The sequence below is a fragment of the Cupressus sempervirens genome, chromosome 11 (assembly GCF_028749045.1).
Source record: "Cupressus sempervirens isolate cs-2001-9-10 chromosome 11, ASM2874904v1, whole genome shotgun sequence".
Classification (NCBI taxonomy): domain Eukaryota; kingdom Viridiplantae; phylum Streptophyta; class Pinopsida; order Cupressales; family Cupressaceae; genus Cupressus; species Cupressus sempervirens.
Window position 1 is genome coordinate 504,966,631 of NC_143128.1, and position 144,179 is coordinate 505,110,809.

At 34.9% G+C, this 144,179-nt stretch overlaps 1 protein-coding gene across 7 annotated transcripts; it reads right to left on the bottom strand.

The window, feature by feature from the left end:
- Window positions 1-34,159: 34,159 nt before the first annotated feature.
- Window positions 34,160-86,849, bottom strand: LOC149530583 (uncharacterized). 7 transcript variants are annotated; one of them, XM_089809646.1, is made up of 6 exons: window positions 86,457-86,770; window positions 86,110-86,322; window positions 64,987-65,158; window positions 62,959-63,153; window positions 35,040-35,259; window positions 34,160-34,909 (listed from the first exon to the last, which is right to left on the bottom strand). In XM_089809646.1, exons 3-6 carry the CDS (start codon window positions 65,100-65,102, stop codon window positions 34,628-34,630), a joined length of 813 nt encoding a protein of 270 aa, XP_089665772.1. In that variant the 5' UTR covers window positions 65,103-65,158; window positions 86,110-86,322; window positions 86,457-86,770; the 3' UTR covers window positions 34,160-34,627. The 7 variants fall into 7 exon arrangements, with proteins under 7 accessions (XP_089665772.1, XP_089665777.1, XP_089665773.1 ...); XM_089809651.1 differs by having other exon boundaries at window positions 34,160-34,894; window positions 86,110-86,263; window positions 86,457-86,769; XM_089809647.1 differs by having other exon boundaries at window positions 86,110-86,263; window positions 86,457-86,734.
- Between the last annotated feature and the right edge of the window lie 57,330 nt (window positions 86,850-144,179).

Here is a 144,179-nt window from a genome sequence, read left to right on the forward strand (position 1 = left end):
AAATAAGACTAAAAATAAAAAAATATGAAGCAAAAAATAATGTGTGTCTGGGCTTAAGATTGTTCTTCTCAAGCTAGAGTTTTACCTGTACATCCTTGACATCTAGAAATAAGTATGAGAGAATTAAGTAAGTAGTGTGACTACAAATAATTTTTTGAGATTAGAAACAACAACGAAATTTGGCAACAAACTCCAACATGATTCTAAACAAAAAATTATCTTTTTCAGATTCTAATTAGGTGAATTTGTTAGGGGAAAATAAAAAAAATTCAAGCCTTGAAGGCGAATCAAAAACAGCAGATGCAGGAGAAAATTCAACATTTAGTGGTGTGTAGGACATCCTTTCCATTCATTCTACGAAAGTGTGCATAAGACTTTCATTCTATGACAATTTACTCCTATTTTATTACACCAACATTTATTCTCTTTTAATTTAACAAATAGTCTATGCTAGTTATTCTAAGTTTTAATTTATGTTGTATATAATCTAAATTCTTGCCCATACACTTTAATAAGATTGCATTTGAATAGCAAGTGTATTTTGGAAAAAAAAATATGTGATGGCCTCTGTACTAAGAGAAAAATATGTGAACTCAGGAGCATTCAATCCTCATGAAGAATTCAATAGATATCTTAGAAAATGTCGTATCTTTTGGAGGTTGTGATATGAAGTACCCTTCCTCTAGTCCCTCGACCCTCAAACCATCGTGGAAGATGATCAAGGAGAATGGATGGTAGTTTGATCTTGCTGATCATGCAAATATGATGCTAGAAGATCAAGATTAGGTGGTAGAAGGAATCTGAAACCCTATACGAAGGTTCCCCCTAAGCATTGAGATAGAAGCAATACCAAGCTTAACTCAAATTCTTTCTCCATTCTCTAGAGTGAACATTAGACCCCCAAGAAGTTGATAGCAATGCATCCTCCAGCTTCAAATCTAGCAAAGTCTCCACATAACAAACCTAGGATCAAGGTAGATGATTGCCTTATTCTAAATTTGATAGGTCATTCGATGGAATACATCTGGTGCCAATGCCAAAAATTTGGAATTTTTACTCAATGCACTAGCTTAGGTATGGATATAGATGCTATAGTCGAATGGATTAAAAAGCTCGAAGGAAATCACGTAGACTTAGCAATTATGGAAAATGATTTCGTTTACATTGCTTGTGACAGTTTAGATTTAAAAAATAGTGTTCTTAAAGGGGAAGCCCTAGTTTTTAATGGCTTTGCCTTTCGAGTTTTGAACTGGAAACCCTTTTTTGATCCAAGGAATGCAAGAGATTTCAAAGTAGATCGCGCAATAATTTTACCAAATCTCCCAATAGAGCTAATTGTTAGGGAAACACTTAAAATTATAGGTGATTCTCTAGGATCTTTTCAGGATTTGTAGAAATCGATTTAAAGTTCTCCAATCCAATTATTATTGTTAATATGAATGTTAACATATTAAAACCTAAGCCGTTGGATTTAACATCAATGGTAAAACCATTACTATCAAACCTAGATTTGTTGAGGGTCCCTTTCAGGAAGACCTATTTCTTTTCAATCTTCCCACTCCAACTCCAAACTACTCAGTTGATGCTACCCATGCCTCGATTATTCAGGTCATGCTTAATGAGAATGGAGGAGGTTTATATTTTAACATGGGTGAAGTGTTGTAAGAAGGTGAGATTAGGGATTCCCCCTTTTGTCTCTAATATTGTTAGGATAGAACCTAATGGAAGAAGAATCCTCCTCTTTTAATTTTGATATAGCTTCAATGCAAATCTCCCCAGTAAAGGATCAAATCATCCATGGTTTTGACTATGAATAGGGTACACCCAATATTAACATAGGTGATCATAAAGACGTCAACATTCCTCCACAAGAGGAGACCATGGAGACCCCAAGTCTAGTTGAAAGAGAGGATGATATTTTAGTAGAAGCCCTAAATAATATGGTGGTTGATGATCTCATGAATCAATTTTTAGATTAAATATCTGATGAAGAGAACTTAGAAGACAAAAATCAATTCTTCTCAATTTGATCCTTAAAAATGATGAGGATCATGTGGATAATTCCCCCTTGAGCCTAGATAATGGGATGGTTTTCTTAGATCAAGATATAGTGTCAAATAGGGAGCAAGATTCTCTAGGAATTTCCTTCAACCAGCCAAGCCGAGCCAACCAAGATTTTAACAAATCCTTAGAGAAGCATGATTGTAAATCTCTTCAGGAGCTTAGATCCAAAGATGGAGCATCCCAAGATAAAGTAAGGGTGTGGAAGGAAATAGAAGATAGGATGAGTCTAGGGGAGTCAAAGATTTCTATTTTAATTCTATTCTTAGACCTTCAAAGAAGTGAGGTGGTAGCATCTATTGCTCCTCAGCATCCAAAGATTTTGTGTACTAGGTCCAAAGGGTTGGTTTGTTGGAAACTAAATGTTCCTCGAATTCATTCACCTAGAATAATAGGAGGAAGGGTTTTAGCAATATTTATGAAAATATCAATAGGTTCTTTATTCATGGGGATTTTTGTGCCTTCCCTATTTCATTTGTATATGAAGTTAAACCAATTTTGGGATCAAACCACTTCCCTGTTAAGCTTCAAATTATTGAGGATGAAAGACCAAGTAACTACCCTTTTAAGTTTGAACAAATGTGGTTAAGGATGATAGCTACCTCAATTTGATTAAGAAATGGTGGAATGAAACCAAAGTATCTGGCTCCAAAGTTTTCAGGTGGTTAGTAAGTTGAGGATTATTAAACAAAAAAAGAATGAATGAAACTCAAGTTCCTATGGGAATATCTTTGAGGAAAACTCTCCTTAGAGGATAAATTGGAATCTCTCAACAAAGAATTTTTGGAACATGGGATGGATTTACCCCTAGATCCTTGAAGAGAAGAAGATCATGCAATAGTATAAAGGTGTCCTAGCTAAGGAGGAACTCTTCTGGAGGTAGAAGTCTATAGAAACCTGGTTAGAGGTAGGGGACAAGAATACAATAGTACCAAACAAATGAGAATAATTAACCATGTAACATCCATAAAAAATATTGAAGGTCAAATTAAGGTTTCTTTAGAAGATACTAACTTGACATCTATCTCATATTTTATCACATCTATAACAATACAGAATGCTCCAACCTTAGGGCCTAGAAGGATATTTTAGCCTCTATTCCCAAACTTAATTCTGAGCAGAAAAACAAAAAACTAATGCAAAAGTTCACTAAGAAATAAATTGATACAGCTCTAAATATTATGAACCAAGATAAATCGCATGGGAAGCCATCAGGCATAAATGTTGGGATGTTTTAGGTGATGACATAACAAGTGCTCTAGAAGGATTTAGGAACCTAGGTAAACTTTTGAGAGAAGTAAACAATACCTTTATTTCTCTCATCCCTAAAAAGAGAAACCAAAGTCTTTTGATGACTTTCAACCTATATCACTTTGTAATACTCTTTAGGAATTTCTTACCAAGACTTTGGCTAACCGACTTAAGTTTCTCTTACCTAACCTTATGAGTGAGGATTGGACTAGTTTTGTCCCTAGTCAATGGATTTATGAAGGTTTATTGTAGCACAAGAAGTGATACACTATGTCCAAGTCAACAAAAAACCAAGGATGTTGATCAAATTTGACATTAAAAAGGAATATGATAGAGTAGACTAGATATTCCTATATAAATGTTTGGAATCTTATAGTTTCTCCAAGCAATGGATAAGCTTGATCTTTGAATGCATCTCGACACCAAAATTATCTATCCTAATTAATAGTTTTGTAGAGGGATTCTTTAGTATTTCAAGATGTTCAAGGCAAGGGGGTCCAATCTCACCCTTTTTGTTTATCCTTATGGTCGATGCTTAGCAGATATTTTTTGAATGTTAGATCGTTAGACCAAATAAGAGGCATTTCTATTACTAGTGATTTAGAACTGACTACAAATCAACATTTTGTAAGTGATGTCATGCTTTATGGTTAGAGCATGATTGAGGAGGCAACTACTCTAAATAGAATCTTAACACAATACTCTTTGACCTTTAGCCAAGAGATCAAAAAAGATAAATTGGACATCTTTTTCTTTAGTACCCAACCAATTGTGGAAGATCATATTTGTGACATTTTTTACTTCAACAAGGGATCCCCCTTCCTTATAAATACTTTAGGATACCTTTAAACTCTGATAACTGATCAACCAAATTATGGGATCCTATTCTAAAGAAGCTTCAAAAAAGAGTGGAAGGATGGAAAGGCAAAATGGATCTCATTTGCAAGAAGAGTTACTTGTGATTTGGAGCCTAATTAGACTCATAGGTTAATTTTCCCTAGTTCATTCAACAGGATTACCCCCAGATTTTACTATGGGGGTTTGGGGGTAGCACCCCCAAGATGGGGTCATGGGGCAGTGCCCCATGGGGGTTTGGGGGGGTAGTGGCTCTAAAGCCAAAAATAAATTTACTAATGTAAAAGACATCGGCTATTATTTTTTATTGAATGACTTGTTCTAGCCCTATTTGTGTAAGCGGTAAAAATCTTCTATAAAATGGCTTAGGGCTAGGGATTTTGTAATGTATGATGAGATTCGAGCTTCTTGAGGCAGTATTGTGCTATAAGGGATTACAAATTGTAATCAAATTGTAATCACTGGATAACAAGAATATTGGACTCATTGTTGGTGGATGTAGCCCAGGGATTGGGTGAACCACGTTAAATCTTTGTATCTTGTGTTCTCTTATGTGTGATTTATTATTTTCTAATATTTTTTATATTTGATTGTAATTGTTATTTATGTTTTTGGTGAATCCCAACATTACTTTAGTTCAATCGGTCTTATCAAGCCTATCTATATATCAACTTTCATGTCTAGACCTACCAGGTAGTAAACTAAATGAAATTAATAGGCTTCTTAGAAAATATTTTTGGCAAGGGTCGAATGAGAAGAAAACGTTCCCCCTCGTATCTTGGGATCAAGTTTGTAAACCAAAAGAGTAAGGTGGGGTTGGTATAAAGAATATAAAATTACAAGGGAAGGCTTCAGGAGTCAGGGTAGCATAGAGAATTCAAAAGTTCCAAAGCCTAAAATGGGTCAAGATCCTCTGTCACAGATACCTTATCTCTCTGGTTCCATCTAATCTATTTAGAGAAGCCAATCCTCCTAAATGCTCAAGATTTTAGAATTTCTCGCTTAAATGTAGAATTGTCATTTACAATAAGTTAACTTGGGATTTAGGGAAGAGAGAGGATGCTCTTTTTTGGCATGGCCCTTGGGGTGGTTACAAATCCTTAGACAAAATTCCTTCTCTCTTCCAGTCAATGGGTCATTTAGAATCCAAGTGGGATTATAAAGTTAAGGATTCTGTGGTTTTTGAACAAAGAAGTCTTAAGTGGAATTGGACAAGCTTGGATGAGGAGGATTCCTTTAAGTGAAAAGGATTTTCTAAAGAATATGCTATCCTTAGAAGAAAAAAAATTTGGGGAGGTAAAGATTCCCTTATTTGGGATGGATGTAAGAGCGGTGTTTATAGTTCTAGGATGGGTTATAAGCTTATAGAATCCTCTCTAGGGTTCTCTAAGAGTTTTCTTCCTACTAATATTTGTTGGGATAAATTTTGTCTCCCCAAGGCAGGAGTGTTCACCTAGAATGTTCTCCACAATAGAGCCCTGATAGTAGATAGGTTTAGGAGAATGGGCTATCAAGGTCCTAGTAGATGCACCCTTTGTGAATCAAAAGAGGAATTAGCAAATCGCCTTTTTCTTAATTGTTCATTCTCAAACCATTGCTAGCAGTGTTTGTGTTCTAAGTTAGGGTGGAGTTTGGCCTTCCCTAACTCCATTATAAATTTTCTATTAGCTTGGCCCTTGCTGAAATCGAATAGCATTTACAATAACCTTTGGATCTCCTCTCCTTCCTTATCTCTTTGAGAACTATGGAAGGAAAGAAATTGAAGAATATTTCAAGACAATAAGATAGAGGTTGATCATCTTATCAATTAACTTGAAGCCTCAATCATTGAATTAACAAACAATTGATTGTCATCAATAATCCCAAAGGGGAAAACATGTCTAATTGGGATGAGAAGATGTGTGGTAGGTTGATCGGATTGAAAATCCCTTCTTCCTAGAAAAGGGGGACCTTCATAAGTAGGCAAGAATGTATTTTTAAGGCTCCTAAGAGAGGATAGTATAAGCTCAATTTTGACAGAGCATCTAGGGGAGATCCTAGTAAGCCTGTTATAGGATGCAGCATTCATAATGATGAAGGGATGGAGATTGCATGTATAGTTAGAGAAATTGAGGAAGCTACCAAAAATTGGGTAGGAATTTCTTCTTCATTAAAGGGTTTGGATCTTTGTAAGGAATTAGGTCTTAAGAAACTAGAAATAGAAGGTGACTCATCCAAAATAATCAATGCCCTCAAGAAAGGCTCCCTCACTAACTAGAGATTAGATGCCCAATTATCCAAAGCCTTGGTGCTTTGTGATTATTTTGACAAACTTTTAATCAACCATATATATCGTGAATGGAATAAGAGAGCAGACGAGTTAGAAAATTAGTGAATTGATCATTCAATAAGCTAAGGTAGATAATATTTATATTTTAATGAAGATAGGACATCATTAAAGGGATAAATATGCTAACGAATATGGTACTAATACAAGTAAGATCTTGCTAAAAAAGGAAATTTATTTTGGCAATGATGTTTGAATACCCCAGCAGTAGAAGATTGAAGGGATCTCAAAGGAGGAAGAACCTCAATCCCCTTCTCTTATGCTTACCAATTGACTTTTATCTGGGTTATGTACTTTGAATTCAAATTTTAAATAAACAAATGCTTCTTATGTTCATCTATATTTTATATGCCTCTTCTTTGTTTCGTTAATGATAGTTCTTAGTCCTCTTATCTCCTTTTAAGCTAAAGATTTAAAAATGGATAAATCTAGATTTGTAGTTTTATTATATTATGAACTAACAGACTAACAAGTAGACCAAGAGTTGTTTGGTGGTTTAGTTGTGTTATTTTAGGACTAAACTAGATGAAGAGATTTTGAATGGGCAATAGAATGCAGGAAGAAAAATCCTATTCACATATTAAAACTCTTCTTTCTATCTTTCAAATGATAGACAAAACTAGAGGACTTCTACCCAACTCCGTCCTCTCAATGTCTCTCAAGTTGAGTTTTAACTATTTACTATTTAAATCAATGGCATTGGCCTCTTTCTTATCAAAAAAAAAGCATTAATTAATCAATATATTAAATAAATTTTATAAAAAATAAATTCATAAATTAGATTTTTCACTAAATAATCTAAATTTAATACATAAAACTAACTAAAAATTAACTATCATTGTAAATCAGGCAAAAGCCTACAACACAATAGTAACTTGTGAGTCTCTCATGTGGGAGGTCTTGGGTTTGAATCTACAGTCGGTTAATATATAATAATAATTAATTATAAAACATTTCAAATCTATCTAAATCATACTTAATTAAAATCCAAACATAAATTAAAATTAAAGAAGTGGGGAAAAAATTAATAAATAAAGCCAAAAAATTATGAGTGGGGATGCCCCCAACTATAATTTCCATGTCTTTATATAAACAATGAAAACGCCACTTAATAAGGAAGTGGGTTTTTTTTTGTTTTTTTTTGGATCAGTAAGAAGTTGAAGCCAAGGTTAATTATTATTATTTGTTGTGATTAATTATTTTAATTGTTAGTTAAGCTTGAATAGATTTGAACCCAAGACCTCCCAATTAAGAGGCTCACAATTTACCGTTGTGTTGTAGGCTCTTGCCTAAGGAAGTGGAGTTTTTTTAATATAAAATAAAGAGTTAACATAATTTCAAAGTGTGCTCATGGAAATGTACTATGGTAAGGGAGAAGGAATCAATTTGAGAATTTTTTTATCAATATTATGATTATTTGAGATGTGAGCTAAGAGTAGGTTATCTAGATGCATAAGACATAGTGACTTACAATGAAGATTGAGACCCCATAAGTTGTTGACCATGACAATTCATTGTAAGTAAGTAAATAAAGTGATAACTTAATAAAAATTTCTAGATTAATTATTAGCAAGGCAATTATAGTTTCTCACTCATGTCTTGAGTGCTAGCAAAAGCTACAGATGACAGTGGGAGACAATACTTGTCCATCCAAAGGGTGTAAGGTTCTACCATGATTGGTTTCCTTGTCTTCACAAAAGGAATACTAATCTTGCATATGATCACACTTGAGGTTTGGAGTCCAGAGAGATTGCCCTAGTAATCTAAGGGGTAGATATATCTAATGACACTTCCCTATATGTATCCTAAGTATTCCTACAAGTGTCTGGTGCCTCTAGTAGTGTGTCTTGATCATACCTTTTTTATAACCTTTAAATATTTACCTTTACATTAGCCTTTATTTTTTGGCTTGTTTTATTTAAGTGGTGTCTAGTGTTTATCTCCTCAACATGGTGAGGCAAACCTCTAGGTTCCATGTGAATAGGGGGTAGTGATTATTTTTACCACTAAGATTCGATGTTCTCTTTCTTATGCTTGGATGATCCTTCTTGTTGCTACTACAATCTATGTTCATTGCTAGAGAATTGCCCATTGTTTTTTATTAAGGAAAAAAGGTTTTGAAGGGTGCCTGAAACCTTTTACAGATCTTGTGATTTTCAAAGAAGCCCAAACTTAAAAACAACAAACCTTAGATGAAACAAGTCGCCTGACAAAACAAGGTGACCAGAGTGGCCTCACAGATAACACAGTGCTCTACTACCACCTAAACAAATTTTAAATGGGATCCTGAAACCCAATGGATACAAAACCGAACCATGACATACTACAAAACAACAGGCCAAAGAGACTAGGAAAACCAAAATAAAAAGGAACAACCTCAAAAAAGACTAGGCAAGCAGCTGGAAAAGAAATCTGACCCTCAAGATTTACTAATAGATTCTATCTTTTGAATGTAAAGACATATCAAATGATGGAAAAGAGGGCTTGAGCTTTTTTTCCTTTTACTTTTTTCCATCCCTCCTCCACCATCCCAGCAGCCTTCTACCAAGCAAAGTCATCCAACCCACAAGCATCCCCCAAATCCCTACTAGCCAGGGAAGAAGTACCAACACCACATGAAAGAGGGGCAAAAACTCCTCCTAGAGCCAGAGCCACATGAGGATCATCAGCCAAATCAGCAATAGTAGCATTCGAAGGAGGGACAACAGTATTGGCCACCACCATAGGGGAATCATGCGGAGCAGTAACAAAATCTGCCTCCAAAGAATCTTGAGAAGAATCAACCAACCCACCCCCAATAGAGGGAGCTTTCTAAATAGTGTAGTGATCATCCAAAACCCCTTTCCACCAAGAAGGAGTCTTTTTTGATCTAACCTTTCCAAAGGAATATCGTGTTGTGAGGTGGTCGATCTTTTGGCATTTTCAACATCTAAAAGGAATGCCCTCATAATCAAGAAGTTGAATCCAAGAGCCTCTAGGAGTGGCCAATTTAATCATTTTTGGAATCCCCTTAGAGACATCTATCTCCACAAGAATGCAAGCATATGTCATCCAAAACACATTGGAAGACACGGAGTCAACTAGCAAAAAATCCCCTAGGGCCTTCCCCATGACCTCCAGGACTAAATCCAGCCATAAGCGAAGGGGAAGATTATGCAACCTTACCCACACTAGTACATTTAATCCTAAATTTTAACCTTAAATTTCAACCAAAAATATAAATTGCTTGGTTGGTCGTCATTATAAAGGAAACTTTTGTTTTTTTTTCATAGCATGCCCGTGTTGGTTGTAATTGCGACCAATGCTCTCTATTTTGTGTTGGTCTCAATTGTGACCAACACAGCAACATAAAGATATAAAAAAAAGTGTCAAGCATAATTTGAGCTAAATTTCACTTTTGAGCATTTTAGCATTTCACTTTTGAGCATTTCGAGCATTGTGGCCAATTGAGCATTTACATCCTCTTGCTTATTTGGTACAAACATCCAATCTTCGCCTAATGAGTTCTCCCCACGTACAACCCTATAGAGTAAAGGGTCATTGGGGTTGGAGATAGATATCTATTGATCGGCTAGGGAGAGAAGTGCATACCCCTACTACTTGAATTGGGGGCGAGGTTGGCAGGGAACTAGCCACTCTACATGTCTAGAGAGATAAGTGCATGAGGATTTCTCTCATTCTCTATTGCAACCTTTAAGTCATTGTTTGTTTTGGACATTGGTTATATTTGCTTGATTTTTAATGGGAATTGTACAAGGATGTTTTGTATTGCATTTTGCATGGATTGAGAACAATTATTAATAGTTGTTGTTTTTAAGATCTTGTCTAGTGAGGGAGGTGGCCCAATGTATTATAGGATTCTACACTCAACAGTTATGCAACTCACCGTCTCCAAGTCCAATTCAATTTGTTGAGATTAGGCAATTTGATGTGAATAACCTAGATAACATTACTAGTGAATTTTTTTGGAAGTAGGAAGGGCATTGATTTAGTGAAGATGAACATTAGGATGCATATGAAATGTTCTATGGGAATGGAGATTTGACATTGGGTATGCCCTAATTAGTAGGACAAAAACCCTTAAACTTAGGGTTTTGCGGGTAAGCAACTTAGAAAAGAGTTGAAAACCTAAACTTTGTAATCTTGAAGTACTTTGAAATGGGAGTCTGAAAGTCCATTTTGGTTTGGAGGTATTTTGGAAGAATTTTGAATTAAGGTCCAAAAATTCAAAATGGAAGCCTAACTATTTTAGGTTTGTTTTAGGCCTATCTTGCAATTTCTCTTTGTAGGCATTGGTAATGAAGCTTGTAACCTAAGAGATAGTTTTTCTAAGTTGACTGAGTTGATCGATAGTTTTTCTAAGTTGATTGAGTTGATTGAGTCATGCTTATGGGATGCCTTTGTAAAGTTGGAGTTGATAGGTCCTATGGAGGGCTTGCGTGAATTGCTTGGAAGGTGAATAGTCATCTAGGAGATTGGTGAAGCCTTAAAGAGTGATTGTAAAAATAGTGAGTTTGTGGTGATAGGTGGAATTGTAAGCATATATACCCTTATACTTAATTGTTTGAACCATAGTACAAATTCTAGCTCTTTGCCACTTATCGGTGAGGCAAAAAATAAAATTCTTGACAAATATTGGAGAGAAGCTGGCAATTTCTTGAGAAAATATTGAGAATTTTGAAAATACTTAAATTGAACTAAAAGTGCAATTTTTTTGACAAAATTCAACAAATAGATACATGTAATGAGTTAGTAAAGAGTAGACAAACCGAGCAAGCTGATTTAGATATCTATATTTATGCAATAAGTAACAAAATTGCATCCTTATGTGGGAATGTCGATGTAGATAGAGACTCTGAACTTTGAAGCAAACTACAAATACAAAATTGTCTTTGTAAAAAGATAATAAACACAAATGTCAAGTACAATGTTAAACTAGTGTACATCTTCCTCTTCCCCCTCCGAGTACTTCTAGTAAAAACTATGGGAGAGGGAAGGTCTCTAGAATCTCTAGCCATAGCAGTCATTTGTTGTGGTGTTTGTGCTAGCCCTAGAAATGACTACCCATCCTTTGAATCCTCACTATCATTGTACTCATTGTTAGTGTCCTCACTCTTGTTAAATTTTAGGATCTCTGATAGACAAAAAACTACAATGAAATGGAACTCTTACTTGTACTATAGAAGCGTAGAGTATGTCTTCCAATGATGATGATCTCTTACTAATTCTGATTCAGTATCTTCCTTTTGCAATTCGTTGAGATTTTGATCTCTATGTTGAATGTAACTTGAATTTTGTATGTCACTGCAAGTTAGATTTCTATATAATATATTGGAAATAATAGTATTATAATACTTGCATATCGCTAGATCCTCTGATGTCATTGATTTATGACCTTCGCCAGTTACCTGCTCCCTTTAATATATAGGTAGAGAGTCATGACCCCCATAGAGTCATGACTCTACGTGGCCAAAGGCCAGTAGAGTCATGCCTCTTTAGTGGCATGACTAGCTACCCATTAGTTAATACAATCTAACTAAAGTAAGGAGTCTGATATCAATGCAAGTTAACAAGCCTGATAACTCATTTATTAAAGTGTCGATACAAACATCAATTTCCTTACTGCTTTAATATGTAGTTAATCATACTACAGATAGGAAATGTTTTGAAAATATATAATAATCTATTTATATAGAATTAACATCAGTAGTAATATTATATCTGTTAAATAGAAACACAGATTTGTACATCAGATAAACATTAATTTCTTCTTCTGATGCTAAAACATCAACACTCCCTTTTTAGCAAGGGAGAAGAAATACACCATTATAATATTGCAATAAATCAATAAAAGTCAGATAACAAAAATCATCATGTTATCACCAAGTTATGAATACTATCACAATGTACGTTATATTCTCTAGTCATTTGTAATAGTATCATAAAAAAAAAAAATCTATGATCTCTACTTGCACTTAAGCAATGTCTATAGATGTTCATAGAAATATGTCAATCATGATCTCTACTTGCACTTAAGCAATGTCTAGAGGTGTCCATGATAATATGTCAATCATGATCTCTACTTGCACTTAAGCAATGTCAAGAGAATGTTTATATGTTTTCAAGTTTTGAGGTTGCATGTACTGATGGTGTCATCTGCTTCTATGTTTCATACAACAAAACTATACTTTGATGTGGGATTTGTGAAGTGGCTTCACTGTTGCACTGGTGATTCAAAACCTTTCTATGTTGTTTCAGGTATTGAGGCCAAAGGCTATTATATCAAAGTGGAGTTGTGAAAGCAATTAGTATTCTACTTATGGTTGGTATGGGCACATTTAAGTTACAATTTTTAAGGGTTTAATTTATATTTCTTATCAAGGTGATAGTTGAGGATGAGGTTTAAACACATTTATGAGTTTAATTTTCATTCCCTAGGTTTTAACATACTATCAAATTTGATTTGTCTTTCCATTTTAACCCACATGTTGTTATGAAGACATTATTAATTACACTGATTAGCTACATTTCAAATTTCTAGTGCAGCATTTTGGAGCATTTTGGAATTCTAGTGCAGCCCTAAACTCGAACTATCGAGAATATTTCGAGCATACACTGCAGCATTTCGAGCTTACATTGCAGCACTCCCACTATTAAAGGCATTCAATCATTGGGGAGCCCTAATTTGATACTTGCTAACAAATAAACAAAATTTGGACCTAAATAAAACAAAATTACCTTTGTTTAAGCAAAATTTAAACCCTCGTTTGAAGATTTGATAAAGAGTTGAAAAATAGGTGAATAGGTGAGTTGAAAAATAGAAAAAAAAAATTATATTTTGCAAGGATGGGAATGAGTAGTTTGCTAAGAAAAAAAATTTGAAAAATAATTTGATTATTTACATTATTCTTTTCATCTTTGATTGGGGGAAGACTTCTCTGATGATACCTTCTTGTTCAAACAATCATTGATTCGGGGAAGACGTAGTTTGAGGAAGCCTTAGTTATGAGGGCCTAAATAGGAGGGTTTATAAGTTGAGGTACCATATTAATAGTGTGATATGTAAAATAGGGGGCAAAAATCATAGCTCTAAAGGTGAGGTACCATACTAATAGTAAGATATGTAAAATGGGTTGTACTACTACATTGAATTTTGTGTAGCAAATTGTCTATCTTCTATCGGTCAAAATCTATAATTGGAATGTTATTCTTTCTTGCCATATTCCCAACACATCCAAACCTGATCAATGAATTCACTTGAAACAAACTTTATCATGTACTTCATATTGAGAGTAACATACAACCTTTCACCAAATTCTATTTGCTCTGTACTAACTAAATCTAAAGCTATCAAATTATCAGCTTGTGTTTTTGTATAGCACTCCAACTCCTCAAATGAACTTGAAAAAAGTTGTGGCAATTGATAGGAATAACACTATCCCTGAAACTTCCTACATTATTCACATTAAACATTAGAAAAGAGAGTAACTATAAAGGAATAGGGTACTCTTACAAGTGAACTTTCTATATCATTAATTGCATCTTATATTCAGTACTATCATTTTGGAAGTCTTACACTAAAATAAATGTAGCATTTGTCATAACTGTATTGTTGCCTAATGAACTATTTAACTATTGACATTTTAGACTTCATAAGTCTGACATGGACCATAATAGCACTATTGACTAGTGGAAGACTACAACATATACTTTACTTGAACTATTTGACTATACAAATTAGTTATCTTAGCAAATTTTAAATCTTAAATTTTTTGCTAACTTTATGCTTTAGCAAATTATATCTTATTTGGGAGTTTCATTGATAGAAATGCACTTGTGATCTTGTTTTTCAAATTATGAGTAAATATTATGGTTACCTTTTGTTTTTTATCTATTTTCGAGTAGATGATGTTATTCAGGATGATCTTATGCTTGATAATGGTATACCGAGAATTATATTTATTAGATTCAGAAAAGATGTGAATTTATATTCTAGTGTTGACGTTAATCTTGATACATTTTTTCTTTACAATAGGATATTGTTGAATATGCTACATGGTTTTGAATGAGCATGTCAATTCCTGTAAGTTTCAAACTCCGAATAAAACATTTGCACTTAACAGTGTGGGCATATTTCATAACTCAAAACAGGTTGTGGCATAACTAAATAACCAGATTAAGAAATGAAAATAGAAAGTAAGTCATGGATAATAATGTAAAGTAAATTTGAACTGACTAGGAGACATATTCAAGTGTTTATGCATCGTCAACACACAAGAGACCAATATATATATTTGATATGTGAATGTGTGAAGAATATGGTGCTATAGGAGTGACTATAGAAACTATCCCTAAATTTATATCTTCTATTGCCACTCAACCATTAAATTTCATACTAATTGTCACCTTAGTTACATAGGAATTGTGCCTACCTCTTTTCCATTAGAACAGTGATAGTTCCAAAAGTAGTTCAAAGTTAAAAGAGTTCAAGAGTCATCAACAATTTAGAAGAAACAAGAAGTGGTGTCGAAGGATAAACAGGAAATAATAGTAACTCTATTTTTTTACAATCAAAACATTTTTCTTGGCTTCTCCATCAATGTCCAATATTAAGGACTACAGATGAATCAAAAGAGGCAAAATTGGAACAAGGAGAAGCTAGTAGTAGGAGAGAAAAATCCTTGGTTTTGCATGAAAGAGAAAGGAGCTCTAAAAAGGAAAAGAAGAACATATAGGAGAAGATAAAAAAACCAAAAGGTATCTTGTTGGATACTCAATTGGAAACCCTTCCACCTAGACATGTTGAGGAAATAAATGAGTTTGATTCTATCATGCCCTCAACGTCAATAGTTATTTAAGAAATTCATTTAGAGGGCATATCTCATATCAAGAATCCTAATTTTATTTCCTAGCTAGCCACTGTTTTGGTATCTCACTCATATTTGTCTGTGGAAAGAGTGATGCCACAAACTCCTGGTGAAGTTCCATGATGTAGAGAGAGAGAGGACAATAGAGGTGGTGAATAGGTGACAACAATTCAAAAAAGATGGTCATTTAACAAACCAACTATAACTTATATTTATCCCTCGACTATGAAACTTTTAGCAGTCTTCTAATATGACTCCAAACAAATAAAAATCAACTCAAAATGACCCTAAGGTCTCTGCAACTATCAAAGCCCCAATTTTTTCTTCAACAAGCCCTTAAGGCTAGGGCCTCCTTAATGTATCCTCTCCAAGCACTTCTAGGCTTAACCAATGATTGATTCACCATATATAGGACAATACAAGACTATAAAATTCATTAAAACTATATCTCTTTCAGGTAGATTAATGGTTGTTGCTCCCAACCAAGCATTTACTTAAGGAATCCTTCCACAAATTTAGTCCTTCAACATACAAATAAACTTCTCAAGGTGATCACCTACAATATTGTCTTCATTCTTGAATTTATAAGGTTATTTTATCATAATACAAGTCATGGATTCATCCCAAGTCATAGTAATCACATTTTAGGGATGAATTCTTAATTCATGTTTCCAAATCAATGCAAACCCCAACACCTATAACAGACCAGTCAATATAATTTGCCAAAAATTGATATAAGGAAGATAAATGTGATTCAAAATGATCAAATGCAATATAATTGAGCCATAGAAATGATTCATAATCAACAGCACATCAAATGGATAGCAATGCAAGAAAACCTTTAAAAAAAATTATTGCCTTCTTCCTCACAATTTGTACGAAATACTTCACCATTCCGTACCATCCCCATTTTCTAGGTACTAAAGGTTGTTTATAATATTGTTCCCAACTTCCATAACCGACCCCAAGTGGTTATAAGTGTTTACAATTTGTTTTATGCCTTAAAACTCATTTTCCCTCCAATTTGCATATAACCATTAATATTCAAATTTTTTGAATTTCTAACTATTGTTTTATTTTTATTTTCTCATTCTAACTTATCAATATTTATCATAATTTGTTCCTTAGAATTTACTATCAGCATTATCACATTGCTGACTTGGGAAGTGTCATCCTTTTTTAAAATGAAAAAGCAACAACTCAGTGACCTCTACAGCTCCCATTTTGGCACAGGTAGGGGGATGTCAGTATAGGTTATAGAATCTTGCCTTATATGGCTACCAATTTCATTTTCTTTACAGAATTGACATCAAATTGCCAGGACCTGCCTAACAATAGGTGACAAGCATCCATTTCTGCAACATCACAGACAATCTTGTCTTTGTACTCCCCTATTTGAAATTGGACATGAACTTGTTCATTTACTATGACCTACTGCTCCTTATTTAGCCATGAAACCTTATAAGGGAATTAGGATGAGGAAACTTCTTCAATCCAAGCTTCACCATTTCTACTGAGGCTATATTATCAGTTGAACCAAAATCTACAATAACTTTGCAGACCTTAGCTCTTACCTTGCAGAGAGTTTTGAATAATGTCTTTCTTTGGGGAGGTTCTTGCTCTATGATAGTCTTCAGTAGGGTTCTATTGAAAATTAGAGGCTCTCCTCTCTTTGGATCAGCATTTCCTCTTGCCCCTTGGTCACTTTGTGCATCCTCCTCTTGAGCCAAATGGACTCTCCTATTCCCTTCTTAGCTGTTGCTACCCATTTTCTGAGGAAGTGCTTGTATGTAGCCAATGCAATATGTAGAGGTAGATTTATGGAAGGTCAACTAAGTATTTGTTTCTTTTCATTTTTAATATTTCTTTGTCTCTTTATCAATCTATCTCTCTATCTATACCTCTTTCTATCTGTCTTGCTTTAGTATTCATTTTTATATGTGTCTTCCTCTTACTACTCCATCTGCTACTTACAAACAAATCATCTTTCTTCCACCAATGGGTCATTCCATTCAAGAAAGACCATTTCTAACGATATCAATGCACAAAAAAATAGGGAGACAATTGCTAGATTGTGGTCTAACTTAAAAAGAAAAGGTGATAGAAAATGTTATTGTCCTTGCAAAATTTATAAGGGCTTAAAGACTCAAAGATATCCAATCAAAACAGCTGAGGAACATTGTAGGCAACATGGTCACATTGAAGGGGGAAATGAATATTGTCCATTGGTATGTATTTTAATAATTTATAAATTACATAAGACATGATTTGATGATGACATCATGGTCATGGCTAATATAAGCTCATCATTTTCATATAGGTCAACATCCCTGAGTTTCAGGTTATGGACCATGACAATTCGAAGAATGTGAATTTCCAAATGAGGGAACAAAGAGGTGTGAATATTGAAGTAGAAGGTAATGATACCATGGAAGAAGACCACGATGATCAAGATGATGATGATGATGATGATGATGATGATGATGTTGATGCAAAGCTTGATGTACCTATACTTGAGAAGGCATACAAGTCCCTATATGAAGGCTCTAAAACAACTCTTCTTCTTGTTGTATTGTTGTTGGTGAACTTGAAGGTTATGAATGGTTTATCCAACATAGCAATGACATGTATGTTAAGGTATGTCATCTTCTTTCATTATTTTACTCGTAGTTCCCTTATAATTAACATTGGGTTCGTGTAGCAATTAATATTCTTGAAATTAACAAATTATATTTTTGGTCATAGGTTGATAGGTAAGAGTTTGTTACCACCATCAAACATTCTACCTCACTCGTACCAAGAATTATTTGCCATCATGAAAGATATTGGAATGAAGTATCAAACAATGCATGCATGTCTGAACGATCATATTATATATCATAAATAGCATGAATCTGCAACACAATGCCCTATTTGTCATACTAGTAGATATCAATCAGATTGATTAACAAAAAAGGTGCCTCGCAAGGTTCTTTGACATATTCTCATTATTCCACGTCTGCAATGATTATTCAAGTGCAATAGCTTAGCACAATTTATGGATTACAATGCATGCAATAGAAGTCAAGATGACATTATGTGAATGCCTGCATATGGTTCAGCATTTAAGAAAATAGAGGGAAAATGGCCATACTTTAAAGAAAAACCTCGTAATCTCAAGCTTTCATTGGCAGCAGATGGTGTCAATCCTTTTGGAGAGATGAGATCTACTTACTCGGTGTGGCCTATTTGTATTATCAACAATAACATACCTCCTTGGTTGTTCATAAAGAGAGAGCACATAATGTTGACATTGATTGTTCCGGGTATTTTTTTTTATTTAATGGTCATCCAAATTAATTTATTATTACTAATCCATCAAAATGGTCATAATAATTATTTAATGTTTTTTTTCATTCAACTAGATAAGTACCAAGTTAAAGATATCAATGTATATATTGAACCCCTTATCGATGAGTTGATGGTGTTATGGAATGGGGTTACTATGTATGACATCTATAGACCAATAGGACAAAGACAATTTCAATTTCATGCAATGCTTGTATGGACAATACATGATGCCCCTAGGCTAACACATTTTTGTGGTATGTTCTCTTCTTAACACCTCTTTTTTGGTATGTTATAGTGACAACACAAAGTTAACACATTTAATCCAATTATACATGATCTTGTAGGTCTTCAGACAAAGGGAAAATTTGCATGTCTAGTTTGTGGTCCAAAGACGAAATCTCGTCATTCAAAAAGTTTAAGAAAGCAGTTGTTCGATGAGAATAGACACTTTTTGCACATAAATCATAAGTACTGAATTACCAAAAAACATCTTTTCAATGGGAAAGAAGAGACCACATCAAAGCCATAGAGAATGGCACCTCGCCTATGGAAGTTGGCATACAATAAAATAAATCTTCGAGGTAATGTCATTCAATCTGATGGTTTTTGTTTCAAATTTATATTTTGATATTGTGTTTTGTTTACTGATGATGTAATTGATGCTTGTGAAGATCGTCAAGGCATCAATGACCAACTTCCAAAAGGACTAAAAATTTATCCTACGTAATTTACTAGGTTTTCGTACTACGAGCAACTCCCAATTGTACATTTGTTTGATCCTATGCATATTGGAAAGAATGTAAGAGAGACATTATGGAAAATCTTGGATGGAAGGCGTGACAAAGACCAAATTGTCAAAACTTGTAGTGACATTGAAAAATCCAACCATGCAATGAAAAATGGCATTCAATCAAACAACAATGTAGACCAAATTGATACAAGTGCCCTTGGTTATTGTCAGAGCAGTAGAGAAATGCTATAAAAGAAGTCATAAAAAAAATACAATTTCCCATGGGATTTGCTATGAACATAATCAATATCATATCAAAGAAAAGTGAATTTGGGCCAAAGTTGAAAACACACGATTGGCATACATTTATTAAGGTAATTCATGTTATTTTGTATTCACTATATATTTGTATATTACATATAGTTTTAATTGCATTCTTTTATAAAATATTGACAAGATCATTTTACAAATATTGCAGTATGTTCTACCTCTATCTCTCCCACACCACTTCGCCAACAATGTCAAACAGACTATATATGATCTTGGAAAATACATGAGGTAGTTGTCATCTAAAGAAATCAATAAAAAAAGATATAAAATATTGGAAGAGAAAAATTCCTCTTGTTATGTGTGAAATGCAAAAATGCCTACCTCCAAGTTTTTTGAATGCACAAGAACACTACCTCATACATCAAGTTGAGGAGATTGAATTGTGTGGACCTATACCAACCAGGTCAATGTGGATGGTTGAGAGACACTTGAAATTTTTGAAAGGCTTCGTTCGACAAAGAGCACATCCTAAGGGTTCTATGGTGGAGGGATATATGGTATACCAGACCATTGTGTACATTAGTGAATATCTTCCTAATTTTGCAGCAAAGATCCATGTAGATCGTATTTAGGATCCCAACTCAATTAACAAATTTGAAGGGGAGTACTTGATGGGCAAAGATAGATCGAAGAAAGTGAGAGGTAAATCTAAGATGTTACTGTAGTTAATTAATTCTTATAAATATTCAATATAAGTTATTTATAATTGGTGTATTTTTTTTATACAAGTGGTCGAGAGTGGGATGCAATACATTTGTATATTGTGAACAATCTTGATTAGATGATGGTATGGATTGAATGATGTCAAAAAAATAGTTGCTCATTAACATGGGAAGGTGTTGCTTCATTGGTTACAGAAGCTCATCGTAATGGAGATTCCAATGTTACGTCGATGGTAGTTGATCTAATAAAGGGATTAAGAGGTGGAGAGGTACATAGAAATTTATTAATGATCATAACTCGATGTATGTTTTGTATCAACTCATGATGCAAATAATTTACACATGCTTCAAAAATTGCAATTCAAGCACCACAAAGCTATGTACTATCATGGCCACAAATTTTGCATAAAAAAGTTGAATGACGAAAAGAAAACTTGTGATTCTGGGATAACTGTAGTTTTCAAGGTCACCAATATATCATCTAGAAACAACATACATCCTCAACAATCTCAAAATCAATACTATGGCGTCTTGGATGATATGATTGAGTGCGACTTTAACTCCTTCAAAGTAGTTCTATTCATCGTCAAATGGTATAGGTTACGACTAAATCAAAATGATCTAGATAGAACGGTTATTCAACATGATAATGGATTTACAATGATTAATACAAGGTCGTTTGAGCCAATTGGAGATGAGCCCTATGTTCTTCCAAGCCAATGTGAGCAAGTGTTTTACTTAGAGGTTCTACATAAATAGGGTTGGTCATTTGTTGTTAGACATGACCCAAGAGGAGGGTCGATAAAGTATAATGTTGTGGAAGAAGAAGATATTGAAGATGATGAAGATGTAGATGATGAAGATCAAGATGATGGTGATGACGATGATGGTGGTGGTGGTGATGATGATGATGATGATGATGATGATGATGATAATGACGGTGATGATGGCGATGATGATGGTGATGATGGTGATGATGATGATGATGATGATGATAATCAATGGCATAATTGAAATGATCAATGAAATGATTGCCATGATTTATTTCTCTCAATTGTAATGATTACATATTTATTGTGTTCAATTCTAATGATTACAATATATGTTATTTATAATTACCATGAATGTTTATATTGTGTCTGATTATCACCCTTTGTGCAAACAAGCAATTGACTACAGACATCATCACCCCTTCTGTTGATGATCTTGCATTCCATATATAAGGTAAAAAAATTCATGTTTACGATGTTGCAAATTGTTCATGTTGTCTTCTAAGTTATTTGTAGCATACTCGTATCATGTAAATTTTAGCTAACTTAAGATAAATGATTAACATGTGCAAGAAATTTGATTACATATTTATTATGTTCAATTCTAATGATTATAGCATATGTTATTTATAATTACCAATGTTTATAGTGTATCTGCTTATCACCCTTTTTGCGAACAGGCAATTGACTACAGACATTGTCACCCCTTCTGTTGACAATCTTTCATTCCATATATAAGGTAAATTTGTTCATGTTTACAATGTTGCATATTGTTCATGTTGTCTTCTAAGTTATTTGTAGCATATGTGTATCATGTAATTTTTAGCTAACATTAGATAAATGATTAATATATACAAGAAATTTGACCCCTTTGGCGTGGATCGTGCACAATGACATGGATCAATAGGTATAAGTCAATAAATAGACATAATTTTCTTATATTCTTCTTGTTTATCATTGAGCATGTATGTTATAAATAGACATATTATATAATCATATAATGTATATATAGACAAAGAAGGTCCGTATAGAAATATAATTGTATAATCACTTTTAACTTACTACATTTTATATCTCTCACATATAGACAAAGAAGAACTGCACGTATGAGTCACGACTTGATTATTCTATATATATTATTTAAATATTATCAAATTTCCATTTGATGGATTGTAGGACCCACCAAATAGGTACTTGTAAGATCTATCTACATCGAATGAGGGAAATGAGGAAATGGTAAATCAAAACTCTACATGTAGTACGGCTAAAATAGGGAGATCAACTAGAGGTCAAAAGATTAGAAAAAAAATTGATAAATGAATGCAATTTTTCCTTGCTAATGGGGGGTCATGTTCTTATGATGATGAGAGAAAAGGCGACATCAAGGTGCCCTTTCGGTACACACACATTGAGAAAGAATGGGTACCCAATTAGCTACCTCCAATTAACACCGATTTTTGTGTTAATGAGAGGATATATCGCATTGCTCCATCCTCATTACATGGTTTGGGCCTATTTTCCATGGATGGGATAAAGGTATGTTACAAAAAAGTTTTTGAATTGTTCAAGTATGTCAGTCCATGTTACAATTACAATGATTGGATGTAGACTTTTTGATATAAAAAAAAGTATGCGTAGGTATGCACTACCAACTAATTGTATACAATGGAAAGAAAATGATCAAAGTAAAAAAATTTCTATGTATATTGATGGGAGATCAAAAGCAACAGGTAATATTGCAGGCTTTATAAATAATACGCGATCTTCCTCAACTAGTAAGCAACCCAATTGCATATTTGAGGTGTGCGTGAGGAGAATGAAATTTTTGTTTGTGCAATAAAATTAATAAGTGCAGGGGAAGAACTGCTAATAAATTACTATTTAAATCACATAGATACAAACAAAGTTACTATCATGAGGGTTGTAAGTACTATATACCATTTTGTTAATAAGTTTTTTTTTGTTGTCTATTACTTTCAATTAGCTAAAGTTTTTATGTTTAATCTTTGTGACAGGACGATATGGATCCCACACATGATAGAGGCCACGAGGATGCTACTCCCACCCATTCTTCAAAAAGGGTAAACCTTATTGAAATTGTACAAATTAGATAGTTGAAAAATGTTATATTATTACGTTATTTTATTTACAGTTTTTGATTTTTTATTATTTTTTTACTAATATTCCTCACACAATTTGATGTTCAGGATAAGGGAAAAGCATCTGCAGTAAGTACAGAGCCAATAGCTACCCCTTTTGATGATGATATTGGGGAAACACCTAATGTAACATTATGTTGAAGAAAAAAAAATTTAAAAATAATTTAGAAATAATGAGAATTTTGGATCAAGAAAATATTCCATCTGAGGAGATGATGAAGAGGCTATCTGATTTGAGAGCGCAAGCTACTCGTTATGAAGTAAGCAGTAATGAATCTTTAGTTATAACAAAAGTTCAATAAAGATTTATATTTTATATTGTGAAGTAAAATATGTAATATGTGTTCTTGTTACAGGATTTTTTGGCAACTGATCCAGAACCTGGTCAAGGACAACACGGTGAGGCCAGTACTAGCAGAGCTCTGACTGCCACTAGTAAAATAATCTTTTAGTCGACAAGTTACAAGGAATTTTTTATTTTGAACATTCAAAAATTTCTTAAGTTAACTCTTACTTTTATTATTTCAGAATGTCTTTGCTAACAATGTATTGTTCAAGTCATCAAGTGCAGGAGACTCCTACAAGGTTGATGGACGTCCATATGAGATTTCCAACTATAATGTCAACAACAAGGGGACGTCTAGCTGGTAAATCCTTGTTGATTTTGTGTTAATTATGAGTTGATAATTTGTACTTTTATCTTGGGTGCATCACATAGTGGATTTTTTTTTACTAGTAGGAGATGCATTGTCTGCTATGCCAGATACAGATCATAGTGCATGTATTGGTGATAATTCACCATCATTTCCTAGAGCTACTCGTGTGGCTAGCACGGGAGCTATGCAAACATCGTTGTTGATTGACAATGATGAATCGATGCCTTTAAAATGTCTGAGATTCTAGGTACTTTAAATAATTATTTTTTATATTGTAATATGCATTTACCTATTCATAAGAAGCTTTGGATTGATTATCCCATGACTTTTATTGCAGGAAATGATACATTTTATAAGAAGCTTTATGACCTCACATTGCAAATATTCGGGTCCACCATACGTACAAGGTGGAACATCATAAGTGAATTAATTTTATCCCACTATTTTTTTTTCATATCATTAATTGGTTTCCTTTCATTCGGGTCTTTTCTTTTACTAGCTATATTTAACAATTTTGTGTTTTTTCTTAAAAGGTGGAATTTTCAAGATAAAAAATTAAAAGATCAGCACATCAAAGATTTAGAGCATGAGTATTAATATTTTTAATCATAAGAAAATGTTACAAAAATCTTGCAAACATCTTAAGGTTGTGAGGGACTCATATAGAAAGAGTCTTGTCCTAAACCCGAAGTACGAGCATCCTTTCTTTATTACAGTAAGGGAATGGAATGAGTTCATTTTGGATACAAAGGAGAAAGGGGATGGTCAAAGAGAAATTACACTAGCAAATGCGAGAAGGTATGCAATAGTATTAACTACTAGTACATTAATGTAATAATGCACTAATTAGTACTGATCTTTATATCTATATCATATAACATATTTCAAACTTTTCATAGGTTGCAGGACACATCAAAGGCAACAAAGGCCAGGTTGGAAAAGGTTGGGCAGCGCAAACTTGGCTCTACGGGATATTCTAAAATAAAAGCACAAGTTGTAAGTAGCAGTAAATGAATTGCAAAGAAAATTTATTTATAAAATGCAAATAATTTTGTTAATTAATAAAAAAATGCAGGGCGTTGATTTTAATATGGAGGCCACAGAAGAACACAAAAGAATTGCCTTCAAGCAAGGCTATGCAGTCATGGCTGGAAGCCTACGACAAGCTTCCATTGCCCCAACCGAATAGTCTCCTGCATCATGTGCACAGGTAAATATGCCAAAAAATATATTAGAAATCGAATACTTGAGCAACAATCTATTTGATAATAATGTGCATGACATTGCAATGTAGCCTGTTAATCGTGCACAGATCATACGCTACATCATGAAGCTCCTTATGTGCATTGTATTGTCCATGGAGGTGCTCATTTGCTATTTAAAACTAATTATGTAATTATTAATACAATTTAACATCTTTAGTTGAACTTAGTGTAACCTTTTTGTGTATATTTTAGAGGATATAGAATCATGTCGTGCTAAACGAGTGCTGGAGGATGCTCAGACTGATCAGCAAGTAGATCATGTCACACATTCAGGTTAAGAAAATCTATGTTTTGTTCTTTTAAAATAACTTTTTAATTTATAGTTCTTTTACTTAAATAAAACCTCATAATTCACTAATATAAAATGGTGTGAATTTACCTCTTGAAGTACTTGTTATTGCAGCGGAACCCCCTTCGGTGCAACGGCCTCATGTTCCTCAAGAGATGAGGAGACATGTGTTGCAATTAGAACCAGTAGAGGAGGGGGATGACGAGGACATTGATATTCCTCTTTAAAATTTCATGAAAAAAAAAACAACAAGAAAGCCAAAAAGAAATGATTGTTGTGTGTTAATGAATTTTATGTGTTAATGACTTATTCATGTATGTTGTGTGTTAATAAATCTTGTGTTAATGAATTATTCATGAATGATTTACTCATGAATGTTGTGTGTTACTGAATTTTGTGTTAATGAATTATTCATGAATGTTGTGTGTTAATGAATTTTATGTGTTAATGAATGTTATCATGTGATTATAATGATTGAATGTTATATTTCAAAAATAGATGAATGAATGAATGTTATTAAATGTTAATGAGGAATTTAGAGTGATGTTAGGGAGGGAGGGGAGGGGCCAAATGAGCTTCCACCTTCACGTGGTTGGCCTTGTTTAGTAGAGAATATTAAACTATTCTTGAAACCAAGTGAAGCTCAAACTTTAAAGATAAGCTTATAATTAATAGTGACAACCAATTAGCAAGTTCAAATGAAGTTCTTCGTTGCAAGTACCTTTTTAGTTTTTTAAAGCACAATGTCATGTTTTAATATTGTGTAGTTTTTTTCTTAAGTCAAAGTATTCTTTTACTATAAGAACATAATTTATGACCATTTTAGTAACTATTCTAACATCGCTTTATGACAAATCCTGTTTTGGAAAAGATGGCGATAAGTGGTGTTGTCTATTCCTTGGGAGATTGGATTGCATAGGTCTGTATCTCAAAATCATTTGCATGTGGTAGAAATACATACTTAAAACCATTTCATTTTACATTTAAAAACATTGATGACACTCTAGCTAGACACAAAATAATGCTCATGCTATTGACTTGACTATGAAGGAAAACCAATTTTTGAATTTGAATGAACTCGGATGTTCAGATCTGGTCTCCTTGGATTTAGTCTTCATTGTTCTTTGTCTCATTATTATTATCATCCTAGTGAAGTAACACCTTTTCCTTCTTTCTTAGTCTCTTACAGTTCATACTTGTTTAATTTGAATAATTTTTGAGTTCCTTGCAAAAAGGGTTTGACAAACAAATATGGTTATGCAGGCTCTGTTTCCTTTACTTGAACTTAATGTTATGATTTATCATTTGACATTTTATTATTTTGATGTTGAACTTGAAGCATATGATAATACGGTGGTATGATCATGATGCTATGATTACAAGTTTATGGTGTTTTTGTTGTTCATATGATATTATGTTACATTCTAATCTGGATTCATGCTTATAGCCTATATCCATTCATAATGTTTCTCCAAATCATCCCTTTGTTGTTGCATCTTTGCTATCAATTTGTTTGCCATCTTCTATTGAGAGTATGGAGATAAGTAAGATCAAGGTTCATGAACTTCTAGAGCTTACTTTCTCCATGTGGACCTTGTGTGAGTAGACATGCAAAATTTGAAGGAGGATTTAGATGAGCTATACTCTAAACCGATGCTAATCTGAAGTAGATATTTGGCTATGATATCGTGACAACCAAAACTCCTTGGTGCAAGCACTGTTGTCACTACACCACTCCGAAACAGGTAGAAATACTGCTAACACACCTTTTGGACCATAGTTGACATCAATGACAAGTTTGACATTAATGGCAACCCCAACATACATATTTGCATCAATACCCCCCTTCATCATTTATGACAACACTTGTGGACTCTTCACAACGTCATATTCCCCCCCCCCCTTGACATCAAGGACAAAGGGTGTCCTCTAAAACACTGTATGGACTTTGTGTTACCACACATTACTCCCTGTAATACGAAAAGTCATATCTATAACTAGACCCACATATCCTTCTTTGCAATTCATGACTTCAATATTTACATTAGCTTCCCCTATCCCTATCAATTCCCCCTTAGGGAATGCACCAAAAATGAATGCAATAGAAATCAAAACTGTATTCCTCATTTGCCAGTATATATACAGAGCCAAAAATGTCTTACCACCAAAGTTGGGTCTTATACATCAGGTAATATGACATTATATTGTATCTTCAACAATCCAAAAGTAGATTCCCATGAGGAAATGGTTAAAAACAAAATCCTATTCTGACATTAAATTCCAAGAAAACATGTTTTGTAATATCAACATTATCTGTTTTCTGCATTTTCTTCTCAATCTATTATGCGCCTTTTGAAACCCAAGATAAAGTCACCATTGTTTGATCAATTGCTTCCCTTAATAGAAGAAATTCTTTATTAATTTGATTTGTTTTCTCTTGTAATATATCTAGCAGAGAATGAAGTTGACTAGTCTGCAACAAGAGAGACGTCATTGTCTTCCTCTAAATCATGTGTCCATTAGCAAAATATGGGTTTCAATTGAGTCCATTTGTGCTTTGATGTGCTTGGTAGAGTCTTGCCATTTCAAACTATACTTGAATAGATTTGTAGTATTCTTGACACACACTCTAACCTTCTTTAGATTTTCTTGCAGCATGGTATGAGCATTAGTGCACTTGTTACATTTCTTAACTTTCCTTTTATCATTCATCTTCATTATGACCTCTTATACTTTTTGTTCAAGGTGTGCAGAGTGATCTTTGAATGAGTTTGTCAGTAGTTTCATTTGTTGTTCCAGGGCAAGAGATGCATCAATATGAATGTAAGACATCATGAATAATCTTCAGCACGTCATCAATCAGACTTTTTTTCCTCAACAATTCCTTTTCCTACCTCCTAAGTTTGAGGAGTTGTTTTGCATCATTCAAGGTCTGCTTTAGAATCACATTTATTGTTTTATCAAAATTTACAAGGATAGCACCTATTGTTTTGTACAGGTTACAAGATTGATATATACCAATTCTGGTGTTGCTCTTTTAGCATTGGCATCAAATGCACTCCACAAACTGTGGAAATGGCCATGGAATGAGTGGAATCCATCTGGAAAGGTGATGCTTTTAATTTGGAAAGAATTTATGTGTGCTTCTCAGAAAATTGTCTTTTAAGTGACTAAGACAATGATCTTCTCTACAGTCTACTGCCAATCTTCAACAGCAAATGTGGCAACCAGCTAGTGAGATTGTGATGACTAATGATATCGGTACTATGAATCCATAAGAAGTTGACGCTTGCATAACTTTGTCTAAGAAATATTCCTATGTAATGTATGCCTCTAGTGGAAAGGTCTCCTTGTTCAATATGATGACATTCAAGGTTCATCTTTTGAAAATATGTTCCTCTTCAACATGACTGCTAAGTTGGTCAATTTAGAAGTTATATTCTTACTTGGTTCCTTATCAGGTTTTTTGTTTCCTTTTTTCAACCAAAGTTTTGAGAAAATATTCTGTGGCATGCTTGCTAATGAGTGTTTATAGCAGGTTATGACTACCTTCATGGCACCTCCTCCTGCAGCTACTTTTTTGGCTTTTCACCCTCAAGATAATAACATCATTGCAATTGGGATGGAAGATTCAACAATCCAGATATACAATGTCTGAGTAGATGAAGTGTGATCAATGAGTCTCTTTCTTGCTCACTCATTTAGTGCATCGTTAAAAATGGCGACTTCTAACTTGTGTCTTTTCAAAACTTGTTTAAACTAACCAAGTAAAATGAAGCTTAAAGGCCACCAAAAGAAAATTACAGGCTTGGCATTTTCACACATTTTGAATGTATTGGTAACTTCTGGGGCCGATGTCCAAGTTTGTCTTCTTTTTGTATATCCATTGCCATCTCATTTTGTACATTCACATGTTTATAGATTCAAATTAGTAAATGTTTGACCAATGTTCTGGCAGCTCTATTTCTGGAGCATTGATAGATGGGAGAAGCAAAAGTCAAAAATTTTACAAGTGCAGACAGGAAGATCATCACCGCCGATTGGGGATACAAGAGTACAGTTCCATAATGATCAAGTTCACTTGTTGGTTGTTCACAAGAGCCAGCTTGTTATTTATGATGCTTCTAAGTTTGACCGTTTGCATTATGTAAGTCTTTGTCAACAATTTAGAATTCAAATTTAGTAAGTGATAATGATATAAGCCACCTTCTATATATGAGTGTAAACTAATATCACATTTGTTTGTACTACAGTGGACACCTCATGATTCTCTATTTGCTCCCACTTCAAGTGTGGTGTATTCATGTGATAGCCTTCTCATAATTGCAGGCTACTATGATGTGTCATTGGAGTATTTGATGCAGAGAGCTTGAGGCCAAGCTCTTAAATAGTCTTTTCAAGTTGTTTAATATGCCTTCCATTATTCTCCTTTGTGAAGTTCTTCAAATGTCTATGGTAGTTACTAGCACTGAAAGTATTCACTCCATTTCAGGCTTTATCTACAAGCATCATGTGTCCAAATTCAATTGTATTTGAGGTTAACCATTGCTCCCTATCTCACATCATATTACCAATATATGTATTTTTTATCTCAAATATACAATATACTTTTTGCATTTTACCAAGAACAAAAATTATTGGTGATTTTACTTATTCAAAGGATTGGACTTGGAAACTAGGATCGTACTTTTGAAAATCTTGACAGATTAGACCTTGTTTTTCCTAAACCATTTAAGGACCCATTAGTGCAAAGGTGTAGTTTACATTACTTTTTATTGGATATCTTGGTGATGCATACAACACCTCTTTCTTCACCTGTAGGGATGGAGGCTAGCCCTCACTCCTCCCTCCATTTTGACTATCGTATCTCATGGACAATTATTCAATGAACAAAGCGAGGTCCTCTTTAATATGCTTATAAATTCAATACCTAGCTCAAGGGTGTTTCAATTATTAAGGAATTGAGGGTAGCATTGTTGGCCACCCTTTTTGGTTGTGTGTGTTGGTATTTTTGTTATGTGTAGCCTAATCAGACTTGGAGATTAATTTTTCTCCACTTTGTTGGATGCAGTTTCCCCCAGATTTTTCTACAAGGATTTGGGGGCAACATCCTCATGCTTGGGGTCAAGGGGCAACGCCACTTGCGGGGTCCAAGGGCACTGCCCAAGGCAAGATCCTAGGGTCACACCCCAAATGCACTCCCTGTTGCAATTCAAGGTGAGGTCAAGGGACAAACGCCCCTAAAACCAAAATTGAGTTTACTATTGTAAAGGCATTAGGAGTTAATTTTTTCCATTGGACGACGTATTCTTGCTCTACTTTTGTAAGCAACAAAAATCTTATATAAAATGGCCTATGGTTAAGGATTTTATTATGCATTATGATTAAGTAGCTTCGTGTGACGGTATTGAGTTGCAAAGGATTGTAAACTGTAATCAAGTTGAAATCACTGAATAATAATATTGGACTTGCTATTTGATGGATGTAGCCCAAGGATTGCATGAACCACGTTAAATCTTTGTGTTTTGTGTGCTTTATTTCTTTCCAATATTGATTATATTTCCATTTAATTGTTATTTATGTCTCTAATTTTAACAAGTCTAGTTAGCCACCTGTTTTGGTTGCTTTGATATAATTGGTGTTCTTGATTTGTGTTACCCTAGTTGTTCTATAAAAAATGGCTTTTAGTGACATTTTAATTATCTTTGGCTTTATCCTAAAGATATTATGTTATAGATGGTTTTGGGGGCCCTTTAAAACCTATTCTCTATATAGATACTTCATTGGTTGTATTTGATTTTTTAAACTCCCACTTAATTCGGAGGCTAAATTTGCACGAGTAGACTATAAATGACAATTTGAATTAGCATCTAGTTATCACCTATGTTGTATCCAAAATGTATTGTTGATGCTACCTAAATGTAAAAAATTGATATTCCACAGTTGATGTGGCCTATACTCGCTTTCATTTTCTCTATATCTCTATGATATTTAAATTCCTTTAAACTTAGGCCCATCCCTTTGGTAAAATGGTGGAGTTCTTGCTTGTAGTGCCTACAACCAAGGTTCAAGTCTCCACAGGGTCACTATGTTGTTCACTTTGACCGTTGGTGAAATAGTGGGGCTTCTTGCCTGTAGTGCTTACAACCAAGGGTTAAAGAACTTTATTAGCTTTGGCCTATTAAAGTTTGTTAATGGGTTGCGAGGGGGGTGGCGGTGGGGGTGGCGGTGGGGGTGGTTAATCCTCGCAAATCCAAGAAGGAAACAACAATGTTGAATCCACTTGACATGGGATGGATAAAAATCAACTTTGGCAAGGCTTCTAAAGGAAATCCTAGAATCTCGGGAGTGAGGGCAATGGCTCGAAGTGAAGATGGAAGCATTGTGGCTATGTCAGCAAAACAGATAGTGAATGAAACTAACAACTAGGCGGAATGTATGGCAACAATCAAAGCAACCTTGCTCGAGCTAAAGATTGGGGTGCACAAGATTCACCTCGAAGGTGACTCACAAGTGACCATTTGTGGCATTATGAATGGGGAATTAGAGGCCTAGCACCTAGATAAACACATCAAGCGAATTTGAAGTCTCTTAGAGGGGTTTGAAGACTTCAAAGTCTCACATGTACTTAGGGAAGCAAATGACATTGTTGATAAGCTATCTAAATTTGGGACATGTGAAAACAACACAGCTTTTCGAAGATTTTTGAGGGATAACACCTCATGATTTGGTTTGTCCTTAGAATCTTTACACAACCTAGTAATTAGTGGGACTGGCAGAGAAACCTCAAAAAAAGACAATCATTAGGCCAACTTGTCCAAAAATCATCAAAATTTAATACATGTCTTAAAGGAGAGGAGATTGTATGCACATAGGTAACTATGATTCACCTCAATCACATGCTTAAGCTCTGATAATTTCTTGGCATCAGTGTCGGAGCTTCTCAAAAGATCCAAGTTATTTTTAAGTTTTGAAGGTCTTCATCAATTTGTGAGGTGTGTTTCTCTACCAGAGCAAGTCATTGAAGCCAATTTTTGTCTTAAAACAGAGGGACAGATTCCAAGGTTCGACAGTCAAATTCAATGTTCAGCACCTAGGCAATGTTTTCAAATTCAAGTATGATAAATTCATGATGGTTGTGAGGTCAATATTTGGCCCTGAATATTTGGACATTGGATAGAGCTCACACTTCAATGCAGAGCTAGCATTATTATTCTTAGCCATGGGCTTCTTGGTAGAAGCACAGAAGAGGTAAAAGACATTGCCATTTCTTGCTTGAAGCTGCAATAGTCTAGTGACTTGGAAGACACCATTGAACGGGCTGTATTGGGGATTGGAATTGATATAAAAGACAGCCCTTTGAGAATGGTGGGCTTGGCGATACCCCAATTCAACCTCTCATTATCCGGTCATCGTCAAATCCACCATGGAACATGATTCCGAAGGTACAAGAGGGTTGGGCCAATGTGTTTGCCTCTGTCTTGAAGCAAGACAAACAGGAGAGCATTTAGAAGCAAGAGAAGAAGAATCTATAAGGTCACCCTCGACATTCAACGACCCTTATTAGCGAAGACAGAAGGCCAATGCTTAGAAGGCACCTCCCGCCCAAACCTACGATGGCCGAGATCATCTCCCCAAGGTTTGAAGAGAGCTCATGAGGAGGCATGGTGGAGCATGCGATTGAGGTGTTCCTAATTCAAGATGAGCAGAGGCCTAAACATGGACATGGGAGGGTGCTCACTGAGAAAGACAACAGCAATCCCAATTTCATGAGGGAGGAGGCCGCAGCTTGGTTCAAGGACTGAGGTCCCCTTTCTCTGTTTTGTTGTATATAGTTCCTTCGAATTGTAGGGTCCTATTAGTCAGTCGGGTTTGGTCGGGTGGACTAGCTGGTTTTTTTGTTGTAAGGGTTCTTCCCTAGCTTTGTGACGTTGGACAGTTTGTTGGGGTCTGGGTAGTATGGTTGTGTGGTTGCTCTTGGTGGAAGTCTGATATCCACCTCATGCCATTAGATGGCTCCATGGATGTAAAGACTCTTTTTTGATAAATAAAAATTATGTTACTGGTCCAAAAATATATATCCTATACTATGCTTTTCTCTTTTTTCACATTTTTCTAAATGTTTTTGCGAACCTGAGTTCTCCTAATTAAATCCCAATATTTTGGAAAATACCTTACTGTTTAGGTTTGCCAATTTTTCCCCAATAGAACTTTGTTGCCATTGCCCAGATCCATGCTTGTGACAGCAGAGCTTATGCATGCATGCACAAACAGGAAGCACAAGATTGCAGGAATCTGCCTCCAGAACCCGCAATAAAACAGCCATGTCTCCGGCACGCACCTCCATTAGACTTTAAAAACAGGACACAGCAACATTAATGATGAAACACACTCACAATCTTTCATGTGTTCTCATCCAAGATGATCTCGTCAATCCACATAGAGATGCATACTTTTAAGTTTTTAATTTGGAGTGGTTTTCAAAACAGTTAGCAGACATACATAAAAAAAATTAAAAATCTATCATTTTGTTTAAATAAGATACACATATAAAGTTAAAACCTTGACTTAAAGTTATACATAATGTTCAGGTGCACAAATTCTAATGTAGATCTTCCAACTTTGTAAATTTTATTTCCATCTCAGCTCAGAGCATGGCATAACTCTGCTATTAAATCTATGAACGGGCAATTACAAAGCCTTTAAGTTGCTCTTCAGATAATTAAAATAGTTCATGCTCACTTTACTGAGCAAAATAGGCCAAAGCTATGAAATCTGATCCTCAAATATGTTTACAATTGAATGCTTATAAGAAATCATCAAGGAGAGAATAAATAGCAAGTTTAAGTATTCCACAAAAGTTGCAACACTGAACAATGTTCAAAGATTTAATACAAATCCTTGTAAGGAAAAACAGATCCCAGTGAATTATTTTAAGCTGATATGATATCCTCACTAACAGACCGTATGAAACATGAAAGACAATTCTATAAATTTTATATTTCGAGAAACTTATAGGATACTTCCTCAAGCTATAATTAGAACATAATCTGCTCATGGTGTTCTGAAATTCCTGTCACTTGAAACCAAGTGTGAAAGAAAGCTTGGGTCGAGCTTTGTTTTTACCCAACAACTTCATTTGCTCTATGCGTTCTTGTTCTTCTTCAAGCTTTTTACGTCTAATGGCCTCCTCTTTCTGTTGTTGAAGAGCCTCCAACTCCCAGTATCGTTGCTCCTCTTCATGCTGCTGTTCCATTGACACTCTCCTTTGTGCCTCTTCGATTTTGCGCTTATTCTCCTCCATCATTCTATTTAGTTCTTCCTTTTCCTTTCTTGATTGGTCCTGTAATTGAATAGACTTAAAATACCAATGATCCAAAAATCAAATCCCTTAGTTCCTAGAGACAAAGACACAACAATAACTATCAAACAAAAAAAGAGGACAGAACAATAACCATATACTTTTCACGGAAACATATCAAACTCACTTCTTTCTTGGTTGAACTAGAAAGATTCTCCTCCTTCTCCTTCAGAAGCTGCACAGCAACATCTTCAAACATCTTCTTCCTAGAATCTTCTGTGTACATCTGTATTTCTAATTTTATTTCCTTTGAATTCAATGCTTCCTCAACCCTCTTTTGAATAGTTTCTTCAACTCTCCTTGTTGTCTCCTCTTCTAAAAGTTTCAATTCTGCCTCTTGCTGACGCCTGTGAAAATAATTTGTAGATCAGAAAATGGAAGATTTACTTTTACAAACAAGCACACATCATTCTGAAGTTTGAACATAAATAATTCATGAAAAACCCATCCTACCAAGCATAATCAATCCATTTAAGAAATACACAAGAGACATTCCAGTGTCTGACATACACATCATTAACTATGTGCAACTTATGTTTTTCAGCCATACCTCTAACAGGTTCCAGAGTAGAAAAATAAATTTTCAGACTCGCGAACAGTGAGTAAATGTGGCAGCAAGAGGATCATCAAATCCTAAACCAACTTCAATTTAAGCAGTAGCTTCCTTCAGAAAAGCCTGCGTAGAAGAATGTAAAGTAACTATTTGAAATCCAGTAAGTATTAAATGGCATTAAACAGTCAACATATTCTTCTAAAATACCTTATACAGAACTCACTGAAAAAGGAATAGAAAGGTGCTCTCTCTCTCTCTCTCTGAATAGAAAGGTGCTCTCTCTCTCTCTCTCTGAATAGAAAGGTGCTCTCTCTCTCTCTGTCTCTCTCTCTCTCTCTCTCTCACACACACACTCACTCACTGTACTATCCTACATCTAAAGAGTGCCACATTATACTGATATTGTTGTTGGAACCGTAAATACTATTACATTATTTTCATGCAAAATGAAATGAGATATCAAGCTTATATTACTGTTCCACTATGAACCTAGGTTATCATCCTAGCAATCTCTCAATCATGACACTAAATTATGGCACGTTAGGTAATTAACAAATCCAGAATGATACCATGTGCATGCATTAAATATTAGAACATGGAATTAAACTAGCATATACATTAAGAAATTTTAATCTTGTCCGGAGAAACATTGAGAAGTCAATATATTTCAACATTAGAGATTCATAAAAGTACCATTTTCCCAGTTATAAAACAGCATCAAATAATCTAGCAGTCTATTGATGAAACTTGAGACCAATCGAACTCAAAGCAGACGTGAAAATCAAACGAAAAATATGAATGAAATCTCAATCCAATCATACATCAAACATATGCCAAAATGGAAACGAATAGAAAGTTCCAGAAACAATTTAACAGCGGAAGCAACATAACTATTATGTGGAAACAAAACCTAGTCAAGAAAAGCTTGTACAAGATCGGCAAATCGGCACAGAAGATATAGGTTGCACCATCCAATTGGTTAGCTATAGGAAAGATCTCAGACACTAATGAAAAAATGAAGAGTTAAGATACAAGGCCTGTCTCTAAGATACAAAGCATGTCTCTATGATTGGCAGTAAAATTGATAAACAACAAATCCTATATTTAAGGGAACATTACTCAATTAATTGGATCAAAATATACTCATCCAATTTTCACTTGGTAATTTGTGAACTCTTGTATGCAGTGTCTTTAGCACAGCTTTGATGAATCAGACACTACTCATATCCCCAATGCAAGCATTTGAGTTTATATCTAATCTAAGCATGGAATAAACATTACTTGGAAATTTAAAAAAACTCCAGCCATGTGAACATTAATTCGTAGCACCCTCTTCATTTTTGAAAAGGAAAAAGAGGGATATCAATGTTTCTGAATGACAGGGTAGATGAATGGGACTTACAGAGTATAACAAGTTACAATGGCAAATCAATGTACTTGGATAGATTGGCAAGCTTTCGAATTTCTATCTAATATAACGCATGGGATAAACATTAATTATTGTTCAAATAAACTCCAACAATGTCAACTTTAGTTCTTAGCACCCACTTTATTTCTTACAACGAAAAGAATAAATCATATCAATGCTCCTGAAAGACCAGGGTAGATCAGTGCAACTTAAGACTAAGACTGCAACTTACAATAGCAAATCGGATGAATTACAAAGATGCCTACAACTAAAATGAGAATATAATTTATAATAAGTTAGCACCATGCTAAAGTGAGAAACTGCCAAGAGAGTCAGGTGAAAAGAGGAGCACATAACAACGATCTAATCAGCAACAGAAACAAGATCAGCAGAAGGATGAACATTTTTGTCAATAATTGCAAAATGAACAATATATAGTCTGGAGATATCCTTGGGAGAATGACCTGGGGTATGAGGACATGGGTGAGTAAATGCTTGTTTGAATTCTTTTAACTCACAAACATAGACAGCCTTATAAGGTTATACAAAGCCTATTGCCTGATATCATAATGAAGCCCATACTATTAAATTATTAATGGAGGTTATTTTTACCTTCAGTATAAATTCAGATGAGTAGCAGAAGCAAGAGGAAAAAGGTTATCTGAGATCAATTGTATTGATATGATGATAAATAACTGTAGTGAGCAATCAAATATGGTACTACAAAGCTCCAAGTAATAAAGTTATGCATAATTGTCTTTTCACAGACACTGCCAAAGCAAGATAACCATGAAAACCATCCCCACTGAACAACGGGCAAGTAAGAAACTGCTAAAGGAGAGATCTACACAAAACATGTGAACAACACAATTGATGCTGTGGTTGAAGTTTTATAACAAATAGTCCACCTGCTGAGCAAAATAAAGCAGTTCAAGAAATACGGGATGAAGTAAAAAGCAACTTAGCGAGTCAAACTCACTCTCTATATCCTAAGCTGAAACCAAATAATGCAACCATTTATAGCCAGACCAACATAAATTATGGCTAGGGTTTTGATCTGACCAAACCATAAGGAATACCAAATAAGGGCAGAAATTTTTTGCTCGCTGCTAATTATTTTATGTTCTATGATACCAAATAAGCCATGAAAACCATCCCCACTGAACAACGGGCAAGTAAGAAACTGCTAAAGGAGAGATCAACACAAAACATGTGAACAACACAATTGATGCTGTGGTTGAAGTTTTATAACAAATAGTCCACCTGCTGAGCAAAATAAAGCAGTTCAAGAAATACGGGATGAAGTAAAAAGCAACTTAGCGAGTCAAACTCACTCTCTATATCCTAAGCTGAAACCAAATAATGCAACCATTTATAGCCAGACCAACATAAATTATGGCTAGGGTTTTGATCTGACCAAACCATATGGAATACCAAATAAGGGCAGAATTTTTTGCTCGCTGCTAATTATTTTATGTTCTATGATACCAAATAAGCCTTTTGACTCTACCAAAACCAACACTAAGAACTTAAAGGTCTTGAGATCATCCTAAGCCACTAAGGAGAGAAAGTTTCTCTACCACAGCCTCAGCAATAATCGACCAGATCAGCAATGTACAATCTAAAGGTTTCAATTTTTTATGGATATTGATTAACAATCAGGATAGAAAATACCAATTCCCAACACTAATAAACAATCAGCATTCATTTGCCACCAATTAGCAACAAACATTCTGTCTTAATTTCCTATCTTGTCTTCAATATTTTGACAGACTAGAGTCAACTGGTCCTCCAAAAGATTAGGTCATATGAACAATCTAATCAAATCATAACTGTGAACTGGTAGGTCTTACTAGTTTGTGGCAAAACTTGGATTGTGTTTCTAATAAATGAAAACAGCAATATTTTCCTATTTTTAACAAGTTAATTTTTGGTTGTAGTACTAAGGCAAAAACAATTGAAAATTACTAATATCATCAACCATGCAAAGTCCTAAGTCACCTGGTTCATGGCTCCCAAACCCTGGTAACAGTCCAGTCCAAACAGCCAGGGGCCAGTCTGCTTGGAAGTCCGAACAGGGTCCATGGCCACAGCGGCCAAATCATCCAGGCCAGACCAGGTTCGTACCCAGGCAAGTTTGGCCCAATCAAATGAAAACCCAGGCCAAAGAGTGACAGAAATGAAAAGAAAAATTGCAAATTAATTACTTTTTGACATCCACAACCCTAACAAAGTGTTTTTAGAAGACTTAGTTGGGTTTTTTGGCTCATTTGTTGTGCAAACAGAATTTTTTATATTTGGGTGGAGCAAATAGGTGTTTGAGCAAGAGGGCATTAGAATATTATTATGTTTCTCTAATGGTAATCTTAGAGTCCATTTAAGTAATTTTGATTTTCATCTTTAGTTCACAAATGATTCTATTAGAAACACTGTCTTTGTAAATCTATATAAGGAGCTTTCATCTCCTTCGTTTAATACAACTACAAAAACATTGATTTACCATAACATGGTATCAAAGCAGGTAGATGGAATTTCATTAAATTTGGCAGATTTTTTAAAGAAAATTCAAGCCTCTTTTGATCTGGAATTTTTTCCAGTGCTTTTCGATTTTTAGAAATAAAAACCATTAAGTTATGAAACTTTCGTGGTTCGTCTTTGAGGATTTTTGCTGGAAATCGCAACCCTGGTTAAGGGTTCTAATCCTGCAATTTCTTGGTTGCAGCAAAACTCTATGATTTTTATGGGTTGCATGTACTTGCATGTTTGTTGCATGTGCTTATATTTTGCTTGCTTGTGCTAGTTTACCATTTGAAGTCTCATGTTTTGCTGCCCTTAAAAAATTATGATGGGGTTTCATAAATTTTCTCCCTTTAACATTTCTGATGGGTTTTCATTATTTTTTCCTTACAAAATTTCTTATGGGATTCTAGATAGTATTTTATGTAACTTTCGGGGTTCGTCTTTGAGGATTTTTTTATAGAAATCGCAACCTTGGTTAAGGGTTCTAAACCCGCAATTTCTTGGTTGCAGCCAAAGTCTACGATTTTTATAGGTTGCATGTACTTGCATGATTGTTGCATGTGCTGATATTTTGCTTGCATGTGCTAGTTTACCATTTGAAGTCTCATGTTTTGCTGCCCTTAAAAAATTATGATGGGGTTTCATAAATTTTCTCCCTTTAAAATTTTTGATGGGTTTTCATTATTTTTTCCCTTAAAAATTTCTTATGGGATTCTATAATTTTTCTCTTAAAATTTTCTGATTTTGTAATTCGCAAAGTTGTGTAGGATTCCCTTGTGGGTTTATATTTTTTCCCTCAAAAGTTGGTTGGTGGCTTTTACCGTTTTCCTCAAAAATGAAGTTTTGTATTGTCTAATGTTGATTGATTTTTCACCTCAAAAATTGTGTTCAATTTTCCCCATTTTTCTCCTAAAAATTGCGCATTTTTGCAGACTATTTTGGGGCATAATGCTTATCTATAAAGTTTGAAGGGTTTGTCGATTTTTCCTCAAAATTGTGCTAGTTGTTCTCACTATTTGTCTCTGTCTCCAGGGAAGAGCAGCTCTACTATCCAACTTCAGGTTTGATATTTTATGATGATTTATAGTCAAATGTTCTGTTGATTCTGGGAGAGTTAGTGGCAGACTCGTCTCAATGGCAAAGTCAGTGGGAGGCCCTTGTCTCTTGTTGCAAAGCATTGTAGGAAAATTGATTTGTGAAGCTTGATCAAGTATTTTAAGTTTCATTCGTACTTCTTTGCAAGCTTCTATTGGGTGAAAGAGATAAGTTTTTTTCATTTTATTTTGTTTATGTTTAATTTTTTTTAATTTTTTCAATTCCCTTTAATTGTCCATAAGATATTTATTTTGAACATGTATAAAATATATTGCCATTGGAACTATGATGGCATCGACCTCTTCCACCATAGGCACAAATGAACAACAAAAAAGCAGATTGAAATTTGAATCCTCCTTAGTGGAAGTATAGTGAATTTATAAAACCATATTTAAAATAAATACAATAAATTCAGCTAGCGTTGGCATGATGTGATGGTAAAGTTGTTAGTTGTTCATGTCAGCAAGGTTCAAACTTCAAAAGTCGCTGTAATGTTATTGTTAAATGTTTAAGTGGGGATGAGGTCCCCCATTTGTGACCTCACTGTTCATAGCTCCAAATTAGTTCTATATATTATTTATTAATGAATTCATTGTTTATAGAAGAATCTATCAAGCTATTTCGTATAGAAGTAGCAAGAAAATTTCCCCAAATTTATAAAGTATGGTGAATAGTAAAAACTTTGAAACATGCCCACATGGAAAATTTGTTAACAATTTACTGCATTGAAGCGCAAGGCTCAAGTTCAGTATTTTTGTGTTAAGGGTTTAATAGGGGAAAAAAGATTAAGCTTTCATCTATTTATTAGTCACAAGTTAAGATAGATCAGGTATTTGAGCAAACTGAAACATTCATCTCTGCAAAGTAGAGAAATGCACGTACTAGGATTAGCTAATGCAGCTTTCTTTCCTTTTGAATTTAGGCTCTCGCTCATGTAGTTGATGAAGATGGGAACTTTCTTGCAAAGTTGGTGATCAACAAATTTAATGGTCTCAAGTGTAAGCAATTCAGAAAATCAATGACCAGGAACATAATATGACCTAAGAGAAATGATTGTAACTCGTGATGACGGAGTGTGATGATGTTTTCCAGCTTGACATGTTCTACAAAATCCAATGTTCCGGGACTAGATCTCAAATAGTCCAATAACAAGATCTTTCCGAACAAGCTAAGAAAAATAGTGCACATTTAAGTGCCCATACCATTGATGCCAAAGTGTACTAACAGAGGAGCAATGGGCTGCCATAGCAAGCTCCTAAGAATCACCAGTCAACACGTATGGATAGACCATGATCCTCAAGACCTACAACAACAGTAGACTGATTCTCTCGATCAATGATATCGCACTAATGCGAACTGAAGATCATGTCTAACCAATGGGAATGTCTCAAAATTTGACTCTTTGCGAGATGGTTCAGTTTCATTCCTGAAACATAATACACATCAAGGAAAATCAAATTCCTTCCTCTAGACTGAATCTGTAAATTTCCTTTTCCAATTAAAGTGTACTCCTCCCCTCCTCCAAAAATAATTGAATCTAAGAATGCTTAAAAATCTGTAAACAAATCCCAGTGGTGAGTGGAGTGGCAGGAAGCATCTAAATCAATATTCCAGGGAAAGCATTTACATGATCTGTAGGTCTTTTAGCCATGAAGGTGCAAAAGGCAAAGCCACCCTAACTTAATGTGTTCTACAACATGTTCTTTAGGTTGTGAACCAGATTGCTTGGCTTGAGCAGCTAAGCGTTTACAACACTCCAACTTCATATAATCAAACTTATGGCAGAAGTTGCACTGAATATTTTTCTTCTTCTGGCCTTCTGATGACTCAGCAAAGGGATTTTGTTGAAAAGACTAAGAGAACTGATGATTGTATCCTTAAGAATGGAGTTAGCTGAGAAAGCTTGTTTTTTTAATATGAGCTGCTACCACTACCGAAATGTTGTTTCTAGCGATCTTGTTGTCGAAGCATTATGCAAAGATCATAAAATGAAACATTAGTTAAGTAAAAGCAATGTCGAGAGTTTCAACAAAATGCTCATAGGAAGACGGTAGACTCCCAAGGTGCTCACCAACATGCCACCTTCTATTTTGCGTCGAAATATTTCCTACTGATTTCAAATGTCCTTGATTTCATTGAGATGATCCTGGAATGACATCTTCTCCTCTATCATGACTCTGAAAAGCATGTTCTTCAGAAAGAACACATGACTCTTATTAGAGGTTTTATGTAAACCTTTGAGATGCATCCAAATTTCAGCAGTTATTTTGCCAAAACGAAACTGCAGTAACCGATCATCAGTGAGCGGAAGTTTGATGAGCATAAAAGCTTCTCAATTTTGCTCATCAGATTTATCTTGCATTTTGCCTTCTTCCTACGGACAATTAGTCTTGCCCTAAACAATTTTGTCAAGACATCTATACTCAAAAATCATCATCATACACTACTTTCAAGTATTGTAATTTTTGTCATTGAATTTTTGACTACCTTCAAGCAGAATATTCATCAAAGATGCTATTGCAAAATATAAAGGTCAAAGGTGGTTGACCGGAATGCAACACGAATGTTGAGGCAAAATATGATCAACACATGAAAATCACGTTTTCAAACAAGACTGGCAGAAAATGCTGATTCCAAGGCCAACAACATATATCCAGGCATGGATCCCAAGGCAAATATTTTGGAAGACCCAGAAAAATCCGTAGACAACCTAGATAAGTTCTCAAAAAACCCAAAAGGAATCTGTTGTTAGAATTTGAATTGGAGTAGAAAGCTTAGGGTTTTAAGAACAAACCCTAGCCAGCTGAAAAAAATCAGCAATATCTTCAGAAACAAATTTCTTGCCATGAAGGAAAAAAAACAGTTTGTTAAATCCTAGGCGACCGAAGAAGAGTCTGCAAACAAGGAAATATCACCACAAATCTATTAAAAAATCACAGATAGAACTACAAACAGCTTCAGCAATCACATCACTTAAAAAATGGTGTGATCTGCAAGAAACGTGACCACTATTTTGGTCGTGCATTCTAGAAAATGGAAGAAAGGGACCATAGAAAGTAGCAAGTCATCGATAAAAAACCTTCATGTTTAGCAGAAAAACGACCATGGAATATGTATCTAAGCCAGGAATCAAAAAATACAGTTGTTTTAAAAAAAAAACACCAGAAAATGGTCATTTAAAAAAAAAACACCAGAAAATGGTCACAAAGACTGGTATTTGTTACTGAAGCTCATGAAAGAAGACACAAATGCACAAAGAAAACAAGCCAAATATTTTTCACAATTGCAAATGACACCCGGAATGCGGAGAAGAGCAATTGGCCGAGAGAGGAAGATCCCACGAAACGCATGAACGGATGTTCGCCCTTGAGTCATGATAAATAAGCACAAAGAATTAACGGAAAACACTAGACAGATAGTTTTGAAAAATAATTATGCAAAAGTTCACTAAAAAAATTAGGACTGTAGAGTTTTTCAAAAAAATCTAGCCTAATGATTATTCACTGTAATCTCCCCACTTTTAGGGTTAGTTTGGGACAAGTAATAACTACAAAATGATTGTAACAATCACAAGAATAAAAAAACTTAACTATATTATTCTACTCTCTAATTTAACCCCAATCTTAGGGCCCGTTTGGTTATTGGCATAGGAATTGAAAATTAGAATAGAAAAATGGAATGGGAATGAAATTAAATTTTTATTTTTTTTATAAAAAAACAGATTGGGAATAGGAATGGCTATTCCAGTTCCAACTATTTTTTGGCATAGACATATGCTCATTTTAGGGGTAAAATTGGAATATGTCTTCGTATTCCCAATTCTGATTGAGCGTACCAAACAGCAAATATAAAACATATCCTAATTTTCCCTTCCTATTCCAGTCCTATTCCAGCAACCAAACAGGCCCTTAAGGACGTCTCTAGATCTGGCTTCCTAGCTCATAGCTACCTCATCATCTTCCCAAGAGTGCACTCCTTAAGATTCTTGTTGGACGGGACACCCTCTATCCAAAGCCAATCACATATGCATATGTTGACATCGTCAAAATATTCTGGCACATGGAAATTATCCATTGATTCCTAGCCATGTTGGTTAGATGGAGATCTTAAAATCTCACATACCCAATGCTTCGAGTCTCATTAATCTCCATGGTGCTAATCCCATAGGTTAACACAATATTATTCAATTTCCACTATTCCTCATATGAAAAACTATATTTATTATCATAATAAAATACATTCACATTATCCATAAATAAATAAAAATCATATTATATCCTTCAGATGAAATTCTTTTATATATGATTTCTTATTTTGTAATTGACTATCTATAATGTTCATTTAAAAAGAGTATTTATACATGATCATTATACCTTATCAGTTTCCTTTGTTCGATACTCCAGGCCTTACCTCCTGTGTGTGTGTGTGTGTGTATGAAGGTTATCGCATTAATGGATGATCTCCTTAACTTGGTTTGGTGTCTTGGGAGTTATTCAAACTTGTGTATACCATCTTATCGCCTAAGTGTTCTACCTTTTCGCTGATATTAGGTATGTGCCACATCTTCCCTGATAGTGGGTCCCTTTCCATGTCACTGTGTTATCTTGTTGCCTTTTTAATATAATCTACCGTGATAATTATTCTCCATTGAGATGCCTCAAGCGCTGAAATGACAACTTTTGACCCCTTAATATTCCCTCTGCTCAATAATAATCATCGATCTACATGGCTTGTCCATGCTTACTTTGGAATCAGTGAAGTGGATCGTCACAAATCTCTGTTAGATGATATCGCTCATGAAGTTTGTGAGACGTGTTGTTGACTGGTTAGCAACCAACTTAACTCATTGTCAAATATTATTTCGGCTTCGTTCCCCCCATTTATCCAGCCATTTCATAGTACTTATAGCATGTTTGTACAGGATTGGTTGTGTCTCTTCCATTCGACCAAATCAGTATATTTATTAAGATTTTATTTTAATATAGGAGTTGGACGATAGTTAGGAATATTCATAAGATTTATCTAATATGACAATTAACTATATTATTTATATGCTTTTGTGATTAGTACAATTGTTTAGATGTGTTAGGTAATTCATATATTGAATTTATTTTATTGCTAGATATTTCTTAATGACACTTGATAATTTAGTTGCTTAATTGAAATTTATATATTGATAGTTTTATTTAAATAATTAATTTATCATTTTATTAATAAAAATATCTTTTTAATCAATTATTTAATTTAGTAAATTTATATGACAATTAGGGTCATCACATTCACAAAGAACAAAAGATTCTTATACAATTTACAAGAATAATAGAAAGCATCTATTATACAAAATATCTACAATATCTAGAAGTGACCATTAAATATTAAATCAATCTAACTAAGGAGATATTATTCTAATAATGTAAACATTATTATTGTACCTGTTGAAGTTAGATTGGTGCTTGTATTATCATCTTCTAGGGGTTTCAAAAAAATATTGTTGTCATTCAATTCATTCAAATTCCTCTATTTATATAGCTAGACAATTTGTTTCTAGATTTGGTTTCATTTTCTGACCCTTTTGTATTATGAAGATGCTACTGCTTCCATGCATTGTGACATTATTTTTTAAGTCCTATTTACACCCTGGAATTATGTCGCATTTACTCATTTTCATTACATCAGAATCCAGATGATCGCCATATTTTATAATTGTCTCTTGACATTAGTTTCATATGTATCCAAGTTTAGTACACTCTAAATTTTGCTAGTTCTAACTCATGTGGTTTGTTTCAGTGGTAGAGATTTTAGAATCTTAAGTGAATTTGTAAAAGATTATTACGAAGTAATTGGTAAAATACTTGTTTGTTATTAACAGAGATTGAGAGGTCTCTGTATACAAAAGAAGAAAGCAAGGTTTCCTTAAGAAACGATTGTAAAGAATAAAAACATTCTATTCTAGCTAAAAGAAAGCTACAAAAGCTAACAAATAACTATTACGAAATAATTGGAAAATATTTGCTTGATATTAACAGAGACCGAGAGGTCAATTTATACAAGAGGCTCAATGATGTTTCCTAAGGAAACAATCGTAAAGAATAGAAACATTCTATTCTAGAAACATAAATTAAATATTAGAAAAATTCTAATATTTACATATGATTACAATAGATAATCATTAGAAACTAAACAGAGATAATAGAAACTATCTATTATCCCCTTAATGGTTAATCTATCCAGAGCATGAAGTTGTCAAAAAGTGTAAAAGGCAGATTCTATTTGCTCAGAACGCTCTGCACTCTTCGCTTTGAGTTGCAAACTAGATTGCTTCAATATGGCAGCTAAGTGCTTCCAACATTCAACCTTCATGTGCCAATAGTTGTATTAAATGTTCTTTTTCCAAGAGCCTTCTGAATCTGGAGCATAGGATGTTTGTTGATGGCACTTTGGATAACGCTCCAAAACTTTGCAGATGACCATAACGCTCCAAAACAAACCACAAAAAGCCATGATTTTTAGGAGAAAATCAAAACAACCAAACATGATTTTTGGGGCGAAAAATCAATCAAAACCCAACATTGTTTTTGAGGTGAAAATTCAATCAAAACCCAACATGATTTTTGAGGTGAAAAATCAATCAAAACCTGACATGATTTTTGAGGTAAAGAATCAATCAAAACCCAACATTACAAAGCTTCATTTTTTTATTTGGAAAAACGGTAAAACATAACAGATAATGTGAAGGAAAAATTACAAACCCACAAAGGAATCCCACAGAACTTGCAAATTAAAGAATCAGAAATTTTTAAGAGAAAATTTATAGAAACCCATAAAAAAAAACCTTCAAAAATTATAATATTTTTCCTTAAAAAAATTATGAAAACCCACCGTAATTTTTAAGGGAGGCAAAACACGAAACTTTGCATGGTAAAGCAGCACATGCAACCCTCAAAAAGTAGAGACCTAGAAAACTTGAAGAGTGACCCAAAAGAAAGCTCGAAAAACTCAAAAAGAATATGTTGTCAATTTCTAGATCGGCTGGCTCAAAGATTGAGGTGCGAATATCGAGGCACCCAAAAAATCTAACGACAACCCAATTGAGCTCTCGAAAAACCCACCTAAAATCAGAAGTCGGCGAATTTAGATCTCTCAGAACGGAAACCCTGGTCGGGTTATAGAGAGTTGGAAGCCACTATGCATGTAAATAATACAAAAATAAAAGGCAGATAATTTAAACCAAGAAATTATAATTATTTTCGAAAAAATTTAGAGTATTGGCTCTAATACCATATTACGAAGTAACTGAAAAATATTTACTTGATATTAACAAAGACCAAGAGGTCAATTTATACGGGAGGTTGAATGATGTTTCCTAAAAAAACAATCGTAATGAATAGAAACATTCTATTCTAGAAATAGAAAACTAAATATTAGAAACATTCAAATATTTACAGAAGATTACAATAGATAACCATAAAAAACTAAACAAAGATAATAGAAACTATCTATTATCGTAATAATAACTACAGCTAACTAAATATTAGAAACATTCTAAAAATTTACACTAGATTACCATTAACTAATAATAGACATTTATCTATTGTTGTAATACCCTCCCTTAATGGTTAATCTATCCACAACACCAAGCTATCCTCTGAATTTGACAAACTTATCAGGACCAAGAAGCTTGGTGAGAATGTCTGCAATCTGATCTGTTGTAGGAACATACTGCAAATCTATTGTCCCATCTTCAACCCACTGTCGTATGTAGTGATAGTGAACATCCACATGCTTGGTTTGTTCATGGAAGACTGGATTCGGGCTAACTTAATAACGTCTTCGTTATCAACAAACAGAGTAGTCAGTCAGGCTAGTGACATTTGCATATCCCCAAGCATCCGATAAAGCCAAACACCTTCACATCCTGCCTTAACAATCCCTCTGTATTTGGCCTCTTTAGAAGAGAGAGTAACTGCCTATTGCTTCTTACTTGTCCATGTGACGGCACCGGACCCCAAACTGAACACATATTCAAAAGTTGACTTTTTATCATCAACAAAGCCTACCCAATTTGACTTTGTGAATCCACTGAGTCTAGGATTAGAACTCCGAGAGTAAAAAGTCCATAATTTGAAGTTCCCTTCACATAACGAAGCACGCACTTTGCAGCCATCCAACGATCGGCCTTGGGAGCTATCATAAAGAGTGAGATGTAGCTCACTGTGAAGCTGATGTCAAGTCTAGTAGCAAAGAGGTAGATGAGGTTGTCTACTAGTTGCATGTATGTAGTATCATCAACGGGAGGAGAATCAGACTTGGTTGATAACTTGAGGCCTTTCTCCATGGTTGTAGATGCAGGCTTGCAATCTTGCATACGGAATTTGTCTAACAAAGCCTTGGCATATTTGGATTGAGAGATCAATATACCAAATAACTGTTGCCAAACCTCAACACCTAAGCAATAATGTATGAGCCCAAGGTAAGTCATATAAAAAGACAAGCATAAACTCTGTTTGATTCCCTGAATCAAAGATGTCGAACTGCCACTGATGATCAAATCATCCACAAAAAAAACCAAAAGGATGTCACTATCAGTAGTCTTGATGTACAAATTTGAGTCTAAAGAATTCCTCTTGAAGCCTTGATCATTGAGCTAATTATCAATTTTTACATACGAAGCCTGAGGGGCCTGCTTCAAGCCATTGAGAGCTTTCACCAATCTGAGAACCTGATGGTCTTTACCAGCAACCTTGAAACCAAGAGGTTGCCTCATATAGACCTCTTCATGGAGATCACCATTCAGGAAAGCACTCTCGACATCCATCTAATGGACCTTCCAACCAAACTGTGTTGGCATGGCTAGGACTAATCTGATGGTGCTCATCTTTGCAATAGGAGCGAAGGTCTCCTCATAATCAATGCCCTGACGCTGAGAAAAGCCCTTCGCAACTAAACGAGCTTTATACTTATCCAAAGTACCATCAGATTTGTATTTGATTTTGTAAACGCTTTTGCAGCCAATAGGTTTCTTCCCTAGTGGAAGATCATAAAGGACCCAGGTGTTATTCTTCAGTAAGCTCTGGTGTTCAGATGTCATAACCTGTTCCCACTTTGGAGTTCCTTTAGCCTCGGAGTATGTTTGAGGTTCAAACACACTATGAATGTTGCCCATGAGAGCAAAGTTAACAGATTCTGTAAGTTTGCTCTTTTCTCGAGCAATTCTCCCATCAATGAACTCATCATCATGAATATCAGCAAGTATCTTAGCCCGCCACTTAGGCTAGTGAAGAGAACAACCAACATTAGTATCAGGAGATGCTTGGTGATCAGGTTCCTCATCAGAAGAATCTGGATCAAACTCAAGTGAAGCATCTATAAATCGAGGTAATCCTACTAGAGAAGTTGGAGGTGTCTATACATGGATCACTGGTATAACCAAAGCTGCAGGAACTACTGGAGCTCTCCCATCAGGTGGACCTAATGGAAGCCAAACCCCCAAATCATTAGCCTTCATAGGTAGGTCTACTCGATCAAAAATAGGAGAAAGAGGTATGAATGGTCCTCGTTGCTCATCAAATACTACATCACGACTATACAAAAGACAAGATGTCTCAGTGTCGATCAAACGGTAGGCTTTGTGAAGACTACTATATCTAGCAAGCATGAGTTTCTAACTCTTGGCATCCAACTTGGTGCGTGACGCATCAAGGATCCAAACAAAAGCAAGGGAGCCAAATTCCTTCAAGTAAATGATTCTGGGCCTACGACCTGACCAAGCCTCTTCTGGAGTTTTATCTTTGACCGCCACTGTGGGTCACCGGTTCAAAAGATAAATTGCAATGTTAACTACTTTTGCCCAGAACTTCTTCGAAACATGTTTGTATTCGAGCATGGATCAAGCCATCTCAATGATTGTTCTATTCCGACGCTCAACTACATTATTCTGCTGTGGTGTGTGGGGTGTGGTTATCTGGAGTTAGATGCCATGAATATCCAAGAAGCTAGAGAATTCATTAGAACAAACTCCCCCCAAGCTACTGAGTCTAAATCTTTGGCAATCTAAGAAAAAGTTGTTCCCGAGCAAGCTAAGGGAGATAATGCACATTTAAGTGCCCATATCATTGATGCCAAAGTGTGCTAACAGAAGACCACCGAGCAGCCATAGCCAAGTCCCAAGGATCACCAGAATCGGTAAGTCGAAAAATACCATGATCCTCAAGACCCACTATAACAATAGACTGAGTTGCTCGATCAATGATGGTGCACTGATGTGAACTAAAGGTGACATCCAAGTGTGGAGAATGTCCCAATAACTAAATGACTAAGAGTAGATTTAGTTCCATCCCGGGAACATAGTACACATTGAGGAAAATGAGATTCCTCCTAGTAGACTGTATCTGAATGTTACCTTTGCCAACAACAGTGTACTCTTGCCCGCCACCAAAAATAACAAAATCTGGGTTAAGGCTGGTAGTCAGTGAACCAGTCTCTTTGGTGGGTGAAGTGATGAGAGGCACCTGAATCAATGTATTAGGAAGACGACTTCACATGATTTGCAAGTCTTTTCGCCATGAAGGCGTAAAAGGCAGATTCCATCTACACAGTGTGCTCTGCACTATTCACTTTGGGTTGTGAATCTGATTGCCTAGATTGTGCAACAAAGCGTTTTCGACATTCAACCTTCATGTGCCCAAACTTGTGGCAATAGTTGCATTGAATGCTCTTCTTCTGGGAGCCGTCTGAAGCTGGAGCAGAAGACTTTTGCTGAGACGACTGTTGAAACTTTTCTTTATCCTTCTAAAAGGATTTAGGAACTATTGTTTTGACCAATCTTAAAGAAGCAGAAGTGTGCAGAGATCAGTTAACTTAGATCAACACCAGAAGACATGATGTTGAGAATCTCGATAAAATGATCGTAGGACTTTGGTAATCTTCGAAGAGTGATAACCACAATGTCCTCTTCCTCCATCTTACAACCAATGGTAAGCAACTGATCATAGATTTCCTTAATCCTATTCAAGTGAGCCTAGAGTGAGGTTTGCTCATCCATGATAATAGAAAACAAAGTGTTCTTCAAAAAGAAAGCTCTTCTTTTGTTAGAAGTCTTATGAAGACCTTTGAGATGTGTCCAAATCTCGGCAGCTATCTTGTCGGATGGAATCTAAGAGAGCGAATCATCAACCACGGATAATTTGAGAAGCATCACCGCCTCTCGATTATTCAGATCCCAAGTATCTTGATCAGTACTAGGAGCAATCAAACGCTTCATAACACCCAGAACAAGTTGATTGGTGTTCCAACATTCAAAAATTGCGATGATCCGCTGCTTCCAAGTGCCATAATTTCGACCATTGAATTTTGAGTTGTGCTCAAGTACAATGTTTGTCAGAGATGCCATGGCACATTTTTCAATAAAAATGTGAAAATCTATGAACACACATTCTTCAAGGCAAAAAAAATGACCCAAAAAATTCGAAGAGTGACCCATTAGAGAGCTCGAAAAACCCAAAAGGAATACGTTGTCAATTTCTGGCTCCGTTGGCTTGAAATTCAAGGAAAGAAAACCAAGGCACCCAGAAAAAATAGACAACCTAGTTGAGCTCTCGAAAAACCCACAAAATCTATAATAATAAAAATTGAACAAAAAAATTAGGGTTTTGAAGAAAACCCTAGTCAATGACCATGGAGGTCAAAATTTGCAGAAAAATGGCGGAATGGAGGCCAAAAGAATGTGATCTGTGGTTGCAAAATGGAGTTTTGGAGACGTAAGCTGATTTGTAGACTAAAGAGTGCTGCCAAGAAGTCATAAAATAGCAAATTTGTCAAGAAAAAAATGCCAAATCCGAGCCAAAACAAAAACGCAACCAAACTAGAATGACACCCTGATTTCAAACATGATTTATTGGGAAATGGCGCATGATTTCCTCCACATACTCGCGATTTACTAGTTCGCAATTTACTTGTTCGTTTTTTGTTGACTTTGAGTACCACATTTTGGAGAAAAAATGACTAGCTGCAATCTTTAGATGGAGTTGCAACTCGCGATTTCCAATTCTTAAAACCCTTGTCAAGAACTACATAAGAATCGAGGATTTATCACGAAAAACTAGAAACCCTAGGCAGCCATAATTCCGAAAATCTGAAACAGATAATTTAAATAGAAATTATGAAATTTTCGAAAAAATTTGAAGTACTGGCTCTGATACCATATTACGACGTAATTGGTAAATTACTTGCTTGTTATTTTTAAAGCATGTAGCTTTGGTCTGACAATAACTGTGATCAACATATATATATATACCAGTATGATGCACATACTGTTATATATATAATAGCAGTATATAAAACTCTACATAGTTGAAACCAATGATCATATATATAGTCTATGATTTCATTTTAGACATGATTGAAACTTCTTATGTTTCCTTTGATTTAAGATCACTATCAATCTATATTATATCGGGTTGTAGTTCATAATGATCGATAATACATGATTAAGACTTATGTTAAGTCTATAACAAATCGGGCATGATTAACCAACAGCGAACCGGTATGATGGTGAATGTTCATGTCTTCATTTGGAGACATGCCCGTTCACCCTCACACGCCTCCATGTAATATGTATACTTGATCCACCCGGCATAACAAGGCATCGAAATCAATTAATACAAGCACATCAAAGGATCGATTTACATTTCAAGTTCAAGAACATTTTATTATCTCTGTTATTTTTGTAGTAACATATATAGATTTTGGAGCAAATCTATTCTTCGATATCAGTGTTCATACTTGTAATCAAAAGTTGTGCATTAGTCAGCCTCCAATTTGAAATTTGGTAAGAAACTTCAAAGCTATTAACAGAGATCAAGAGGTCATTATATACAAAAGAATGAAATGATGTTTCCTTAGGAAACGATCGTAAAGAATATAAACACTCTATTCTAGCTGAAAGAAAGCTAAAAAAGCTACAGCTAACTAAAGCTAACTAAATATTTACAATAGATTAGCATAAACCAATAATAGATGATTATCTAGTATCATAATAGGGACGTCTCCCCAAGGCACATTACTTAAAAGGCTATATAAAGAGTTGAGCTCTGTAAAGGGTTACTAATACATTTGTCTAGAGATTGAACACTAGTCATCATTTCTACCCTCTTTGGTTCCCAAAACCACAGATTGAAAATCCACGAGCTTGCCAACTCTCCAATAGGATTCCACAATCAGTTCTAGCTAACGAATGAGAATCACCTTGATTCCCTTGCACTTCAAGCTTCGCTACACATAGGCAGGTAAACCTTCACCTTAAACAATGACTGCTTGATTCAAAGCTTTTCTATAGCGAATTTAAGCTTTGTGAGTTCTTCGATGGGCAAGATCCTCAAACTCGATCAAAATGAAATCAAATGTTGAGTGCTTAAAATATTGAATGTTGAATGTTGAATGTTTTAATTGATTGAATGTTTGTGTAAGGTTATCAATAATTGAATTTGATGCTTGTCAAAGGGATGATATAGATTTTCTTCGAATATAGATCCAATAACTACAATTCAATGACTTTAAAAGACCAGTGCCTTTACTTATTCGGGCAATAGAGTCAACTTCAATGAATATTATCACGTACAACTTTATAAAGTTATATGCACAAACTATAAACAATTTAATAATCAGGATGCGACAAATCAAGTATATATGTGCAATTTTAAACTAGTTCAAATTGCACTTTAACTCCTAAGGTAGGGAGACAAATTGGACATAGATACGGAAACAATTCAATATTTCACTATATCTATGATGATTGAGTATAAAATGCCATAAATGACCCTATCCACTTATGTGACATTTAAATTGTTAATAGAATTTATAAATGATTATAAAGGACGAAACAACTACAGTTTAAATCTCCATGTGTTTTAAATAAACAAAAAGCGAAAAAAGGATTTTATTAATCATTAAAATGTAATTTTTGAATTTTATGTTACAAAGCCATATTAAAACCCCTCATCTTTCTATACAAATGAATATGAATGCTTTTCTTCTCGTCGAAAGTCTTGTTATTCAAAACAGACTTATTATTATTTATACTCATCAATTTTCAAAGAAAAGTCATGTCTCCTTTTAAATAAATTATACTATGATTTTAAATTGTAATTAAAACCTTTTACGTGTTCTTTTTTTATAACCGCATATTTACATTTAAAAACCATAGTCTACGATATGAAGAATTTACTGATTTTTGTCGTAGTTGTCATTTGTATATTAGACAATCTCCTACGCGGGTTGTTGCTCCATGTCTTCAATTTCTTTATTATTATTGTTGTGTGGCCAGAGGACATCAATGGGCTATGTCTTCGTTACTATAATGATATGGATGGTCTCGCTCCCCGTTAACCAAAAAGCACTGGGTGCATAGATTCGCTTCTAACATGGAGTCTCTTTGTGTTTGACCTTCACGTCATCACTCGACTTCTTAATATTTGACTTTGAATATCTCGTTTGTGCTCCTTGTTCTGTTTGGATGTCGTTAATGTAGTTTAGAACCAATATTGAAGCCTCTTTATCGTTGGGGCTGGAGGATTTATAATTGTCGCCTTTGTCTTTACCGCTTCTCCAAAACATGAAACACTCTGATTTAGACGCCATATTTGCCAGGGAATAGACGATGCTTCTCAAAACTAAATCATTTCATCGACTCGCCAGTTTGCGATATCTCGTGCATACCATGTGAAAGAGTCTTTCAAATATATTTCTGAATACTAATTCTTACATATCTCCCTCATGATGGATTGTCCCGATGCTTGTATAGTTTGATAACCATTCTAATAAGTCCTCTACAAATGTTTCGGCTTTCTAGTCTATTTATAATTGTTGTTACACATGCTTTGGTTATTTTATTTTGATATATTTTCTTCAACCTTTGAATTGCATTCACTCCTACTCTACACAAATAATGAGCTACAAGAGCAAAAGGCCTTCTCAGTGATGACTAAATCTGGCTTGAAGCTTAATATATGAGAACACATCTTTTCAATGTATTCTTCTTCTATCTTCAGCAGAACACCCTAATCCTCTTCCTTAATCAATTCTCCATTTGTCTGGTTTTCTCCTTTTTATACTCTAGTGGATAGTCCAAAAGAATGACTCTTGGGTTCAAGAATTTTCTCCTCATTTTATGGGTGCTAGAACATCCTTATTAAAAATAACACCCTTGAGAACCTTGTAATCTTCCAAAACTATTTCTCAAATGGAGCCATCAGTGGCTCTTGCCGGGGACATGTGCTCCTTGTGAGCATAATGAGATTCCATCTATCTTTGGAGGAAGCAAACCAAGTATCCTTGCTCAATCTAATGCAAGGTGAAAAGGGATGGTCCCAAGCCCCCCAAAAAAGTGAACAATGCTTCTTTCCTCTATCAAACACAAAATTCTGATCATGTATCACTTTGAATCTCCCGAGTACGATGCCGCCATTCCTGTGGACAACATTCATTGCTTTATTAATACGGTCCGACTTTTGTTTAGCCTTCAAGAAGTCATCAAGTGCACGATGGTTTTTGTTGAATGGAGGATCTCTACTATTATGCGATGGAATAGTCATGCAACCATCAAAACATGTTTTCTTTGCTTGATTATCTTCTTGCACACAATCTACTTCATCTTCATATTACATATTTTGTTTCTCGTCATAAAAGGTTTTGAAGATAGCCCACCTTTAGGAAATATTACTTCATTTTACCAAGAATCTAATTAAATAGAATATTTACAAAACTTTCAGCACTATTCTTCAACACGTTCTCTTCATTGTGTTTGGCTGATTTAATCTCATCTTCGCATGTTGGATACAACTCCTGCTGATTAGATGACTTGAAGTATATCTCACCTTATGAATGCATATCGTGAGTTTCTTCGAGTTCCAAATCATTATTAGGCTTGTTATCTTCATCATGATGTTGATGCACTTGATTGCATAAACAATCTTCTTCAAATAATGGGTTCAAGAACATGGAGAACTCAGACACATCTTCATCCGCTTCCTCTTCAAACAACAGATTTAGGAACATAGAGAGTTCAGGCATGCCTTCAATGAGAGCTTTCATCTGAATCATCAAGTGTTTCATCAACAACACTAATATCTTCATCAACATTATCTCCTGAAACTTCCTCCTATTCATACGTCGTATGCAATTTTGTTTCATCTTCACTATATGATACCTGAGAATTACTATCACCTTTAGCCAGCACCCCTTAAGAATGCACTAATCCATCAACTAGATTACCCTAGTGAATTGAGAAAAAAATTTGGACCATTTCTTTCAACATGTTTCTAATATTCTAGATCTAACAAGGCTGAAATTAATTCAACACTAACAAAATCATCCTCCTCATTTTTACATTCATTGTCATCTGTTGTCATACAAATATCATCATGAGCAAATTGTTCTTGAGAATGTTCAAAATTTTCTTCTCCATTCAAATCTGAAAGATTATTATGTTCTTGTAGCACTTTGGTATATCTTTCTTCATCTCCATCACATTCTTCCAATATCTGAAAAAGATGCTTCAAATCAGGGTCACCTAGTAAGACTCCCAACTCAAAAAATAATCTTTATGAATTCCATGTATGGGGGCATAATATCGGATGGCATTTCATGATAAATGTTTGTCATCTCATGTACAAATGTGTCAAAGACTCCCTTTCAAATCTCTCCAAACTGAAAAAGGCATCAAGTGGAGACATGTCAAGATCTTCTTCCATGCTGCAATTTTGACCTTCATATTGTTCATACCACATCTCATCTTCCTCACTTGCATCATGAAATTCATGTAGGAACCATTATTCAAACCCTTTCCAAGATGAGATACACTGTGTGGGTAATGATTCATATGTTTGTCTCGCATTGTCCTTTAATGTGCTGACAAACAACTTCATCACCTAATCTTCTACACAAATTTCATAATCTTCTATGAATGTATAAAAAGCATCCAAATGTCGAATTGTTGATTCATCCCATTCTCCATGGAACTTTCCTACAAGTTGTGAAAGTTTTGAGGATAACCTACTAGGTTCCTAATCAAAATTGCTGCAATCCAATGGCTTGATGCCATCTGGAATAAAAGTCTTTCTTTGAAATTATCAATACATTTGGAAAAACTATCCACCATCTCCTTCTAAGTCTTCACCCTCAACAGAGCTACCAACTGAAAATTGTATTGAATAGAGTCACCACCTCTTTCAAGGAATGTATTGATCTTCCGAGCTCTGATTTCTATCTTCCGGGCTCTGATTTCTAGCAGAGTACACTTCCAAACAAACTAATTCAACTGCTTTTTATTCTGATATACAAAATTTGAAATTTTGGGTAACTTCACAGCACCTAGTGCGAGCAACTCTCCCCTATAGAGTCACCAATCTGGTGGTTCCCAAAACCGCAAATTGGACATCCAAGAGCTTGCCAATTCCCCAATAGGATTCCACAATCAGTTTTGGCCAACGAATGAGAATCACCTTGATTCCCCTGCACTTCAGGCTTTGCTACACCTAGGCAAGTAAACCCTCACCTCAAACACCGATTGCTTGGTTCAAGGCTTTTCTATAGCAAATTTAAGCTTTGTGAGTTCTCCCGTTGGCAAGGTCCTCAGACTCGATCAAAATGAAATTGAATGTTGAGTGCTTAAAATGGTGATAATGTTTGTGTAAGGTTTTCAATAAGTGAATTTGATGCTTGTAAAAATGAAGATATAGATTTTCTGACTTCGAATATAGATCCAATAACTACAATTTAATGACTTTAAAAGACCAATGCCTTTGCTTATTCAGGTAATAGAGTCAACTTCAAAGAAGATTATCACATACAACTTATAAAGTTCTATGCACGTAAACTATAAACAATTTAATAATCAAGACGCAATGGATCAAGTATATATACACAATTTTAAACTAGTGCAGATTGCACTTTAACTCCTCATGTAGGGAGACAAACCGGACATAGATACGGAAACAATTAAATATTTCACTCTATCTATTATGATCAAGTTTAAAATGCCATAAATGACCCTATCCACTTATGTGACATTTGAATTGTTTACAGAATTTATAGATGATTATAAAGGACAAAACAACTGCAGTTTAAATCTCCATGCATTTTAAATAAACAAAAAGCAAAAAAGGGATTTTATTAATCATTAAAATGTAATTTTTGAATTTTATGTTACAAAAACTCCTTATCTTTCTATAGAAATGAATATGAATGCTTTTCTTCTTGTCGAATGTCTTGTTATTCAGAACTGGTTTATTATTATTTATACTCTACTCATGAATTTTCAAAGAAAAGTCATGTCTCCTTTTAAATAAATTATACTATGATTTTAAATTGTAATCAAAACCTTTTATCGTGTTCTTTTGTTATAACCGCATATTTACATTTAAAAACCATAGTCTACGATATGAAGAATTTACTGATTTTTGTTGTGGTTGTCGTTTGTATATTAGACAATCTCCTACACGGGTTGTTGCTCCATGTCTTCAATCTCTTTATTATTATTGTTGTGTGATGAGACGACATCACTGGGCTATGACTTCATCGCTATAATGATATGGATGGTCTCGCTCCCTGTTAACCAAAAATCACTCGGTGCATAGATTTGCTTCTAACGTGGAGTCTCTTTGTGCTTGACCTTCACGTCATCACTCGACTTCTTGATATTTGCCTTTGAATATCTCTTTTTTGCTCCTTGTTCTGTTTGGATGTCGTTAATGTAGTTTAGAACCAATATTGAAGCCTCTTTATTGTTGGGGCTGGAGGAATTATAATTGCCACCTTTGTCTTTACCACTTCTCCAAAACATGAAACACTCTGATTTAGACGCCATATTTGCCAGGGAATAGATGATGCTTCTCAAAACTGAATCATTTCATTGACTCGCCAGTTTGCGATATTTTGGTGCCTCTTGTATGCCGTTTATCAGGGATTTATCTTTATTTGCAGTTCTCCTGAATGCAATCATGTTTGATTGTATGCCTCCTAATGATGTCTTGCAGTTCTCCTGAATGCGATCATGTTTGATTGTATGCCTCCTAATATCATTTCTGAGTTGCATAATAAACATCGTTTCTGGCCCCTTCTGATTATGTCTATCATCTTCAATGCATACACTAATGTTTTGTCAGGTGTCAATATCTTATGAAGAAGACTCATCCGCTTGCTGGTTATCCTGTGACGTATGACCAAAACGATTTAACTTCTCCATGTATTTGTGCATACCATGTGATGAAGGAGTTTTTCATATATATTTCTGAATACTAATTCTTACATATCCCCCCTCATGATGGACTGCTATGGTACTTGTATAGTTTGATAAACATTCTGATAAGTCCTCTACAAATGTTTCAGCTTTCTGGTCTATTTATAACTGTTGTTCCACATGCTTTGGTTATTTTATTGTTATCTATTTTCTTAACCTTTGAATTGCATTCACTCCTGCTCTGCTAAAATAATGAGCTGCAAGAGCTTCCCAGTGATGACTAAATCTGGCTTGAAGTTTAATATTTGAGAACACATCTTTTCAATGTATTCTTCTTTTTCTATCTTCAGCAGAAAACCCTAATCCTCTTCCATAATCAATTCTGCATTTGACTGGTTTTCTCTTTTTTATACTCTAGTGGACAGTTCAAAAGAATGACTCTTGGGTTCAAGATTTTTCTCCTCATTTTCCGGGTGCTAGAACATCCTTATTAAAAATAACACCCTTGAGAACCTTGGAATCTTCCAGATCTATTTCTCAAATGGAGACCTTAAATTTTGCGAAAAATTGGGCTCTATCATACCCTAGGATGAAAGTCCTTTACCAAAGAATAGATTGTTAGTGAGTTAACTGTTGCAAAAGCTTTCCCAATTTAGTTAAACTTATTTTTGTCAGAATTTATTATAGTTTAGTATTGCAAATTTGTGTGTATGTGGAATTTCAGGAGTTTGGTTTGAAGATAAATTGTATTGCTGGTTCAGGTTGCACGTCTTAAAATTTTGATTTCTACAAGCTAAAATATTTACTCTCAATTATTAATACTGGATGTATCATTTGGTGCTAGCCATATCATCTACAAGATTTGATTTCTGATATATTACTGGATGTGCCATTTGTTACTAGCCATATCATTTACAAGATTTGATTTGTGGTATATTAGACTATTGTACCACTTATCCTCAAAATATGATTTCAGCACTTATTAGTTTATGATCTTATTTGTTGTTATTTGAAGTGCCAACTACTTGTTAGAAGGTATAAATTCAAATATAAGAAAAAGTATTGAAGAAAAGGCTGCTATACTTTCTTTAATGTTCTTAACTTTGTTTTGAAGAACCGCATATTTGTACCAAAGCTGGTGATTCCAAGTTTGAGTGAAATACTATTAATAAAGCTTAATCTTATTTGATATCTCATATAATCCTGTCAGAAGCTGTACATATTCTTGAAGAGTTTTTCACAGTCTTGAGGTGACTAATTGTGCAAAGCATTAATAATTTAGATTTTTCCCTCAAGATTTCAACTCACCTCAATTTCTATATCAGTGCCACCCCCTCCCAACTGTCGCTGCACTGAGTCTCTTTTTTCATCCCCAAATTTTAGGCCCTTGGTTTCCCCATCCCCTAAACCCATCCTTGTATCCCAATCCCTGTCAGGAAACTCTGTGGAACTATGAGCAATGTAACAACATCTCTGAGTGCCCAATTAAAGGCAAACTCAATTTCATGAAGAGTCAGTATGTAATGGCGTGTACCATGTAGCAAGCGACCTGGGGACATCCCCAACAGAGGTGGCAGCAGTGGTTGTGTTGCAAGGAGACATTTACCCCAAGTCGCAAACTCTCTGAAATGTCCCCAACACTAAAATTTATTTTTAACAATAACCTGTGCAGTTCTCCGCTTGATTTAGTGTTTGTAATTTAAAAGCCTGCTAGAATATGAATTTCATTACTTCCATCTTCTGTAATAGTTGCATACCGACTTTTATGGCTTACCACCAACAAGAACTTAGTTTGAATATCATTCTTATTCACTTGTGCTCTCACATTTCCTAAATCGGGATCTCAGTGATCAAAAGGTGTCAAACTTGCATGCTTGTTCATTGTGAGACTGAAAAATCAGTTTAAACAATACATCCTTAGATAACATTGCTTTTTCTAGATCTCCAATACATTTTTAAATATCTTCTAATGCATGGAATATTAGTTAAGAGGTATTTTTCTGATTGGATTGGTTGTATCAGAAATGCCCGAGAAGAATGGAAGAAAATTAGTCTTCTTATTCCAATGGCAATAGTACAAAAATCCAACATGACATCTACACTCAACAAGAAAACAAAAGCCAGGAGCTGATCACTTAAACATAAGCCACATATCTTAGTAAACCAAAACAGTACTATAAATGGAGAACATGACCAGACCAAATCCACACATTCCAATGGCGATACTACAAAACATCCTTCCTGATATCTACAATCTAACAAGAAAACAAAAGCCAAGAGCTGGCCATTTAAACATATGCCACATATCTTTTAAAACCAAAACTCTATAGTTCTACTATAAATGGAGACAATGACCAAACCATGTCCAACAAATAACTACCACCATTCATCATAAGTAAGGCATCACAAATTTGGACATTCAACCAGCTCCATCTTAATCACCCAGCCGAATAGCAAGATGACACATAAGGTATATTTAAAATTAATGCTATTGAGTGGTTGCTCACATTGCATAGTTGTGTGTAAATCTTCATCAACTGTGTAGTATTTAGATTTCCACTACAGTTTGTTCCTACTTATTCTGATAACCTGTAGAGTCCAAAATGTCAAAACAATTTAAATACTCCACAATTGATTCTATAAGGCCTCACAGAAAATCATTTTCAACTCCATGATTGGATGGATCCAAGCTAAGGCCATGAGAGGTAAGTTAGCATGTAAAATGATTGATTTCTAGCATCTTGTCACACATGCTCATTCAAACATAGGGGCATTTTTGGTAGCGCAAAGTACTTAGAAGGCTTGGAAGACCAACAAAAAGTACAAGAGATGAGTCAAGGACCAATTTATATTAATCACTTGTTAAATAAAAATTCATTTTGGCAGTCACCAGATATCATTAATAATGAACTCCCTCAATTTACAAGACTCCCAACTCTACAGTCCTACAAGAAAGGAATGCCAACAATGCACTCTTTTATTCTTATTAAATAATAGCATGAATTAAGAGTTCCAAGAAATCATTACATAAATCACCTCTCTGCCCACCACAAATCTGTTTAAGAGTACCATCTGCTCTATATATATTTTTTGGAAGCAGAAGTTTGCTTGGAAAAATGTTAGAAAACAACAAAAATAACCCTTCACTTCAACTCCTAAAAAAATAAAAAAATTGAGTATATGGACAACCCTCATGGGAAAGAAGTTGTAAGGCATGCTTCATAGCTAAGGGTATTCACCTTTTCTTCTCTTCTTCTTCCTTTTGAGCTCTTTCAGTGTCTTGTTTGCGCTCGGACAATCTGGGACTTGGACTTTTCAACTTCCTTGTTGGAGACCTTGAAGCACTCCTATTTCTGTGCCTCTTGTACCGCTGTCGCCTTGGTGATATTGAAGTACTTCCATGCCATCTTTGGGAGGGTGAGCGGCTTTTGTGCCTGCCATATCGTTGAAACAAAAACAGGGAAAACTTAAGATAAAATAATGTCAATATCCCCCTGCCATTAGTCATCAATTTATTTACACAATGCATTTAATTTTTGGTTCCTTGTACTATTTACATCCTCTGTGTGCTCCTTATATAGTATTAATTTCTTTAAACCTATTAGGCATTCTAAGTTGCAAGATTAAGTAGACATATTCAAGAATTATACTACTTGCATGTTATTGACAGTTTAAAATGTTAGATATAACAACATCCAAGTTGTTTCTGTTATAATAAGAAGCTGCAATACAGACCTTCCTTCAGTTTCTAGTCTTGTTCTTGCTCATGGACTCAATAAGGCATTTTCGGATGCAGTATATTGCTCTTATAGTTCTCCTCTGTATTCATGGTCTCTGCTCCTGTTCGTCTTCATACTCTTTTTGTTTTCATGTGCTTTGGTTCTTTGTCTCTTATGGTACATATGAACGGCCATGTGTTACATTTTTTGCTGGACAGCAACACTTATTAAGCTTTGGTTATGTTTTATTTTGGCATCTTCCCAGATGGTTGTGGCTTCCACATTTTTTTCTTCTCTGCTGATGATCATGGCTTCCACCATTTTGTCTTTCCTTGACACGTTGGCTCTGACTCAGACTTTCACCAAGATGATGCATGTAGAGGAAGTTTTGATATATCATATTAAATCTTAAATGCCATCTATTGCTATTCATGTGTTTTCTTGCAGCTGGGTGCTCTCTTCACCTTCTGGTGATTATGTTATTGTTTTCATTATTCATTTGCATAGCTCCTCAGAGGGCAGAACATATGGTGTGTGTTTTACAGTTTTTGAGTGATCGTGCAAAGTCTCAGACAGTATTAGTTATTTATTATTCAGTTTGTTGATGGTAAATATATTCAGATCGGGACTACTGAGGATTTAGTTTTCTCTTGGTCAAAGATTGTTGCAGAAGTAAATTTCTCACTATTCTTATACTGTTTCATATAAATCCATTCTCAGTTAGTGAAGGTTAATGTATTGTGAGTATAATTAGCATATCTGTGTATTGAGAATAAAGTTTCTGATCATATATGATCATCAAGTATTGAAGAATTCTTATCAAGGGCAGAGAATTTGTATTTGGTTTGAAGATTCAATAAATAGAAATATTTTTGGTGGGCTGGGTTGTTTCCCTCACTGAGGACGGTTTTTCCCAGGATAATTGCATTGTGTAGTGACTGTCTTGCATTTAAATTGTTTTATTTGTTTCACTTTATTTCTGGTTCAAAATTTAACAATTCAAGTTTTAGACACATGCTTGGTCAATTTTCCCAAATACTGAATTTTATATAAATCAACTTGTTATAACTTATAACATATAATATCTTTAGCAAGACTTGCTTCTAACTTCATTCACTCCTCAGTGTAATAATGATTATTTCAAACATTACACATTCACACGCCTACACTTACCCGATAAAGATTAAATTTCGAACAGCAACCTTAGAGTAATTAGGATTTCTAATCCATAGACATCTACTTCATGAACCATGCTTTATTACAAATTAAAACAATTAACCCATGTAACACTTTGCACGGATTTCACCAAATTTGATAGCAAGGGATATAAACACAAAATTGGATTTTATTTAACATATCTAAGCATCCACAAAAATAAAAACTTTCCAATCACCCTGTTTCTATCCAAAACATCAACAAACTCCAACAGTTTTTGTCATAGTTTTGTTAAGGATTAATCTCATCCATTTGTGGTTTAATCCTCATAAGAAAAGAAAAAAATTGTTCCATAGTGTTTGAGCTCTATAAATATCTAACTAGTAAACAAACCTGTTGTGAGAACTTCGATGGGGCGAACGACTTCTCTCTTTCCTGCTGTGCCTCCTACTGTGCTTATCATTTGCACGCATTACAGAATCTCTTCTCTTTGGAGGAGATGAAGGCATTGTTCGAAAAATTCTTATCAGGATAGTCTGTAGCCTTGTATAATAGAAAAGCAATCCTGCAAGAATTTTGATGTGGTAAGCTTATAGAAAATGCTGAAAACGTTGCATGTCTAAGAGCATCAGTGCTGCAACAAATTAATATTGCTTCAAAAATATCAAGTGAGGCTATTATTTATTTGATTTAGAGTATCAATAGCTCTAATACATAATGAAGCTTCAAAAATAGCAGTGAAAGATGTGAATTATTTGAAATAGCCTTGATAAAATAACATTCTTCAGGATTATATAAGGGTACTAATAACTTAAGGGAGGCAGATGCTCTAGTTAAAGGCCTCAAAGTCTCTATCTCAGCAGTAAGCATCCCAAACATTGATAAAGGAACAAATTATTGTTGAAGCTGTAGAGCAATCTCTGAGGAAGCTTATAATCATTTATAAACCTTTGATAGCATTGACTTTAAATGCAACTGCCACAAGGCAAACAGAGGGTTGGATTTCCTATAAAATATTAGTAAATGCCTAGATCGTAGTTACCATCCTGCTTTAATTAGTGATAAGGTGATAAACTGAAATTTGAATAACAGGGAAATGACAGTTGGGTAAAACTTGTTATGTGGGGCTCAACCCATTTAATTAATAGATTAAGGCAGTGCCATTATGATATTCATGAGTACTTAAATTTTTTATGGGAAAGATAAGGTGAGTCATTCACTTCCACAATCCTCATGGAGATCAAGGTCAGTTTATTCGAGAGATTGATTGTCAGATTGAAACCCAAATATATATGAGTGTGTGTGTACATATATGTACATGTGCATTTCTATATGTGCCTGTTTATGTAAATAGATATCTATAGATTCCAAACACATTATAATTTATAAGTATATTGTTTGTGTATATTATTTGTATATTTATTATTGACACATGTATATAGACAGATAAACGTGTATATCATATATACAAATACATAAAGACAGACATGGATAAATATATACATATGTACAATGTGTGTGTGTGTGTGTATAAATGTATATATGTATGTATATGGAAAGAGACTCACTATTCCAACAAGGCAGATCTAATATACTAAGTTTATGCTGGCTATGCTAAGACATAAAAATATCATCTTCGCATTTTTATCTTAATCTCAGATCCTGCATCCAAAAGTCATTTTGTTAAATTTAAGAGAATGGAAATTGATATCTTCATAAATGCTGCATTTCTGTTGATTAGCGTCATCGTGCATTTTCATTCCCTTCTGCTCCTGCGCAATAGCCCATATGTTAAATTCCCAGCTTCTGTCTCTTACAGACAGTAGTTCTATACAAAAGAAAAGAAAATTCATTGTCCCCTTTCCCTTCTTAATCAAAGCTGGCGGCACCTTTGAAGCAAGAATTCAAGATTTGTATCTTCAAAAAAATAAAAACAACGCTCTATTTCAATGTACATAACACTTGTAGACAAGAGCCAACAACACAATCGTAAATTGTGAGCCTCTCATCAAGGAGGTTGTCGGTTCGAATCTGCTCGAGATATACGCATAATAATAACAATCGAGGCTTCGGTCAATTACCTATCAAAAAACTTTTTAAAAAGAAAATGTCCATGACACCTATTGAATTAACATGATAAGAGACATTTTAAAACCCGCTATCACTTCTCCCTTGGTTGGAAAAAAAAATATATGCCAGATTTGCTTCAAAAGTTTCAAACAGGGTTTGCAGAAGATAGTATAAACTTTGGAATAAGCAAGGGCATGAGCTTGAACCATAAGCCTGACTCGGAGTCCCAAAACTTGCCATGTGTCAAACAGGTAGTCCGCATTAGCGAGTCAAGCTGACCCGGGCAAGTTTATATGACCTGACCACATTACCTAGTGGGTAATGGGTCATGACCCACATGACTCACCGAGTCAGCGGGTCATGCCATGACCCGCAGGGTCCATGGTCTATGACCAGGCTGACAAGGCAGCGGCAACCAGTCAGCCAACTTGGTAAAAACAAAAGAAACCAAACAAGTTTTGACTTCTTCTTTTTGGCATACATTTTCTATTTCTCCCTAAAAAGGTGATTTATTTTGTTGTTATGAGAAGAAGAAACAAAAAGTGAGAGAGAGGAAGAAAAACAAGAGACCATAGGTTTGCAACCAGTGTGGAAGAAGAGCAACAAGGAGTCCACAAATCACATTGGAGAGGCCATAGGTTGCATTGAGAGCATCAAGGAGTCCATAGCAGCTGTTCCAAGATTTCCCTTTTTAATTTTGTATGTTTTGTTGGTTAGTTGTTTGGTATGTTTATGGATTTTTCAGTTTTTTGTCAAATTGTTTTAGTTTAACTTTCCAAATCTTGAATATTTTCTATTAAAATTTTAAAATATAAATTGCATACTTCAATGAGAAAAGTACAACAATAAAAAAACCTCGATTTGTTTTAGGAAAAAAATGACATGATGTATTTACAATTTTGTTTTAAATGCAGGGTTTGCTGATTTTTCTATATCCTTACTTTGAAATTTGAAAATTAAAAAAAAAAAAAAATCACAATGCACAAAATTAGAGATTGCTGTTTTTTTATTAGTTTATAAAATACAATGCACAAATGGGAGTTTGTTCATAAATTGTCTTATTGCAGCAGCCTTCACATTTCAAAAACATTATTTTTTCACAATGCCTGCAAAGGATGAAGATTGGAAATCTACTGATGACTTTCCTGGTAGCCAAAAAATCAAACAAAATATATTTTTCGTAAAGAAATTAGTCATGGTGGCATCAATCGATTTATATACAATATAGTCAATGTGGCAATATGATGTTGGGTCATGTTTAAAAGAAACTATCGAGGCAGTTTGTTTCTGTTATGTCCAGTTAGAAACTAAGTTACCAAGTTCGGACCTGTTGATGTGAGTTTTGTTCCACTACAACATGCAGAATCAAATAATTAATGTTTCAAATAGAAACACCAAACACTCAATCCTCTTTTCATATAAGGTCATCTCTCATGCTAAGCTTGCAAAGTAAGATCATGAAATGACTTCAAGGTTCCTTCTTAATCAAGACCTTCACTCTTGCACTCCTAAAGATTGGCTCTACAATGTGCAATGCAAATATAGCCTCTGATTTTCCAGTTTTTCCAATTCAACTCCAACTTAAACTTATAACTTCTATTTCTACTTCTACTTCTAACTGGGAACGCAAAGAATCATGGATGACTTGGACTCTACTAGATGTAATCTCACCAGTGGCTCCATCCACCAAATTCACTACGACAGTTATCCTTAAGAAAAATTATCATCTCCTTATCTTCATCGTTTAGCATTGCATTGACTAGTTTGCCACTGCAATAAGAACCCCTCACAATGCTCGCGCATCACCTAGTCCAAAGGGGAAATCTTGAGATTTTGGAGAGAAATGATAGCTGGTGGGAATCCTTAGCGTGAAAAATCCTTAGCGCTTAAGGATTTCCACCGAATATGTTGTGCTCACAATCCTTCTCCCATTTCTCAAAAATGTAAACGTTTATCACCCGGACTAAAACTCTATCCTCTCACAAGGACTTATGTTACAAAAAATCCTCAAAAAGGACATCAAACCCCTCACACGAACCATTGACAAACAATAACTTGAACTAGCACTCGAACCCTAAGAATTGAAAATGTTGCCAACTCAAGTCGCCTAAGACTACAACTCCTTAAAGAAAAAACAGGGGGTCCTCATTTGCAATGGAGCAAGGTATGAAAACCACACAAAAGGACCCTATCGCCCAAATCTGGGTCCGAATTCCCCTAGGGTCTACTACAAGTTCGAACAAGGTCCAAATTTCGAACTGTGGCTCAACCCGAGTCTGAATTGGCCGCGGACCGACAATCCAAAATACAGACCTTGTCCAAACCTATAGAGGACTTGGGCGAACTTGGGCAGACCTGCAAAGGACCCGAGGCAATAGAGTCCATTAAGTGACATGAAAACACAAAGCAATGATTTTTTAAATTGTAACACTAAAAGAAGCCTAATAAAAAAACATTTCACTCATCTAATCTCTCATTTTGGTGTGCCTATTTTGCAAGTTCGAAGAGAAGGTTGTAGAGATTGTTTGTGGAATCTCGAATCCTTCCAATAATCAGTGTTGAGTGTTCCAAGTATGCATTTGATCCTTGCTTTGGCTTTTTTAATAGTTTGTTTTAAGTTTTTATTTATTGTTCTAAATTTTATCAAGTTTTTGTATAAGTTTTAAAATATGTTTTTATTTTTATTCTTGTTATAGATTGCAAGAATGAGTAGTCAGAGCTCAATAGATGGGAAGGGATTCCAAAAATTTAAAATTGATAAAAGTTCTCTTTTGTGGAAGTATACAACAAGAATTGATTAATGTCCTAAAGGAAGGGGGTATATGTGGAAATGCAATTTTTGCAAAACCCAATATAGAAGCTCCTATTATTGAGTTAAACATCATTTAATAGGCCCTGGGCATAAAGGGAACAATATGTGTGAGGGTTCAGAAACAGATAAGAAGGGGTTGTCAGTTGCTCAAATAGTAGCCATGTTAAAAGAACAACAAGATGTTGATAGGTTAGTGTCAAGGGGGAAACAAGAAAAATAAAAGCACAAACCACCAACACCGCCCTATCAAAAAACCACTAGACATCATCCCTTCTTACTTGTCCCTTCTACAAATGAAGAAGAAATAGAAACACCCCACACCACCACTTGCGAGAGAGGCCCACTAGATGGGACATTTCAAAATGAACTAAGAGAAATTGTTGACGTAAAGGTTGGGCGTTGCCTCTATGTGAATGGTCTTCTATTCAATCTAGTGAGATCACCTTACTGGAGAGAGATGGTGGAAGCAATAAATGAAGCACCTCGTGGTTACCGAGGTCCTAGATATGAAAAGGTGAGAACCACCATATTGTATAGTGAAAGAAAGAATGTATTGCATGATAAAAAAATAATGTAGACACCCTCCTCAAACCAATAAGAGATTTTTGGATCCAAGCAAGAGTGACCACTGTCTCTGATGGATAAAAAGATTGCAAAAAAGGTCCATTAATGTGATTGTTGTCTCCCCCAAGGGGGCAATGTTCTTAAAGGCAATTGATTGTGAAGGGGAGGTAAAGGATGCAGATTTTATTGCCCAGATTCTCATTCAATCCATTGAGTTTGTGGGCGTTGACAATGTTGTCCAAGTAGCAACAAACAATGCTAAAGTTTGTCCGGCTACAGGTGCTTTGGTAGCACAATATGATAATATCTTTCGGACACCATGCACCGTCCACTCCTTGAGTTTGGTGATGAAAGTGATTCCCGAATTGAATGGGTGAAAAAGTGTATATGAGGAGAGTGAGGAGATCCAAATGTTTGTGACAAACCACAATATGTCCCAAGCAATTTTCAGAACTTTCTCCCACTTGGAATAATTGAAGGTAAATATTAAACTTTATTTAGTTTCATTTAACATTTTGTGTCATACTTTACATAATTGAATAAAATGTATTTTTGGTTGTTTACATATTTGAAATGTGTTGTTAACTTACAATTAACATGGTAATAGATTGCTGAAACTTAGTTTTCTTCACACACAATCATCCTTGAACGACTTGTGAGGGTGAAAGATGCATTGTCCTAGATGGTTATTAGCAACAAATGGAGTGTATGGAAGCAATCGAATACAAGCGCACAAAAGGTAAAGGCAATGATCTTGGATGATGATTGGTGGGGTCAGATAGATTTTGTATTCGAATTCACCGAGCCCATCATGTCTATGCTTTGGTTTGCCAATGAAAGCAATTCCCAAATTGAATGGGTGAAAAAGTGTATTTGAGAAAAGTGAGGAGATCCAAATGTTTATGACAAACCACAATATGTCACAAGCAATTTTCAGAACTTTCTCCCACTTGGAATAATTGAAGGTAAATATTGAACTTTATTTAGTTTCATTTAACATTTTGTGTCATACTTTACATAATTGAATAAAATGTATTTTCGGTTGTTTACATATTTGAAATGTGTTGTTAACTTACAATTAACATGGTAATAGATTGCTGAAACTTAGTTTTCTTCACACACAATCATCCTTAGACAACTTGTGAGGGTGAAAGATGCATTGTCCCAGATGGTTATTAGCAACAAATGGAGTATACGGAAGCAATCGAATACAAGCGCACAAAAGGTACAAGCAATGAGCTTGGATGATGATTGGTGGGGTCGAGTGGATTTTGTATTCGAATCACTAAGCCCATCCTGTCTATGCTTTGATTTGCCGACACCTTTACACCTCCTCACATATACACTTTCTCCTAGGTCTTATAGCAATGAGATACTTGTTATTCCTAGTATAATGCCACCATACAGAGATCCCAAGGTTGCTAGTGGGTATAAGAAAGCATTGAGCAAGCTCTTTAGCGATTCTAAGGTGGCATCGAATGTTAGGAGAGAGTTTGCAAAGTTCATCTCAAGGAAAAATGCAGACTCTGATGCAATCAATGACTAAAGTAGAATGGATGTCATTGGATGGCAGTACCTATATGGGCAAGATTATATGTACCTCCAACCTCTTGCCATTAAGATCCTATCACAAGTAAGGTTTAAGTTTTTTTTTTCTTTTTTTATTGCCACCTAGCTTGTAGAATTAGCACTCTTAAATTCTTATTGTATTACAATTTCTAAATTTTTTAAATTTTGTTGGTTGTCTCTCTAGGTTGCGAGCTCTTTTGTTGTTGAGCAAAATTAGAGTACACACAGAATTAGAGTACACACACCTTTATCCACTCAATGGAGCATAACCGACCTGGGTCCAAGAAAATAGAGGACATGGTATATTTTCACAACAACTGGCATCTCCTATCACACAACGAATCAAAATACAAGAAAGGGCTAGAGAAGTTGTGGGATGTATTACCCGAGTCTGCTGACTTGGATATGATCGTCCAAGATCTAGCTAGAACTACCTTGCTACATGTTGAGGAGGAGGAGGACACAGCCGCATTTGGGGCTAGTGGAACTGATTCAGGTTCAAATGATGAGGATCTCAATATAGTTGCAGGCAAGGATGAAGCCATTGATCCCTCATTTTTTGATGACCCATTTGACCCTTGAGGAGCATTGATACTATGATTATTGATAACCTATTAAACACTTGCCATTATGATTTTCAATTTCATTTATCATTATATTTCAAACTTCAATATTTGATAAATTAATCTATGTTTTAAAATCCCATTTTGCAATTTAGTAATTCAATGTATATTTTCTTTACAAACACAAACATAGATTAATTTGCAAGTGTTTAATGTTTATCTTTGAAATTTAGCATTGATCAATTATCAAGCAACATTTATTCATACTAAGAAATGACTCGGTTTTGCAATTATGCACATTCCATTTATTTATTTATTTTATTTTTTATTTTGTGTGTATACTCACGAACCCAACCACAAACCCAAATGGGAAAAAAAAGTTTGCCCAAATCCACAGACCCGAACTTGAACCTGAATCCATCCCTAACCCTACGCGGCAACTTAGGATAAAGCCATTATTTATGATGCTGATGTAATCTCAAGGGGTGGCAGCTACCATGGAATCATTAAATCTTTTTAAGTTACCAGCATTGAATGCTCAAGTGTGTGGCTGTTAGTAATGCTCTACAGATACACAAAGGCCAAGTGGCTGCACAACAACCTTCAACCGGAGAAGCTGATGAGGCCTTTTGATTTTTCTTCTTGATGTTACTCTTTAGTTAGACTTCTGTCTTGTTCAAGAATCAGATCCGGTTGCCAGTAAGCAAAGGAAGCAGTTAGTTTTGAAAAGACTTAAAATAGCAAAGTGAAAGACAATAGCGGTGACCAGTACTTTTTCCCCCCAAAAAGACCTTTTTCTTTGACAATCGAGTGTGACTTGGTTTTCACAAAAAAATTTTGGTCATGTTGATTTGAATGAAAAGTTCCTATTACTAAGTTTTATTGAAAGAAATATCTGCAAATTTAATCAATGTTTTATTGTTACGAGACTTTGGTTTTGAGCAATAGATACTGTGTTCTTTATGGCACCATTTTTGTTTGGATTTCCATTATTCACAATATTAAGAATAATTTTGTGTTGTGGTGAAGGGCATCTGAAATTAGTACTTTGTCTTTAAGTGAAGGTTCTTCTTTCAGAGTTAGCTATTATTATCTAGATATTTGTTTCCTTCGCATATACGTCTGTGATTTCTTTTTCACAATTACTTCATGGTGATGAGTAAAAGATAGCTTTCTTGCATTCAGGTTAAAAGCAAACCCCCATTTTACGGAAGTCTTTATTTTTCAAAAATCCAAGACTATATCCAAAGAAGGGAGTTAAACCTGCAAAATAAAATTCAGCGAGGAGCTGCCATCAGTTCACTCAACTGTTGCTGGGCAATTTGCCTTTATGGGGCAATAAAGTCTGAAACAGATAAAAACAAAGGAAGCCCAATATGTTTAACAACACGCTCTTAACATTTAGTGCAAGTGCAACATATTCACAGCTGTTGATCTTTGTAGAGAAGATCAAAAATTAGTTTCTTTGTATTTGAGTAGGCCCATAAACCACATCATCAAAAGTTAGACATCCCAATTTAATGGAAGGAACGAGATGGCAAAGTGGGGCCAAGATAGACCCATTGATCTGTGGACTTGGCTTTGCGCTCCTCGTGTATGAGTATGTTTTGTTAATCGCACAAACACGAACAATTGTGGGTTGTCCATAACTCATGTATCTTGATGAAGCTGTAAACTTAAGAAAGGAAGAGATCGAGGTTGACACTACTTCACCATGTAACTAGCTAGGAAGGGTTGGTAGAAAAGATGACTCAATGAACTCGAGTCAGTATACATTAAAAGGTATAGTCGCTAAACTAAAAACATACCAATACGAAGGCCAAAAGCATTTAACCAGTCGACCGAGTGGACAAGGTCGGGGGCTCGGTTGGCCTAATGACAAAATAAGTTCAAACTTAAGTAACTGGAAGCTTGTTGTTGACAATCAACAACAAAATAGAACAAAAAGAGCTTATGCCTCACTAAGGTTTAGGTTTTATAACCTAGTGGAAACACTAAAGGGTTTTAGGAATTGCATAAGACTAACAAATATAAGTAGGCCAAAACATCTATAAAATTGACCACCCTTAACACCTTCTATGCATTTGTAGCCAGATTGCAAATTATTTCTATTGTAGGGTTGTTGAAAATTTTGCCATAAAGGGAGGTATTCAATGACGTAATGTTTCTCTACTAGTCATCTTAGTTAGTTTAGGTAGTTTCTATTTCCAACTTATGTTTACATTTGTTTCTTTTAGAAACATCGTAACATAATTGCCTATATATTGTAAACTTCATTTCCATTATTGAATATAAATTACCACGAGCACTTGCACCCAAAGGAGGTGCAAGGGATACACCGACAGGTTCTGATTTGAAAGCATAAATGAAGATTTGAAATCATGCACATATGCTATATTATTTTGAGGTTATCTTTAGCTTGCATTTCAACGCCACATTTTTTTTAGGATGACTTCAAGAGAGAAGTATGATGAAGATGTTGTTGAGATAATGGGTGTTGCACACATTGCATAATATTGTTATTTTATTATTTTATTTTATTATGTAATGTTGTACCTAGATGGACGTGCAACATGTAAAGATTCTCATGGAATATTCTTGTTGAGTTGTATTGTAACATTGTGATAATATTTCATGTAATTCATTAATATTGGGAAAAAAAGAATTAAATGCCCAATATTAAATGTAGGGTCAGTGGGTTAGGCAGCACATGGTATTAGCACATGGTTTATGTAATACCACTTGGTGGTTTTGTGGGATTTGCTACTATATAAGCAGCCACAAGGGTAGTTGTTGTATAAAAAGAGAGACGAAAAAGAGAGTGACAAGAAGAAGACAAAAGGCAAGAGTCGAGCGGGACAAGGCTTGACAGGTTAGCCAAGGGAGCATTTGTGAAGGTTGAAAGCATGGCATGGGATGTGTGGATTCATGCTTGTTCACATAGTTTGCTCGGTTGTGGCTATGGCTATGAAGGCTTCAATGGTTGTATGAAAATGGTATTTTTTGCTGAACAATACATGATGATGAATGCTTTTGGAGGCTGGGTTTTTTCCCTCAATGAGGGTTTCCCGGGGTATATCTTGTGTCACATTTTGTAGGTATGTTGTATATTCTCTTGCATGTGGATTTTAATTCCGTGTTTATTTCAGATCTATTATGGGTTATGTGGAAACGGTTATATTCTCTATTGCCAAGTTTCCTTACAAGTGGTATCAGAGCTATGGTTTTATTATTGTAACCCTAGATTGAATCCATGGGAATGCATAAGAGGATTAAAAAAATAAAAAAATAAAAAAGGGCAAGATATATGAATGGTTTATTTTAGATCTGAAGGTTTTGGGTTTGCTGTTATGATGGGATGTTAAAAGACTTGGGCATGTGAAATTGTTGGAGAAAAAGAGTTTTTCGGATGTTTCATTTAAATAAGGGTTTTGGGGGGTAGCTTGCATAAATGACCTCCTGGGTAAAAACAGACCTCACCATTGGATCCGGGTCGACATTTTCATAAAATTTGATATACAATATGCCCTAGTTTGGCCATGTTCAGAGGAAATGAAAGAGTTTTTTGGTTTCAGCCCATGATGGCCGTCAAATTTAATCCCGTCGGAATTTTTCGTCACCGAAAAAAATAAAAAATGAAAAATCGTACTGAAAATGGTAAAAAGACTGTCTTAGTAAAACAACCATAACTTTCTCTCAGAATATCGGATTTCAGAGTTCTTATAGGCGTTGGAAAGCTAATTCAGAGCACTACAAGATGGTGTAGGTTTGGTTCTATAATTTTGATATTTTGTCAGGTTTTGAGAGCCCTAAAGTTAGATGTTGTTTATTTTGAGTACGGATTAGGGCATAACTTGGGCATATGGAGTCTGATTTTGGACTTCAAGTAGTCAACGGAAAGCTCTTGGAGAGCTCTACACATTGGTTCAGATTTGGTGCAAGTTTGGCATGATTTATTTGTTGATATATTGATCTGAACAGTTTATTAATATATTTTGACTATGGTAGCATTGTGAGTTTATGGCATTGGAGATTTGAGATTTGATGTCATTGTATACTCAGTTCATATTTCAGATTGGTCTCATGATGATATAGTTATCAGTGTTTGGTTTGGATATGCATGATGACTTGTTGGGTCTACAAGTTGTGTAGTGTTGTAAGCGGTCTATACTTACAGGTTGCATTTATAGCTTGGTTATGGGTTGTCTTTGCCCATTGATCTTTCATTATTGATGCATATTCAGATTGGTGGCTTAGATTTGGGTTGTTTATGCCCTAAGTCACATGATTTACTATTTTTTTCATGTAGAAGGGATGAGATGTTGTTACCAGGTACAGTCATGGCAGAGGATTGTGGTTGACTATGCTGACAGGCTGGACATATTGAGAGTCAGATGCTCAGTTCATGGATGTGATCATGGTGTCATGGATTTTGGCATGACATGATTGGATATATAGGTACATCCTTTATGTTCATTAGCTTGGTTTTCTGATTTGGTTATGGTGGTATATCTTCTTGGTTGAGGATCATGGTTATTTAGTTTCTTTTGAAGAGCTCATGATGTGCACTTTGAGTTCTTTGATGGTTTGATGCCTTGGTTGATTCTCATGGTTAGAGGATGGATTTTTTCATCATGATGTCATGGATAGCTTGGATACACGGTTTAGTGGGAGCTTGTGACAGTGATGGGGTGACAGTGCAGGATTAGTTCCTGGTTTGGTTTGGATCTTCATATAGGAGATGGATTTTATGATGCCATAGGTGACTTGGTACCACAGTTGAGTGGGAGTTTTTGGCATTGATATATTTATTGAGTGTTTGCAGATGTTGGAGGTTTGTCTTAGATCCTGTTGCTGCAAAAGCATCTTTAACATTTGCATGGTGCACTTGTTATCTTCATGGTGTATGAAGATGGTTAGATCTTGAGGACTCATGGAGTTCTTGGTTATCTTCATGGAATGTGGAGATGGTTCTTCCTGGTATGTGGAGATGGTGTTCTTCATGGTGTGTGGAGATGGTTGCATCTTGAGGACTCACAGGGTTCTTGGCAAAGGTGTGGTTTATGCTTTTATTTAGCATGTTATCCTTGGTATGAGGATGGTTTCATTATTATGTCATGGTATACTCTTGATACGCGTTTAGAGTTGTGACATGTTATGGTATGTTCATGTGGAGCATGTTATCTCTTTAGTTGAGATGGTAAGATCATGTTGTCATGTTTATGTTCCTGAGGCCATGGTTGGAACTTTGACATTGATCTTGGTTTAGTTTCTTGGTATTGAGTACACTGATCATAAGTTGGATACTTCATGATATTGCTATGTTACATTTGGAGTTGGCATGGATTGATTGGTTACAGGTGCTCATGGATACTTAGAGACGGTGGTGACGCTGATTTCTCTTGGATTAGAGAAGTATTTGTTGGGATGGTTGATGGTTTCAGCAGGAAGTCCGAGGGGCAATCACCTGATATGGACTTGAGAGGAGATTGTTCTTAGATGAGTCTTGGTTGGAGACTTGGGTATCTTGATGAGCATTCTCATTCCCCACTCTTGGTCTACTCGGTGTTTTGCTACTTGAGAGGTATAGCCCATTGTTTCTCTCAGTTGCATTATATTTATGCTTGTCTTTCATGGATATGGATCTTGAGCTATGGTACATGAGTTCGTTCTGGAGGGTTCATTTGAGAGATGGTTTAGCATTGGTTATCTCCATGTGCATATGTTGTTATGCTGGTTGATTTTGGGAGATGGTTTTATATTGAGCATATTCCTTGGATTAGGAATGGTTATTCCTTGGTTTAGGAATGGTTTTATTGAGTTTGATCTTCTTGTGAGAGGCTTAAATCCATGATTAGTTATATGGTATGGTTTGGGTGTTGTTGAGACTTCTTGTTGGGATTTTATGGAGGAGATCATACTTGCACAGTTTACATCTAGAGGTGTGTGTAGAAGGACATGATATAGGTTATGATTTGCATGGTTTCTCTGGTCTTGGTTATCTTCCTGGATGTTCAGTTTTGCCTACATTGGATTTGAGATTGGTTGGAGATTGTGATCACTGGTTTGTGCTCATGTATGTCACGTGAGAGATGACATGGTTATTTCTTTATCTCTTTCCTTTTTTGGTTGTGGAGAGTTTGAGAGACTATTGGAGACTTGTTATGAGAGTTATTCTTGTAGGATATTGGATTATGTATTGTGGATGTCCTTGATACTACATGGATTCACTTCTTTGAGATGTGTTGAGTGGATTGGTTATAGATTTGACATTATCTTTTTGCAGTGGGAGCTTCTTGGTATATATATGGCAGGTATTGCTCTTGAGGCTTGTGATTGCAGGTTATAGATTGGATATGTCGGTGATATGAGATTCACTTATTATACCTTTGAGGTATGGATAGTTGGATGGGTTTGGCACTTTGTTGTGGGTGCTATTTCAGCTATGGATATTTTGACAACTACGAATACATGTGATTATCTTTGGATCAGGTTATTTGTGCTTGGAATTTTAGTTGGTACAAGATTTTATGATCTTCTAATGCGACAGGTTAGGTGGCTTTCTCTTTGGATGACTTCTATGTATGTCCAGTGGGAGTGGCATAATAGGAGGTGAGATCATTCATGTTTGAGATGCTGGATACTTTGATTTTGTTGCAGGTACCAGGATGGAGCACTTGGTGTATTTTGATCCATGATGGTGGATGTGCTGGGAGGGATTGTTCCCTTGTTCATTTATGTGGCTACGGATTGACCCTATGAAATGTATAAAACAAGTGGGAGATTGTTGAGATAATGGGTGTTGCACACATTGCATAATATTGTTATTTTATTATTTTATTTTATTATGTAATGTTGTACCTAGATGGACGTGCAACATGTAAAGATTTCCATGGAATATTCTTGTTGAGTTGTATTGTAACATTGTGATAATATTTCATGTAATTCATTAATATTGGGGAAAAAAGAATTAAATGCCCAATATTAAATGTGGGGTCAGTGGGTTAGGCAGCACATGGTATTAGCACATGGTTTATGTAATACCACTTGGTGGTTTTGTGGGATTTGCTACTATATAAGCAGCCACAAGGGTAGTTGTTGTATAAAAAGAGAGACGAAAAAGAGAGTGACAAGAAGAAGACAAAAGGCAAGAGTCGAGCAGGACAAGGCTTGACAGGTTAGCCAAGGGAGCATTTGTGAAAGTTGAAAGCATGGCATGGGATGTGTGGATTCATGCTTGTTCACATAGTTTGCTCGGTTGTGGCTATGGCCATGAAGGCTTCAATGGTTGTATGAAAATGGTATTTTTTGCTGAACAATACATGATGATGGATGCTTTTGGAGGCTGAGTTTTTTCCCTCAATGAGGGTTTCCCAGGGTATATCTTGTGTCACATTTTGTGGGTATGTTGTCTATTCTCTTGCATGTGGATTTTAATTCTGTGTTTATTTCAGATCTATTATGGGTTATGTGGAAACGGTTATATTCTTTATTGCCAAGTTTCCTTACAGATGTCTATGGTTTTGATTTTGATTGCACATATGGTTGATGTTTTACTATAAAATTTTGTGATTCTTGTAGCAAGAACAAGTAGATTTTGTCTTTCTAGTCTATAGTTTCAAAGTTCATTTTTAATCCAAATGATTAGATAAACTTTTAGGTTCCTATTGGTCCTTCTATGAAATCTTACAAAGATTGTGTTCAAAACATAGCTCTCAACTGGCTTGTAATTAGAGAAAGTGTCAATTATTGTTGAGGTGATAACCTATAGTTTGGGTTCTATGAGGGGTGTGTTGGTTCCCAAAACCGCAAATTGGAAATCCAAGAGCCTGCCAATTCTCCGATAGGACAGTTCTAGCCAACAAACAAGAATACTTCTCGATTCCCCTACACTTCAAGCTCCGCTACACCTAGGTGGGTAGACCTTCTCCTTGACCCTGATCACTTGGTTCAGAGCTTCTAAAGCGAATTTAAGCTTTGGAGTTCTTTGAATGGTAAGGTCCTTGAACTCGATCAAAATGAAACTAGATGTTGAGTGTTTGAATTGAATGAATTGTAAATATTTGTAAATAATGAATTTGATGCTTGTAGGAAGGAAGTTATAGATTTTCTAACTTCAATAATAGAAAGACCAATGCCTCTGCTCATTCGAGCAATAGAGTCAACTTCAATGAATATTTTCACATACAACTTTATAATGTTCTATGCACTTATACTGCCAACAATTAAATAATCAAGATGCGACAGATCAAATATTTATGCAATCTTAAATTAATCCAGATTGAATTTTAACTCTTCTGGTAGGGAGACAAACTAGACACAGATACGGAAACAATTTAATATTTCACAATATCTGTGATGATCAAATTTAAAATGCTAAATGACCATGTCCACTTATCTGACATTTAAATTATATACAAATTCCAAAAAATAATTACAAAGGATGATTCATCTGGAATTTAAATCTCCACGCTTTTAATAATAAACAAAGAACATTTTATTTTATTATTAAAATAAAATAATAGAATTCATATTACAAAGCCATATTGAGCCCTTATTCCTCCATACAAATAGATATTAAATACTTCTTTAGAATATGAATATGTTCGGATTTCTAATATGTCTCTGTCTATAGTCATTCACTTCTTATTTATATTTGATAATTGTGAATGTAACCATTCAAATGAAGAGTTGTTATTTTTCAAAGGCTAAATCACACCCTTTAAAAGTAAATTATTACTTAATAAACAAATAATCATCGAGAATGATTATTTTAGTTATCTAATTAACAATATCAATGCCTCCTAAATACTCCGGATTAATTTTTGTAACTTAAAAGTTTGCTCAAATCATATAATGATTTTCTGGGCAATGATCAATATTTATCTAACAAATGAAATCTCTTATGTCGCATTGGCAGTCAATATGGATTGTCTCACACCAGTATCCATCTTGCAAGAACGTCTTCAGTTTCTACAAACTCCTACACATCCTCCTGGCATCATGATTTATAACATTCCTAATAATAATATATCAAATTTGTGCAACATTGTTCACCGTCAGACCTCACTTTAATCCTTTGCCTTCGAAACTCTTCATATTAATAACCTATGACTTGGAAGTCAGTCAGTAATATGTCTGCATATCGGGTCTCTACCAATCATTTTTATTTGCTCCTCTTATGATTGCTCAAACATGGTGCTTATTCTGTATTGGTCTCTTTCAATAAGTGACGGCACAAGAATCTAACGTGGGTAGTCATTGCTATTCGTTTGAGCCTTCAAACTATCAACTCTCCCAGAATATACTCCTACAACGTCAATGTTTGGTTTTCAATGTTAATTTGGGTTTTATTAATCTCTGCCTAGACATTTCCGTTGAATACATACTCCAAGCTCATGTTATGTATTCCAAAATAATTTGTCGCTACTCCTTACTGCTTCTCATGACTCTCCATACCTTCAGACGCCAACTTTCCTCATTGTAAAAATAGTATGCCTTTAGTGATATAGTCTTCGACTTTGGCTTAGATGCAATGAGATAAAGTATTCATAGTGTCTAAATCATTCATTTTCTGAGATCACCAACAGTACCATTGAAGCCAAAGAAGTTGATGAAGACACCATTAATCTTTTGTTCCAGAATCAAGAACCTCAACTAGATTTTGATACATCGATTCAATCAAAATGGAGTGAATGGTGACATAGCTTTGCATATAGTCAGACAGATATGGTAAAGAGTTCAAAGTGTCATTTTGTAATCCTTTTCCAATTGTTTTATCGTTCCTTGTCATAATTTGAACCATGTTCTCAAATATTTTGTAATAGATCAACCCGCATTAGATGTAACTTCAGAACTTCAAAGATTTTTCCCAACGATTGCAATGGAAGCATTGACAGTCTCTATGAAAGGCTTTGTTTTATCTACTAATGTAATAGTATCCATACTTCCAAATCAAGTTGCTTTTGTAGATAACTGTAATTATAATCTCCTCGTATAATCCGTGGAAGCTCAACTTGTATCCTTGCTCCAATGTGCTTTAAAATGTGCATTCAAGATCTGTTCTTTCATATTTTTGCACTTAATCTACTTTGAACTATAATGCATTGATAGCAATGAACTTTTCCATCATGAATCTTCATTATTTCACAAATAGAGGCCCTAAATTTTGCAAAAGCTTTGGGCTCCATCAGTGGCTCTTGTTGGGGGCATATGCCCCTTGTGGGCATAATGAGATTCCAGCGATCTCTGGAAGAGCAGACCAAGCATCCATGCTTAACATGATGCAAGGTAAAATTGGGTGGCCCGAAGCCTCCCAAAAGTGAACATCAATTCTTTCCTCTATCAAACACTATTTAAAACACTATTTTTTGTAAGTCCTTGTGCATTATGCCCTTGTATACTACTTTAACACCTTTTAGTGTTGTGTTGTAGCTTTAGTCACATTTAGAATGTGTTTTAGATCTGTCTCAATCCCAATTAAATTTTGTAAATTCTTCAACTAAGGTTCTTTCATTGTTGGCCAAACCTATAACCTAGATACATCCCAAACTAAAGCCAATATTGACAAGAGTATCACCCTTGTTAGAAATCTCTATTTTTTTGGGTTTTTGTAAGCATTATATTTCCCCACGCCTTACTTTTAGCTTATTGGTGCTTTCACCTTGCTTCATGTTTTTCTATTTCCTCAAGTGAAATATTTATTCTATTACACTCAAGTGAACCAATCATAAAGTGTCTGGTTACTTCCTTCAAACCCAATTTTGAATTCTCTAAATGTCAATTCCTTTAGTTTGGCTTGGGATATGTTTAATTTGGTCAAGGTTGTTATCTTATCATACAACAAATGATTACCAAGTGTCAACATCATGGAGGCCAAATTCTTTCTCTAATGGTGTAGGTATGCCAAGTTGTGCCTTTCTATTAGCTCACACTTTTCTATTAATCATTTCTTATGAATGGAACTAATGTCTCCAATGAACTTCAACAATTAAAGCTTTGAATCAAAATGATCTCACACTGTGTTTGGGCAAAATTGGATTTTTCGTGCTCTTAAAAGGATTTTGGATCTAAGATATTTGTTGATTTGGTTTAAATTTAGATCCAAATATGCTTCACAGAAAGTTTTGAATCGAGTACTTTTGGTGATTTTGAGCTTCATGATTATGGATCCAAAAGTGGTATATATCTCAACCAATCCAAATTTTGGATCCAATATTGAGTTAATGGTGTGCTCTAGTTGCCAAGACAGGATTGGTTCATGCATGTTACTCTGTGAGAGACTTGGCAACTCCCACTTGGTTCTTATAGATTGAGGGAGACAAAAGGCAAGGCCAAAATAGTTTCAAGTCTTTCACCCAAGGTTTTAGGTATGGATTTGCTTTGCACATATTAAATATAATTTATTCACCTTTGATGCTTCAAGCAAGGATCAAACCCATGTTTTTTCTCAAATCTAGTTAACTATGGATTCTAGTCTAGATCTGTGTTAAGTTGGTTGGGTATTTAAATGAGTTTTTATGGGGCCTATTAGTCTAGAAGGGCGTTAGAATTGTTGATTTCCAGTTTGCTTGTGCTTAAAGGCATTCCAAATTGCTTGTGCTTGAAGGTATCCAAGTGGTGGTCAACTATTGGTCATTTCACACATATGAGAAAAAGAGGCAGTGAAAATTTATTTTTAATCCAATTTATTCAAGGCTACAAACATGAATTCGCTCAATGCTATTTGATGCCCTTTTTGTACTCATATTGATCCAAAGCAAGAACGAACTCGAGATATTTTATGAAGCCTAATGGAATCTTATTTTAGATCCAAGTTATATCATGCCTTTTCCATGGCTTATTATGAGACCGATTAGGACATGCTAGAAAACATTTTTGAGAGGGGGTTGGCATTTTGATAGGACTCGTGGTTTATTTTTCTTGTGCTGTTGGCACCTATTGGGGCCTAAGTACTCATTCCTTTGCACTCTCATCAATCTTCCTCTAGACCCTATCATTTGTTAGGTCATGTTTAGAACCATGAAAAGTAAGGGTCTAGAGTCCTTGTTTCCATCCATGCCCCAAACTTTATTTTCCTTGATTTGTTGTGTCATGGGTTCCCCCGTCAAGTCCCAAATCTCAAGTGGAACTGGGAACCCAAAACCTAATGATTATGGTTCTGAGTTCTCACCTACACCCAACTCCAAGCCTTCATTCTTCCCTGACTCCCAAAAACCTTGGTTGGAACTTCAAACCTAGAATCTTTATAGTTTCAAGTCTTGACCTACTCCCACTCCCTACTCTTATGTTCTTTCCCAAAACCCGGAAGGGACTTGAAACCTGGAACCTAGAACCTCAAGGTTTCAATTCTATGCTTCCACTCCAGCTCCCTAACTTATAGTTCCTTCCCACTTCTCAAGATCCACTTGGAACCTAAAGTGCATTTTTTTCAAATTGACTCTAGGCTCCAAAATTAAATGTCCAGCTTTGCTTTGTTGCCAACTACCGTTGTGAATGTAGGAGATCTCCTAACTAGTAGAATTCACTGTTAAACCCATTATTCGATCTAAGACACCCTTTCTGGTCAATATTTATCCTTGGTCACACATTTGACAATACTACAATACAACAAGTTAGGGTTTCACACCCATATTGGCTAAGTAATGTTTTAGAATTCATATCGGAAGAAGTTAATTCAATGGTCTCAAAAAACCAAAGAAATTACACGGCAGCCATAGACTCCACGTCCAATTTGTTCAAAGATTACAAACCTATGCAATGAAAGAAGAATATTGAAAGTGGCTTTAGTCGTACAAGTTCTCCATGGCATTAGGTGTATATTCCAAAAGACTTCTTAGTCATAGACAAGCATTTTCCTGTGCCACACTTGTTGGCATGAGTATAAGATTGGAGCACGTGAATGTAATAGTGTGTAAATAAAGCAATTTTAATGATGTCTCTCATTTTATAAAGAATATACGCAATTGTGTACTGGATTTCTAGGCATGTTTTGCTGTGAAATTTCATGATCTTAGTTGTGTGCAAATACATAGCTTCACCTTGTTCATTTCTCATTGTCTTGTGACTTTGTTGCCCAATGAGTAAGCAACTAATATAAGACCATACGCCAATCTCACATTATTCAAAACATAAATCAATAGTTTAGCATCCTTCTTGTACATCCATGACTATTGATGTGACCACAGAATTATCCGCCAGTCTGGATTTGATAGATTTATTTTATGTGGATCATGCTCACACAACTAAATCAGCTATATAGGGGTTTTCTATAGCCAGTCTTCCTTCACCAATGGAAAATATTTGGGGTCGAGAGTGCAGTAGGGTTTTGCTTTAGTTATTGTTTGTTGATTAATTTATTTTATCCAAACACCTATTAAGGAACAACCTCTCGAGTCTAAGTTGAGCTCGAAACATAGAAGACATAACCCACTCTTGTAGAGTTGACTGTCAACCCTCTGTGTTTTGTTTTGCTTATTTGGCTCAGTTCGGAAACCATTCCAAATACCCCAATACATTATCTATATGTCTGTTAGTGCTCTGTTTCCAGGTAAATTTCAGTTCTAAAACCCAAAAGTTGGACATTCAAAGTAATATGTTATCGCTAGATTTCTAAGACTGTTGAAATTATATGAGAACAGATTCGCAGTCCCGCTTTAAGTGATGTTCACGCCATATGTTATCATTCCTAACTTTTGGTTGGGGAGATCGACAACGGTTAGCATTCCCTTAACGTATAAATAAGCTTAAAATGGAACAGGATTGCCATTTCAGAACCAAATTTTACGAAGAAATACTTACAGCCTGGAGTAATTTCAAATTATTCAATTTGCCGTACAATAAAAACCCTAAAAAGGTAAAATTTAACCTGAAGCTACAAATGCATTAATGTAAAAGAGAAAAGAGGTCAAGTTATTACAACTGACAATAATAGCTTACCTCTCTATACACGGAAATGATCTCCAAATATAATCTTAAAAAGGTCGAACTTGTCTAGCCCTCGAAAATCATCAAACCCTCAATATGATAGATTCCCGCATACAAGTAGTGGGGAGACCGACAACGGTTAGCATTCCCTTAACGTATAAATAAGCTTAAAATGGAACAGGATTGCCATTTCAGAACCAAATTTTACGAAGAAATTCTTACAGCCTGGAGTAATTTCAAATTATTCAATTTGCCGTACAATTAAAACCCTAAAAAGGTAAAATTTAACCTGAAGCTACAAATGCATTAATGTAAAGAGAAAACAGGTCAAGTTATTACAACAGACAATAATAGCTTACCTCTCTATACACGGAACTGATCTCCAGATATAATCTTAAAAAGGTCGAACTTGTCTAGCCCACGAAAATCATCAAACCCTCAAATTCCCGCATACAAGTAGTGGGAAAGCTCCAATACACTCATTCTACAATCCAGAAGCAATGGAGATTGATACTGCATCTACATGCCTACTGCTGCTACTTATGCCGAGCCTATATTGACGGACACGCTCAAATTGTTCGGACCGGGGATAAATATTTTCGTTGTATTCACGAAAAATATCTGTATTTTTAAAAGTGATTGGAAATAGTGACTCGCAAAGATTACCGAAGGCAAGAAACTAGCATTCATTGCAATGCTATTTTTAATTAAGCTGTCAAATGACCATTTATTTTTCAAAAACTTTCCATTCTATCTAGTTCTCGTGTATTTTCAGATCTTATTAATTTTATTATAAAACATTTATGTCATGTTGTAGTCTACTACAATCATGACTGAGCTTTTATATTTTTGTTTCCAAACTTATTTTTATATTTTTGTTTCCAAACTTTATAGCTTATAAGACTATTCATGAAACAAGGACGCATAGCGTCAAGTCCCTGCCGAAAGCTTATAAGATCAAAGTATTAAAATATTAAAAATGTATGCAATATAGCTAGGTCTCGTAGTTGTTCCAGTTCTTGCTAAAGTATCTTATCCAGATCTTGCTTCCGTTGTTGCCTTTACAGAAAAAGATCCAAATTCTTGTGTTCGTGCCCTTTCAATAGTAGGGGATAGACAGATTCTGACCTAGGCTTACAAAGAGGAGGGCGTCCATCTTATATATTATATACGTTATACATCCAGTCATCTTAGTAGAATGTCAATTGATTTCTTAATACTTATATATGTTTAGCTTAAGTCTTATATAATTCAAGTATTTAGATTCTCCTTTAAGCAAAATTAAATTGTAATTTACAATGTTCAATTGGCAACTTTTACAAAAGAATTTTGTTCTAAGACTTCTATGTCTATATTACTACTTTATGACTTTTATTAAACATTATTTTTATTTTTTGTAATTAAAAAATATAAAGATAGAAAAAAATGATATAAAGTTTTATTCCTTTATTTGTTAAACTAATTCACATTATAAAACTAGATTTTCCAAATATTTACATTGTAGAAAAGTCTAAAGTTAAGGATAAATATATTTTAATTTAATTTTTCAAGAAAACATATGTCAAAACATGAAGAAGATATTTTTACATATTGTCAAACTTATTTATTTCATTTCAGCAAGTTGTCTTATCATATTAATGGTAGCAAAGATATTCTTACATATTGTCAAACTTATTTATTTCATTTGATTGAGTTGTCTATCATATTAATGGTAGCTATAAAGTTTCAACCAAAAAAAATTAAAGTGAAAAAATAAAAGCTAACTCATGACTGTAGCAAGGATGCAACGAATAAGATTAGAAATAAATACTTTTCTATAAATTAGTAAAATAGCAATATATTTTAGAACTATATAGAGTTAAAAGTTTTTGAAAAATAAAAGAATATGATTGGATACTTTAATTGGAAAATAGCATTTCACTGAATGCTATAGTATCCTGCCTTTGGCAGGAACTAATAAAATAAATAAGTGGGACAATATATTTGACAAGTGGGACAATATATTTGACAAGATGTGAATATCTTTTGTATATTCTCACACATCTTATAAATCCCCTAGACCGGATGGTCTCCCTGCTTAAATTTTATAAATCTAATATTGACTAGCTAACCCAAGATCTCCATGATCTCTATTCAGAGGCCTATGCTAATGGTACCTTGGGAAGCTCTATCAATACGGATATCATCAAACTTATCCCTAAAGAGGGAGACAAAGCTCTTATTAAAAATCGGTGACTTATTACTCTATTAAATGTCTCTTACAAGATTCTTGCCAAAATCCTGGCCTCCCGGCTTGAAAAAATCCTCCCTAAATTCATTTGTTCTACTCAAATAGGATTTATCAAAGGCAGATATATTGTAAGAACCTTGTCACTAGTTGTGAAGCGATGGAGTGGGCCAAGAATTCTAATCAGGATGTTGCCATGCTCCTTGTTGACTTTGAAAAATCCTATGATAGGGTGGAATGGGATTTCATTCTTATGATGCTTAAAGCCTTTGGATTCCCCGCCATATTTTGCAATTATGTGCAAATCCTTCTTAAAGATGCCTCTGCTATGATTGAAGTTAATGGGGTTTTCTCCCAACCCATCCGGCTCTCTCGCTTCATTTGACAGGGTTGTCCCCTTGCCCCTGCTTTGTTTGTCATTGCTTCGAATGCTTTGTTTTATCTTCTTAGAGATAACTCCATCTCCCCTAGGGTTTGCGGGATCACCCTCCCTAATGATGTTGCTCTTCTCAACATCCAGTTTGCTGATGACACTTCCCTATTCCTTGAATTTTCCAGTCATAACTTTCAATGCCTCAAACAAAAGCTTGACCTCTTTGGGAAAGTTTCCAGAGCTCGTATCTCCAGTATTAAATCTATCTTACTAGGCTGGAAAGAGGAACCCCTGGACTGGCTACAATGGTTTGGCTTTGCCTAGGGTGGGCCTAATAAGATTGTTCATTATTTGGGTATCCCTTTCTCCATTGCCCCCTCGAGCAAGGATATGTGGCTTTTGGTCAAGAATAAAATTGATAAAAAGCTTAACAATTGGAACAATAGGACTCTCTCCCTTGCGAGCAGGGTCCAGATTTCTCAAAAAATCCTCTCCTCATATATTATTTACTATTCCTCTGCATGGATGTTTAATAATTATTAGATTTATGAAATTTATGAAATTTAGAAGGCTATCTAGCGTTTCCTTTGGTCGGATGGCAAGGCTAACAGGAAAGCTCATGTGGTTAAATGGGACTGGCGCCGCATTGATAAGAAACTTGGTGGGCTTGGTTTGAAAGACCTTAGGCTTCAAGGGATTTCCCTTGCCTCCAAATGGATCTTTCGTTCCCTTGATGGTAATGAGCCTTGGAAGTTCTTATCAGGAATAATATTTAGTCTAGTGCTCCCAAAGCCGCTAAGTCTTCGAAAGGTCTTCCTCTTTGTGACTTAGTTGCTGAAAAATTCTCTATTACTATTCAAGGTTCCTAGGTCTTCAGATCCATTTGGAAGGCATGGGACTATGTGCATACCTTCATTGTAAACTCTAGTTTTGATCATGATTACTCCTTGCATGGGAAACATTCTATATGGTGGAATCTCTATCATTTAAATAAACCCTTGGCCCTTACCAAAGGATGCTCTACCAGAATTTGGGCGAACAAAGGCATTAACTATACTATGGATATCATGGAGAATGATAACCTAGTTAGTTGGGAAACCCTCTCTCACAACTTTAACCTCGTGGACTCCCATAAGCGTACCTATAATCCCATCAAATCTGCTTGTATGCCTCTTTCACTGCCTCATGATACTAATGTCGATTCCTACCGCTTTCTTAACTTTAGATGGAAAGATGGTTCTCTTCTCCCCACTGTCAAATCCAAGGATATCTATGATTTCCTTAATTATGATTCTATCATGACTAATCATCTTAACTCCATTTGGTATTGCAACTCTAGCCCTATTGATTGGCAAAAGGTTCTTGACAAGCTTTGGAAGTCCCTTATCCCACCTAAAATTAAGTGCTTCAAGTGGCAACTCCTACTTGATAGGCTGCCTATTAGAAATCACCATGCTGGTCTTGACATCTGCCCTCTCCGTAGAACCCTTGAGACTATGAGGCATATCTTCTTTGACTACAACTTTGCTAGAGAAATTTGGTTGATGTTTGGTTTTTTTATTACTAAACATGTTTACACTATTGATATCATTACTGGTTTTATTCATGGGCTTTGAAAGGATGCTAACTTATTCTGGCACATAATGTCTTCTTTCATCCTTTTGTTTATTTGGAAATTAAGAAATGAGTCTAAATTCCAAGGCACTGATAGGACTCTTACTGGGTTTTTTTGAAAACTCACCCGCTTCAAAATTGCCTCGCAAGTGTGTTGTGTTATGAATCTGCAACGAGAGAAGCTGTTGATATTTCTTAGGGACAGCCATGCCTCCATGTTTATCTATCAAATGAAAGATGGCCTTCCTTGGGCCAACATTGTGGATAACCAACCCCTATTTGATGCAGCTCTTGATAAGCTTATTCAAGATATCAGGGACAATAAAGGCCTTACCTTTGATAAGTTAGATATTTCCATGCAAATTATGGAGCAGAAGAAGGTGGTCTGGATGGACGGCTCTCTAGGATGGATTGCTTGGGTGCCCAACCATAATGGTGCTTTCCACTAAGTCGTTCGCATATTCTCAGCTTTTCTCTTTCATACTGATATATTGTACTTTTTTTGTATCTTCTAGTTTTGTGATACTCTTTTGTCCTAGTGATGGGTTGAGGCCTAGCCTCCCCTGATTCCTTTTGTTTTGTATCTCTTTTGATCTCTCAATTTTCAATAAAAAAAAATTAAATGTTAATTGGAATGTTTTTTTTTTCTATTAAGATATTTTAAACATTTACAAGTATATCCAAGAGTTTGAGATAAAACAGCAAATCACACCCCCAATTACATGTACAGTTACAAAAATTTTGGGGGGTGATATCAAAACTTAAAAGATCGGAGCACTGTCAAATATTATATTTACACTCACATAACAAAAATTAAACTGAAGAAACAAACTAGCTCCAGCCATCATTGTGGTTGTCATGCTTAGGTAGAGCCCCTAGAACTTCATTAAGGTTCTAAGTCACATCAGCAGTTGCCTCCTCCTGACTGGCTGAATTGTACCCTTGAAACACATTACAAGCATTGTTCAAATATGTTGCTTCAGAAGGAGCTAACAAACTCTGGTACTCTCAATATAATTAGTTGAATGCACATTATCCTTATTGATCAGTAGGCTACCTTCACACATAAGGATCATGCAATCACTCTTGGAGATATGTAACACCAAAGCAACCTGAAACATAATGTGAAAATGGGTGGGTGAGTTTAAAATTAAACTCAATAAGTACCCTTCTCTCCTCCTGAAAGATTCCTTTGTTCCTGTCCTTCCAAAGAGTCCATAAAATCTCAGTTGAAAGAGCAAACCAAAAAGTGTTAAGCTTAGAATCAAATTTCTCTACATAACCAGCAAGAATTTCACTCCAAGTGATACTACCTTCACAGTTCCAAAGACAAGAGGAGCCAAGAAAAATAGACCACAACTTACGGGCATAAACACATTTGAAAAATAAATGTTCAAAAGACTCGGTCACATTACACAAACTGCAAGACACAAGGGATAGATCAATAGAAGAAAGAATTTGACCAATGGCTAACTTTTTTAACAACAAATACCATTTAAAACAATTCTTTTTAGGCTTGGCTTTACCTTTCCAAAAAAATTCAAAAAAGAAAGACCAATCAAAGAATGCATTAATTTGCCCCCAGCACTGGATCACTCTAGCAACGGGAGAAGAATCATTCTTCATGCAATGATACAACCCTTTAGTAGTTGTATCTTTCAACAAAACACCATCAACCCATTTAGCTTTATCAAGAAAGGCCTTTGAATCAATAATATCACAGGGGCTATTGAACTTAATCGCTTTCTTAATCAATGTGTAAGTCTTTTTCTAAGAATTAGGTATATTAAATCTACCTTTTAACTCCTCCCACTCCCCTAACTGCCCACCTATCAAGATATCCTAAATCAATGAATTCCCCTTCAAATTCCAAGCTTTGGCAGAACAACTCTAAGTAAGTGCCAAAGCTTTATTATTATGCGAAAGCTCCCACCAAATGGATCTATCCATTACAAGGAAATAAGGAGGCCCTCTTGCTACTTCTCTTTCCTATATAAACTTCCTCACCTAGATCCAAGCCTTCCAAAAGGTTTGAATTTTTTTTACCCAAACAGTCTCATCTTAAACTCCCCAAAAACAATATCAATCACTAGAATATCCTTCCAATTCTTGCCTTTCCTAATGACTGGTTTCAAAAGGTTATTTCTAATAAGGATTTTCCATGGTTCATTTCCCCAAATGGCTTTTAATACCCATTTGGATGCTAGAGCCATTCCTTGGGCTTTAAGATCCTTCAAACCCAAACCTCCCTGACTTCTTACTTGACAACACCATTCCCACTTAACACAATGTCTCTTCTTACTCCCTTTTGCATCTAACCAAAGAAAGTCTCGCAGAATTTTTTGTAACATATTCACATGGGAGTTAAGAAACATCCAAGCCGAAGCATAGAAAATATGATGAGAGGAAAGAACTTTCTGCACAACTTGCAATCTACCAACAAAAGACAAGGAATGGGTTTGCCATTTCAAGTGTTTCTTATTAATTTTTTCATACACCCATTCCCACATCTTATTGAGATTTGGATCAACTAAGAAGGGGATAACCAAGTATCTAACAATTTGATTAGGGCCAGACGCGTGCCAATCCTTGCTAACCAGCCAATCTGGTGGATCAACAGACCAACCCAACACATTAGACTTTGAAGGTGAAATCGTGGACCCATAAGTCATACAAAATAAATTAAGCCTATTAAAAGCATTATCAAAATTCTCCTTTGAAAGCCCTAAGAACAAAGAAGCATCATCTATAAACTGGGCATTAAGCAAAACCTCCCCATTAGGCAAGGAAATACATTTTAGTGGTGGTCCCAACTCCTTTGCCCTTATAATGTAAAATAAAGCATCCACTGCAATGACAAACAACAAAGGGGCAATCGGGCACCCTTGCCTAATTGACCTTTCTAGCATAATAGGTTTTGACATGCATCCATTCACATCAATGACAGTACTGGCATCCTTGAATAAAACATTTATCCAATTGCAATATGTTTCCGGAAAGCCAAATGCTTTAAGCATACCAATAACAAATCCCCACTCAATCCTATCATAGGCTTTCTCAAAATCTAATAGAATCATAGCTACATCTTCCCCATCATCTTTAGCCCAATTCATGGCCTCCTAACTAGTGACAAGATTCTCCATAATATACCTCCCTTGGATAAAACCTGTTTGTGTTTGAGAAACAAACTTATTTAGCAACAAAGCAATCCTTCTCACAAGCACTTTAGCAAGAATTTTATAAGACAAATTTAATAAAGTAATAGATCTCGAATTTTTAACCAGAGACTTATCCCTCGCTTTAGGCAGTAGTTTAATAACTCCTTTATTAATGGAACCCCCTAATGACCCCTTCTTAAAAGCTTCTTTATAGACAACCAATAGCTCAAGGCAAATCCAATTTTTATTTTTCATATAGAACTCAGCTGGAAATCCATCCAAACTAGGAGACTTTCCATTAGGAAAGGTGTCAATAGCAACTTCAATTTCCCCCACTGAGATATCCTTACTGAGATTATTCTGTTCCTCCTCAAAAACTTTGAGAGGAATGAGTTTAAAGCATTCTTCCATCACTATTATGCTATTAGAAGTCATCTCTAAAGATAATAAGTTACTGTAAAAACTATAGAAATTAGACTGAATCTTGTCAGGGTCACTTGAAATTTTATCCCCTACAAGAATATCACTAATCAACTCTCTTTTGTGCTTAACTTTGATAATGTTAAAAAAGTACCCCAAACCTTTATTCCCTTCATTAATCCAATTCATCCTTGCTCTAATCCTCTGCCCTTGAATCTTGTACCTCTGTATACAACTCAAATGGTGCTTAGTGTTAGCCAGTTGCATCTCTAGTTCCTCATTCTACCCTATTCCTTGCAATTCTTTTTCTGCCCATATCAATTTGTTCTACCACAAGGATTCCTCTTGGTTCAAGTCCATGGCTAACTTTTTACCAATGACTTGAAGAAGATTTTTCCATGTCTCCACCTTCAAGTTCCAGAGATCAATAGGATCAAGCAAAGGGTTACTAAGTCTAAGAATCTCTTTTACCATGACTATGGCCTCAACATTAAAGGGATCCTCGAGGAGCATAGAGTTAATCTTGAAAGAGCCATGAGTCTTCTCAAGGACTGGAGAATTCCCAATAGCTTCTATCCTACAACAAGTATGGATAGGTGAATGGTCAGAGAGAGAAGCTAGAACAACTTGGATCAAACCATGACTATTTTGCTGCAGGAAGGAAATGGAGGAACCATCCCCATACACCCTATCCAGTCTACAATAAACCCTTTGCTTGCCTATCTAATTATTGCACCAAGTGAACCAAATGTCTTGAAAGTTGCCATACATATTTTCCATGGGATCCACCAAATTGAATTTTCTTTTGAATTTATACCAAAACATTTCATTACCTTTCCAACAATGAGACAAACCTCCAGATTTATCAAATTTGTGCTCCGCCATGTTAAAATCCCCCACAACTACCCATGGGATTTTTGGCAAGTGCACACAACACCACTCCCATAGCTCTACTCTTTATTTATAATTATTTGAAGCATACACATTACAAATACCAAAAACACTTTCTCCTTGCTTGACAGTAACCCAAATTACCCTCTGACACTCAAAACACGCATGGCTTACAATAGAGCTTTCCCATTTAGGGTGAATAAGAATAGCCACCCCACCCTTTCCTCTCTCATGATTGGAATGGAAGCCTATAGACTTGTCCCAAAGGAACTTCAAAATAGAATAAGCTTGAAACCCAACCACCTTAATTTCCTGTAAACAAATAAAATCCTTATCCTTCAACTTATTGCACCATCTTCTAACAAGGTATTTCTTATCTGGCATTCCTAACCCCCGAACATTCCAGCTATGGATATGCAGCATCATAATAATTTAGGGGGAGTATTGGAGCTCTTACATAACTTATTAAAACAATCAGGAAGATTCCTCCTCCCTCTATCCCCTAAAAGACTAGAGCTTCTTTCTACAATCTTTCTCTTCTTCTTAACAACCTCTTTAAACTGACCCTCCGAATTAGAGACTTCCAAGGCTAAAGATCCAGGTGAGGAAGTGGGAGCCGCAGGCAAAGAAAGCACCTCCTTATTTTCTTGTTGAATTTTAATTGTCCTTTCTTTAATGGATATGAGGGCTAACTACTAAGCATTCAGAGCTGGTTGAACATTGATGACTTCCTGGGGGATTTCAGACTGACCTCTTGACAGGGGGGAAGCTACGGGCGTAGAAATAATATCCAAAACACCAACCCTAGCCGGAACCACATCAAACTCTTCTTCAAAAAGGGGGTTTGACAGTGACAAAAAACTATTGCTCATAGGAATGTCAATAGTATTAACAACTAGATGCTGGAGACCCAATATGGAAGTGGGATCTTCTAACTGCATACCACCTAACTCCTTAGCTTGGTTAACAGAGCCCACATCCTTATTGGGGACTTTTCTTGCATTATTATTACCATCAACTGGTAAACCAGAGGACTCCTTATTATTGACCACATTAAATTTTTCTTTATGAGAAGGCTGAAGAGCCGGACAATCCTTTTTAGTATGCCCATTATGTCTGCAATGAAAACATGCATTTAAATTTCCCAACAAGGCAATCTCCCAACAAAACCTTTCTCCCTCAAAATCTAAGACAATATTATTAGGAAAATCCACATCTTGAGCCAGAGCCAAGAGAACCCTAGCATTAAGGTGAGGCAAGGTAACCCTAGATTGCTCAACCTATAAAACAAAACCAAATGGCTTAAGAATTTGTAGAATGAATGGCCAAAATTCCACATTCAGGTTCTTAATTTCCACCTAATTTGGTGGAGCCCTAGCAACCACCTTATCAAAATTTCCCTTTCGAGACCACGGGTAGACCGTGAACATCGACCTACTAGCATTCTAGAACCTTTTTTCTAAAACTCTTTCTTACATGTTATGGTTTTTCAAAAAAAAAAAGAAAAAGAAGCCATTCTGAATCATTCTACAATATGTCACATAAATACCAAGCTTCTTACCCCAAACATTCTCTTCTCTGCTTCCACCAATGGCGGCACTGCTTCCGTTGGAGAATCCACCTCCATTGGTTGCGGTTCGTCTTCCTTCTCCTCCTCGCAACTCTGGTTCCACATTTTATCTATAAATGACACCCTTAAACACCACGACTGCTGAGAAGGTCAAAGAACTTTCAGCCACCACTTGTTTGTAAGACAACTTTCCTTCAACATTGCCAACATTCCCGACTGCATTTTTATTAATGCCCTTCTCAATCGTATTCCTACTCATGTCATCCTGCAAATTGCTAGCCTCCCCTTTGCCATGATTCGTCTCTCCCATTGCATGAGTGAACCAAGTCGAGGGAAAATATTGCACAACAAAACGAGGGCACGAAATAATGAAACAATAAAACACAAGCCAAGTGAAGGACAAAAGCAAACAAAGTAATCACAGCAACTAAACAAACAATATGAGTGACATGGAGCACACCACATGACTCACAAAACACAAACCAAATAGACTCCGAGGTTGACATCATTCGAACAAGCGGCAAGTTGCAGAGCCCATCATGCTTCCAATGTTAATTGGAATGTTTTATCTGGTGGGTGTTTGTTATTATTATTATTTATTTTGCAATAAAGGAAGTACAATATGAGATTATGTAAATGTGAGATGAGGAAAATAATTTTTTATTACTATAATGTTTTATTTAGAAATGAAAGTAAAGTGAAAAATGCATACATGCTCAAGTAGAATAATAAAGAATATTGGATTTTTTTTTTTGCATATTACTAAGAAAATCAAATATTTTAACTAATTAAAATATTTTTATCATAGATTAAAGTTTTATTTAGAAGCGAATTGCAAATGGTCCCCACCAATCAACAAGGACAAAAGGTACACCACATAATTTAATAGAGCAACCAATTGAAAGATAAATTAATTCAATAGTATTTAATATATCATGCACATACATATCTAACTCAATTCTTCCCTTACTATTGTAGACAAAAGAAGAAGAATTATGCTCCACCTTTCCTCGCTCCAACAATCTCTGTTGGATAATGATATGTACATTGTAATAATAGAATGCAAAATAATTAGAATACATATGCATTCTACCATACTAGTCCAAATATGTAGACATACTTCAACTCCAAGGATGTGAATTAAATATAAAACCAAACATTAGTACGTTATAATCAGTTATGGTTATTTTGTGAAACAAAAATAATGTCAATGTTATCAAACCACAACATTAGCTAGTATAGCATTTCTAATCTTATCTTCATAATTTATCGGATAAACAATCAAATGTATGATAGTTATACATAACAATAAATTGAAAAATATGCAATGTATCTAAACGATGTATTACATGAAATGCATTGTAAAATAAAACAACGAATTATCAACATAAAATCATTCTAATATGTACTTCTACTAAAATAATATCTACCACCCCATGCTTCTACTAAAATTAGATCTACCATCCCATGTATCATTAGTAGGAACTAGACACTTTGCGTCCTTATTATATTTGTGTTAAAAAATTAACTTTATAAAGCTAGATATTAATATTTATTTATTTATTTTGATGGAGGGTTCAGATCTATGAGGCAAGCATAAAGGCACGAAGCCTACAAGCTACCAACTAGCGAAGGCCACCATAGAAACATTTTATGAACCCGATACAGGCTCACTCGTGCCTGAAAACCTTTTCAACTTAGATGTCGTCAAAATCATCTAGGACACAATCTCGCCCTCGTCCCTTATGATGTTGGAGCCTTGCACTCAACAAGACTGGTTCCCTATGGGCTCTTTGTTAGTCATTCAAGTTCACCAGGAGACTAAGGGCTCATTGACAATATTTATATTTTTACGATAAAAAATATTTTCTACATTATGATTGATTTTAAAATATTATGGATTTAATATAAATAGAATATCTCCTTTGAATATTTTTATTTCATTATTATAATCTTTTAAAAAGTGTCACATGGTGACTTGTATTTTTCATAGATTATTATAATTTTAATCATGTGGAGTACTAAAGTAAAAAAATGACGCATTGGGATGAAAGAATGAGAGGTAGATGGGTTGGTCTGAAAATTCCTCCCTTTCTGGGTGATGGAGGGACTCTAGGTAAATTTAAGAGATTAGAATGTGTTTGGCAGGCTCCATAGGAAAATTGGTTCAAGCTCAATTTTGATTGATCCTCTAGAGGAAATCTGGGTCAAGCAGGTATAGGGTGTTGCATTCACAATGATCAAGGGACTGAAATCGCTAACTTGTCAAAATACATAGAAGCTATTGTTGGATATAATTGATTAATTGTGTATTATCTTTGATGTTACACAAATGTCATATCATTATCAGTCAGTGTATGTCGAGCTCACTCGGGTAGTGAAGACAATTTTTTGTGTCTACTGAGCATTCCTGTGCTTGCCTAGTTCAGACTGCAGTGTCTACCGAGCATTGAAGGAAAGTCTGTTGAAGATGAGTGTTAACCAAGTTTACTCGGTTAATGAAGAAAAGTTAGATGGAACCAGTGTTAACTGAGCTCACTCGGTTGCCAAAGGATCTTTGCAATTTTGTAGTGTTAACCGAGCTTATGTTAGTTAACACAAGAGATCATTTCTGAGTTAGTATCTACTGAGCTAGGTCGAGTAACGAAGGATTTTCTTGTTTTGACATATTAAGCTTAATTGATTTATCTATTGGTTCTAGCTGACTGTGATGGTGAATATTAGTTATTCTAAGTTGCATATGGGCTGACTTGACAATATGAAAGATATAAGTATAAGGTCAAGTTGTGGATTCAAGAAGTATGTGTGAAGATGTTATGAATGTATTATAGATTTAATGATGAAGAGAAAAAGCAAATTTGAAGGATAAGCAGAATACCCTTGTGGAGCAGAAAAGCTATATTCAATCAGGAAGGATCAAGTACAAGCCAACACATAAATTTGTAATAAGAAATTCAGTTGCATTCGAATCAAGTCATCACATTGTTACTCTCTAACCATTGTAGCAGTGATCTAAATCTCTTAACAATGTTGTCTTAATAGTCATTTGTAAATCCTCTAACAAGGTGGCAGTTCTATTGAATTGTCTTAAGATCTCTAACAAGGCCACTCCTAACAAGGTGATTAAATCCTTTAACAGGTCACACCTAATAATTTGTTTTGTAACCTTTAATAGGGTTGGCTCCTAATAGGGCTCACTTAAGAAGAGTGAAAATAGTAACTAGTTGCAATTGGTGGTTTTTTCCAAATTGGGTTTCCACGTTAAATCCCGATGTCAAATGTGTTCATGCTATTTTCTTTTGTGTTTGCAACAAAGTTAAAGTAAGGGTAATCACAGATAACATTTAAAGATTTGCATAATCAGTACTTACTGAATTACAACATTTTATGTTTGTTTACTAAGCATCTGCAACATTCATTCAGACTTATTTTGTGCTGACATCTAAGGAATCTAGGATTTATTTTAGTGGTAACTAATTCACCCCTCCTCTCTTAGTTACTCCTCTTATATTTCCAACAATTGGTATTAGAGCTTTTGGTGCTTGTAGAGAAGGTTTCAAGGACCTAAGCTAAAGATCAGGACATCTTACATAAGAGAGATTCCCAAGTTGAACAAAGACAATTTTGCAGCATGGCAAGGACTTATGAGGTTACATTTGGCTACTATTAGTGATTCAGGGTGCAAGTATATTGATACTGAATACAAGACTCTTGCTGGAACATTATCTGTTGAAGATATTGTTGAAAAGAATAATCATAACATCATGATGATTGATATTGCATCTACTCTTAGTTATGTTTAATTTGATGAAGTCAAAGACTGCAAAACAGATCATGAGATGTGTGTTGGATACAATTGTCTAATTGTGTGTTGTCTTTGATGTTACACAAATGTCATATCAATTATTAGGTAGTACTTACTGAGCTCACTTGGTCAGCAAGGCAATTTTCCTTGTCTACCAAGCATTCCTGGAGATTACTCTGTGTAGACAGTGTCTACTGAGCTCACTCGGGCATCAAAAGAAATTGTGATAGAAAGCAGTGTTAACCGAGCTCTCATGGTTAACAAAGGAAAGTTGGTTAGAGTTAGTGTTCACAGAGTTCACTCGGTTGCTAGAGGATTTTGCAAGTTTGCAATGTTAACCAAGATTCTACTGGTTAATGAAGGAAATCATTTCAAGATCAGTGTTTACCGAATAGGGTTGGCCAATGAAGGATTTTATTCATTTGAGAAATGAAGTTTAATTATTTCAAGTATTGATTCTAACCGACTAAGGTAATGTTTATTGGTCATTGTAATTTGTAATTGAGCCGACTTGATAATTTGAATGGTATAAATGAAAGGTCAAGTTGAGATTCTAGTGTGTATGAGCAAGTATGCAAGTGTTTTGATTGTTTGAAGAGAAAAATGTGAGCGAATTTGACAGATGATCAGATATCTTTGAGGAGCAAAAATGTTATATTCGATCAGGAAGGATCTAGTGCGAAGCAGAACAAAGATCTGTAATCAACAATTCAATTGCATCTCATTCAGGTCACTTCATTGTTACTTTCTTACCATTGTAGTAGTGATTCCAATATCTCTTAGCAGAGTTGGTTTAACAACTAGTTGTAAATCCTCTAACAAGGTGTCAGTTCTATTGAATTGTTTTAAGACCTTTTACAAGGCCACTCTTAACAGGGTGATTAAATCCTCTAACAAGGTCACACCTAACAGTGTGTTTTGTAACCTTTAACCAGGTTGGCTTCTAACAGGGCTCACTTCAGAAGAGTGAAAATTAGTAGTTAGTTACTCGGTGGTTTTTACCATATTGCGTTTCCATGTTAAATCTTGGTGTCTCATGTGTTCATATATATATTTTTTTGCTTTCATGTTAATCATTGTGAATGTTTAAGATTTGTTAAAGTATAACATATACTATATTTATCGAGTTACAACATTTTTAGTATGTTTATTGAGTGACAACAATAAATAGTTTTATCAAACATTTAAGGGATTTGTGGATTTTTTTTGTGGTAACTGATTCACCCCCCCTCCTCAGTTACTCCATCTATATTTCCAACAATTGGTATCAGAGCTTTTGGTGCTTGTAGGAAGGGTTTCAAGGACCTAAGCTAAAGATCGGGATGTCTTACAAGAGAGAAATTCCAAGGCTTAACAGAGATAACTTTTTAGCATGGAAGGGTCTCATGAGACTTCATTTGGCTTCCATTGGTGATTGAGGATTGAAATACCTTGATGAAGAATACACAACTCCTTCTGGTACATTATCTGTTGGTGACATTGTTGAGAAAAAGACTCATAACACCATGATGATAGACATTGCATATGCTCTAAGCTATGAAGAATTTGATGATATCATGGTTTGCAAATTACACAAAGCATTGTATGGTCTGAAGCAAGCTCCTAGAGCATGGTATGAGAGATTGCATGACTACCTTATTTAGATTGGTTTCTAGAGAACTAATGATAATAGTAGTTTGTACATCAAGAAAGGACCAGATAACAAGATTGTTTTGGTAGAAATATTTGTGGATGATACTTTATTTACAGGGAATTATGATCTATGCAAAGAATTTTCAGAGCAAATGAACAAAGAATTTGAAATGTCTATGTTTGGTGAGATTAAGTTCTTTGTTGGTCTTCAAATACAATAGAGCAAGAATGGTATCTACATCACTCAATCTAAATACATCAAGGAGATACTCCAAAAGTTTGGTATGAAAGATTCAAAACCAGATGGAACCCCCATGTGTACTGGACTAAAGCTTACCAAAGATGATGACTCAAAAGAGGTAGATCAAACCTTATGCAGATCAATGATTGAAAAATTACAATATGTAGTTCATACAAGGCCTGATATTGCTCTTGCAGTTGGTATAGTGGCAAGATTCTTGGAAAAACCCAGACAAAATCATATGATGGCTATCAAAAGAATCTTGAGATACTTGAAGGGCACCAAAGATTATGGCTTATGGTATAAACTTGGAAAAAATCTGGACTTAAAAGTGTTTACTGATTTTGATTGGGCAGGAAATATTGATGATAGAAAGAATACAAGTGGTGGGGCATTTTTTTATCTTGGACAAGCAAAAAGCAAAATTGCACATCCCAATCTACAACAGAAATAGAATATGTTGCAGCAGCAGTGAACTATTCAAATATTGTTTGATTTAAATAGTTGTTGGAAGGCATGAAAGTTGAGATCAAAGAATCAATTGTCATGTTTTGCGATAATACAAGTGCGATTAACGTATCAAAGAATTTAGTGATGCACTCCAAAACCAAGCATATTGCTATAAATACCATTTTGTCAAAGAATTGGTACAAGATAAGGAAATCAAATTGGAATATGTCCATACAAAAGAATAGATTATAGACATATTTACCAAGCCATTATCTAAGGATGCATTCTTGTATCTAAGAGGTAAGTTAGGGGTCATTCCCCTGTCTGAAGCTCACTAAAATAAAGTTTTCATGATGCATCAACAAGAACCAAGTTGAAGATCTATCAATTGATGCAGCATAGTCAATAGAACATTGCATATGAATTAGTACTTAAGGTTCATTGGTACTCATTTGGTATGTGTTGTCTTTGGCATGTGTTGTCAAAGAGGGAGAGTTTACTATTATATCTTTCTAAATTTTGTTTGAGGGAGAGTTTACTGTCTTTCTGAAATTTATTTATTTTCACCATATTATCAAAATTTACATGACATAACCTTTTGTGCCATAACCAAATTTCTTCAATTTGAGCAATAAAACATGAGCACTCACCAACATCGAGATAAAACAGGTTACCTTTCATTTGTTTGCCTAATCCAATCAGTTTTTCTTTGTCATCCAACAGTCTTGCCTTGCCATGCATGAATTCAACCTTGAATTTCAACTTTAGGTTCTAGTTGCTCAGACTTGGTAGGCATTGGCTCGGTAGCTTTAGACTGTGACTCAGTTTGAACTTCTTGCAACTCAATGACTGAGGAACCAAGTTGAAGATCTATCAATTGATGTAGCATAGTCAAGAGAACATTTCATATGAATCAATACTCAAGGTACATTGGTACTCATTTGGTATGTGTTGTCTATGGCATGTGTTGTCAAAGAGGGAGAGTTTACTATCATATCTTTCTAAAAAAAAATTGAGGGAGAGTTTACTGTCTTTTTGAAATTTGTTTTGAGAAAGAAGCTATGTAATTCCTTCACAGAGGGAGATTATTGCATTAGTGTAGTTTGTGGTGTAAAATCTAAGAGAGAGAAATTTCTATCAGAGAAAGACTTGGTTTCAGATTTCATTGTGCTATGACATGTTGTGTTTCCATCAATGCCAAAAAGGGAGATTGTTGGATACAATTGTCTAATTATGTATTATTTTTGATGTTACACAAATGTCATATTAGTTATCAGACAATGCTTACCGAGCTCACTTGGTCAGCAAGACAATTTTTCTTGTCTACTGAGCATTCATGGAGATTACTCTGTGTAGACAGTGTCTACTAAGCTCATTCAGGCATCGAATAAAATTGTGACAGAAAGCAGTGTTAACCGAGCTCTCATGGTTAACGAAGGAAAGTTGGTTAGAGTTAGTGTTCACCGAGTTCACTCGGTTGCCAAAGGATTTTGCAAATTCGCAATGTTAACCAATCTTCTATTGGTTAAGGAAGGAAATCATTTTAGGATCAGTGTTTACTGAGAAGGGTCGACCAATGAAGGATTTTGTTAATTTTAGAAATGAAGTTTAATTATTTCAATTATTGATTCCAGTCGACTAAGGTAATGTTTATTGGTTATTGTAATTTGTAATTGAGCCGAATTGATTATCTGAATGGTATAAATGAAAGGTTAAGTTGAGATTCTAGTGTGTATGAGTGAGTATGCAAGTGTTTTGATTATTTGAAGAGGAAAATGTGAGCGAATTTGAAGGATGATCAGATATCCTTGAGGAGCAACAAAGTTATATTTGATTAGGAAGGATCTAGTGTGAAGCAGAATGTAGATCTATAATTAGCAATTCAGTTGCATCTCATTCAAGTCACTTCATTGTTACTTTCTTACCATTGTAGAAGTGATTCCAAAATCTCTTAGCAGAGTTGGTTTAATAGCCAGTTGTAAATTCTCTAACAAAGTGATAGTTCTATTGAATTGTTTTAAGACCTTTTGCAAGGCCACTCCTAACAGGGTGATTAAATCCTCTAATAAGGTCACACCTAACAGTGTGTTTTGTAACCTTTAACCAGGTTGGCTCCTAATAGGGCTCACTTTAGAAGAGTGCAAATCAGTAGCTAGTTACTTGGTGGTTTTTCCCATATTGAGTTTCCACGTTAAATCTTAGTGTCTCATGTGTTCATGTTTTTTTTTGCTTGCATGTTAATCACTGTGAATGTTTAAGATCTATTAAAGTATGACATACACTACATTTACCCAGTTAAAACATTTTTAATATATTTACTGAGTGATAGCAGTAAATAGTTTTATTAGACATTTAAGGGATTTGTGGATTTGTTTTTGTGGTAACTGGTTCACCCCCCCTAATTACTCCATCTATATTTCCAACAAAGTGGACCAAACTAAAAGACATATATGGAGGAGATGACAATGTAAGAAGATCTAAGGCTGAAAGTCTTAGAGGTCGTTTTGATCAGATGAAAATGAGAGAAGATGAGAATATTGCAAACTATGTGAAAAGAATCAAAGCAATTGTGAGTGCAATCAAAGCATCTGAAGGAGACATTAAATAGACAACAATTGTAAGCAAGGTACTTAGAACTCTTCTTCCTATTTATGCAATTAGAGTGTTTGTTATTCAAGAAATGAGATGTGATCAAAATAATAAAATATCTTTGGATGCTCTAGTTGGAAGATCAAGAGCTTTTGAGTTAGATAACTTTGATAACTATGTTCCCAGTTCAATGGTTATTGAGTTTGCTTTTAAAGCTAAACTCTCACTCAAAGAAAAGGGTAAGAAATCAATGTCCAGTCAATCAGGAAGTGAAGAAGAAGAAATAGAAGAAAGTTCAAACAGTGATCTTGAAGTTGTTGAAGCCCTAATTGCAAGAAAGTATTCCAAAGGCAGAGGAAAGTACAAAGGTAAAGTTCCTCTAATATGTTTCTCTTGTGAAGAAGTTGGTCACATTGCTGCAAGGTGTCCAAACAGAGAAATTAAAGATGAAAAGTAAAGCAATAAGCACAAAGGCAAGAAAGATTCCAAGAACTTCAAGAACTACAAGGACAAAGGTAAGAAATCTTCTTTTATAGTTAAAGATTCTGATAACTGTGAAGATGAAATGGTATATTTTGTTGTAAAAGATGAATCTGATGATGAAGGAGATAAGATGACACTTATCTCTCATGTTAACAAAAATGGTATATGGCTTACTATTAGTGGTTGTTGACGTCCTATGACTGAAGATAAAACAAAATTTGAGCACATGAAATATTATGATGGAGGTAGTGTGAGATTTGGAAACAATGAACCTTGTAACATAAAAGAAAAAGGATGTATTTCATTAACTAAAGAACTTGTATGTGACAATACTTGTTGGGTTGAAGGACTAAAGCATAATCTGTAAGGAAACTTGGCAATAAAGAATATAACCATTTCCACATAACCCATAATAGATCTGAAATAAATACAAAATTAAAATCCACATGCAAGAGAATAGACAACATACTCACAAAAATTGTGACACAAGATATACCCTGGGAAACCCTCATTAAGGGAAAAAACCCAACCTCCAAAAGCATCCATCAACATGTATTATTTAGCAAAAATACCATTGCCATACAACCATGGAAGCCTTCGTGGCCATAGCCACAACCGAGCAAACTATGTGAACAAACATGAATCCACACATCCCATGCCATGCTTCCAACCTTCACAAATGCTCCCTTGGCTAACCTGTCAAACCTTGTCCCACTCGACTCTTGCCTTTCTCACCCTTACTCTACAACAACTACCCTTGTGGTTGCTTATATAGTAGCAAGTCCCACAAAACCACTAAGTGGTATTACATAAACTATGTGGTACCTAACCTATTGGCCCCACATTTAATATTGGGCATTTAATTCTTTTTCCCAATATTAGATAATTAAATGAAATATTATCACAATGTTAGAATACAACTCATCAAGAATATTCTATGAGAATTTTTACATGTTGCACGTCCATTTAGGCACAACATTACATAATAAAATAATAAAATATAACAATACTATGCAATGTGTACAACACCCATTATCTCAACAATCTCCCACTTGTTGTATACATTGCATAGGGTCAATTCGTAGCCACATAAATGAACAAGGGAACAATCCCTCCCAACACATCCACCATCATGGATCAAAATACACCAAGTGCTCCATCCTAGTACCTACAACAAAATCAAAGTATCCAACATCTCAAACATGAATGATCTCACCTCCTATTATTCCACTGCCATTGGACATACATAGAAGCCATCCAAAGAGAAAGCCACCCAACATGTCGCATTAGAAGATCATAAAATCCTGTACCAACTGAAATTCCAAGTACAAAAACCTGATCCAAAGGTAATCACATGTATTTGTAATTGTCAAAATATTCATAGTTGAAATAGCACCCACAACAAGTGCCAAACCCATCCAACTATCCATACCTCAAAGGTATAACAAGTGAATCTCATATCACCGACATATCCAATCTATAACCTGCAATCATAAGCCTCAAGAGCAATACCTGCCACATATATACCAAGAAGCTCCCACTGCAAAAAATAATGTCAAATCTATAACCAATCCACTCACAACATCTCAAAGAAGTGAATCCATGTAGTATCAAGGACATCCACAATACATAAACTAATATTTTGCAAGAACAATTCTCATAACAAGTCTCCAATGCTCTTCCAAGTTCTCCACAACCAACAGAGGAAAAAGATAAAGTAATAACCATGCCATCTCTCACATTACATACATGAACACAAACCAGTGATCACCATCTCTAACCAATCTCAAATCCAATGTAGCAAAAATTAAACATCCAAGAAGATAACCAAGACTAGAGAAACCATGCAAATCATAACCCGTATCATGTCTTTCTACACACACCTCTATATGTAAATTGTGTAAGTATGATCTCCTCCATTAAACCCCAACAAGAAGCCTCAACAACACCCAAATCGTACCATATAGCTAATCATGGATGTAAGCCTCTCACAAGAAGATCAAACTCAATAAACCATTCTTAATCCAAAGAATATGCCCAATATAACACCATCTCCCAAACTCAACCAACATAACAACATATGCACATGGAGATAACCAATGCTAAACCATCTCTTAAATGAACCCTCCAGAACTAACTCATGTACCATAGCTCAAGATCCATATCTATGAAAGACAAGCATAAATATAATACAACTTAGAGAAACAATGGGCTATACCTCTCAAGTAGCAAACTGTCGAGTAGAAAAAGAGTAGGGAATGAGAATGCTCAATCAAGATACCCAAGTCTCCAACCAAGACTCATCTAAGAACAATCTCCTCTCAAGTCCATATTAGGTGACTATCCCTCGGACTTCCTGTTGAAATCATCAATCGTCCCAACAAATACTTCTCTGATCCAAGAGAAATCAGCATCACCACCGTCTGTAAGTATCCATGAGCACCTGTAACCAATCAATCCATGCCAACTCCAAATGTAACATAGCAATATCATGACATATCCAGCTTATGATCAGTGTACTCAATACCAAGAAACTAAACCAAGATCAATGTCAAAGTTTCAACTATGACCTCAAGAATATAAACATGACAACATAATCTAACCATCTCAACCAAAGAGATAACATGCTCCACATGAACATACCATAACATGTCACAACTCTAAACGCGTATCAAGAGTATACCATGACATAATAATGAAACCATCCTCACACTAAGGATAACATGCCAAATAAAAGCATAAACCACATCTTTGCTAAGAACCCCATAAGTCCTTAAGATGCAACCATCTCCATACACCATGAAGAAAACCATCTCCACATACCAAGAAGAACCATCTCCACATACTAGGAAGAACCATCTCCACACACCATGAAGATAACAAGTGCACCATGCAAATGTCAAAGATGCTTCTACAACAACAAGATCTAAGACAAACCTCCAACATCTGCAAACACTCAATAAATATATCAATGCCAAAAACTCTCACTCAATCGTGGTACCAAGTCACCTATGGCATCATAAAATCCATCTCCTACATGAAGATCCAAACCAAAATCAGGAACTAATCCTGCACTGTCACCCCATCACTGTCACAAGCTCCCACTAAATTGTGTATCCAAGCTATCCATGACATTATGATGAAAAAATCCATCCTCTAACCATGAGAATCAACCAGTGCATCAAACCATCAAAAAACTCAAAGTGCACATCATGATCTCCTCAAACAAAACCAAATAACCATGATCCTCAACCAAGAAGATATACCATCATAACCAAATCAGAAATCCAAGCTAATGAAATGAAGGATGTGCCTGTATATCCAATTATGTCATGCCAAAATCCATGGCACCATGATCACATCCATGAACCAACATCTGGCTCTCAATATGTCTAACCGGTCAGCATAAAATTGTCAACCACAATTCTCCACCATGACTATACCTGGTAACAACATCTCATCCCTTCTATATAAATTTTTTTTTTTAGCAAATCTTGTGACTTAGGGCATAGACAACCCAAATCCAAGCCACCAATCTGAATATGTATCAATAATGAAAGATCAATGGGCAAAAACAACCCATAACTAAGCTATAAATGCAACCTATAAGTATAGACCGCTTACAACACTGCACAACTTATAGATCTAACAAGTCATCATACATATCCAAATCAAACACTGATAACCATATCATCATGAGACCAATCTGAAATATGAACTGAGTATACAATGACATCAAATCTTAAATCTCCAATGCCATAAACTCACAATGTTACCATAGTCAAAATATATTTATAAACTATTCAGATCAATATATTACCAAATAAATTAGGTCAAGTCTACACCAAATATAAACCAACGTGTAGAGTTCTCCAAGAGCTTTCCATTGACTACTCAAAGTCCAAAATTTGACTCTGTATGCCCAAGTTATACCCTAATCTGTGCTCAAAATAAACAACATTTGACTTTAGGGCTCTTAAAACTTGATAAAATCTAAAAATCATAGAACCAAACCTACACCATGTTGTAGTGCTCTGAATTAGCTTTTCAACGCCTATAAGAACTCTGAAATTCGATATTCTGAGAGAAAGTTATGGCCATTTTACTAAGACAATCTTTTTACCATTTTCACTGCGATTTTTCATTTTAATTTTTTTTTTTCTATAACGAAAATTCTGATGGGATTAAATTTGACGGTCATCATGGGCTGAAATAAAAAAAAACTCTTTCATTTTCTCTGAACATGGCCAAACTAGGGCATATTATATATCAAAATTTATGGAAATGTCAACCCGGATCCAATGGCGAGGTTTGTTTTTACCCACGAGGTCATTTCTGCAAGCTACCCCCCAAAACCCTCATTTAAATGAAACATCTGAAAAATTCTTTTGTCCAACAATTTCACATGCCCAAATATTTTAACATCTCATCGTAACAACAAACCCAAAACCCTTAGATCTGCAATAAATCGTTTATATATCTTGCCCTTTTTTTTTATCCTCTCATGCATTCCCATGGATTCAATCTAGGGTTACAATAATAAAACCATAGCTCTGATACCACTTGTAAGGAAACTTGACAATAAAGAATATAACAGTTTCCACATAACCCATAATAGATCTAAAATAAATATGAAATTAAAATCCACATGCAAGAGAATAGACAACATACCCACAAAAATTGTGACACTAGATATACCTTGGGAAACTTTCATTGAGGGAAAAAACCCAGCCTTCAAAAGCATCCATCACCATGTATTATTCAACAAAAATACCATTGACATACAACCATGGAAGCCTTCATGGTCATAGCCACAACCGAGAAAATTATGTGAACAAGCATGAATCCACACATCCTATGCCATGCTTCCAACCTTCACAAATGCTCCTTTGACTAACCTGTCAAGCCTTGTCTTGCTCGACTCTTGCCTTTCTCACCCTTACTCTACAACAACTACCCTTGTGGCTACTTATATAGTAGCAAGTCCCACAAAACCACTAAGTGGTATTACATAAACCATGTGCTACCTAACCCATTGACCCCACATTTAATTCTTTTCCCCAATATTAAATAATTACATGAAATATTATCACAATGTTACAATACAACTCATCAAGAATATTCCATGGAAATTTTTACATGTTGCACGTCCATTTAGGCACAACATTATATAATGAATAAAATAATAAAATATAACAATATTATGCAATGTGTGCAACACCCATTATCTCAACATAATCTACTAAGTGTGACACAGTTGAATAACATTGGATTCAAGGTAGAATTCATGAATGGATAGGCCAAACTACTAGATGGAAAATGAAATCTAGTTGGATCTAGCAAGCAAACAAAAGGTATCTATTTTATCTTGACCTCAGTGAATGTTCATATTTTATTGCACAAGTAGAAGAAAGATGGTTATGGCACAAAAGACTATGTCACGTAAACTTTGATAATCTAGTTAAGATAAGCAAACATAGAAGAGTAAGAGGTATTCCTAGTTTGAAGAAGCTTGATATGGGTTTATGCAAGAATTGCCAAATTGGTAAAATGAGAAAGACTAGTTTCAAAAGAAAAAACTATCAGTCAAAAGAAGTCTTAGAAATTATTCATATAGACTTATGTGGACCTATTAGAATAGAGAGTTATAGTGGAGAAATTTTTTTATTCTTTTTGTTGATGACTATTTTAGAATGATGATTGTAATGTATCTAAAAGAAAAATCAGAAGCTTTTCAAAAATTCAAATGGTATCTGGCAGGAGTAGAAAAAGAAACTGGAAAGAAGTTGAAATGTTTAAAATTAGACAGAGGTGGTGAATTCATCTCCAATGAATTCAATAATTTCTACATTGAAAGATGAATTAAAAGACAAGTATCAGCCCCTGGTACACCACAACAAAATGGTATAGCTGAAAGAAAAAACAAATCCACCAAAGGATCTTTGCAAGTTTACAGTGTTAACCGAGCTTCTATTGGTTAACATAGGAAATCATTTCTGAGTTAGTACCTACCGAGTTAGGTCGGCTAACGAAGGATTTTCTTGTTTTGGCATATTAAGCTTAATTGATTTATCTATTGGTTCTAGCCGACTGTGATGATGAATATTAGTTATTCTAAGTTGCATATGAGTTGAATTGATAATATGAAAGATATAAGGTCAAGTTGTGGATTCAAGAAGTATTTGTAAAGATGTTATGAATTTATTGAAGATTTAATGATCTAAAAAGAGGAAGCAAATTTGGAAGATAAGAAGAATATCCTTATGGAGCAGAAAATTTATATTTGATCAGGAAGGATCAATTACGAGCCAAAACAAAGATCTGTAATCAACAATTCGGTTACATTCAAATCAAATCATCTCATTTTTACTCTCTAGCCATTGTAGCAGTGATCTAAATCTCTTAACAGAGTTGGCTTAAAAACTATTTGTAAATCCTCTAACAAGGTGGCAGTTTTATTAAATTGTCTTAAAACCTCTAACAGGGTCACTCCTAACAGGGTGATTCTTTAACAGGAGCACACCTAACAATATATTTTGTAATTTTTAACAAGGTTGGCTCCTAATAGGGCTCACTTCAGAAGAGTGAAAATAGTAACTAGTTGCAATTAGTAGTTTTTCCCAAATTGAGTTTGTTATGATCCTACTGGGCAGCCTTCACTAGCACCTTGAGGTTTTGGTGCAATAATGACTACCATGTGGTATCAGAGCCTCCAACCAGGTTTGAGCCTTGGAGTAGGTGGCAACACTGGCATTGCAGTGTTCGTCCAGGGCTCATATGGCCAAGGGAGGGCCCACTATATGGGTGCACATCCAACCCAGAGCCTAGACTGCAGAGCATGATGAGATGTTATGATCCTAGTGGGCAACCTTCACTAGCACCTCGAGGTTTTTGTGCAATGGTTTGTACTAGGGTTTCCATGTTAAATCCTGGTGTCAAATGTGTTCATGCTATTTTCTTTTGTGTTTGCAACTAAGTTAAAGTAAGGGTAATCACATATAACATTTAAAGATTTGCATAATTAATACTTACCGAGTTACAACATTTTATGTGTGTTTATCGAGCATCTGCAGTATTTGATTTTCAGTCTCTATTTTGAACTGACATCTAAGGGATTTGGGATTTATTTTAGTAGTAACTGATTCACCCCTCTCCTCTGTGTTACTCCTCTTATATTTCCAACAACTACTAATAGCTGGGCAGAGATTTATGCTCCAGTGGAGGGTCTTTGATTGTGTAAATTTTTAAATATTTAATTTTTAGAAGTTGAAGGGGATTTTGCCATTATTATTAATGCCCTTAGAAAAGGTGCCCTTCCTAACTAGCAAATAGATGTTAAATTATCTATAGCTTTAGAACTCTGCAAATATTTTGACAAAATTATTTTCAATCATATCTATCGGGAAGGTAATAAGCGAGCAGATGAGTAAGCTAATATGGATTAATGCATTTCTAGTACAAATGCTTAATTATTGCCTCATCTTCCTTATTAATTTTTAGTTTCAAGGTTCCATAAAGTTGGTAAGTAACAAGTGTTGAGATAATGAGTGTTGCACACATTGCATAATATTTTTATATTGTATTACTTTATTTTATTATGTAATGTTGCATCTAGATGGATGTGCAACATGGAACGATTCTCATGGGATATACTTGATGAGTTGTATTGTAACATTGTGATAATATTTTATGTAATTATTTAATATTTGAGAAAATAATTAGATTTCTAATATTAAATGTGGGGTCAATGGGTTAGGTAGAAAATGGTTTTAGCAGATGGTTTATGTTATACCACTTGGTAGTTTTGTGAGACTTGATACTATGTAAGCAGTCACAAGGGTAGTTGTTGGTGTGAGAAGAAGAAGGCAAAAAGGAAAAGAGTCAAGTGGGACAAGGCTTGACAAGTTAGCCAACAGAATATTTTTGAAGATTGGAAGCATGGAATGGGATTTGCGGATTCATGCTTGTTCACATAGATTGCTCGTTGGTGGCTATGGTTTTGAAGGCTTTCATGGTTGCATTGCAATGGTATTTTTGTTGAATAATATATAGTGATGAATTCTTTTGGAAGTTATGTTTTTCCCTCAATGAGGGTTTCCCAAGGTATATCTTGTGTCACATTTTTGTGGGTATGTTGTCTATTTTCTTGCATGTGCATTTTAATTCTGTATTTATTTAAGAGCTATTATGGGTTATGTGGAAATGACTATATTCTTTGTTGCGAGTTTCCTTACAAATGGTATTAGAGCTATGATTTTTATTATTGTAACCCTAGATTGAATCCATGGGAATGCATGAGAGGATAAAAGAAAGGGCAAGATCTATGAGTTGTTTATTGCAAATCTGAGGGTTTTGGGTTTGTTATGATGGGATGTTGGTAGATTTCGGCATGTGGAATTATTGGTTAAAAGGTTTTTTTAGATATTTCATTTAAATGAGGGTTTTAGGGGGTAGCTTGCAAAAATGACCTCTTGGGGATCAAGTACAACCTAGAACACAGATTTATAATCAACAATTCAGTTGCATTCAAATCAGGTCATCTCATTGTTACTCTCTAACCATTGTAGCGGTGATCTAAATCTCTTAACAAAGTTGGCTTAACAGCTATTTGTAAATCCTCTAACAAGGTGGCAGTTCTATTGAATTATCTTAAAACCTCTAACAAGGTCACTCCTAACAAGGTGATTAAATCTTTTAATAGGGTCACACCTAATAGTGTACTTTGTAACCTTTAAGAGGGTTGGCTCTTAACAGAGCCCACTTTAGAAGAGTGAAAATAGTAACTAGTTGCAATTAGTGGTTTCCCAAATTGGGTTTCCATGTTAAATCTAGGTGTCAAATGTGTTCATGTTATTTTTTTTTATGTGTTTGCAACTAAGTTAAAGTAAGGGTAATCACAAATAACATTTAAAACTTGCATAATCAGTACTTACTAAGTTACAACATTTTATGTGTGTTTATTGAGCATCTACAATATTCAGTTTTCAAACTTTATTTTGTACTAACATCTAAGAGATCTAGGATTTATTTTAGTAGTAACTGATTCACCCCTCCCCTCTCAATTACTCCTCTTATATTTCCAATAGCTACTAACAGTTGGGTAGAGATTTTTGCTCTAGTGGAGGGTCATCGATTGTGTAAATCTTTAAATATTTATTTTTTAGAAGTTGAAGGGGATTCTGCCATCATTATTAATGCCCTTAGAAAAGGTGCCCTTCCTAACTAGAAAATAGATGCTAAATTAGCTATAGCTTTAGAACTCTGCAAATATCTTGACAAAATTATTTTCAATCATATCTATCGGGAAGGTAAAAAGCGAGCAGATGAGTTAGCTAATATGGATTAATGCATTTCTAGTATCAAATGCTTAATTATCGCCTCATCTTCCTTATTAATTTTTAGTTTCAAGGCTCAAAAAAGTTAGTAACAAGTGTTGAGATAATGAGTGTTGCACACATTGCATAATATTTTTATATTATATTATTTTATTTTATTATGTAATGTTGCAACTAGATGGACATGCAATATGGAAAGATTTTCATGGGATATACTTGATGAGTTGTATTATAACATTGTGATAATATTTTATGTATTTATTTAATATTCGAGAAAATAATTAAATTTTCAATATTAAATGTGGAGTCAATGGGTTAGGTAGTACATGGTTTATGTAATACCACTTGGTGGTTTTGTGAGACTTGCTACTATATAAGCAACCATAAGGGTAGTTGTTGGTGTGAGAAGAAGAAATCAAAAAGGAAAAGAGTCGAGCGGGACAAGGCTTGACAGGTTAGCCAAAGGAACATTTGTGAAGGTTGGAAGCATGGCATGAGATGTGTGGATTCATGCTTGTTCACATAGATTGCTTGGTGTTAGCTATGGTTTTGAAAGCTTGCATGGTTGTATTGCAATGGTATTTTTGTTGAATAATATATGGTGATGGATGCTTTTGGAGGTTGGGTTTTTCCCTCAATGAGGGTCTCCCAGGGTATATCTTGTGTTACATTTTTGTGGGTATGTTGTCTATTCTCTTGCATGTAGATTTTAATTTCGCATTTATTTTAGAATTATTATGGGTTATGTGGAAACAATTATATTCTTTGTTGCAAGTTTCCTTACAAGTGGTATCAGAGCTATGCTTTTTATTATTGTAACCCTAGATTGAATCCATGGGAATGCATGAGAGGATAAAAGAAAGGGCAAGATATATGAGTTGTTTATTGTAGATCTGAGGGTTTTGGGTTTGTTGTTATGATAGAATGTTGGTAGATCTGGGCATGTGAAATTGTTGGTTAAAAGGGTTTTTCAAGTGTTTCATTTAAATGAGGATTTTAGGGGGTAGCTTGCAAAAATGACCTCCTGGGTAAAAACAGACCTCACCATTGGATCTAGGTTGATATTTCCATAAATTTTGATGTCTAATATGCCATAGTTTGGTCATGTTTAGAGGAAACAAAAGAATTTTTTAGTTTTAGCTCGTGATGGCCGTCAAATTTAGTCCCGTCAAAAATTTTTTCACAAAAAAAAGTTGCAGTGAAAATCATAAAAAGACTATCTTAGTAAAACAACTATAACTTTCTCTCATAATATTAGATTTTAGACTTATTATAGGCGTTGGAAAGCTAATTCAGAACACTACAACTTGGAGTAGGTTTGGTTCTATGATTTTGACATTTTGTCAGGTTTTAATAGCCCAAAAGCTAGATGTTGTTTATTTTGAGCACGGATTAGGGCATAACTTGGGCATATGGAGTCAGATTTTGGACTTAGAGTAGTCAACAAAAAGCTCTTGGAGAGCCCTACACATTGGTTTAGATTTGGTGTAAGTTTTACATGATTTATTTGGTGATATATTAATCTAAACAGTTTATGGTATATATTGACTATGGTAGCATTGCGAGTTTATGACATTGTGTATTTTGGAGATTTAAGATTTTATGTTATTGTATACTTAGTTCATATTTCAGATTGGTCTTATGATGATATGGTTATCAGTATTTGGTTTGGATATGTATGATGACTTGTTGGGTCTACAAGTAGTGCAGTGTTGTAAGTGGTCTATACTTACAAGTTGCATTTATAGCTTGGTTCGATCTTTCATTATTGATGTATATTCAGATTGGTGGCTTGGATTTGGGTTGTTTGTATCCTAAGTCACATGATTTGCTAATTTTTTCTTCATGTAGAAGGGATGGGATGTTTTTACTAGGTATAGTCATGGTGGAGAATTGCGATTGACTATTTTATGCTGACAGGTTGGACATATTGAGAGCCAGATGCTCGGTTCATGGATGTGATTATGGTGTCATAGATTTTGCGATGACATGATTGGATATACAAGTACATCCTTGATGTTCATTGGTTTGGATTTCTAATTTGGTTATGGTGGTATATCTTCTTAGTTGAGGATCGTGGTTATTTGGTTTCTTTTTGAGGAGCTCATGATGTGCACTTTGAGTTCTTTGATGGTTTGATGCCTTGGTTGATTCTCATGGTTAGACGATGATTTTTCATAATAATGTCATGGATAGCTTGAATACATGGTTTAGTGGGAGCTTTTGACAATGATGGGGTGAGTGCAGGATTAGTTCCTAGTTTGGTTTGTATCTTCTTGGTTTGGAGATTTTGGATTCACTTGGTATTAACACTTTGGTTGTGTGAGTGTAGACTTGGAGGATCTTCATGTAGGAGATGGGTTTTATGATGCCTTGGCACATGGTTGAGTGAGATTTTTTGGTATTGATATATTTATTGAGTGTTTGTAGATGTTGAAGGTTTGTCTTAAATCTTGTTGTTGCAGAAGCATCTTTAACATTTGCATGATGCACTTGATTATCTTTATGGTATGTGAAGATGGTTAGATTTTGAGGACTCATGGGGTTCTTAATTATCTTCATGGTGTGTGGAGATGGTTGCATCTTGAGGACAAATGGAGTTCTTGGTAAAGGTGTGGTTTATGCTTTCATTTGACATGTTATCCTTAGTGTTAGGATGGGTTCATTTTTATGTCATGGTATACTCTTGATACATGTTTAGAGTTTTGACATGTCATAGCATGTTCATATGGAGTATGTTATCTCTTTGGTTGAGATGGTTATATCATGTTGTCATGTTTATGTTCCCGAGACCATGGTTGGAACTTTGACAATGATCTTGGTTTAGTTTTTTGGTATTGAGTACATTGATCATAAGTTGGATACTTCATGATATTGCTATGTTGTATTTGGAGTTGGCATAGATTGATTGGTTACAAGTGCTCATGGATACTTAGAGATAGTGGTGATGTTGATTTCTCTTGAATTAGAAAAGTATTTGCTAGGATGGTTGATGGTTTTAGTAGGAAGACCAAAGGGCATTCACTTGATATGGACTTGAGAGGAGATTGTTTTTAGATGAGTCTTGGATATCTTGATGAGCATTCTCATTCCCCATTGTTATTATACTCAGTGGTTTGCTACTTGAGAGGTATAGCCTATTGTTTCTTTTAAGTGCATTATATTTATGCTTGTCTTTCATGGATATGGATCTTGAGCTATGGTACATGAGTTAGTACTAGAGGGTTCATTTGAGAGATGGTTTAGCATTGGTTATCTCCATTTGCATATGTTGTTATTTTGATTGATTTTAGGAGATGGTTTTATATTGGGCATATTCTTTGGTTTATGAATGGTTTATGAGCTTGATCTTCTTATGAGAGGCTTACATCCATGATTAGTTATATGGTATGGTTTGGGTGTTGTTGAGGCTTCTTGTTGAGGTTTTATGGAGGATATCACACTTGCACAGTTTACATCAAGAGGTGTGTATAGGACATGATACAGGTTATGATTTGCATGGTTTCTCTTTGGTCTTGGTTATCTTCCTAGATGTTTGATTTTGCTTAAATTAGATTTGAGATTGGTTAGAGATTGTGATCACTAGTTTGTGCTCATGTATGTCATGTGAGAAATGACATGATTATTCTTTTATCTCTTTCCTCTATTGGTTATGGAGAACTTGGGAGACTGTTGGAGATTGGTTATGAGAGTTGTTCTTGTAGGTTATTGGTTTATGTATTGTGGATTTCTTTGAGACTACATAAATTCACTTCTTTGAGATGTTGTGAGTGGATTGGTTATAGATTTGACATTATCTTTTGTAGTGGGAGCTTCTTGATATATATGTGATATATTTTTCTTGAGGCTTGTGATTGCAGGTTACAAATTGGATATGTTGATGATGTGAGATTTACTTGGTATACCTTTGGAGATATGGATAGTTGGATGGGTTTGGCACTTTTTGTGGGTGTTATTTCAACTATGGATATTTTGACAACTACAGATACATGTGATTACCTTTGGATCAAGTTTTTGTGCTTGGCATTTTAGTTGGTATAGCATTTTATGATCTTCTAATGCGACAGGTTGGGTGGCTTCTATGTATGTTCAGTGGCAGTGGCATAATAGGAGGTATGATCATTCATGTTTGAGACATTTGATACTTTGATTTTATTGTGGGTACTAGGATGGAGCACATGGTGTACTTTGATCCATGATAGTGGATGTGCTAGGAGGGATTACTCCCTTTTTCATTTATGTGGCTATGGATTGATCCTATGCAATGTATACAAAAAGTGAGAGATTGTTGAGATAATGAGTGTTGCACACATTGCATAATATTTTTATATTGTATTATTTTATTATGGATGTGCAACATGGAAAGATTCCCATGGGATATACTTGATGAGTTGTATTGTAACATTGTGATAATATTTTATGTAATTATTTAATGTTGGGGAAAAGAATTAAATTTCCAATATTAAATGTGAGGTCAATGGGTTAGGTAGCACATGGTTTATGTAATACCACTTGGTGGTTTTGTGGGACTTGCTACTATATAAATATCCACAAGGGTAGTTGTTGGTCCGAGAAGAAGAAAACAAAAAGGAAAAGAGCCAAGCAGGACAAGGCTTAATAGGTTAGCCAAGAGAGAATTGATGAAAGTTGGAAGCATGACATGGGATGTGTGGATTCATCCTTGTTCACATAGATTGCTCAGTGGTGGCTATAATTTGAAGACTTCCATGGTTGTATTGTAATGGTATTTTTGCTGAATAATATATGGTGATGGATGCTTTTGGAGGCTGGGTTTTTTCCTCAATGAGGATTTCCTAAGGTATATCTTGTGTCACATTTTTGTGGGTATGTTTTTTATTCTCCTGCATGTGGATTTTAATTTTATATTTATTTCAGAGCTATTATGGGTTATGTGGAAATAGTTATATTCTTTGTTGCAAGTTTTCTTACAACAAGTTGTCTTTTATGTAGGAAAAGAGAGTTACCATTAGTTTTTGTGTTCATCTCCTTATTGAATCATGATTATATTTGCATGCTTTAATTTTTTTTGAAGTTTGCAATCTAAGGTCATAAGGGAGGCCTTTATTACTCCCCTTAAGCAATTGATATAAGCATCCCCTCTTTCAAATTTCTTGCCTTCCTTGCTCTCTGTTTGATTGGATTTGAAAAGTATCAATTTGATTGGTTTGTAGAAGTATTTTAAAAAGATATTTTGTGATGTTATTAATTAGGTTTGGGTGTATTGAAGTTTATTCAATTCAAAATTTGGCTTTTCTATTTAATTGCTTCTTTTAGACTTTATGAGTTACTACTCCTAAATCTCTGGTTGATGACCTTTTGCAATTTCTTGTTTTTATATTTTTAATAGTATTTTTATTTAAGTTTCTAATTTTTGTGGTCCCACAATGCACGCCCCATTTCTTGACAGAAATAGGGACCCCTCTACTTTTATTTTTTGGCTTTTCCAAGGTCCTAGTCTAGAGTCCCTAGTCATTTTGAGGTCATACCTACCCCTAAGCTCATGTCCCAGGCCCCGATGGAGAAACCTTATCCATGAAAATCAAATTATTAGAGGAGATAAGTTTAGAAGTGCAAAATTTAAACAAGTGTGCTCAAGCACACCTAACCTAGTGCTAGTACACCCAAGTGATGAAAAGAATTTTTCATATATTGCATACTATGCAGCTGCGTAGGGTAGTGACATTATCTATAAAAAGGGGGGGGGGGAGAGGGGGGTTCATACCCTTCTCACTTTTTTTTCACTTTCTCCTCTGTTTTCATTGAAGTCTCCCACTGCATCTCCCACGAGCTCGAGGTCCACTTTCCTTTGCCGCTACACACTAACTTTGGGGTGCTTTCTTCCCTGTCACACCTCACTCCATTTCTGCTTCAACCTACAGAAAGTGAGGTGTGTAGTAGGGCACCTAGTCACTCCTATGCACCTCTCCCTTCAAAAAAAACAATAAACTTTGAGAGGGTGCGCAATGTCACACCTTGGATGGTGCACTACTTTGCACCCCCCTTGCAAAGAATCAAAGCAAAACTCAAAAACACAAATAAGGGGTGCACTCGTGCACCTAATTTGGTACGCTAGTGTGCACCCATAATAAAAAACATAAACCCTCAAAAGACTAGGTGCGCACCTCCACATATGAAAGCATTTCAAGTTTGGTGTGTAGTTGCACACCTAGCATGGTGTGTAGTTGCACACCTAGCATGGTGTTCAAGTGCACACTAGACTTAAATCAAAGAAAATTCCAAATATGGTGTGCACTCACACACTTAATCTGGTACGCTAGTGTGCACCATATTTTTTTTAAGAATTCAATTCAAAATAAGGTTTTTTAGGGTTTAAATAGGTTTTTTGTGTTAATTTTCAAAGTGTTTATGTTTTTAGATTTTTGTATGGGTCACTATAATTCAGTTATCAATTCATTTTTCTCCAACCTCAGACTAATGGACGTTCTTCTCTTTTGTGGAGATATAATGGCATCTTCATCAGGAGAGAAAATGGCACCGAAACCCGTCGTGTTCAAGTTCCAAGGTGTGCCTTCGAAATCAAGATTCCAAGATAACTATTCTAAGATTAAGGACATTGATTTGGGGGAATTCTTAAGGATATGTAATAAGCCCACCGAAAGATCGGCTATGATTTCTACCTTAATCTGATCGGGGTTGGTGAACACAACATTGCACCCAACATTAATACAATCCTCAGAGCTCATCATGACACTTGCACAACACTTTGTTCCCAAAGAAAGGGTGGTAAAGAGCGTAACTGGAGAAGTTGTCCTTAACCTTTGACTCGATAACATTGAGAGGGTATTTCATCTCCCTAGGGAAGATCAATTCATCAAACTCACCGATGAGGCAATAGAAAGGTGGTATAGAGAACACCTAAGTGAGGCAACTGAGATCATCCAGTCCTCTTATCTTATTGAGAAGACTTCTCTAGGGAAGGTAACATGAAAGGTGGATATGACAACGGGGTACATGAAAGAAGATATTGGATACTCTATCATTCTTTTGAGTAGAGTAATGGGTCTGCCAGCGGCTGGACACTTGAATGTTTTCATAGTAAATTTTATTGAGACTATCAAGATGATAAGGATGCCACTTGACTGGGCCACCACATTGAGTGAACAATTGGAGGCAGTTAAGGATAAAAAGAAGTTCTATATGACTTCATATTTGGTGTATCTTCTAGCTGCAAGGGAAACAAACTATCAGGGGTTGTTTAGGAAGGGCAACATGCAGGATCCAAATGCTTGGCCATATATTGTCTATCCCTAGTTGGTAAGGAAGAAGCTTTCGGGCCAAAGTAAGGAATATAGAATTGTGAATGATGCACTCATATTTGCTATCATCCGATTCATTGAGGGTGATTATGCCAAAAGATTATCTGATGATGTAGTGGTGCAAATAAAAACATTGGGGCCTATTTCATTCAGTTTAAAAAATTTACATATCTAAGGGTAGTTGGTGCCACTATCAATCTGAAGAAGCTCCCTAGATATCCTAATGATAGACTTATTCTGTTGGAGATTGCATGACAAATTGAATCTGCATATGACAGGGTAGGAGACAATGAAGACCATGTTGGACATGGCCCCTAGTCATAGGACCATATCAAGTTAAGCAGAAACAAGATATTTCATCTTTTGAATGGGAGTAGGATCAATATCCCCTTGAGGAGTACAATTCTCCCAAGCCATGTTTTCACAATATTGGGAAAGTCCAAAGTCTGGTTGGCAGGGAATTTTAGCATGAAGAAGCCATTGCAGATCATTGGATGAATGCAACAAATGACTACGATGTCCGAATCAGGGACTATTATAGGATAACTTTGTATTTGGCTGAGAAGGCTCTAAATATAAGCATTCCTGAGGAGATTTTGTAGCAAGATTATAGGGAGCTGCTCGACCCTCTGTTCAACACGGATAAAATCAGGGAAAGGTCCATAATGAATGTTGAGGTTGATAAAGAGGAGAATGATGACATTAATCATTAGGCAAGGCATGTCATCAAGATGACACAGGGTTGGATCAAGAAACCATTTCAACTTGATCCAATACCTAAGACTGTAATTTTTCATGTGCAAGCTCACCCAGTCAAAGGAAGAGGGAAGAAGATCATCATCCCTACCTTTGTAGCTCAGTCACCAATAAGGCCAGAAATAGTATACCAACTTGATTGGCTAGTTGGGTACTATCACCCTTCAAAGAAGAAAGGAAAGGGCAAAAGAAAGAGGAGTTTTCCTCAAAGAGCCAAAATAGAAGAGGTGAAGTCTAGGCACCTCCTCAGTAGCAGGAAGTAAATGTATAAGGGCCAGAAGATACTAGAGCTTCTCAAGACTAGCCAGACCCTTAATTGCCACTAGCTGCACCTAGCCAAGCAGTAACAGAGGGTGAAACCCAACAGATCTCTCCTCCTATGCAGGCAGAACCACCATCCCCTTCCGCCTCTAAGAAATAGAAAAAGATCAAGATCCCCATGAAGAAGAGGCAAAGGGTGATTAGGAGAATGGTCCCTTTCCCATCTATCCTAGAAAATATTCTTGAGAGAGAAGAAGAAAAAGAAGAGTCTTGAAGATGAGGAGGAAGATGTGCCCTTACAAAAAAGCACCCAGCTAGCTAGAGCCACAGAACAAGAAAGGAGGAGAAGTTCTACGGTGACACTGCCATCCATCCCATATGAAACTTTGGAAATAAGTACTTAGGAGGATGAAGTACAACAATGGGTGAATGAGCAGAATGAAGAAGGCAATGACATATTCAAGATGTCATATTTTGATTTTATGCCCGTAGGGCCAGAGCTACTTAGGGATAAGATTAGGGATACCCTGACAGATGACCTCCAATAGGAGGACTGGAAACAGATGCCTCTAGAATCTTAGGGTCCTAATCTTACTTCTTCATCCCCATATAGGTTGCAATGGTGGATAAAGGTTCTGTTACTCCTCCGCCTCCAAGTTCAGAAGAAGAACAAGTTCAAAAAGAGCCTTTACAAGAGGAAGAACCACAACAAATGACAACCAATGAAGTGTCTAAAGGAGGACAAATGGTTGAGTATTCTCAGCAAGCCTCCCAAGACACTGAGGTTCAAACTATAGGCTCCACAGAAACTAAGACCGTTGAGGGAGAGCCATCGCAGAGAGAAAGAACTCCTGAGAGGAGTGATAAGGGAAAGGAGACAATTGAACATACTCCATCCTAAAGAGGTAGGCCTTTAGTTGAACAAGTTCCAAGGTGGCTGAGGAAGGAAATGATGAGAAACAGGAAGCCACAATTCCATGCTGATGAAGAGGATATGATCAAGTTGGCCGAAGTTCTGAGTAAACCTGAGTCCCCATCAGAGTAGGCAAGACCATTGGCATTCATCAACAGTACTCGAGATCAAGATTTATTTGCACAAGTGGTTGTCCCTCTTCAGGATGCAGATGTAGAAGACTTAAGCCCACAGGATTATCAGATTAGAGAGGTCATGCTCGGGAAGCCCACATTGGATACAACTAGGTTGATGGTTACAATGGGTATAAAGGAAGTTTTCAAAAGCTTGGAGGAAGAAGGGGTCAAACTCAGAACACTTTGTAGGCAAAATGAAATCTTGAGGGGATATTTAGCTGAAGTTGTTGGTCCTTTGGATCCTGATCACCCCGAGGAGACTCTAAACACTGTACTTAGAGAAGGGGGAGGTGTACATCTAGACCCATTTTTGAAAGCCTGTCAGTAATGGCAAGAAAGTTTTGAAGAAAAAGGTGTTTTGATCATTTGAGGAAATATGAAGTTATTGCATGCTACGTAGGAAAATGTAGATAATATGGTAGCAATTTTGAAATAGGATTTCAGTATAATGGATGAAGTACGGGCATGGAGTAAGAATTCACAGGTGTTGCAAGCAATAAAAGGGCAGAGGTATAGGAATTTGATAGATGTATATACAGCAAAAGAATTAGATTTAATTGATGATTGGATTGAGAAGATTGCTTATAGTAATAAAGTAATGGAAATATTACATGCGAAGATTCACCAACTCAAGGACCAAGCCCAAGAGCGAATTTTAGAAGTAGAGAAGCACTATAGTGATGCATGTCTTGATATTTTTGAAGATGATGAATGGGAGAAACTAATACCCATAGAGGTAGTAATAGAGAAGTTTTGGAAGATTTTTGAGAAACCTTCTAATGAGGATGACATTAGGCAAGCATTTAGGATAGAGGAAGCTTTGCTAGAGTTGGATACGAAACTCAAGGATTTTGCTGATACCTGAATTGAAGTAGACAACTACAGAAAAAAGGTCAAAGATAAATATGATGCTTTGGACTTACTGGATGCAACCAAAATTACTGAGATTATTGAGAAATTCAAGGACAAACATCTAGATAGCTTTGGGATGAAGGGTGACAAAACCCAGAAGTCAGAATTTCAGTTTTGACACTCAGTAGAATTTTGAATTTTTTGGACCTTTGAAGTACGTAGGTGTGTAGGTATGCAGGTGCACAAGTGCTGAGGTGAGCTGGTGCACTTTTTCGGAGGTGCACCAACAGTTCCAAAAATAGAGCTTTCCATGCATCAAAAATGCATTATGATGGCAGTTTAACTTCGATAGACACCCACTGAAGGATCAACTTCTATTTTTGACACTTCCAGATGCTTCTACTTTGACTGAAGGCTTTCTTGTTCTATTTCTCTCATAAATTCTTTGTCCTATTACATGTAAAGGCTCATGCATCCAATTAATGAATAAAAAATGGATGGAGTCCTAGTAAGCACTAGTTAGATTGTTAGTTTGTATGTAATTAGTTTGTTTTATTAAATTAAAAGCATATTATTGCATGAAGACATCTCTCACTTTCAACACAAGTTGAGGAGACAATTTCTTATAAATACTCCATTGTAATATGTATTGGGGGCCGTTGTTATTTTAGAATAAAAATTATGCTTTTGGTGCTCGCATTTGGAGTGTAGTGATTCTTGCCTAAATGTGTCATTGTTTTGTGAATTTTGTTCATGGGATTGTGATTGAGCCAAAAGTTTATTTCTTTATTTCTAGTTATGCGATCTTTTAGTTTTGGTGTTTGCTACGGTTTTACAAATTCTGCTGACGTATCTAGCTCGAGAAGAAATCACCAAATTGTGCCTGCATAACTCTTTGTCTTACATAAGTACATTTTCTGTGGCCTTGTGATTTGATGAAGAGCAAAACATTATATGATTATTAAAGTTTCCCATTGACAATTGCATCAATAGAATCTAGGAAGTGTTGTTCATATTTCATTGGTTACCTACCGATTTCTTTGAAAGCTTAACTCGCAGACGTGTCATTTTTTGTAGCTTATGTCCATTAAGATTTTACTTTTCATGTTATTTTCTTTTAAAGTTCTTGTTATTTTCTTTACTAACCCCTTGTTAAATTAGGAATTCATACTAGTTGCATTGTTAAATTTGCATTCATCAAAAAACAGAAAAATACAAAAACATAGTTCTTTTTGTGTGTTTATTTTGAAGCAGCGAATAGATTCTTCATCTCATCCAAAAATTGAAAAATGAACCAGCAAAGGCCTCCTTGTGAACAAAAACATTTATCTTCAATTGAGTAGATTCTAGTAGGTCACAAGATTGCCCGGAACCTTGGAGTTGATTCACAAGATTGACTTTTCAAAAGAGGAGCTTGCAAGAATTCTTGTCGTTAAGCATCATGCAAAACGACAACTCAACACTAATCTCTAACAAAGAATTATGGAGTTGTCTATTTGGTTAGTGTTTTTTTGACATTTCATGTATTTTAAGACACACGAGTGGATCTCTATGGAGAAGATGGTAAATTATAACCATCAGATGTGGAACAATGATATATTTCAAATTCTAGGCTAATTTTGTCCTTTTAGTGCCTTACAAGCTGGGTTGTACGCTTTTTATGTTTAATATATGGCATCGGCCTCTTGCTTATCGAAAAATAAAAAATAAAAAAATAAAAAAGTAAAAAAATGATAATATTTATAATTTTATTAATAATTGATTAGTATTTTAATAGATGATATAAATTTAAAGATGTTATTATAACTTAACAAAACATTTGTATAAGAAATAATATTATGATATTTTTGTTTTCATGCTCATAAAATAATTATACTAGATTTTAACCTAATAACAAAATATTTTAAGAAAAATATATTATTAATATAATATATTTATTTTTTATTTTTTATTTATTAAATTATAACCTCTTTCACAAATACAATTGTATTAATTAAGTATTATAAAAAATTAATATGATGATTACTATATTTTAATATATATACATTAGTTAATAATCATTTTTAACAAATTATAGTATTTAAAAGTTAATATAATGAAATAGATGCATGATAAAATTATTATTTACAAATCCCAAACAATTATTTCTATACAATGTTTTTATTTTCCATTTAAAATATAAAATTATATATAATAAAAATCTATATGTGCATATTATATAATTTTATCATATTGAAGATGATAAGAGATATTTACAAAGGGTGATATAACTACATATTACTTGTTTCATAGTATGGATATTTTATACTAACAATTCACATATAATTGCTAATAGAATTTAGCCGAGAAAAATGAGAAAAATGCAATGTGGAGTCTCCTAAAAAAGGGCTCTGCAAACAATTTGATCCTATCATGTCAAAGATAAATAAATTATATAAATTAAATATTTATTTTAAAAATAAAATTTTTATAGAAATTTAATTTGTGAAAGAAGGGTTAAATTTAATTGGTGCAAAATAATATATATATTGCACTTGTTTTGGAAAGGGAAAAGGTGAATGCAATAGTATGCTGCAAATTTTAATTATTTTTATTTTGAAAAAATATATAAAAAAATTAGTTAACTATCTTAGAAGAATTCGATTGAGAGAATTAAATCTTATTTGAATTAAAAGATTTGAAATCATTATACTTTCTATTGTTTTTTGAAGATTATAATTTCACTTTTACTCCTTTGAATATATATAAATAATTTAATAACTTCTAATCATAAATTTAATTATAATAAATTAAAAATGAAGAATTATTATTTTTTTATTAAAAGATATAAAATCGTTATGATTTCTTTTATTTTTTGAAGATCATAATTTCACTTTTAATCTTTTAAATATATATAAATAATTTAATAACTTTTAATCATAAATTTAAATATTTTTCATTTAAGTACTTAAAAAATGTTTATTTCCATTTTCATGTTTACTTTAAATAATTTTAAAATTATCTATAATTTTTTAATTAAGATTGGTTATAATAAATGTTACATAATGAAATTGATTTCCATGCATTCAAGTTTAGGTGTATATAGGAGTGCAAATAAGATTTAAAGTGAAAATATTTGACAAATAAAGGAGGAAGGTTGGTTACATAATTGAGTGCCTAACTTTTCCATGTCTAATCATCTTTCTGTGTCAATTTTTTTGTCCAAAAATATGTCAATTTTTATCCTTTATCAACCAATAAAATAGCTTAAAAAAGGCTCCACCAATATCAAAAAAATATAATTTTAATATTTCACAAGAGTTTGTGAAATTAGATTGAATGAGAAGGCATTTTGTTTCTATCGAGCTAAGAAAAATGCCAACAAGAAGTAAAAGTATATCTATAGTCTGGTTTTGAATATTATAAATATTGGTTACAGTAAAATGCCTTTATGAGCAAGTGAATCCATTTTGAAACAAAATTTTGACAATTAGAATAATGTTTGTGTTGATTCACATATATTAGATCTCATATTAGGGTAACTCAAAAAAAAAAATGCAACACAACTTCATCTAAGATATGCTCCAATATTTGTAGATTTAAATCTTCCATGATTCATTTGCATAAGTATTTGTGCAAACCATAATTTTGTAAATGTTGGATAGCCTTTTGTAAATATCCAAACACAAATACAAAATTCTTCAATAGTTCCACAATTTTACAAATACTTTCATAATACAAAAAATCACTGAAAAAAGCTCTGATAATTTGTATATGTTTTGACATTTCAAGAATAGAAAACATGGTTAAGGGAAGTCTTGGAAAAGGAATCTCCTTGGCATTTTGGATTTTATCAAGATAATAGAAAAGATGTCGTTGCGGAGCTACATTAAGGCTCTCAAAATTAGGGCTTCGTTTGTGAGTGCAATTTCATCCTTTAGAAGTGGGTTTGAGATCGTGTAACACCCCGTTAGGGAACCAAAAATAAATTAACCTAAAATGTCACAAAGTTTGCCAAACATTTTTTTTGAAAAATTAAAACAACAAGAGATAACATAGAGGAAGCAATAACTCACATACATACAAACAATCCATAAACAGATTACATCTCTTAAGGTTTCCATGATGTTGAATCACATGTATAATTTTTATTAATACTAGATTTGATACATAACAAAATCCACATCATAGAATAACCACAAGTACAAATCCAATTAAATAATATACAATTATATAATATGCCACACGACGTAACCAGAATGCATAATCATCCACTGTATACATCACAAGGTATGAAAAGCTTAAAGAATATGCAATATGAATAAATATATCATCTCAAAAGATTTCTAGGTAATCAAGTACAGTATAATAGAATATAATCATTGAGCATAAACATGAGATCAGAATGAAAGGAATAGCTGCACAAGTACATCCAGTTGTTGTATCTCAATGGTATAAGAAACATTGCCACCCAACCTCATGGAACCTAAATGGCCCACTCCCATTATGCTAAGGAGATAATCTCAAGTCCCAAATGGATATCAAATCCAACATTCATAACCAACATCTAGGTCAAGGAAATTCTGATAGTAATCTATCTCAAAGCGTACTAAGACACAAATAACATCTAATCACAAAGGAAACAAAGACATGTAAGAAACCTAATATGCATGTGGGCAAGTGTCATCACATGAGTCAACTCTAAAGTTACCTTGGCAACCTCTCTAGACTTCAACCCCCTAGTGACTCTATGCGACATCAATATCCTTTCTTATAGACAAGGCATACTAACGAGGAAAGGTCACAACCAAGCATCATCTCTACTCCCATCCTAGCCTGTACTAGCACTTAAGGCATAGGCGAGGAAAATAAATAAATCTTATTAATTCATTTTAAATCCATTCAATGAAATGTTATCACTTATTAATACAACCTATAATGGGTTACCTAGGAAGCCTCTTTAGGGCCTCCATTGCAAGCCACTTTCTAGTATACACATAGATAACCTACCCTAAGCTCATAAAAAGTACAGCTCATAAAATCACAATATTCACCTCGGTCCTATATAAGCAACTAGAAAGCACCAAAAGATAAGTGATTGAAACTCAAAGGTTACACCGAGAAAAATACAGTATTCACCTCAATCCTATACAAGCAATTGGAAAGCACTTGCAAATAACTGATCAAAACTCATCAAAGAATTACGTGAATGCATCACAATGGTTCAAAATAAAATATCGTGACCAAAATATGCATAACATCATCATAAATCAAACACCTCCCAAGCCTCTGGTAAACATACCTAAATGGTCAAAACTAGGTTTAACCCAAACCCCAACATGGATTTCAAAATTAGGTTTACAATTGATACAGTTTTTGGGTTCACATATATTTCAAAATTCCTTAGTATTAAAATTCATTTCCCTATAAACTAAACCATTTCTAAAAATAATGTTCTAGATGAAAAATCCCCTTAAATATGATTTAAAATTCATCTCTCTCTCTCTCTCTCTCTCTATATATATATATATATATATATATATATATATATATATATAGCTTAATAATAATTAATAATTATTAGGCAAGAGCCTACGACACAACAGTAACTTGTGAGCCTCTCATGTGGGAGGTCTCAGGTTCAAATTCGCTTAACACATAAGCATAATTAATTACAATAAAATAACAATAATTAATCTAGGCTTTAGTCGTTTACTAATAAAAAATATTAATTATTGATCATAATAATTATTAATAAAATAATATATATTAATTTATTAATAATGATAAATATTATATTAAATAATGTACTAATTAATTTATAATAATAATAATATTTAATATTTTTTAAAATTTTTTTTTATAGGTAAACAATTGAAGCCTAGATTAATTCTTGTTATTTGTTGTAATTATTATTTTTATGTGTTAAACGAATTTGAATCCAAGACCTCCCACATAAGAGGCTTAGGAGTTACCATTGTGTTGTAGGCTCTTGCCTAAAAATATTTAATTAATTAATATAATTAAATAAAATAATTTTAAAAAAACTAAACATCCTTACCTTTACTCAATGTGACCTGCATCAAGCAACTGCGAGCTACCTTTGGTAGTTGCAATTTGCTTTAGCAGCCATTTGCTCCAAATGCCGTCGTCGGGAGGGAGAAAGAAGGAAGGGGCTGGGGGGTGGCCCCTGCCCACCATAAATTATTATTTTTAAAATATATTTTATAAGGTTTATATTTAGCAAAAACTATGATTCCCAAAAAACAACAAAAAGAATAATATTATTACCACAATAATAATTTACTAATGTGGTAATTGTATATATGATAGGAAAATAATTACAAACAATCAAATTTATTAAATTAAAATATGGTTTTCTTTTCCAACCCTATCCTGATTCAAAATCTTGTAAATCAATCTAATTTTCCAAAAAAGAGTTTTCTCAACAAGGGTTTCAAATCTGACTTCAATTACAGATGTTTTCAATGATGAAGAAAAATAATTTATACAACAACAAATTGATTTCATTCACAAACGTTTTCAATGATGAAGAACAATAATTTAAATAACAAGGGTTTCAAAAAAAAATATTTTTGAAAATATATCCATAACAAACATGGACAAGACAAAGGAAATTGTGCAAATCTCAACAATATCCTACCTCAATCTGATGCTAACCAGACGAATGCTCGAAACTCACAAGAATTCTCGTCTTCTCAAAAAGCCTCTTTCTTGAAACTTGCTCCTCCAAACCTGTGTGTGGAGAAATGAGCTCTAATTTTCTTAATAAAGAGTTTTCTCCCTTTAGGGTTTTGGTTTTACAATCACGCAAACCCTTTTCTTTATTATTTTAATTTTATGTGCAAATCTTTTGCATTTTAATTAAAATAAACCATATTAAATTTATTTTCTCTCTCTTTTATTATATCACAAGATGTCTTTAATAGTATATTTATTAATTTAAATAATAATAATATTTAGAGCTTAATATTAAAATAAAACTCCTAAATAAATTATTATTAAATAAAATAAATATAATCATGTCAAAATTAGAATTTTAATTACATCTTTTAAATTTAATTCTTCTATTTAACTAATTTCTCAATTAATTAAATATAATTAGAAAATGATTTTTTAAAATAAAAATTTCTCTAAACTAGATCATTTAATAATCTTTTTATTTGATTTAATTCTAACTGAAAATCACAACAAACCCACAAAACTGAATATGAAAGCCCATTTTAAAGACAAAATACTAAATCAAGCTCAAGGGTCTAAACTAAACAAGCAATGGCGGGGAGTGGTACATCATGTAGATCTCGACTAGTAGGTGACTACAACTCCCTCCCTCAACCACATCAGAAACATCAAACATAAAGTAAAACATACATGTACACCATACACATGCAAGTATAGGATAAGTAACCATAGAAAACTGCAGATTAATTATTGGAAATGTAAGAGTAACTGAGAGGGTAGGGGTGAATTAGTTACCACAAAATTAAATCCTAGATCCCTTAAGATGTTAGTACAAAAAAAAATCAAACTCTGTCTAGAATATGTTGTTGTAACTCGATTAGCACTGAACACTCGATTAACACAACTCGATTTACACTAAAAATGACTGATACTCGGTAAACACTCAGTTAATACTAAATATATGCACTTTTACTTTGTTTACACTGAACATGCAAATGTTATTATATTAAGTGTGATTAACCTTAATTAACTTAGTTGCATAATTATAAAGAAAATAACATGAACACAAGAGAAACTAGGATTTAATGTGAAAACCCAATTTGGGAAAAACCACCAATCACAACTAGTTACTATTTTTCACTCTTCTGAAGTGAGCCCTATTAGGAGCCAACCCTGTTAAAGGTTAGAAAACACACTATTAGATGTGAGGTTGTTAAAGGATTTACTTCATCCTATTAGGAGTGGCCTTGTTAGAGCTCTTTAGACACTCCAATCTAGAAATGCCACCTTGTTAGAGGATTTGGCAAATAGTTGTTAAGCTCACTCTATTAGGAGATTTGATTCATTGCTACAATTACTAGAGAGTAACAATGATATGACCTGATTTTTGATGCAACTATATTTGTTGATTTTATATCTTTGTTCTGGCTTGAATACTTGATGCTTCTTGATCTGAATGTTCTTTGCAGTTCGGTCAACTCCTAATTCGCTTCCTTGATTTATCTTTTCAATCCCATGCTTCTTCTTCTCATTCTCCAATTCAATCCTCAACTTTACCTTATAATTATATGTTTTACCTTGTCAAGTCACCTTGAATGATATTTCAAACAAATGAAATTCATCCCATGAGTCAACTAGAACTAACCAACAAAATTGATACAAGAAAATCCTTCATTAGTCAATCCAACTCGGTCAACACTAACTCAAAAATGATTTTCCTTCAGACTTCCTTTGGTAACTGAGTGAGCTTGGTAGACATTGTCTTCCTGCAAACTCCCTTTGGTAGTCTAGTGAGCTCGGTTAACACTAGCACTGAACTTTGTTAATGTTGAAATGCTCATCATACACTACAACTTCCTTTGACTCCCGAGTGAGCTCGACATACACTAATTGCTTGATATATACTTGACATTTGTGTAACATCAAAGACAGCATACAATTGAATTATTGTATCCAACAATAAATAATCCATCTAATTATCATCATTAAATAATTGAAATCACTATAAGAATCATCATCAAAAGAATAATCATGAATACATGAAATAATTGAGTATTAAATAGCTCATCACATATATAAACTGAGTATGAAATAATGTCTAATCAAATCAGGTAATTGAGTACCACTAAATCATAAAACACAACCATAAAGCTAGCCTAAAAGAATTTGGCAAAACAACATGAAAAGTAAACTAGGGGTAGGCATTACAGATTGCACCATGGGGACATATTTGCTAAAGCATATGCAAAGGGAAAACTTTTAGTTCTTGAAGGGGGAAAAATCTACAAATAGTAAAGGGTCATGTTGGAGTGACTAGAAGCCTTTAGGAGGTTATGGGTCAAAGGTGCATGCGAGAAATAATGGCTATAGTAGTGACAGAGCCATTGGTCATCAAAATGTAGCAATTATTCAAAGTGATGTGGTGAGTTGTAGGCTGATCGGTGAGGTGAAGTGTCAAAACCCTAGGGACATGAATGTTTTTTGACACACCTCAAAGAAGGTTTATGTAGAACTTGAGGGTGATGCAAAGGCAAAGGTGACTCATAATGTCACAGTTTTCTTTTAATTAGGGTTGATTGGTGAATTTTGAGGTATTTGACATGATATGCACACTTGGATTTATATTCATTGGCAACCCATTATCATAAGAAAGTTCAAATTTACCCTATGGCGAAGAGGTTTTGTTGTTGTTGTCTTTGATGATATTCAAGAAAAGAATTTGGTGTTGTGCGATAAGTCTGAGACTGGCATGAGAAGTATATTTTAATGCTCAAGCCATGACATCTAGGCTTTTTCCCTACTTCTAAATTTTTTGACAAAATTTCGTTATGTGTGAGACTTATGAATCTTCCTTTGCATCTACAGTTCGATTCTTGTCTTGAGGTTTTTGGAAACTCTCAAGGAAATTTCCTTTTAGTGGATAAAGGCTCTTCTAATCTTCTTCATTACATGTTTTCTCAAATTTTAATGGAGATGGATGTCTCTAATGAGATCCCATCAGAAAGTTTGGTTAGATCTTCTGCAAGTTATTGGGTCTAACTTCTAGACTAGAAGGGGGTTCCTATTATATGTAGGTAATGTTTTCAGATTGGACATATGGCTTCAAGGTGCTCTAAGGATAGAGTGCATAAGGAGGCCACCTAGTGGAAGGATGTCTCTCAACAAGATTACAATGTTGATAAGATGGAAGGGAAGCAAACAAGCTTCTCTTAAGTAGTTTATGAAGGCCAGAAGGCACCTTCACCTATAATCTCCTAGGCCCTGCTTGGAAAATCAACAAAGTGCAGTAGATATAGTAATGTGAATACAGGTGATGTTGCCTTGCTAATGAGTAGTGGTGTTGACCTAAGGGAAAGGAAAAGACTAGATCTAGATTGTCTCAAACTAATGATGCAGGTTCTCTGTTGGTGGAAGGATCTCTTAATGAGACTACACCATTGATAAGATGGAAGGGAAGCAACAAAAAATATCTCAAGCAGTTTATGAAGGCTAGAAGGCACCTTCACCTATAGTCTCCCAGACCCCACTTGAACAATCAACAAAGTGCACTAAAGATAGTGATGTGAATCCAGGTGATGTTGCCTTGTTGATAAGTTGTGATGTTAACCCGAGGGAAAGAAAAAGACTAGATCTAGATTTTCTCAGACTAATGTTGTGGGTTGCCTCCTAGAGGAAAGATAAACAAGAATTATTGAATGTAACCACAAGAACCAAGTTCATGATATCCCAATAGACGGGTAGATTTCAACAAGGTTATCGATAAATGATAACTATTTGGAGTGACAAAATATGATAGCCAATATTAAGAACCAATGGAAGAAAATGAAAGGAAGAAAAGAGAGGAAAAATAAGAATCAATCTTTTTATATGGTCCTAAGATCTCATTCCAAGAATAATAAAAATAACTAATTATTTTGTTGGATGTTATGTGATGTTTCTATATTATTTTATGCACTTCCTTACTTTGAGATAGTAGTACCCTGGTTTGTTACTACCCTTGGTTCAAGCCAAGTTCTTTTCCTAGTTAGTTTCTAATAATAAAACTAAAGTTGTTATCGATTAAAAAAGGAATGTCCTTATACAGAATCAGTAGTACAAAACCCAAAGTCTAACTTTATGATTACTACAAAAGTCAGATTTTTCAATGGGGACATCAAATCTCACCTCCTAAAAGCAATTATAATACAAGACAAAATGTATAAAAACCTAAAAATTTGAAAATATATTAAAACAATATCACGAGGTCGTTATTCATGCATAGATAGTGATGCACCATTGGGAAGGATGTATCAAATAGGAAAGTACATAAAGGATTGATCTCTTCCTAGTATTTTTCATGTTGTTACATGCATGCCTAACATAAATTGTGGCAAGAACTATTGGTGTTCTTTGTAGATTCCCATAGAAGGATCAAGAAGCAAAATTTGCATGAGTTTTTTCTTATTTGAATGATTATCCAACACAACAGTCAATAATCAAGGTGTTGTGAGCTAACGTGTGGCTCAAGAGGATAAACATTTACATGATGGGAAAAACTATGCATGTTGTTTGCCCTTATAATAAAAGTAGTAGTAAAAAGCACGACTAGGTGAGTGTAGGGAGAAGAATTACAATAAAGGTAAATTGTTACATTGTCATAAAAAAATGTTCATCTTGTGCAAGGAAAGCCACCTACTTGAGAAATTTCCTCCATCTTCAATTTGGAAGATAGAGGTGAAAAGGGAAAAATAAAGGAAGCATAAATACTTCTCAAGAAGGGATTGCCAAACTAAACATGGAAGATTTGAATAACTTCCCAGATGAGAGTGAAGATATATTTTCTATGCCTTAGCTGGAAATGATTAATGAGATTAGAGGTACAATTATCTTTATGATCCTCCAACTATAGTTTTTGATAAAGTAAAATAGGTTTTAACGAGTGCCTAAAACCCAATAGTAAACAAAATAAAACTGATTTAAAGTCCAGAGCATGAAGTAGAATAGCAAAAAACAACAAGCCATAGCAGGCCACTAGAACCAGTCATAAGAAAAAATAGCCTCTAAAGGAGCAGGCAAGCCTAGAAAACCAAAAAAATAGAGAAAAAATATAAAATCTAGGAGAACTAATCAGAGCATCATATCTTTGACCAACTTTGTAGCCTTGAGCTCTAGCTTTTCCACAGTCTCTTTTGCTTTAGTCATCAGCTCAATGTCATCTAGAGGGTCCTCCCTATCCCTCTTTCTCCTATTCAATCTCATTTTATTGCTCAGGCTCTCAACCAGGGGGTTGACATCCTCTTTAGATACCCTATTTTCCTCATTGTCTATGTCTTATTTCTCTCTATGCTAACATCCATCATAGAATGCAACTGTTTGATATTATCATTTAAGCCTTTGATAATATTGAGGCTCTGGTTAGCAGAGCTGTGGAGAGAGCTCTCCATCTTATCCATTCTTTTTTCCATCTCAGTTACCCTGGAATCCAAATTGTTAATTTTGTCTGATCCTTCTTCCCCTTCCTTCCTTTCTAGACCCTACAACCTATTCTTTATCTCTTTTGTTTCATGGAAAATCCACTTGATAGACCGAAAGTAATCCACCATGTTGTTGTGGGAATTTTTGAGGAGATGCATCCCCACTTCCCTGGCACTGTCACTGAGAATCACCATTGTCAGGTCAATAAGTTCCTCCAAATGGATTCTACCATCATTTCCCTCTAAGATCTTGGGTTGGATAATTTCTCTCACAATTCCCATTTTTGCAGTCCGCATTTCAAAGTTCCTCCAGATCATTTTCCTACCCTTGGAGCTGAAAAAAAAGGTAGTTTTCTCCATGCCATAATCCTCATTTCTCTCCTCCTAGGTGTTGAGAGGGGTCTCCTATCCCTTGCCTAAATCTCGATCAATGTCCATATCAATTCCCCTTCTCCTCTTGGTCAGGCTATCCACCTTCCTGTGAACTGGGACCTTGCTAGTTCCCTCCTCTTTCACATTATTCTCCTCCTTTGTATCCATCCCCTCATCCTCTTCATTATAGTCCTCAACAGAATTTACCTTAGACTTTATACATCCTCCAACTATAGTTTCTTTAGGTGATGTTTTTAATATTTTATCTTATTACTATATAAAGAGCCACCCCCTTATGTAGAATATTGCCTAAAAAGAGGAATATAAAACATAAATGTCACATAAATAAGACAAACCAATGAAGAAGAAATTACAGCTAAGAAGCCTATCATGTTACACACACACACACACACACACACACACACACACACACACACACACACACACACACACACACACACACACACACACACACACACACACACACACACTTAAAAGATTCTAAAATTTCCCATAAAGTTGGAAATTACATTGTCAGTAAACTAAATATATTTCCAACTAACTAAAATGTATTGAAACTTAACTACAGATGCTTCAAAGAAAACTCAAATAAGACTATAAATCTTGTTTAATTAGTATTATAATTCTATCTATTACAACATTGAGTTCCAATACCCCTCCTTATACTACAACATTAGATTTATATAAAATATAAAATCATAGGAAATGCATTAGGAAAATATAGTTCTTTCATAGTAATTCTTAGATAAAAAAGACATCTTCAAATTGTTCCTCGATAATATGTATAATAATGTGGTTTTCATCCAAGTTCCCAACACCATTGGACACACCAATTGCATAAGAATTATTTTATCACCCTCGTATATGCATAATCATGAACTTTAGATTTTTTTGGATATCCCTAAACTAGTGGACACCAATCCTGACATGTATGTCACATAACTTGAATGAGGTGCAAATTTTCCAATCTATATCACCTTAGACTATTTCACATCTCTATAGCCTCTGTTGTATCATTTCTTGTCTTTGTAGCATTGACCTCTTCAAAATAAAAATAAGAGTTCTTTATGATGTCATTGAATAATGAAATCTAATGGTTTTGCTCCAAAAACCGTATATATTGATTCTTTAACTTTCCCTCTGAGAAGGTCATATACATAAATTTTATAATTAATTGTAATTTGATCAAATTTCCTATAGTATTAACATCCAATCTCATTCTTACCTAGCATTATCTTTCTCTTACTCTTTTTTTTTTTTTTGGTGTATAATGCAAAATCAAGCTAATTATCTTTTAAAAATTCTTCTATAGTTGTTCTATTTTCTCCAACTAAGAGAATTGAAATCACCTCTTCTAACATCTATGAAAGCATTTGACTAAGAGTAAAAATAACATTGTTGAAGGAAAATTATTTAACAAGATAGATTTAGTTATTCGAATTGGCATGTTGGTGTTGGAATTGGTTATCATTGATGTCAAAACATTCATACCAACATTGTGGTGGTTCTAGTATTGGTTTGTTGTTGACAGGTTTTGAAGTTTTGATGTATTCACTGGTCTACTGGTGTCGACAATAAGGAAGAAGTTTTTGTTTGTGTATAGGAATGATTTGTTAGAATATATAGTCCACTAAGATAATTGAGAGGGGGGGGGGGGGTGGGTGAATAAGTTATCCAACTAATATCACAATTAGCAACCTTAAACAATTTTAACCATATGAGTAATATAAACTAAAACCACAACAATATACTTATACACAATAACACCAGATATGCTAACTAGGGAAACCCTTGATTAGAGGGAAAACCTTGGTGGGGATGGTACCCACAAGATGATGTACTAATATAAATATTCCTTGTTAGAGGATTAGACCCTATTAGGAGTCTATTACAACATTCAATACATATGAGTCCCTATTAAGAGACTTTGAATCCCTGTAAGGAGATTCCAACCCTATTAGGAGTTGTGCCAAACCTGTTAGGATTTGTGGAAGATAGTTGAACCCATTGCCAAATAGCTTCAAGGGTAAGACCAATGAACCCACTGCCAAAATGATCTTTGTATTATTCCTTGTAGAATAATAGAGTTGAAATGTACTTCCTTCCTCTGTCTCTGTCCTGTCAACTAGACTTCTGCTCCTTCAGATCTTATAACCAAATCTTGAATCTTGCATCCAATAATCCCTTGGGTCATTTACACACATTTAGTAAGCACCCTACTTCTTTTTGCACTTTGCATTTCTTGCAACAATAAATATATACATCATGCATTACAATCAAGGAAAACATCTTTCCTTTATACCACATCTTCATAATAATTCCTTGAGTCGGCCTTGAGGCTTTCCCCGACCTTGAGGCTTTCCCAATTAATTAAAATAAGATAATTAATTAAATTACAATTACCATAGCACCATCAGCTCACAGTCTATACAAAACTTCACACATGCAATACTAAGGTTTGCACACTCACTGACATCATTATCTCAGGTTTCCATCTTTTGATCTTTGTTGTGGCTTTTCTGCAATGCTAGCAATTATGATAAATAATGTAATATCTTAAGCATAAACTATAATTAAAAATTTAACACGATGCTTATTTAATTCTAGATTTAGGTTTGATTCTTTTAAATCAAATGTAATATCATAACTACTGCATTAATGAGATCACATTTTTTTATTGAGTTGAGATATGTATACTTGGAGACAGATATAAATAGAGAGATTTTGTATCCAAGAGTAGTTCTTAATGTAGAAACTAATATGTGTAGTGGAGAACATGATGTACGAGTGAACTTACTAAAAAAATTGATCTAAGGAGATGCAGGAAATATAAGACTATATTTTAGAGGTTTGGTATCTATTAATTATGGTGGTTGTACTCTATTCCTCCTTGTTCTATCTATAATCCCATTGATAATGAGCTCTATTGTATTTTTGGGGAGTATACACTCTGGTAGTGAAGCTAGTGAAGCCTATTGACAATTCCCCTTATTTTTGTGAGCATTTTCAGCATGCATCCATTGTTGTAAAATCACTTTAATGGGTGTTTTTCATTCACAAGAATTAGCTCTTTCATGGTTATTCCCAAATTGGTTTTGATTTTATTAGTGTTTTTATGCTTTCATGTGTGTCTTTATTATGGTGATTTACTATGCTTTAACTAAAAAATATTAAGTATTCATTTAGGGTTAAGTATTTTTTTTGTAGTTAAAAAGTTTTAATAATTGTGTAGGAATAATTAATTCACCCCCCTCTTAGGTATTCAAAATGTTTAACAAGTGGTATCAAAGCTTAACTGCTTTAGGAAGATCTTAGATGCTTCAACAAATGGAATGATAATATTACTTGGATGAGGATTAGAAGACCATGGTGTACTTAGAGATCATATCAGTAAACTAAAATCAAGACACAAACAAGTAAATTTTGACTTAAAGGAATCAAATAGAATAATTCCTAAGTTCAAACAAAAACTACAAAAATTAAAGAAATCAAAGAGCATTCGTGTATATTTTGATCTTAATCTTGAAGACTCAAAACAAATTATAGACATTGATGAAAATTATTCTAAGAAGACAAATGACTTCAAGGCTGAGGTATAGAATAATCTAATTGGTGACTGTCTAGCTTATTTTGAAATGAAAATGACTATGGAAGAATGAAAATAAACTAAATAAAATTTGAAGGAGATGATAAAAAAAAAGTTTCTAAACAAAATGAAAGGTTGGAAGGAGAATTGGAAAAATAGATGGCAAAAGTATTTGAAAATAGTGTTATCGTGTATCAATTACTAATTAAGTAGAAGAATCACAAGGATAAATAACACTCAAACTGCATTGGTGAATGCTCAAATTATAACAATAGAGGAAAAGGAAAGGTAACCGAAAATGATGTAGATGGTAAAATGACAAGAGATGTCCCAATGCAAAACACATCATTCAAGAATTCTCTGGTAAGACAACCAAATACTCAAAAGAAAAATCTTTCACTTATTGTTGTTACATATGCAATAATTTTGGTCATAAAGCAGTTTATTGTAAGAAAATAAAAGTTCAAGAAAGTTAGTGCTTTAATTCACTTAATGTTGGTCATAAAGAAAAAGGGTGCAAGAGACAAATTTTAAAACCAAAAAGGGAGGCAATGGTTAATGTTTTTATGGAAGCTATTATATGTGTCATAAATTTGGTCACAAGGTTACTCAACATAGAATGGAATGTCTATTAGTAAGACCTAAGAAGAGATATGTGAAATGTTTTAGATGTGGATAAAAATAAATCTTTAAAATTTGAGATGGTGCCAATAGCTAACAAAAATATTACCCAAGATTTGGATAAAGGTGAAACATATATGATTATAATGGAATGTAGGAAGAAGAATGATGGTGGTCCTAGAACCTGGCACTAGCTACACTAGCAAATTAGATCATTATTTTGGCTTAGGGGGAGCATGAATCAAATAAAAACCTACATCTCCCTTTTCCCAAAGAGGTACCAATTGCGACTAGTTTATTAGTGTAAGAATCTGCCTTAGGGCAGAATTTACCCAAGACTAAGGAACTCAAAACACAAGCACAAATTAGACCAGAGTATGATCGGAATAACTATATAGTATTCAATTCTATGTACAAGTACACTAGGAGTGCCTCATTATAAAGGCCTCTGAGATGCATCTAGAATGCCTCAAAATCAACACCATGATAAGTTCAACAACCAGGCACATGTCCACTAGATATGGGTTATCCTCCATTATGCATGAAAGTAAGTGCAATGATGTGAGGATAAGCCTACAAAGGTGAAACATGCACATTAGTGTTGTAGACAACATGTGCAAAATTAGGAGTGCAAAAAATTGTGTTGTCTACATGACAACTTAGTGAATGATGCAAACTCCTATGGTGTAGACACCATGTGCATAATTAGAGTTGCGTACTTCTATGTTGTCTACATGACAACTGTAGAAGATGCACAAACTCCTAAGTGTCTCATAAAGAGAAATAATAAAATAATGCACTAACCTAAGTAAACTTAAGTAAAGTGTAAATAGTAAATACCTATTTACACCAACACCCCCCCTTAAGTGCAACTTAGGGGAATGCACTTAAGCTCACTAATGCATAATGGGTCCTAGCTACTAGGCCATGCTAGGTACCCATGTACAAAAGCAATGCTAAAATGATGTAATGCAATCTCTCATAAAGCAGAGAAAGAGGGAAAACCACATGGGAAAAACCCTCCTCCAAAAAGAGAGATAAGTACAATAGATAAAGAGAGAGAGAGAGAGAGAGAGAGAAGAAGACCTCATAAGAGGAAAAAATCCCTCCCAAAAGAAGAAGAAGAGAGAAGTCAAGGGACTCCCCTATCTGCAACATCCCGAACCCCCAAGAGATCACGCAAATGATTATACTTGACCTCAGTGAAGGGTTTGGTGAAAATATTAGTGACCTACTCTACTGTAGGACAGTACTGAAGTGCAATGATCTACTCTTGTATAAGCTCTCGAATATAGTGCATGTGAACCTCAATGTGCTTTGTCTGCTGATGTTGAATTGGATGCTTAGAGATTTCAATGGAACTTTGGTTGTCACAATGAATAACTGTTGGCTTAGGTAGATCGAATCCAAACTCCTCTAGGATGTGCTATAACCAAAGAGCCTCTATAGCTGCATTGACAACCCCTTGATACTCAACCTTTGTGGAAGAAAGAGCAACATTGTTCTGCTTCTTACTTTGCCAACAAATAGGGTCGGAACCAAGGTGAAATATGTACCCTGAAGTAGACTTTTGAGAATCTAAGTCTCCTACATAGTTTGAATCTGTGTATCCAATCAATTGAAGCCCTGTACTACTACATAATGAATCCCTTGTGTATGTGTACCCTTGATATAGTGCAAAATGTGCTTGGCAACCTTCCAACGAATCATGAGGTTCTTGCATGAAGCGTGAAACCATACCAACTGCAAAGGCAATATCAGGGTATGTGTGTGTCAAGTAGATAAGGCTCCCAACTAACTGTCTATATAATGTCGCATCAATAAGCGGAGTTGTGCACTTAGCCTCTAGCTTGACACCTGATAGGAAGGGAGTAGGAGCAAGCTTGTAGTCACTCATGTGAAACTGAGAAAGCAAGTCAAGAGCATACTTGGGCTGTGAAAGTGAAATCCCTGCTGAAGACTGTATGATCTCAATGCCAAGGAAGTAGTGTAGCAAACCCAAGTTTGTCATGGAAAATATGTCCTGAAGAGAGGTCTTGACACTAGCTATGATGGATGTAGTGCTCCCTATAATGATCAAGTCATCAACATAAAGCACTAAGATCAAGTGAGAGTCATCCTTCTAGAGAATGTAACCATTTGAATCAAAATGACATCTTCTAAAACCTACGGAGAGGAGAAATGATTCCATTTTGGCATACCAAGCCTGAGGAGCCTACTTTAAACCATAAATAGATTTCTTTAATCTGCAAACCATAGTAGAATCCTATACAAACCCCTGTGGCTACTCCATATAAATTTCCT

What these genes read in the sequence shown, in the direction of transcription:
- LOC149530583 (XM_089809648.1), bottom strand. Translation starts at nt 65,102, where the DNA reads ATGCCTTCATCTCCTCCAAAGAGAAGAGATTCTGTAATGCGTGCAAAT. An exon ending in CATCGAAGTTCTCACAACAG is followed by an intron (nt 63,154 to 64,986) that starts GTTTGTTTACTA and finishes ACGATATGGCAG; the next exon opens with GCACAAAAGCCGCTCACCCT. An exon ending in GAAGAAGAAGAGAAGAAAAG is followed by an intron (nt 35,260 to 62,958) that starts GTGAATACCCTT and finishes TTATTTTCACAG; the next exon opens with GCGTCAGCAAGAGGCAGAAT.